The sequence below is a fragment of the Lygodium microphyllum genome, unplaced genomic scaffold (genome assembly GCF_053477565.2).
Source record: "Lygodium microphyllum isolate KBCC unplaced genomic scaffold, Lygodium_microphyllum_v1.1.10 scaffold_220, whole genome shotgun sequence".
NCBI lineage: Eukaryota > Viridiplantae > Streptophyta > Polypodiopsida > Schizaeales > Lygodiaceae > Lygodium > Lygodium microphyllum.
In genome coordinates this window covers 1-123,698 of record NW_028229703.1, presented here as the reverse complement: position 1 = coordinate 123,698, position 123,698 = coordinate 1, and the positions used below count along the sequence as shown (strand labels likewise).

Genomic DNA, 123,698 nt, shown 5'->3' with positions numbered 1-123,698 from the left:
CAATCAATCCACTCTGATGTGTGGACAACTAAAGCTGCATCTCTTGGAGGCTGTCATTATTTTGTCAGTTTTATTGATGACTATAGCAGAAAAGTTTGGGTGTATTTTATGAAAAAGAAAAGTGAAAGTTTTTGGGCATTTCAAAACTCTTAAAGCTATGGTTGAAAAAGAAACAGGCTTGCAGATAAAATGCCTAAGGTCAGATGGAGGGGGAGAGTACCTCTCAAATGAGTTTGCAAGGTTCCTGCAGGAGCATGGCATAAAGCAGCAATATTCATGCAGTTATACCCCACAACAGAATGGAATTGCAAAAAGGAAAAACAGGCATATTGGAGAGGTATCTCGTGCCATACTCAATGAAAAAGACTTGCCTGATTTTTATTGGGCTGAAGCAGTTGCTACAGCAGTCTACATAATGAACAGGACTCCCACTGCAGCAATACATGGAATGACTCCAGAGGAGAGGTATACTGGTAGGAAACCAGATATTTCTCATTTGAAAATTTTTGGTTGCATTGCCTATGTACATGTGCCAGATGAGTTGAGATCCAAGTTGGATCCAAAAGCTGAGAAGTGCATCTTTATTGGTTACTCTCTGCAGCAAAAAGGGTATAGATGCTATAACCCTTCTACTCATAAGTTTACAGTGAGCAGAGATGTTGTTTTTGATGAGATGAGTAGCTGGTATAAACCAGTAAATGTGATTGATGATGTAGATGCACAAAATGGTAATGCTGCACAAAATTCACAGCAGCAGTCACAAAATATTAGTGGACCTGGAGCGTCCTCTAGTAGTGGTTCACATTCTTCACCATGGACAGGCAGATTGAGATCAGGAGAATCTTCTCAAAGTAATGCAGATAGTGGTATGCAGGTATCACGAAAAGGAAAAGAGAAGGTTGATCAGTCCATGTTTGATGTGAATGCAGGTCACTCTTATGTGGATGGTGAATCCAGTGGCTCAGAACAGAGCATTGATGATGAGTTGGGTATTCCTTCTATTGTTACACCTGGAGTAAGAAAGACCAGGGATGTTTTGAGAGCACCTGGGAGTGAACCTACTTTGCGCAGGTCTACGAGAGCTAGGTATCCTGTGGATAGGCTGAAATATGATGGATTTACAGCCATTCACTATGCATATATGGTCAAAGTGATACAGGAACCAGAATCCACATCTTTTGAGCAAGCCATGGGAAAAGAAAAATGGGAGAAAGCCATGGATGAAGAAATGGATACCTTGGAAGCAAATGCTACATGGGAGTTAGTACCTTTGCCTAAAGGTAAGAATGCAATTGGCTGTAAGTGGGTTTATAAGGTGAAGCACAATGCTGATGGTTCTGTGAACAGATACAAGGCAAGATTAGTAGTCAAGGGGTATGCACAAACATATGGCATTGACTATGAAGAAACATTTAGTCCGGTTGCAAGGATGGCAACCGTAAGAGCAGTCATTGCTATGGCTGCATCAAAGGGATGGTCTTTACATCAGATGGATGTAAAGAATGCCTTCTTGCATGGTGATTTGCAAGAAGAGGTATATATGGAGCAGCCACCAGGTTATGTGCATACTGTTCATCCTGAGTTTGTTTGCAGGTTGAAGAAAGCCTTGTATGGCTTGAAGCAAGCACCTAGAGTATGGTCTGACAAGATAGGACAGTATCTTGTCACTATTGGCTTTCAGATTTCCAAGGCAGATTTCTCACTTTATGTGAGAAAAACAGAGAAAGGTATTATGCTACTTGTCATTTATGTTGATGATTTGATTATGACAGGTGACAGTGATGAAGATATCCTTCATGTGAAAATGCTATTGAAGCAGAAGTTTGCGATGAAGGATTTGGGAGAGCTGCGTTATTTCTTGGGCATTGAGGTGATTAGATCACCAAGTGGGATACAGCTCTTGCAGAGGCAATATGGATTGGACATGCTGTCCAAATATGGGATGACAGGCTGTAAGCCTATTTCAGTTCCTTTGGAGCAGAATGTGAAGCTGAGCACAGATGCAGGTGAGCTTCTAGAAGACCCTACTATGTACAGACGCATAGTAGGAAGTTTGATTTATATGACTATTACCAGGCCAGATTTGAGCTATGTTGTTGGATTGGTAAGTCAGTTTATGCAGGCTCCAAGGAAACCACATTTGGATGCGGCTAGACGCATACTCAGGTATGTGAAGTCAACATTGCAGTATGGACTATTTTATGAGACTGGGGTTCAGATACAGTTGCATGGATACACTGATGCTGATTGGGCTGGTAGTATTTCTGATAGACGATCTACCAGTGGATATGTGTTCTCTTTTGGGAGTGCTGCAGTCACTTGGAGCAGCAAGAAACAACCTACAGTTGCCTTGTCGAGCACAGAGGCTGAGTACAGGGGTGCAGCAATGGCTGCATGTGAGGTAGCTTGGTTTGCATAAGCTACTTTATGATATGCATCAGTCTACAGATGGACCAGTTGTCATTTATTGTGACAACATGAGTAGTATATACTTGGCAAATAACCCAGTCTATCATGCTAGAACAAAGCACATTGAGGTGCATTATCACTATGTGCGAGAGAGGGTTTTACTAGGTCTTATTGATCTAGTTTATGTCAGCACAGAGGATCAGGTAGCTGACATATTCACGAAGGCATTGGGTGCAGAGAAGCTGCGCAAGTTCAGAAACCTGCTTGGTGTGCAGGAATTGGGATTGAGCTCGAGGGGGAGTGTTGAGATATCGAGCTCCACTCGTGATACGCCAGGGTGACCGTTGTGTATTTATGTCACCGACTTGTCAGTTGCAGACGCAGTTGGTACACCGCCCATGAATAATAGCTACATGATAGCTATCCTTATCTACTCTAGTTCGTGGCTCAGTTAGTATGCCACCTTAGTTAGTTGAGTTTGGTTTGAGACCCATATATAGGGTTCTTCTATTTCTTTGTACTTGAGTTCTTTTGGCTTACACAACTAAGAAGAGGAAAAACTGTTTTCAGCCTCCACCCTTGTGTGTCTTCCCCCATTGTGCAAGCAAGAAAGCTTCAAGCGAGACTCCTTCCTTCTCTCCCACAATCTTGACATATATGGAATGATCATTGACAACACTCATCTTGAATGCATAGGACAAGGAAGAGGACAAAAAATCCAAAAAGAAAAATGAAGAAAAAGAGAAAGATAGCAAAAGCTCCACACGTAGTCTAGAAGCATGCACAAACACTACACCCAAGGACTAGAAGTGCCCAATGGTTTTGATTAGTTGGTTTATCTTCAACCTCACACTCACCTTGATTTGGTTCTTAAGTGTGGAACATACCTCAAAAGCTTCAAGATGCCTAGCTGTAGAACCAACTCCCATTATTTTATTGTAATTTGCTTGATGCCTAAATAGTAGCCTATGCTATTTTTACCATTTGGCTATTTATAGCCATTTAGTCTCATCATTCTTTCTTGTAGATTTTGGCACTCCAACTTTTGAAACTCTCCTTCACCTTTCAAAGTCATCTTTTAGCATCAGCGTAACTTGATACCCTCATTAATGCTTAGAGTTGTATGCTCATTTTATACAACATTCTTTTGGAGCTCGATACAAATTTATCATTTCTAAAGAAAGGATCTCGAGGTTCTAAGAAAATAAGACTATAGTTTGCTTGTTGTTTGAATCATATTTGTCATTACAAAGAATGCAGATTTTCTACATTGTTTGAGCCTTCTAGAATATGTGTGGGACATCTACAACTTTAATGGCACTACAATGAGAATAGGGAACACATACACACACACAAGATATGTTTATGGTGCCATCAATAGCTCCGTGTTGTGAGAACCAAATTATTGTCTTATCACTCAAAGAACAAAGAATGAGTATATACGTGTATAGTTAGGGTTTGTGAGTAAGATGCACACCCAACCACATTGGCCTTTACCCCAACAACCTCTCACTCAAAGGCCAATGTATCTTCAAGGGAGACAAAAGAATAATAGAATATGTGAGGTAAATATAGGTGAGGTACCCTCATCCAATGCCTATCAAGTGCCTACAATGTGCAAACGTTTTAGAGGGTATATTCTTGGTGAGAAAGTCTATAGGGTCATCATTAATGTGAACTTTGATAAGCGTAGCTAGCTTATCCTCAAGTATATATTTAATGAAGTGATACATCACTTTTATGTGCTTGGTTTTCGCATGAAACACAAGATTCTTTGCCAATATGATGGTACTCTTTTTTTTTTTTTTTGCAACAATGGCATGTTTCCACCAAGTCTCCCACTAAATGCATAAGCCATACACATACTCAACTTTAGTGGTAGTAGTAATGCCACTCATTTCTACAAATGATACATTCATGATATTACACCACCATACAAGGTAAAAACATATCCTATGGTTGGCTTTCAATTGCCAACATTCCTTGTAGTCTGTGTCTATCTATCCAAGTACACTACCACTAATTCTCCCAAAGCATATGCACATATCCATTACACCACTTATGTACCTCAATATACCTTTCACTCCTTCCAAATGCTTCTTGTTAGGATTTGACAAGTACACGTTTACTATCCCGACAACAAATGCAATGTCCAAGCAAGATCATGAGATTCCCCACAATTGATGAATGTGGAACCTTGGCCATTTCAATCCTCTCCTCATCATTACTAACTTCCTTTCCCCATCCATATTGAAATGCTTCAACACTTTTCAGACATAAACCCTTTTGGATTGTTAGAGTGATCGATTTGTTCTATCCTTGATTATGCACATACAAGAACGTGATTTGCATATCCCACATCCATTTTAAATATCTCCATTAACCTTTTCTTCAGGGAATCAATCTCACACTTGTTTTCCTAGCTATCAACATATCATCCACATATAGGATCCAGATAAAGAATCAATACAACCAAGCTATCATCTTTAGTCTTTCTAGTGTATAAGTAGTGTACAAGGCAAGCATAGTGTGAAGAGTAGTCAAATTCACCACAAGTGAAGAAATCTCATCAAAGTCCACACTATTTTCTATTCTAAAGCATTTGGCCACTAACCTTGTCTTCAATTTATAGATTCACTTGGATGGCAAAGCATTTCCCCCCCTTCAGGAACCAATTTCCAAGTCTAATTGTTTATAATGGAATCCATTTCAAAATGCATTGCTAGCTCCCACTTAAGTTCATCATCATGAATCATGGCCTATTTAAAAGAATATGGTTCTCCATAATTTTTTAACACCACATAGTCAAATCCCTCAAGGGGATGAGAGATATGAGTATATTTGCATAGTATGCATGGACAATATATCAATATGTGTAGCTCAAGAATTACTATTACATATACATTAAAGTCTCTACTATGGTAATACTTGATGTATGTAATAGTAGCCTTAGCAACAAAATCCAAAACTGTAAAATCTATAATATGCAACATGGATCAAATGACTTGCAGCCTAAATTTTCTTATTTCTAATAGTTTGTCAATAGTTATCAATGTTATATACAAAAAATCTATAGTGAAGATTGTAAGCCTTGACTTGTTTTTGCAAGCTTTAAACAATCTACTCAAAATTGTAGAAAAATATAAAACAACTTGTGCAATAGTTATAAGTCAAAATGGAGCTTGAAATAGCCTTAGATTGAAAATTTGAGTAAAATGAATCTTCATGTGATATCCCAATAATCAAATATGCATGTCAAATCTTGTCTAAAATGGGGACTATAAAGATTTTTGTTAGTAGCACTACCTAGAGACTCTCACCCACTTTAATACTAGTTTACTAGAGCTACAAGGAGAATGGAGATTGTACACACACATACACTCCTAAGCGCACGCACACACACACATATAGAGGATGTTATGCTTGTGGTGCCTCCAATAGTCCTATTTGAGTAGCATCTTATTACATTATCACTTAAAGAATAAATAATGATATATACATGTATAGTTAGGGTTAATAAGTAAGATGGTAGCCAACCATATTGGCTTTTATACCCAAAATCTTGTCTTTATATAGTGTAGCTAATTTTTTCTTTGTTTTGGAAACTCAAAACAAAAATGAAAGAGCTTTTGTACACCCATTCTTCCTCTGATAGGCAGACATAAAGTCAAATTTTTGGAATGAGCAATGCAAAGATCAAAGATCAAAGATCAAAGCCTCGCTCTAATTGAATATGAAGATTAGATCAGTCATGTTCCCCCTTGCTTCTCTTTATATCTCTAATGAGGCCCCTTCTTCAAGTCCCTATATGGGACTATTGGTGTAGGTATCCCTACTTCCCTCTTTGCCCAAAGAATATTGACTTGATGGTGTGAACGTATCCCTTTGGTCATACAAAGTGGAGTGTATTCTTGATGCCTTCAATTTGTGGTCACTTGTTACCACCTCTATTCCCTATTCAATGGAGGATCCTAGCACTTCCTTTACAATGGACCAAGCCGTCTTATGGGATCGCCTCAATTCTAGAGCCCCCGACCCTCTCTCTTCATGACTATACAATATTTTGTCCTTGTGCATGTTCATAGACTACAACAAGATTTTGTCCTTATGCATGTGTGTAGACAATGGACCATAGCAAAGGTGTGGATGAAGCTTTCTTCTCTTTATCGACAAAAGACCTTGTCCCACTAAATACTTATAGAGAAGAAACTCTAAATGATTTCTAGTGATGATTGTCCTTCCATCAAGGACCACATCAATAAGATACAATAAATGTAGATGAGCTTGCATCCCTTGGCAAGACGATTTTATCAAAGGACATGGCAATGTTTGTCACTACTCATTTGCCAAATCCCACAAGTATGATGCCTTCTACACCAATGTGCTTACCTCTAGGGTTCAAGAGACTGATTTATAGAAGAAGTTAGCTTTAGTTATTTTGGATCACAAAGAGAAACTCAAGGAGATAAGAGCTTGTGGATCTAACTTAATGAAGGCTTTTACTATAGATTTAGGAGGGGGAACAACAAGGATAATAAGAAGGCCAATAACGAAAAATAGGATGATAAGAAGGATGAGAATAAGTCTAAATTGAAGCATGCATACTATGGGAAAGGTACTCATCCTAAGAAGAAATATTAGTAGAAATATCCCCATTTGAATCCAAGCACCAAGGAAAGTGCTAAGGATATGAAGGCTACCTCGATAACCACAAATTTAGGTTTCGTCCATTTGTTCAAGGTAAAAAACATTGATTTTGCTTGTTCCACCTTGAAGAAGTCATGGCTTATGGATAGTGGAGCTTCTTCATATATGGCTTGTCAATAGGATTGGATTTAGGACCTTCATAGTAGAGGAGATTCCATCACCATTGGTGCCAATTATTTTGTACCCATTCATGGAGTGGGGACCGTTCCCAATGAGATTGTCAAGATTCTTTAGCTAATATACTCTATTCAACTTTTAACCTTTTATCTATTAAGGATTTGATACAACTAGTCACATGCATGGTCGTCACTCAAGATTATGTCACCATTAAGGATATATCTACAAGTCCTACGCTTTGGATAGGTAAGTAAGAGGGTGGGCCTTACAAACTCATTTTCTTTCCACTGTGATCTTCCCATGATCTTGGGCTACTTTGGCATGCCCATTATGGGTACCTCAACTTTGATTCCATTTGATGGTCTTCTCAAAAGAAGTTGGTGGAGGGCTTTTGGATTTTCCCCCCATCAACATAGTATGCCCTAGCTACATTTGGGACAAGAAACATCAACAATTTCATCGAATGGTCACCTCACATAGGGCATCTACTCCACTTGAATTTGCTTATATGGACTTGTGCAGTCCTGTGAATACACTCTTCCTTAGGAAGCTAATTTTTAATTATATTAGCAAGTATGTGTGGTCCTATTTCTTGGAATACAAAAGGACGGTGTATTCCAACTTCTACCATTTGAAGGCATTTGCTAGGAAGCAAATGAATTTCAAAGTTTGAGTGTAGGAGGTGACCATGTTAGTGAGTTTGTTGTATGCATCATTCAAGAGCTACTCATTTGACCAAGATATCGACTGACCCATGCAAATTAGCCAAGCTACAAACGAAGAAGGGTAGTTCAATTTGTGTGAAGTATGTTCTTATGTCCAATATTAAAAAAGATTGTGAGCCTAACATCATTTAGGAGGCTCTTGAAAAGGATGGTTGGAGTCATGCTATGTAGGAGGAGCTCAATTCTATTAAGCAAAATTAGACTTGGGAGTTAGTTTTGCATCTAGGGAAGTGGAAGATCATAGATGTGAAGTGGGTTGGTGAGACCAAATATCTAGTTGATGGCACCCTGTATGAGCACAATGCCAAAAGGGTTTTTCATAGAGGGCAAGCTTGGACTATTTAGAAACTTTTGCATCGATGGCCAATACTTCCATATGTAGGAAAGAAGATCTTGTTTACAAATTTCAAAAGCCTTTCTATGGCTTGAAGAAAGTTATTAGGTTGGTATTAATAGATTGATTGGTTCTTTCGACAAAGTGGCTTCCATTGATTTGATCATAACCCCAACCTTTATTATAGTGTTGGGGCAAAAATGTGTTTTAGTCTTTATATGGATGACCTGGACATTATAGGGAGTGGCTCAAAAGAGGCACGTCTAACTAGAGATATTTTTCCATTTTAGTTTTACATGATTGATCTTGGTATTTTTATTCCTCGATCTTGAGATCTATTTGTTGACACATGGCATCTTCATCTCCCAACCCAAGTGCATCCTTGAGCTTATTTTAGAGTTTGGTATGGTTGAGTGTAAGTCCATTTGACACCTCATGGACCCAAATTCCAAGTTGATCACTATCAAAGGTCTCCTTCTAGATGCCACTTGGTATAGGCACCTTGTTGGCTCCTTGATGTGTCTTATTCATACTTGGCTAGACATGTCATTTCTTGCTCTATTGTCTCCTTTTATGAAGACGCCTATACAAGCTCACTTTTTTCTCAATAAAAAGAGAATTCTATTAATATCATCTTGAAGAAAACATGAAGGTTGAAATATGAAGTACAAGGAACTTTGTAAAAAGTAACAAAGTGCATCACAAATACATTTTTTGTTTGAACACCAAGTAGGTGTGTTGTAATGTCAAACCATTTAAGGGGTAGTATCGCAAAAAGTGCTCAAATCCCATGCCGGCAAAAAGGCATGTATTTTCTTATGCATCCTCTAAAGCTGGCTTACATCCTCTCCCATCTCCTACAAAAGGTGTGGATGATCTCTATCCAAATCCTTAATAGAATCTATTGTGAATACATCAAGAGAAATAATGTGGCTACATCTCACCATCCAAAGGTACCTGGATGTGATACTAGCAATCAACTCCCATCTATTGTAGCAATATCCCTACGTAAATCAATGCCTTGAAGTCTAGAGAGCCCTACTTTTTTCCTCCAATGTCTTTAAAAAACCCTCAAATTATTGGGTAGGCCCTTGAGTGAGGACCAATGTGGAGGTTGAAGATCCTTTAATCAATGGGATCTTGGCTACCTGTTATTCAGATTCTACTTTGCAATCACTATCTTCTTGAAGCTTTTAGCTGTCATCTCCTTTAACTTTCCTTGGGACACTATCATGAGAGTTGGTTCCCTAGTTTCTTTATTCTAGTTTTCAAGTTGTTTTTGCTGCAATTTCCCATCATAATTGATTGACTCAGAGAGGGAACGCTAGTGGTTAGGGAAAAATCACTTGATTGAGGTAGAGAGGATAGTCAATCCTAGATGGAATCTTTCCTTTTACTCTCTACAACCCTTCTCTACGCTTTTTCCATATCTAACTTTTGTAAGCATATGGTGGCTTAAGTCCATGGTGACTAGTTCCAAAATCAAGATCTTGTTTGTTGCCCCTTTGTTGGTGCAGCTTGGTCATTTAGTTGCTGATAGTAGGGTGAAAATTTTTAATGAACGATGCAAAAAAGTAGACAAGAAGTGAGAAATCATCTCATCAATGAGCTGTGTGGCTTGATCACTCACTATCTCAATGGGGAAGCCACCATGGACTCAAGCCACCATATGCTTGGAAAAGTTAGATCTCGTGCATATTCGACTTTCTTTGCACATCTACCTCGAATATTTTCAATTAGTATCAGAGCGATACTGAAGAATTGGATTGAGGATCATGTCAAGCAAGGTCTACATCAAATACGAGCTTGGTGTCCACAAATCAATCAAGTAAAAATTCTCATCTAATCAACTCAAAACAGGTCTACAAATTGAAAGACCATTGGAGCTCAGATTTGGGGCTCTATTGTCTGCTTTGAATGCATTGGGGAAGACCATTGAAGGCTACAAATCATGTATGATAGCAAGGTGTCAATTTGGTTATTGATACATATAAAGTGATGTATGGATGCCATAAGAAAGAGTCTACTTGAGCCCAAAAGCATAGGGTCAACTTGTGGAAGAAGCATAAGGTCAGCTTAAGAAAGGAAGCACTAGGAGTTTGTTAGTAGCGAACAGAGAGGAGAGAAGAAGATTGTTATTTGTCTTTGCTTATGAGAGAAAGCCTTGAGCTCAAAACCTCAACAAGGAGGACTCAAGTATGTCTTTGATGGAGTTAGCGCAGTTTAGAATGTCCTCAACAATTCAATCATCAAAGTTGTGGCAGTAGGCTACCACCCTACTTTAGAAAATCAAATGTTATAAGGCTCTTTAGCCTTAATCAAAGAAAACGTAGCCCCATTCATTAAACCCCTTTCACACTACTCAAATGTAACAATTTGATAATTCCCATTCACGCTACATTGGAGTGAACTAGAAACTTTGAAAATCATTTACACACTAAGTTTTGGTCTAAACTCGTTAATATAAACTAGTACATAGATCAACATATTCACATTGCAAAGGAAGTGAACTAGTAGAAACCTCCCAAAAAACATTACTATGTGTTGACTTGTATAAGCTTCATTTTTTTCACAAGTAGAAAAGAAAAAGCAAAAATTTTGTGAATTTTAGACCCATATTTGGATGCTTTTTGGGTCATATGGGGGACTGTTTGAGCTGCATATTCCATGTTGCTGGATAGCAGATATACTTCATGTTTATTTTTTTTCTTTTTGGTGTTATTTAATGGTTTTTTGCCTTGGAACCTATGCAAATGATGCTTGCTTGATGTATTCTTAAGTAGTGATTTGATGCATTGTATATTGCTAGTTTTTTGAAATTGTAGTAGTCATAATGTCCAAAAAAAAAATTGTGCAAATAACATAGATTGTGGGGGACAAGTTGACAATGAGCACCTGTAATTTTTGGTCCTATTGTATGGAGGATTTTCTTACGACAAGACGTATTTGGGACCTCATTACAAGTAAGGATGCATGCCCTAGTTTCCTAAGGAGCCAAGGAAGGAAGAAAAAAAGTCATTTAAGGATGGGACACATAAAAACATGAAAGTACTACATTGGCTCTCCATATGCATTTCACATACTTTGCTTCTGCACATAAAAAGCACCAAGTACATATAAGGATGTATGGGAAATATATGAAAATATGTATAGCACTTCTACAAAGGCAAGGAAAATATCATTAAAGCAAAGGCTACATGGTGCATGGCACAAAAATCAAAGCATTAGTATGTTGTAGAGATTTAATAAATTGCAAAGGATATTGCTTCGACTAATGCACCAATTAATGATGATGACTTGGTTTTAGTCACCTTAAATGGACTTGGCCCTACTTACAAGACCTTGGACACTTCTATTTCTGTGAGAGATAGCTCTATGACTTTGAGGAGTTTATTTTCTTGCTTCTTATTATAGAAGAAATAAAGCTTGGGCTTAATGCATCTAGCTGTGACAAAAACATTAGTGATGATAGTGTGTTTTACCATCAGAGAGGATGTGGTAGCCCTTCAAGGGGTAGAGGAACTTCTTATGGTCATGGAGATGCATTTTCTTGTGGTTGTAATTATTTTATATGAGAAGATTTCATGCTTAGAGGCAAGGGGAGATGCCTCTCTAGAGGTAGAGGATGGTCCAATCCTCATAGAGATGGTGCATATCATTATTGTGGACAGGTTGGTCATTATGAGAAGGAATGCTACCATAAGCAGAATTCTATGTCTAGAGGCTATAGAAGGACACAATATGAACAATATACGTGTAGTTATGGATGTACAAGTTATGTCTCTAGAGGTGGATCAGCACACATGACAGTATGAATCATCCACCAATTGATGAGGGTTGGTTTTTAGATTCAAGGGCTACGAACCACATGACATATCAAGAAGAATGATTTGATACGGAGTTGGAAATGCAAAGTGAGGAGTATGTAGGCACTAGGGATGATACTCTACACAAAACTACACATTTTAGCAGTGTTCTATTGGTCACCAAAGATGGTATTGACAATAAATTGGGAGATGTATTGTATGTGCCTTCTGTCACAAAGAATCTTTTTTGTATTGGACAAATGGTTGACCAATGATTGCAATTCAAGTTTCATAAGTATCTTTGCTTTATTGAGGAGTTTAGAAATGGCAAACCTAGCAAATTGATTCTAGAAAGAACAAATCAAGACAAACTGTTTGCATTGGATGTTGACACCCTTATTGTACAAAACTCTATGTATATGGACATATAACATAGATAAGACAAGGATATGGAAATATGGCATACATGATTTGGATATATAAATTCGCAAAGGTTGAAGAAAATGTAGTCTAGATAGATAATGCATGGCCTTCTATACTTTGTCTATGTAAATCATGAACATGTATGTGAAACATGTCAATTTGGGAAAAAATCTATACTCTCATTTTCAAAGAGGAGAGAATGAGAACATATCCTTTAGAAATGGTGCATTCATATATTTGGGGTCCATCTCAAAACATGTCATTAAGTTGGAAATGCAAGTTCTATATCACTTTCATTGATGATTTTTCATTGAATGACTTGGGTTTACTTTCTAAATCATAAAAATGAGGCATTTTAGAAGTTTTTGGACTTCAAAGAAATGGGTCTTTGGAGATGTTGAAACAGTATGGGATGACTACATGTAAGCCAGTCAATACACCATTGGACCAAAATGTGAATATTGGACATTACATTGTTCAAGAAGATGGCTGTTGGTAGTGTGACCTACTTACAGTTAGAGTGATCAATCAATTCGTGCAAAAGCCATGTAAATCACACTTGGATTCAATTAGAAGGGTGCTAAGATATGTGAAGAAGGAAGTGGATTATGGCTTGTTCTGTGAGAAAGGAATCAAGTCTACCTTGTTTGGATACATGAATAGAGATTGAGCAGAGAGTATCATAAATTGGAGATCTACTAGTGGATATGCTTTCTCATTTGCTTCATCCATGGTAAGTTGCAATAAGAAATAACCTATCATAACATTATCAAGCATTGAAGCATGGTATAGAGGAGTAGCATGGCAGCTTGTGAGAAAACAAGGGATGATGGATTGAGCCTCCATATCTCTTGCTTAATTTTCTTCCATTGCACGTCTACTTCGAATCTTTTCACACATGGTATCATTCATTGGACGAAATTGAAGAGGAGCATATGTTCATAGCAAAGCTACATGACATCATCTAATAGTTGAAAATATATATCTTCAAGTAGGTCAACTGACTTTTAGTTTGCTTTGAATTCATTACTACTAGCAATCATTACCTTGTACTGCTTTTACTTGGTTGCACCTTCCATTTAAACATATGCATCATCAAGTTCTAGGTGCAACCCCTCTTTTTGAATTGTTTCTCCATCAAGGATGCTCCAATTCTATGTTTTTAATTAAAATGGAATGTTTCTTTCTATAACGAACATGCATTTTCTTGTTCCACACTTATGCCATCCTACATTTTGCATATTTTACCCTCATAGAATTTGAATTTTGATTTTTTTGCCTTTGGTATTCTCCATGATTTGTTATACATCCAAATACTCTTGAAATGTAGCCACAAAATCTCAAAACAAATTAACACCATCGTCCTACATGTCATGTTACATTCTCCAAGAAATTAGACTAGACTTACATCTCTTTAGGCATAGAATGATCCTTGAGTTGAGACTACAACATCTCTCTTTCATAGATTCCGCTATCATGACGAACCATATCAACGAGATGGAACAAACTACACCTGCATCTCTTTACCAAGTTCAAACATTAAGGCATAGCGTAATCCTCGAGTTGAGACTACAACATCTCTCTTTCATAGATTCCCCTATCATGGCAAACCATATCAACAAAATGGAAGAGACTCAACATGATGTTACATCCTCAACAAGATGGTGGCTTCTTAGAAGGACCTTACTCTGATTGCTCTATCCCATCTTTTATTTGAAGTATGATGTACTTTACACCACTCTTCTTATCTCTTATATTAGGGATATTATCACTTAGGAGGAGCTAGTCCCACGATGCTAGAGCACAACACAAGGTGGTGTACATCATCATGCTTTTACAACATTATCTTCTCATAAAGGACAAGCCAAGTAGAAGAAAAGAAAAAAAGCCAAAGAACTCATAGTCATCTTTCGATTACCATACAAATAGAAAGTATAAGCACAAACGATATCACAACTCCCTAGACTTTGGAAAGACCTCACACCCCGAGACATGCTAGAATTTTAAACTTCCCTCACTTCATCCAAGAGTGAAAGGAGCATCACTACAATCTCCATATATTCTACATCTACATATTTTATTAGCATCCTATCAATGTTCCTTCACATCCATCAATTGGATGAGCCTCCTTTGACTATCTCAACTTCAAGGAGTCCCTACCTCACTAACAATGGTGCTTTGAGTCATATGACTCCACAAAGAGATTCATTCCAAGCTCTTTATTCACAAGAGGGTATAGTTGTTCTAGGTGACATATCATCAATGCTTATTTATAGTGTTGATACCATGCCTCTATTTACCAATTGTCCCATCTTCATGCTTTATATTCAAAGTCCTACATGTTTCAAACTTGGTCCTCCATCTCCTACACAAGCACTCTTTGGTATATGCCAAAGCATCATCATGCTCCAATAGCATCCAATTCTCTTCAAAGTCATTATTATGAAAGTTCATAGGTAGAGAGTTTAGAGTTAACAACAATATACCATACTCTCTTGCACAAACCAAGCTTTCACAATAGCACTATAAATATGATAGTTAGGACCTTTGAGCTTACTCTCTTTATTAACTACATGGGCTACACCCATAGAAAAAACTAAACATAGAAATGTGAAAGGAAGATACAAACATTTAGATCCATTGAATGGTCAAGAGCATGAAAAGAAACACAAGGCCCAACTATTCAAATTTTAAAATTAAAAACCAACAAAGTTGCACATACACTTTCTGAGAATGGGGATAAAAAAGAACAAAATTAAGTATAGAACACGGATCCAACATGTAGGGTCCTCTCTCAAGTACTAAAAAGTAGAAAGGGTGAAAGAAAGAAGGAAAATTCCAATGTGTTACAATGTGAACATCAACATAAGAGACAAACAAGAAAGGTAGTAGGGACAAGAGTCTAATCAACCATAAAAGTTTCAAGGTAGGACAATTAAATGTGAAAAGTAAAAAGACAAAATAGTCTAAGACTGTAAATAGGACTGAATGGGAGCATCAAGGAATGATAAGCAATTAGGATAGTGTCAACAAGTACACCACTTCAACACTAAAACATAGAGAGAAAAAGGACAAGGATCTAAAGTAGGCTAGATGTATGATATTCTATAAGAGTGCACAATGAAACTAAAAGTAAAAATCATAAGCATTAAACATAACATGACTAAATTGGATATGAGGGGATTAAAGAACCTAGACAAAATCATCAATAGGCAATGGAATCCATCATAGAAAACACAAGAACAACTACCATTAGGGTACACAGCCGTCAAATGAGCAACATAGTGATCACAATCGCTCTCTCAAAAGATGCAACACAATAGAAATGAGGAGCAATAAGGTGGCATACATAGTTATCCATGAAGCCATGAATGCATTTATAGGTCCAACTTAAGGGAAGACAGAAATATGTTTCCCATACACAACATCCATGTGTCCCTAGCTTATGTACCATCCTCCCAACAAACATGACCCACTAACAATAGCAATAAGCTACCCAACCATCTAATAAATCGATTCTCTTCATTCGTTTGTTGATGGCTCAAAGTATGCATCCTTGGTTCTTGGTAGCCAAACCTTTTAGGCCCTAATTTGAGATTTATGATAATCAACTGTCCTACTCATCATTTCTTAAAAATGGGTATATGATATTTGGCTCTCTACTGTTGCTTTGGATTATGCAATCTACAATATGGATGTTCTTCTATTGTTCTTCTAATCGCTTTTTGTGGCTCTCGTTGGCTTGATCTTAATGAGTTATCTTTAAAGCTCGTACTTACTCGAATGGTGTAAGAATCAAGGATTTCTAAGGGGGTCACAAGATGCTTCTTTCTTAACTTCTGCCAGTCCATGCTTGTTAACACAAATTAACACAAGGCAAGGAGAATCAACATGCACACCTTGGTTTTCTATTCTTGCAACCAAGCATTAAAACACATCCTACACATAGATCTAAGAACTCACCACATAAGTTGATTTTTTGCTTTTTTGAGTCACTTGTGTACACGCACACAACCTATACGTGTACAAACATACACATACAATCTTCTCTCTTACTTGCAACCAATATGTATATTCACAATCACACATCCATGTATACAAAAAGTTGCTATTTTGTTCTTAATTCTCTCTCTCTCTCTCTCTCTCTCTCTCTCTCTCTCTCTCTCTCTCTCTCTCTCTCTCTCTCTCTCTCTCTCTCTCTCTCTCTCTCTCTCTCTCTCTCTCCACACATTGGTGTTTCATATCTTTTGGAGCACCTTGATTTGTTGAGGCAACATATGGGCACTTCATGCATGAATCCTAACCCTTTTTTACTAGCATCTGAGCCGTACAAAAACTAAAAGATAAAAACACAGTAATCTTGAGAATCTTAAAGAATCATTATGGAATTTAAAGGATTGCCATGAAACATAGATGAGGAAGATGAAAAGCAAGGCAAAGAAAATGCCTATATAGAAGAAACACCAATAAAAGAAGACATTCCATAAGAAAAATGACATGTCCAAAGTATTCAAAGAACCTATGCCTCAGGAGAAAGATGCACTAAAAGTTTCCTCAATCACAAGATTCTTGCAAGTATCATTCAAGATGGTAAAGCATTTAAAAGGATGATTGACAATTTGAACTTCTATCATTTGAATTTTGCAAACATAAAACCCAACTAATTGATCCTTTATTGGAATCCTCAAATGTGTCTCTTTAACATTGATGAGGGTAGTTTGGATGCATTGATAGCTTTTTTTGCAAGTGCAAGGAGTGTGTATACACTATGTTTACACATTATATTGATCACAAACAATCATAATCATAAATAATAGTTTACAAACATTTTACATCCAAATTAGCTAAGCATAGAGTTATTTCCAAATTCTACTATGACGGTTAAGGTTGGTAGTACATTGAGCTATATGCTATATCTTTGTTGTGTGAAAGAAGGTATTATCACACATGTACAATGGAAAATTGAATACATTCAAAGTATGTGCATGAATGCAACAATCAAAATTAGGGATAAAACATGTGTTGTTGCCTATTGAACCGCTTCATGTTCTTTAAACAACCTATTGAACATGGCATATTAATGTGTCCATGAGTTCATGTACATATTTTGCAATAAGGTTTACTCTCCACTGCATATGTTTCATAAGTTCCTTTTTCACATTATGTATATATGAAATACAATTGATTGCCCTATCAAGCAAAAGGTTAATGATCATTACAACTATCAATGAGCAACATAACATGTGAACGATCCTATACACACTCCCTATCCTTGCAAATAAACCAATTAATGCAAACATAATATCCTCAGCGTGGGGTAAAAGTAAAAGCACATTCATAGATTCTTCTTTCTTAAAAAGGTAAATAGTATTGTGTAATCTTATCAACTACAGTATAACATGCACATGCACTTTTGGTCTCATCTTTTAATTTTGATCATTAGCTCAAAAGTTGATGTACTTCTTTGGCTAAAACAAGAACACATTTCTTGTCACACATCAATAACAATGTGGTTAGCCATACAGTCATTCAAATGAGCATTCAATATAAAATAGATCCCAAAGAAATCGAATAAATGTTTTGAAAAGATTAGATCGTAAAGTGCAATATATCAACCATTCTATCCAACCCTTTTGATCCCAAATGACAAAAAATAAAAGACTTACAATTGCAAGGATATTCATTTAATCCATGTTATCTCTGGACGCATAATGTCTTTAGGAGGAATCCAACATGTTTCTGTCTCATTGAATATCTTTATTGTTGATTGTGCACATGAATTGACTTTGTCCAACCCATCAACATGTTTTGTAGTAGAGAGATACAAAGAACCATTATCAAAACACATTTTTTATATGGATATAAGTATGGTTTGTGAAAAATGAACACGAAAATGTGCATGTCTATGAGCGCATTGTGTGTGTTGTGGGACCCCATTGAAAGAACAAAAAACAGTTTGTATGTCGGGTTATCAGTCTCTGCAGAATATGTGTTAAAGACTAGAATGCAAGAATAAGAAACCAGGATCTGTGGTGACTCTTTGGTTCTTTGGAAGTCCTCCCCACATACAAATAGCATGATACAAGTGCAATTGAACAAAAGGAGTGCTGAAATCCATGAGAGGCTCACACTCTGCAAAATACGTATCATGAGCAGGACAAATCTAGCATCAAATAGAGCTAAAAACCCAAGCCACTAGCAATCCAATTCAAAGGCACACTTAGTTGAAGTGATTTGTAGAAAGAATGAGAACGAGAGTACCACTACCAATGTACACATCATCCCTTAGATGACAAACAATAATGCTTACAATCCCTTTTTGCACACATGCATGATGATAGAACTATGAGCAAAGCAACATAAATAGCCAACAGTGTACCCATGAATGCAGCAGGTCACCTACTCTATAAGCTTATTTGCATTAGATTGGACAAACAGGAAAGATGTCCCTTGTGTAGAACATGAATGCACTCCTAGCCTGTGTGCCACCCCAATAATGCATGAGCCACTAGTAACAGCAATGTATGGCCCAGCTAGTTGCACTATACTGTCTAGTCCACGAAGCATCATAGACCCATGATATATACCTAGTTAGTCCACCCCCATAATGTCTGAGCCGCTAGTAACAGCAATGTATACTGCATAGTCCACCCCCATAATGTATGAGCCGATAGTAACATCAACGTATGGCCCAGCTAGTTGCACTTAACTGCCTAGTCCACGAAGCATCCAAGACACATGATATATATTAATAAGAAGCACTCCCAATACATTTTGCATCATCTGAAATTCGAGTATCTCGATGATGTATCTCAATGAGCATGTTAATTTCAAGTATGACCCCTCTTGTAGTCTGAAATTCTTTAATGATGCAATGTAGCGGCATCATCTTGAATACATAGACCAAAATAAACAGAGCCAATTGGTCAATCTTCTGAGTAGAAGGTCATTATGAAAAGCTAAAGAACACTCTAATACCAATGTTATGCTGCAAGCAGTATATTCCCTGAAATGTACATTAATGCAGCTTGGAAATCAACAGGTGGAGTGGCAACAAGAGATTGCACAAAGTAATATGAGCAATAACCATCTGGGACATTCAATGTTCATGAAAATCTTCCTGGCAAAACCAAATCCTGCCACCTCATAAGATTGTCACACACTGAATCACTTGCTAAGCTTGACATCAACCCTTTTCTGTGACTCAGATTATTGGAGATGTAGGTTATCAGAAATGCAACTCCAAGACATCCATACTTTGAGAAACAATGGATGCTAATAAGATCCACTGTTCCTACAATACCCTTTTACCTGTAAGAATGCTTACTGTCGTGTAAATGATTTTGTGCACTAAATAATCCAACCATTGAAGTTATTGGTCAGACTCTTGAAACTACCAATGTCCAGCTTCTTCTGTATTGTTCTGTACCATGCTCATTTGGGTCGGTGAGTCACCAATTTTTGAATGATCCCTCCTGCCACTTTCCAGAGACTTATGATATAGGTTGACTGTTTCAATCGTTTCAAGGAATGCCATTAATGTAATGAAGCCTTTACAGTCATGTAGAACTTGGCCTTAGTTCTCAAAGTTTGTAGTCTAGGGCACATCTGGCACAAACACCTAGAATCTATTCAAGTGATTTTCTTATTGATAATTTGATCTTTACGGGTCACATCTTGCCTACCACTAGAATACAGTTTAACCGACCACACAGTCAGCCAGCTTGCAAATCCAATGCCAAAACAAAGCCAAAACCAAAGTACCCATTTTGGCATTGGCTCTGGATATAAACCTGCGTGATAGAAAGGTTTACATAAAGAAATGAGAAAGAACAGAATGAACCAGTCAATAAATGGGTGATTTGTTGATACACAAAAACATGTACCATGACCAAATTTGATGCAGATCAACACTTCAACAATACAAATGGCAAGGGACAACCATGCAAAGGCTCCCATTTTCTTGATCGGCTTCCTGGAATTGAAACAAGAACAAAATGTGTATAAACTATATCCCACAAACTTTATCTCGCATGTAACAAATTTGCACACAAACCACGGAAAAATGACAAACCTGTCCTGCAAATACGCATTGTATTCTCGAATAGCTGGATTAGCTATGAGCCACCAAATTACAAGTCTGTACTTGTTTAGGGGGTTTGAAGGTGGTACCCACAAACAGAATTTGAGAAAGAAGGCATTGAGCTCAACCATCAAAATAATAACAACAAGCCCAAGAACCTGGATAAACCGTAATGGACCTGACAGAGGCTGCCACTCATCTTTATCCCAATATGCAGGAGTGAACTGACCCAGTGAACGTTTCACCTGAAAGCAGGGATTTTAAATGGTGGTAAGTAGACTGACATCAGAGACATGGAAAAGGATGTCTTGTTCAAAAGAATTATTGCCAACACACAGAAAAAGATGTCTTTTTCAACCACCACCCAAAAACCAACCCCAAAAAAAAAAAAAAAAACCCAACTATTGTCAACATGTGTGATCTTACAGCACTGGCCTTGAAAGAAAAGGGCACAGATAACCCTGCTAACGTTTCAAGCAAACAAACAGGGTCACTATCCAATTAAAAGAGCTGAAAATATAAGAACCAGCAGACACTAGGTTATGTCAGCATTTGGATACTCTTCAACCATTCTTGTCGATTCCATCTCCATCAATCGATCCATCCATCCATTAGTTTGTTAAATTCGTGTAATCACTAATCTTTAGTTGAAGCAACTCAATTCTGAGATACCACCATTGCAGTAGGCTTTTGATAGAACAACACGCACACACACATAATAAAAAGCTCATTTCATGACACCTCTCTCTACCTAAGGAGCTTATTTGGTGGACTCTTGCACTGTATGAAAGGCCTATTGGCAGAGTACAGACACCTGAGGGCATTTCAGCACCTGTCCGCTCCACCATAGGGGGTGAAGCAAGGGTGTTCCCTTTCTTCAACATTGTTCAGCCTCTACCTCTCTTATTGTATGCAGATGACATTGTATTGATAGCTGATTCTCCACAAGGGTTATAGACACTTGGATGCACTACACTCCTATGTGTAGGACAATGGGCTGCCGCGAACCACGGTAAAACTGAGGTCATGGTGTTTAATACCAAACCATAGTAGGTCAGGAGATCAGCACCTAAGTTCACCAATGAATGGAGGAGATGGAATATGTGGACTCTTATAGATAACTGGCAGTTTTGTTCACAGGCCTCACCTTCTCTATAAGAGAGCCAACAGATACCAAATTGACTAGGGGCTATGTAATGTTGAGCTAAAGACTCGTTACCCACTGATTGGCACTTCAAAACAGCACCAAAACAATAAATTACCAAAAGTTTCATTAAATAGGGAGCAATTCTAGAGAGTTTGTGTGTCCCACATGTAAAAACATAATTTGGGATCCTTCCACGTCTATAAATAGACAAGCTGGTCACCATTTAGCTTGTCTTGACCGTTTCAGCCATCAGACCTCTTCCTCTAGCTCTCCAACCCCCAACAACTATTCCTACATGGTCTACGCGGTTGCCCAACCTTCCACTATTGCCAGTGATCAGCTATCATCATCTTTAGTAGGTCACTTTTGTGTTTTCAGCACTTTTCTTCATCAGCCTCTACTCCAACTAGTGGTTACTGCACTCGGGATCCAACTCCAATGGACAACACACATCAACACCTCCCTCAACCTATTCCCACAAGAGCCACCAGCTCTTGGACAGCTCTGCCCCTGAGCATCTTGTACATCTTTTCCTTCAATTACAGCACTGATTTATTCACTTTTGAGTTCTCTTTCTTCTTTGTTTATGTTTGTGTTTTTGCAATTTGCATTTTACGTTTTGAGTTTTGTGTTTTGCGTTTAGGATTTGAGTTTTGCACCTCACTGTCTAAGTCTTGTATTTCACTTGAAGGCAGAAGAGAGAAAGGCAACAGCAAAATGTGAAGCCATGTGCAAGCGTGAAGTGCAGGAGTGAATACCAACAATGTGTTGGTACACAAAGATTAAAGGATGTATTTATACTTTAGGGTTTATGGGTTTTACCCACAAGAGTGCATGCACATGTACAAATAAATAATGCATGTGTAATACAAGGAAGTGAACGAAGGGCCTTGACACCCAACATCACTTGTTGCTATACTTTGAACTTCCTGTGTTTGCTCAGTGCAAACCCTAGCATATCTTCATATGGTATCAAAGCCTCTTCCATGATGTCTTATCAAGGTTCTCCATCATTGGAGGCCCTAAGGAGGCACTATGGACTCTGCAAGGACACCAAACCCCACCTTCACCTTCACCTTCTTTTTATTTTCCCGTTTCAAATTCTAGTCATCTAACAGAGAAGGCATTTGAAGAGTACTTGCGTATCATGTATGGTCGAGTTTACACACTTCCTACCGTCTTCGCTACTCCCTCCAAAACAGTTGATGAGACTGATTGCCTCTCTGGTCATGGAGAACATACAACATTTGGGACAACTGGCAACCTACCTTACTCATCTCAACTAGGCCCAATGTTAGGTTCGATTCACAACCTATGGTCGAGTTTACACACTTCCTACCGTCTTCGCTACTCTCAACTAGGCCCAAGTGTGTAAACTCAACCTATGGTCGAGTTTACACACTCCCTACCGTCTTCGCTACTCCCTCCAAAGAGAAAGAGACAACAAGAGGAAGGAAGAAAGAAATCTGCATTGACTCAAGATCAATGTTGAATACAACAGTGGATTGATCAATCCTTGCTCACAGCCCAAGGCGTCAATGAGTGCACCAGATTAGGCGGAGAATGATTATGGTAGCAACACAACCACAGTATGCCAGAGTCAAAGAAGCAACCTATTGAAGATGAATGCCAAAGTGAGGAGTGGACAGCTGTAAATAGCTAAATGCCTCCAAACCTCGCTGCCACAAATGGCCCACAATCAACCCGATCTGGTGAAAATAATTATAGGCTGCAATAAATGCAATTGGATTGCACAGGCAAATAATGACATGGCATCCATGGCAATCCAAAGATAGACACGCACATGCAAAGGTGTAAATTGATTGACAGATATAGGAAAATTACCAAAAATAGAAGACATGCACACCAAAATACAAGAGCTGCCATATCCCTATAAAACTCTGACAACAACGCACGACCAAGAGATGACACACTAACAACCCTAAAATAGGTAAACTAAGACCCCCTCTCAAATCCTGGAAGTGTCTCAAGACCAAAAAATCTCATGAAATGAAGCATGGAACCCGTGGGAAAGGGTTCTTGAAGAGATCTACTGCATTGTCCCATGGGGACAATAAACCACCTATAACTCAAAATCCATGATCCACTCACGAACATAATGGAACAGAACCTCAATGTGCTTCATACGAGTATGAAGCACATGGTTCTTAGCCAGAGCTAGGGCACTCTGGTTATCCATGCATAGCGAAATGGATCCTATTTGGTGAAAACCAATCCCCACCAACAATCGATGGAGCCACAATTCCTCCATAGCAATTGAACAAAAAGCACGGTACTCTAGCTCTGGATAGAAGAAAGCGCCACAGTAGGCTACTTCTTATTGCTCCAAAAGATAGCTCCCCAACAAGGGCAAAGGCAAAACTTGTAGTGGACCATTACGAATCCACATCACTTGCCCAATCACAATCACTCCATCTAAAAGGAATGGCCTCCTCTCCATACATAATCCCCAGGATCAAGTCCCCTATAGATAGCACAAAAGGCTGCATAGAAGTCTTCATAAAAGAAGACAGCAAAGCCACCAAAAAGAGATGTCTATCCGAGTGTACATTAGCCAAATCAAAGAGTGAACAAGGCACCTATAGCAGGTAGCATTTGGAAGAGGATCACCTATTGCCAATAGCTTGGACTTAGAGATCTATGGAACAAGAAACAAGCTAACATGTGGCCATACCAAACCTTGAAAGTAACTCAAAGATGTACCTATACTAGGAAATTAAGATGCCTTATTACATTTCATAAATCTCCAATCCAAGGAAGAAGCGTAGGATCCCAGGATTTGTTATGTCGAACTCTTGACGCAATACTCTCGAGTTCAATCAAGCTCCTGTGAGTCACTCCCTGTGATAATAAGGTCATCAACATACAAGATTGCCAACAGACACCTGCCATCAACAACCTTATAGCAAAGGTTGGGATCGTGATCTAAACAATGGAAGCCACTCTATAAGAAGAAGCGATCAGTCCTTTGGTACCAAGCTCGAGGCACTTGCTTTAGGCCATAGAGAGCCTTCCACAACCTGGAATCATGGTCCTTCTTCCCCTACACAAGAAAACCAAGAGACTCTGAGTAAATATACTCCTCTAAGATGCCATTCAAAAAGGCCAACTCCACGTCTATTTGATAAATTGACCAATGGTGATCAACAACTAAAGCCAAGATAGCTTAAATAGTGGACATTCTAGTTGTCAATGGAAAAGTCTCCAAGCAATCCAAACCTACACGCTGAGAGATCCCCTAACAACAAACCGTGCCTTATGCTTGTCCAAGGTCCCATCTGTCACTAGGTGGTGATACTTTTTACAGTTGCCTTTCTTATTTACTTATATAAATATTTTATTTTTCTTTTCTTTTGTTGTTGTTGCTTTTTACCCCCAGAGTTCTCTTGGAATAAGCTGAGATCTTTGCATGGCCAAAAGAGGCAACCATTGGGACAAATTGGACTAATGGTTTATCTGAGCCTTAGGACCAGTTCCATATTGAATGGGCACTGAAGAATAGAATGCCAGTGGTTTGGGACTATGTGCTTAGCCACTAGAGATAGTGCAGGACAATGAGCTTGGCCCAGACAAAAGATGCACATGTGAGAATGCTCACGGAATAAAAAGTCACTGTAACTGAACCATATTACACCTTTTGATGTGGTTGCAATGATAAAAGTTTCTCAGAACAACTCGAGGAATGTAAGGGTCACTATCCCTAAAATTTAGGGAGTTACTATTTTTGGACCCCAGAATCTGTTCACATCATTATCTTCGTTTTTTCATGAGAATTGATCCTCTAGTCTATACCGAGATCAAATTTTGCACCGATCATGGAGAATTTTAGACCGGAAGGTTTAAACGGGAAAATTATTACATCTATGCCATGTGGCACAAATTCCCAAAAGAGAGAGAGAGAGAGAGAGAGAGAGAGAGAGAGAGAGAGAGAGCTTTTTTTTAAAAAACCTAATAGGCATGAAGGACAGATCTGAGAATGAAGTTTTGAGGAGCTGAGGAGAGATTCTTGCAATTTTATCAACTATGGAGAGTACTTCTTCGTCTCTGACTCGTGTACGAAGGTAGCGCTTGCTCCCTTTGATCAACTCTCTCTCTATTCTTAAAGGAAATGCTTTGCATGATGGGCTGATTCCATCGAAGGTACAGTTCTGTGTTTTCTTTGCACTTCTACTAAGGCAAGAGCCTCAATGTCCAGGTTCAAGAGCAACTATTGCCTTCTCCAATGCAGAATCTAAAGTAATAACCATGCCACATAAAAACAAGGTTTTTCAGCTCTGATTTAGTGTTGTTTTGGTCACAGAAAATGCTTTCCTAAAAGGGATGTTGTTCTGGATATGTTGGACAGTAAGAAGAATGAATTTGGAGATCTTCAAACTGCAATTCTGCACATGAATCATTGAGTTTTGATTACAGAAAATGTTTTCCTAAAAGCGATGTTATTCTGGACATGCTGGACAGTAAGAACAGTGAATTCAGAGATGAGCAGACTGCAATTCTGCACATGAATCATTGAGTTTTGATTACAGAAAACGCTTTCCTAAAAGGGATGTTGATCTCGTCATGCTGTACTGTCCTTATGCAACTGGGGATGACGAGATATAAGGGCATAGTTCATGCAAAGTGAACTATCCCACTGCAAATTTACGTGGACCAAGAGGTGTCTCAAGAAACTGAGTAATCCTTGAATCTTACATGAGTCTCCAATACCACCGAGGGACTCAACCTGCTGCAAAGCAAACTAAGAGGCCTCCGATATTGGTAAAGCACTTGTTTGCCGAGGTACTCCCCCTCACTAAGGGAAGATAAATCCTCTTCATCCAACGAAGGCAGCTCTCCCTTAAACAGCTCAATCCCCCCGAACAAACCTAAGGAGATGCCGAAGAGGTAGAAACACTTAATGACAAGGGAGTAGATGAAGAAGCAATCAAGAGTGAAGGGAAGAAGGTGAGGGAGAAGAGGAAGGAGAGAGAGGAGTTGCAAACAAAGAACAAGTGCCGAAGGGCAATCTAGAAGGAAGGCAAGACTGATGGTGGATTGTTAGGATGGAGGGAGGAAGAGATGTCGGTCACTGATGATGATCCACCAATATCAGAACAACCATCAATCGGATCTTCGAAGCCCGCAGCCCCATCAAAGATTACGTCCCTACTCACCTCGATCTTCAAGTGGTAGAGCCAATAGCCCTTTGTGGTCATACTATAGCCCAAGAACATAAGCCTATTCAACTTGAAGTCAAGTTTTCTCCCTCTTTTATTTTTGTCCACATGGACATATGCCTCACATCCAAAGATATGAAAGTGGAAAACTAAGGGCTTCTTCACGAAGAAAGCCTAGTAGGGAGTCATATCGTGCAATACCAAAGTAAGGGACTTGTTGAATATGTACCATCGTAGCCACTACCTCACCCCATAATGAAAAAGACTCCTATGCTCCAACATCGATCGGGTCATTTTGAGCATGGTTCAATTGGCACACTTCACCACACCATTCTCTGACAGCGTGTTCGGATGGGAGTACTCCACCCAAATATTGTGATCCCTACAAATTGCAAAAATAGCTTAGGACAAAACTCGTTGTCATGTCTACTTGGATAGCCCATACTTCGAAAGAGATTTGTGTCTCCACAAATAGCTTCCACTCAAAGAAGTGGCAGCTCCTCCCTCTTGTACTCCAAGAAATAGGGCCACACATAACAACTAAAGTCGTCAACAATCAACATGAGATACTTGGCCTTCCCAAGGGAAGTCATGCCCATAGGTCCGCAAAGGTCAGTGTGAACCAACTCAAGCAATGTCGAAGCCCTCTATGTAGCAACCTATGGATGAGGCCCCCTATGGTGCTTGCCCCTCAAGCAACTAGGGCAAAGAGTGTGGACTAAAGGGAATTCTGAAAGTTCCTCTATGATCTTCTTCTGAGAAGCCCGACGAACAACATTAAGGTTCAAATGCCCATAACAAGCATCCCAAAGCAGTCCAAGCTCATGTGAAGACCGTGCGGCAATAGCTATGAGTGTATAGAGTCCACCATCTTGTGTGTACCTATCAGAAGTGTAGCTCTGGAGATGCATCTTCCATTGTGACTACATCCTAGGTAAACAAGACTCGAGTGCCTAGTTGTGTAAGACCATAAACACAAAAGAGAATAAAACCCAAATCTGGTATATAGAGAACTTTGGTCGAATATGTATGTCAATCAGATAATAGGGAAATTGTCCCCACTCCAAGCACGTGGATGGAAGAGTTGTCACCAATGGTGATGCATCTCTCTTTGGATCTCATGTCCTGAAGCCAATCGTGATAGTAAGTCATGCGGGAAAAGGCTCCACTATCCACAAGCCAAGGCTTCTTAGAAGAAGAAGAAGAACCAAGTGTTGTATCCTCCATCTCAAACAAGTGTACGAAGAGGGACTCTCCGAAAGCAAGTGTGGCCTTCGAATCCTTGTACCCCTCCTTGGCTTTCAAATGGGGGTACATCCGTCAACGCTTCTCTTTAGGGTGAGCGCCCTTGCCACAATGGGAACACTTAGGTTTCTTCTTGGAATCCTTGGAATCATCCTTCTTCTCCTCCTATTTCTTAGCCTACGGCTTCCCCTTCTTCAATCTCTATAAACCTATAGCAAAATCCTTCATGAACCCAAATCCAATGGTACCTATATCTCTAAGTCACTCATCATGCTCCAAGACTAGCAAGGCAAGATCTTCCCAAAGAAGTGTATCTTGGGTTCTCCAAGTCACAAGACTAGTAAGAATACCTCGAACTTTGGAAATGGCAGCTGAGTCAATAGAATCATGGCCATGTCCTCGAAAGATATACTCCATCCGAGAGATGCAAGCTTATCTCTCATGTCTTGCAATTTGTTAATGCAGTCCTTCATGGAAGAAGAATCATCGATAATAAGCATCCCCAACTTCTTCTCAAGAAGAAGAAAGAAAGAAATCTGTGAATACAATAGTGCATATTGATCACTCCTTGCACACAGCCCGAGGTGTCAGTGAGGGCATTGGATTAGGCTGAGAATGATGATGACAGCAGCAACACTAGAGACAGAGAAGTATGCGAGAGTTGGAGAAGCAACTTGCAGAAGATGAATGCCGAAATGCAGGGTGGACAGCTATAAATAGCTGAATGCCTCCAAATCTGACGGACATGCAATAACTGGCCCAAAATCCGGCTGACCTGCTGAAAATAATCATGGGGCTTCAATAAATGCAATATGACCACATAGGAAAATCCAGCAAATAATGACGTGCTAGAAACAAAAGAAATCCTAGCAGAAAAGGAATAAGAAGAGTGACTGGGTAGCCTCCTATTTATGGATGTGCATCCTCCCAAAAGTAGGGTTTTGGCTTATGGCACATATAAACTTGGGTAATTTTTTTAGTTTTGCAGTTGTAATGCATGTTTTTTAAGCTTCACATCTCTTCTCTTCTCTCTTTGTGTTCGTCTTCTTCCGTTGCACACACTAACAAATATGTGCATAAGCACCTACGGTATGTCATTTCACAAGTTGTCTTGCATCTCCTAATGCCTTCCTCTATTCCAAATGATTGGGATAAAGAAAACTATGAGGAGGCAATTCTTACTTGGAGACAAATCATGCTCGCACACACACTCCTGTTCTCGACTTCATCTCTGAAGAAGTTATTTTGATGGTTACCTCGTACAAGTTGCCTTCAAAAGTGCTAAAGAGGTTACAACTTGATGGTGTGGCGAAGGCCTTACAAGCTTAGATATCAACAATACATGTTATATTTGACCATATGTCCTTTATGCTATTGTTAGAATTTGTCAATTCTAGGCAATGCCCAATGTTTTAGTATGTGTAAGGGCAAAGCTAAGTTAGTAAGTTGTGCCATTACTTCTAAGCTTACTTGAGTTAGGGATAGGTTTATCTTACTTTTGACCTATTGTGCTTGCATTCTATCATTCTAGTACTTGCAACTTTTGAGTGTGGGACTACTCCCCATTCTAGCTCACTATCTTGTGCACATTGTCTCTCTATGCCCCCAACATTTTCCATCAATCGGTATCAAAGCTAGGAACATAAGTTCAATCTAGCCACAACTCAACCGGTGCCACCCACATGAAGTTCACTCAGCCAAAGAAGGAATAGGAGTTGCCGCTTGAAAAGAGGAGCTGCCAACCACCAAGCTTACCCGCTAGTTCTTCGGTTGCCGCCAACTCCAATCTGCCTTTGCCAATTATCTCATGCAGTCTACTACCTACCGCACCTATGCTACAACCTATTGTAGTTGCATAGCCACCTCCCTTAGTTTGTGCCGCTTGTTGCCCTCTTCCAACCCCTACTGGTCTTATTCTACATCAGCTTATTTCAACCACTACCCCCTACCTCTACAACCCGTGTTGAGAGTGTGCTGCAGCTGGAGGAGTGAGCAAGTGAGTGAGAGCAATAGAGCAAGAGTACGATATGATTTTGGGTGTGTTGGTACACAAAGAATAAAATGTATTTATATGTAGGGCACGTAAGGGTGCATTCACATGTACAATATAATAATACTCTTGTACAATACACGGAGGTGAATAAAGAACCTTTACATCCTAACAACCTCCCACTTAAAGGTCCGAAGTGAACCTTTAACCAACTCCCACTAGCCGTATGCAATGCTCATGCTGAGCCTTGCTTGGACTTTTAGTGAGAACATCTGCAAGGTTGTCCTGTGTTTTGATCTTGGTCAATGTGATTAGACCATCCTCCAAAATCTATCTAATAAAGTGATATCGCACATCTATATACTTTGTGCAAGAATGATACATGGCATTCTTAGCCAGATACACAGCACTCTAGTGATCACATCCCAACACTTGAGTACTCATAGACATGCCAAGAAATATGCAAGTCTGCTCAACCATATAGCTTCCTTAGAAGCTTCAGTAGCTAATATGTAGTCAACTTCAGTATTACTCAGTGCTACGATATTCTACAACCTGGAGCACCAAGAAACAGCACCACCAGCAACTGTAAAGACATACCCGCTAGCGGACGTACGAGTGTCCAAGTCACCTACCATATCTGCATCACAATAACCCTGCAAACTAAGTGCACCCTGCCCATAGCAAATACACTTTCTTTGTGTACACATTAGATATAAAAGAATACACTTGACAGCCTCCCAATGTGTTGTGCCAGGATTTTACATAAACCTGCTAACAACTCCCACTGCATAAACAATGTTTGGACTCATAGGAACCATGGCATACATAAGAGAGCCACAAGTTGATGCATAAGGGACTCCCTTCATAGCATTGGCTTCCATGTCATATTGTGGGTTGTTGGCTTTACTAAGCTTAAGATATGGAGGTAGATATGGAGATAATGGCACCCCAAGAGGCTCAGCTTCAGCAATTTTTGCATTCTATCCTTGAGAATCCTCATGCCCAATATGTGCTTTGCATTTCCCAAATCTTTCATGGAGAAAGCTGATTTCAATTGATCTTTGAGAGCATCCAAGCTAGTTTTTCTTTTCCCAGCTAATAATATATCATCCACATACAAAACAAGTATGATGGGATTGCCATCTGTATCCTTTTTCATATACAAACAATGATCTGCATGGCTGCATGCAAACCCATAAGAGAGCATAAAAGTGTCAAACTTATTGTACCACTTCCGTGGTGCTTACTTCAGCCCATATAAGCTGCATTTTAGTTTACACACCAACCGCTCTTTTCTAGGAGCTACAAAGCCCTCGGGCTGTTTCATGTAAATTTCCTTATCAATGTCACCATGCAGAAAAGCCGTTTTGACATCCATTTGCTACAGCTCTAAGTCCAGTACAATAGTGAGAGCAAAAAGCACACGTAAAGTGGTCATCTTCACAACAGGCGAGAAGACCTCTTGGAAGTCAATCCCTTCCTTCTGTGCATACCCTTTGGCAACCAGTCTTGCCTTGTACTTGGGTTTCCCATCAACTGTCTTTACTTTGTAAACCCATTTGTTTGAAAGAGGCTTTCTTCCTTCAGGCAACGACACAAGATCCCAAGTATCATTAGCATGCAGAGATTTAATCTCTTCCTGCATAGCCAGGTTCCACTCACTGCTGAATTTGCATGACTTGGTCTCTTTATAAGTAAGAGGCTCACCCTCATCTATATAAGCATCACATAATGCAAAGAAGGGTCCTACCTATGTGGCTTCCTTCTTAAGAATGCAGATGTGCGCACCCAATGATTTAATCTCTTCCTGCATAGCCAGGTTCCACTCACTGCTGAATTTGCATGACTTGGTCTCTTTATAAGTAAAAGGCTCACCCTCATCTATATAAGCATCACATAATGCAAAGAAGGGTCCTACCTATGTGGCTTCCTTCTTAAGCATGCAGATGTGCGCACCCAATGATCTATATTCTGAGAAATTGGATCTACATTTGGAGGTATGTTATTTTCAACATGCTGCTCATGCTGTACAGCACCTTCATTTTCATTTCCAACACTTGCATTTTCATAATCAACAAGTCTATCTTGCTGTCCATGACCTCCTTGTGCTTCTATTTGCTGTCCATCATCATCTGGCTCAAAAATAACCAGCTAATCATCAGTTTCAGCTTGTAGTACAGCATCATGAGGCTCATCATTTGAAGTAATAGGTGGGTGGAGATTCTGAAATTTGACATTTTTCATGTCTTCATCAAAGGCTGAAGTACTCTTCAACAACTTTGCCTCATTAAACACAACATTACGACTGCGAACAATTTTCTTGGACTGTCGTAACCACACTCTATAGCCAAATTCACCCTCATCACTATAGCCCATAAAAATGCCTTTGGTGGATTTCAGGTCAAGTTTACTCGTCAACTCATCTCTAACACGCACAAAAGCATCACAATCAAATATCCCTAAATGGTCATATAAGGCTGATTTGCCAAACCAAACCTCCTCAAAATATGGACCTATTTGGAGAGTAGTTGTAAATATGAACCGCAGTTTTAAGTGCCTTTTCCCAAAATTCATAAGGGAGATTAGCTCTTTCACATAAAGTCCTATTGTATCTTTCAGCCACCCCATTTGAAGAAGGGCTGTAAGGAGCTGTAAGCTCCCTCTTGATTCCATGCAAGTCACAAAAAGACTAAAACTCAGTAGATGTGAACTCACCCCCATTATTAGTTCTCAAGCATTTCAGCTTTCTGCCTATCTGAATGGTCACAAATGCAAGCAGTTATGAAAAACACTCCAAGCAAGGAGTTACATGGAAAGAGGCACTAGAGTCTACAATCCAAGTCTGAGTGACACCATCATCAACTAACAAAAGTGCATCAATCACATCAACCTTGATAATCTGCATATCCTACATGTGGCATGCAAGGGCATCATAATCTACTACACATAGTACATCAGCCTCTGCATCCGAGAGCTCCTCTATGACTACACTAGAGGCCACATTGACCTTTCCCTTGCCTTTGGCTGCCTCAGATACATCTATCTTATCCTCTTTCTTCTTTTTGTCTCATGCATTCTTCTTTCTCTCTTGTTCTTTCTTGCAGCACCTGCGAGCAAGCTTCTTGTGGCCCTTCCGACCACACTGATAGCAAGTAATATAACTCTTTTCCTTTCCTTTGCTCTTGCTTTTGCTTCTTTGTCCACCATTTGCATTTTTCTTTCCAGCCCTAACTCTAACATTGTAAGCTAAGTTGTTGCCTTCTCCACTAGACTTACGTCTAATTTCTTCATTCAAGATTGAACCCCTCACACCATCATATGAGAGATTGGGGTTACTACTGAGAGAAACCACCAAGGTCTCCTAAGAATCAGGCAATGTCATGATCAGAAAGATCACCCTCAACTTATCATCACAATCCAAATTAGCATCCTTGAGCTGATTTAAAATACCACTAAATGCACTGAAGTACTCAACTGCAAGCTTGGACTCATTTAGCTGCATATTCACCAACTTGCACATTAAATACACTTGATTAAAAGGTGTAGTGATCTCATAGGTAGTTTTCACCTTCTTCCATATTGCATAAACAATATCTAAGCCCTTAATGTCTTGTCAAAATGTCATCAATGGCACCCATCTTTATATAAGCCACACCTTTTTTGTTGATTCTGGCCCAATCTACATCAGATATTTGTATGGGTTTATCTTCTTGTAAAGCATCCTCACAATCCTTTAAGAACAATATGCCCTGCATAGGGTCTTTCAAAAGGTCAAAGCCCTGACCATCAAACCGTTTGATTGCCATTAAACTCTTAATGTCAAAACTGGAAAAAGTTACAACCATTTTTATCGCAAATACGAGTAAATGCACTCAACTGCAAGAGCACAGGCTGAACTACCAAATACACTGTTGTTCTTTCCCAACCAGAAATAAACCTCTATTGTTTTTACAAATACTGCAGAAATTTACAAAAATCTGCACAAAATCCCAAATTTCTAGGTCCAACAGTACGTAAATGTCAACCCATCTGACCCAGATGAGTAAAATTTCATCAATACATGAAAGGAAACAATTTTTCTGGGTCCAATGTCAAGAAATTTTACTCAGATGAGCTGAGAGCCCGCAACTATCTTCAGCACGACCTATGCTGCACAAGCCTTCTGCCTACCTGACCTATTCGCAAGCTGCCTCACGACCTGCCAACTGCACATATCGTTGCGACTATAGTCCTAGCCTGCTCCTATCACGCCTGACCTCATCAACCCGTTTGACCTATCGGTCTTGTACCATCAACTTTGATACCAATTGTTGAGAGTGTGCTGCAACTCGAGAAGTAGGCAAGTGAGTGAGAGCGACAGAGCAAGAGTACGATATGCTTTTGGGTGTACCAACAATGTGTTGGTACACAAAGAATAAAATGTATTTATACTTGGGGCACGTAAGGGTGTATTCACATGTACAATATACACAAGTGAATAAAGGACCTTTACATCCCAGCAGCCCGTCTGCCCCCTCTACTTTATAAATAATTACAACCACCATTCCACCCTATACAAAGCCGCTCTAACCAAGAAGTGCATCACGTTTGCCACTTGTTCTATGTTAACTACCGCCCAAAATCTGCCTAACACATCTCCAACATATCCAACTTTTGTTTGATTCAAGGTCCTTTGTACACCTCACCGTTGTGTTGACGAACCATATCATTAAGTACAGTTTCCCTCCATTTCTAGTTTTGGTTTCCATTTATAGTCCAAAAAATGACTTTTTGGTGCCTTCTAAGAGAGTCAAGGCACCATCCAAGAGTGTCTAGGGACACTCTAGACAGTCTATACTTATATATACAGCATTGACTCCACCCATTCATCCATCCCGCATTCATGCCTTCCTACGTTCTGTCACTCTCCATCGTTGCTCACACCCACCCTTGAAGGATACGACGATCGTAATCTTCATCTCTCTTGGCACCAATTACTCTACTTCCACATCTTCCAAGCTGTGTCTTGGGCTGCAAGTTCTCTTCCTCCACCTGGCGACCATCTCCATCATCTAGCATCAGATTGTACATGCATTTTTGGATCTAGATTCTCTTTCTCCACTTACTAACCATATCTCCATTTGGCGTTAGCAAGCACTTGTGTTTCTACTCCTAGGTCACCTCTCTCTACCTCGAGACATTACTCCCCACCTAGCGTCAACCTCTCGAGCTGTGTTTTGCAATCTGACAACTCCCTAGCAAGGGCGATAGCTCTGGCAGGCATCTACTACCTCAAACACCTACGTTTTTCCAGTTCTTGCTCCATCAAGGGCTGGATTTCCTCATCTAGTAAGCAGTCCAGTTGATCCTCATCTTTTAAAGTACGAGTTTGTAGTTGGTGATCTTCTTCCTCAACTTCGATGACATTTGAGGACTATATTTTTGATAACTTTCATTCACCTTAAGCATACATCAACAACATTCTACTACCAAAGCACTGTGTTTCACTTCCTTCACTATGCAGATTCCGTTCAGGTGTTGCCGCCTGGTTCAAACACCACAGTGTGGTAATCTAGAGATCTTTAGCCCTGCCATATCAGCTTTGTTCACTTAGCATGATTCAATGCTTCATTATATTCTTCTATGTCTTCTGAGATTCTCTATTTTCTCAATCTTTGGTGTACACACTATGTTGCTCCTTGCAAACCCCATTGTCTCTTTGGTTAGCTTTCATGGCAATCACTTCTTCACATGATATCAGAGCATACCTCATTTCTTGACACACCGAAATTGTCGAAGTTGTGCCATTTCACCAACATTTGTAGAGAAAATTTGGGGCTTTTGCTAAAATTGACTCTAATTTGTGCTAAGTCTTGAGATTCATCCTTGACATTGGTAATCGGCTCTAAGTAATTCTAAATTTCTACAATTCCTTAGAGTTTAGGGAAAAACTTGTCGGCTCTTTGCTCTCATGCCTCCACAAGCACACTATAGGGGAGAGTACAACATTAAATTGCTCTTTTGATCAGTTTAGGCACAAAAATGAGGCACTCACACCCATTGTTTGGATGCACAATAGTGAATTACCACTTGACAATTTCGGTGCAACAACAAGTACTCTTGTTTGCATTGGGATCCTACAAAGAATTTTGGTCATTTATATCTCATTCTCGTGACTCTTCAAAGGTGTCAAATAGTTGATGCTTTGTCAAGTTTGGATATTGCACCTCCCCATGCTTGTGAGCGTTGCATTCTTGTCCAAATGCATCAGTTTATCTTTAAGAAGAATGGTCTAGTGCAAGTTGCCCAAAATTTACAACTTATAAAAACATTTATGTGCACAATTGTGCCCTTGGGGTTCATCTTCATATTATTGCATTTATCAATGACTATTCTAGATACACTTCATTGTATGAGTGGATGGCTTGACAGCCAAATCGGATGTATTTATGCATTTCAATACATCCTATGAGGCCATGGTATGGCAAGAAGCCTAGTGTGGATTACCTTTCATGCCTTTGGTTGCGTTGCACACGCACGTGCAACTAAAGAGCTTCATGGAAAGCTTGATGACAAGGCAATCAAATTCACTTTTGCTGAGCATATGTATAGCCCTTCCATACGCAAGGTTTTTGTGAGCAGAGATATCATATTCCATATCCAAGGTCTTCTTCCGTATGTTGTTCATTTGGGGGATGATGATCACGCAAAAAATCAGCAATTACAGAATGTACCAGCCCCAGTTGCCCCAAATCAGCGACTAGCTGATCTAGTTTCTCCTAGGGCTTCGGCCACATTTTGTTGATATAGGCCATCTTATTGCGATGAGAAAGCATATGCATTTGCTAGTACTCTTTTGAACAAGGATGAGCCTACATGTTTTGAGGATGCACAATAGGATGTGCATTGGGTGCAAGCCACAAGTGATAAAATATGCTCTGTTCAATAAAATAATACTTCTAACTTGCCTTCTAGCAAAAAAAGCAATTGGATGCACAATAGGATGTGCATTGGGTGCAAACCACAAGTGATAAAATATGCTCTATTCAACAAAATAATACTTCTAACTTGCCTTCTAGCAAAAAAAGCAATGGGCAATGTCTGATATCCAATCCCTTTCATGTTGAGTTTGGCTTGTGTCGTGTCTCATATGCAGGTTGGATCCAAGGGGGCGTTTCATTGGTATCAAAGTGTCTCTATAGTCCTTTGTGGGGGTCTCAAGGAGGTGGAGGTACCAGGTGATCCTCCTCTGGCACAAAAGGACTTAGTGTGCATCGGATGTGTCTTATTGCCTTGAGCATAAAAATCTCATAGCCAATGCAAAACCAAATCAATGGCCCAAAAGGGAGAGGTGGCACAATGAGTGCCTAGGGATAGACATATGCTCTAGTGGTGTACGAAGCAATCTTCGGTAGTATGACCATTCTTGCGGTAGGAGCAACACCCAATGGAGTGGCTGTCAAGAGAAGGCATAGCACCAAAATGTCAAGTCGTAAAAGGAAGGGAGAGAAGAAGAGAATGGTATCTCTCGGAAATGCGGAAAAAATGGGGGCAAAATTAATAGATGATGCAAAACCCGCAACATGTCTTTGCCTTCTCCGATATAGAGGATCCTTGCAGAGCACCTCTAGCTTTGATATCGTGTCAAAATAATAGGTATGCTCTGATACCATGTCAAAATAACAAGTATCCTCTGATACTATGTCAAACGATATCGTGTCAAAATAATAGGTATGCTCTGATACCATGTCAAAATAACAAGTATCCTCTGATACTATGTCAAAATATACGACGACCCAAAGAGACAATAGGATTTGCAGGGAGAAACACACAGTGTATCTGACAAACACTAAGAGAGAAGAGAAACTCAAAAAACAAAAAAGAATAAAACAATGAAACGTTGAGTCATGCTATGTGAAGAAAATCTCATACAAGAGAGCCAAAGCTCAGAAGATGATTGCATTGTTCCGTCTAAATCAAGCAACCTCACCCTAAGGGAAATTACACAGTGAAGGGAGCAAATTGCATTTCTACAAGTAGTTAGCTATCAAAGTAATCACTTGAAGGTGAAGGACAACTGTCAAGGGAGCACAACGCAATCTTCTAATGCCACTAGAGAAGAGGAAGAAGATCACCAACTGCTGTTATAGAGGGAGTGAAATGCAATCCTCAAATACTAGGAAGTAGGACAGGTTGCAAAACATAGATGCCTAGGGTGTGTGAGCTGTTGCACTTGAGTACTGAACAGAATGCAAGCTTGGAGTGAGCAAAGATAGAGAAGAGAGTTGAGAGAATCGTGTAAGAGTGTACTAGTGTGTTGCACGATACAAAAAGAATAGAAATGTATTTATATGTTAGGATACAAGTAAAGGGTATATTCACACCCGTAAGTTTATACACGCGGGAGTTTGCAACCAAAGGGGCTTTACATCCAACAACCTCCCACTTAAAGGCCCAAAGTGGTGCCTGTAAACTATCCAACTCTCAGTAGTTGAATACAATGCTCATGCTGAGCCTTTGCAAGACTTTTAGTGAGAACATCTGCAAGGTTATCTTGGGTTTTGACCTTAGTCAATGTGACAAGGTCATCATCCAAGACCTGTTGAATGAAATGGTACCAAACATATATGTGTTTGGTACGGACATGAAACATGGCATTTTTAGCCAGACATACTACACTTTGGCTATTTAAACCAAGCACTAGAGTACGAGAAGAAAGACCACAATCCTTGACCAAACGGCCAAGCCGAATAACTTCCTTAGAAGCTTCTGTGGCTGAAATATATTCAACCTCTGCAGTACTCAGTGCTACAATTTTCTGCAACCTTGAACACCAAGAAACAGCTCCACCATCCAAAGTAAAGACATACCCACTGGTAGACTTTCTAGTGTCAAGGTCTCCTGCCATCTCCGAATCACAAAACTCCTGAAGCTCTAGTATACCCTTTCCATAGCATATACATTTGTCTTGTGTACCTTTTAAGTATCTAAAGATACATTTCACTGCTTTCCAATGTGGTTTGCCAAGGTTAGACATGAATCTACTAACAACTCCCACTGCATGGGCAATGTCTGGACAAGTTGCAACCATGGCATACATCAAAGAACCAAAAGCTGATGCATATGCCTTTCATCGCAGTAGCAACTGCATCATCTTTTGGGCAATCAGCTTTGCTAAGCTTTGTATATGGTGGTAAAGGCACACCAAGAGACTTAGCATCAGCCATATTAAATATGTCAAGTACTTTGCTAATGTACTTCTCTTGTGAGAGAAACAATAAGTGTTGATCTCTATCTCTTTTAATGTGCATGCCCAAAATGTGTTCAGCTGGTCCCAAATCTTTCATTGAGAAGGCTAAACTCAGCTGCCTCTTAAGAGTATATATAGTACTCTTATGGTTTCTTGCAATCAACATGTCATCCACATATAAAACCAGCACAACAAGGCTTCCATCATCAGCCTTCTTAGTGTATAAGCAGCGATCTGCATGGCTGCATTTGAATCCATGGCTGAGCATAAAGGTATCAGATTTTTTTTTACCACTGTCTAGGGGCCTATTTCAGCCCATATAAGCTGTGTTTCAGCTTACAAACTAAATGCTCTTTCCCTAGAATAGCGAAACCTTCGAGCTATTTCATATACAGCTCTTCATTCACGTCACCATGAAGAAAAGCAATCTTCACATCCATTTGATACAACTCCAAATCCAAGGATGCAGTGAGAGCAAACAAAACACAGAGCATAGTCATCTTCACCACCGGTACAAAACCTCTTGGAATTCTATGCCTTCCTTCTATATATAGCTCTTAGCAACCAAACGTGCCTTGTATTTGGGCTTCCTATCAATACATTTCACCTTATAAGCCCATTTGTTAGGAATAGCCTTCCTATCCTTGGGCAAAGGTACAAGCTGCCATGTGTTGTTCGTGTATAGAGATTTCATCTCTTCTTGCATTGCAAGCTCCCACTTTTTCTTGTTTTCACATGACAGTGTCTCTTTAAATGTCAAACGCTCACCATCATCACTCAAGAAAATGCAATCCAAAGATGGTTGAAACCTCTGTGGCTTCCTTCTAACCCGTGTAGACTTCTTACCCAATGATCTGTGTTGATAAGACAAGGGGCCTACATCCTCAAGTATGTGCACACCATCACCTAGTGGCTGATTTGCAGCATTTTCTTGCTACTGTAACCTGTTTTCAGCATGTTCTTCTTCTTGTTCTATTCCATCATGTGCATCAATTTGTTGTCCATTATCTTCTGGCTGTAGCACAATAGGTGGCTGCTCATTTTCAACATCAAAAGGGACAAAATCTTCAGCTAATGGCTGCTGAATGGCTGGCTGTTCGTGCTAAAACTTGACCTTCTTCTTGTCGAGGTCAACATCTGTAGTATTTTTCAAAAACTTTGCCTCATTAAATACTACATCTCGGCTGCATACTATCTTCCTATTCTGAGAAAGCCAAACTCTATATCCCATCTCTCCCTCATCTCCATATCCCATGAAGATGCCCTTGATGGATTTCATGTCTAGTTTAGTCCTCTGATTTACAGGATCATAACCAAAGACACGCAAATGGTCATATGATGTAGGTTTGCCAAACCAAACCTCTTCAAGAATGCCATTTTTCAACACACGATTGGAAGAGCAATTGTACATGAACTACAGTTTTTAAGAGCCTCTCCCCAAAACTATTGTGGGAGATTAGCTGTGGACAACATGCATCTGATTCTCTCACAAAGTATGTGATTATATATTTCAGCCACCTGTTTTGATGTAGGGCTGTAAGGGGCCGTTAACTCCCTCTTAATGCCATGGATCTCACAAAATGTTTTAAACTCATTACAGATATACTCTCCCCCATTATCCATTTTTATAGCTTTTAACTTAAGCCCCTTCTATGTGGCAACCAAGAAATGAAACCTTTTAAAAGCATCAAACACTTCCTTTTTGCTCTTTAGTACATACACCCATGACTTTCTATTGAAATGACAAAGTACCGTGCACCCCCATGTGAATTAACAGGCATAGAGCACATATCTAAATGTATTAAGTCAAGAGCATTAAACTTCTTAACAACACCAGAGTAATGGGGAGACTTCACATGTTTTCCATGTATGAAATCATTATAAAAGTCGAGTCCATAGCCTTTTACATCAAATTTTCCTAAACAGGAGTGAACTTGAAGGCCTTTCTGGCCCATATGACCAGTATTTTGTGCCAAAAATCCATCTCTAAATGAACTTCAGCCACAACCAAAAACTTCCCAAGTAATGCTTTACAATGCAAAGAATACAAAGTCCCCTTTTGGCTGCCTTTAACAATCAACATAGAGCCCCTGTGGATGAAACCAACCTTCCTTCCGTGAATGGGTGGTAAATCCTTGATTACAACTTAATTACAGCAGCAAACAATTAATGCAAATCTGAAAATACAAATTTACCTACTACTGATCTTGGACAAATCACACCCGCTTGGCCCCAACATTGGTGCCCCTTTCGGTATTTCTTTAGCTTTATTGAAGAAAAAGTTGATTTACAATGGGATTCTCTCAATCCCCTTCGCAATCCAAACTCCCCTCCTGTCCAAAGTGACCAACAAGTCTTCAATCTGATTTGCCCCTTGATTCGGGCACTTAATTGGCCTTCACCTACTTCAAAGACGATGGAAATGCCCCAAATTCAATGGCTGGCTAGTCCTCCACCTGAATTTAGCTAAAATTCACCTTCAACACTGGAAAATCCAAGTCTTGGAGCTTCCAATTTCTGACACGCTTCCCGAGGCTGCTGCTAAACCCTAATTTCTACAGGAGAGAAATTTACAATCTCTCAACCTCCAAGGGTCCAAATGCTGAGATCTTGGAAGCAAGGCTGTGAAATGGTTGGGAGATGAGAGAGAAAGTTGTAGAGAGAGAAAATTCAGAGTTTTGTCACGAAGAATGACAATGCAGCTGCTGCCTTGTCACAACAGCTTGTAGATGCAAAGAATTGAAGAAAATAAGTCATTTACTACTACTGCCCTATTTCAACAGCCTGTAGATGCTGTCACCTGCTGTTGATCGGTCTTCTCCTGCCCCTAGCTACCTCAAAAGGTCCTCCAATGGCTGCAAATCAGTAACATCTCCTCGCTCTCTCTTGTAGACTGAATACACTAAAAAATGTGGCTGCAAATCAGTAGCATCTTCTCGCTCTCTCTTGTAGACTGAATACACTGAAAAATGCATCTCTCCAGCCTCTAAAGACGTTTTTCAATCTTGCATGGGCGTTTTTTTACAAGTGACAACGTTCCCAAATGGTTTTTCTAGTATTATCTATAATTAAATATTAATTTTCAGTCTTTAAATACTTAAAATTAATCTAATAATTATTTTGGAGTCTAGAAAAATAATCTGACCGGCTAATAATTATATTGGCTATGCAACTTCCATTCCCGAGTATCTTTGTGTCATCTTTGAGCATCAGATTGGCGTCAAATACCATTAAACGCCACTTCTCTAGTGTCACCAACTGACACTTATGGCCAAATGAATGACCTAGGCCCGCAATTGGCACCAGATACCACCAAGTATGTGTGCGGCGTAACTTACAGTAACTTTTGCCTTTGACATCCCGTGATTTCCTTGGGTCCCCGGCTCGTAAATTTACTCTAACCCCAATTACACCTTACATGTGCAACATTTACTTAACCATGTGATTAAAAGTTAATCCACATGTTAAGTGAGGTTTCAAAAATACATGTCCTCGTGACAGTGACCTTCCAAGATCCACCACCAAAGGTAGAAAAATACCCTCTTGCATCAAGCTACCCAACTAATAGTAGACTTTTCTTTATGCCAGGTACATATCTGACATCATGCAAAATCAGCTCTTCACCATTTTTAAGGACCAAGTAAATGATACCTCACCCTCTATTTCACATGCATAATTGTTGCCCAAGTAAACATTGCCAAGACAACCTGAAGTATATTCAAAAAATGGCTCCAAAGAGAGAGTGACATGAAAAGAGACACCGTTGTCCATTATCCATGATTGAGACAGCCCATCATGAGCTGAAAGTTCAGGCATCAATCACCTCCTTTTTAGTGATATGCATATCACCTGCCGCTGCCATAATATCGACATCATTACATAAGGCTGCAACAAGTATCTCTCCAATGTCAATGAGTTCTTCAATAACCACACTAGATGCAACGTTTGCTTTTGCACCTTCTTTGGAGGGAGAGCTGTCATCATCTTTCTTGTCATCCTTCTTTCTCTTTCCTTGTTGTTTCTTTATTTCTTGCTCCTTCTTATAGTAGCGACAATCAGGCTTTTTATGCCCCTTACATCCACATTGATAGCAAGTGGCATCCTGTTGTTTGCCCTTTCTTTTACTCATTATTTTGTCTTTATTACTTGCATTACCCCTCTTTTCTAACTTGCCTCTCAGATGATAGGTTGAAACCAGTGCTTTCTCCATTGGACTTAGAGCCCCTAACACCATCGAAGGTCAAAGCAAGATTGTTACTCAATGAAACAACCAAAGACTCCCAGCTATCAGGCAAAGTCATCAACGAGAAAATGGCCTTTAATTTATCATTGAAGGGTTATAAACCAGAGTCCTGCAAGCTGACTCAAAATCCTTGTGAAAGCACTCAGATACTCCCATGTGGGCTTAGACTCATCCAACTCCATGTTTAAAAGCTTGCGCATAAGATGAACTTGATTTACTAGAGTTCTATTTTCATAAGTGTCCATCAACTTTTTCCATACGGCAATTAATGTATGCAATGGCCTTCTTGTTGAGTCTAGCCCAATCCTCATCTGTCATAGATGCAGTGCTTGACCTCCAAAAGAGCATCAACCAGAGTCCTGCAGTTGACTCAAAGTCCTTGTGAAAGCACTCAGATACTCCCATGTGGGCTTAGACTCATCCAACTCCATGTTTAAAAGCTTGCGCATAAGGTGAACTTGATTTACTAGAGTTCTATTTTCATAAGTGTCCATCAACTTTTTCCATACGGCATTTAATGTATGCAATGGCCTTCTTGTTGAGTCTAGCCCAATCCTCATCTGTCATAGATGCAGTGCTTGACCTCCAAAAGAGCATCATCACAATCTTTTAGAAACAAAATGACTTGCATCCAATGCTTCCACAAGTCAAAACCAGTACCATCAAATCTCTTGATTTCATGAAGGGATTTAGTGTCACTGCTGCTTGAAGCATTTGCAACCATTGTTCGGCAATGTACCCAAGAAAAAATACTGCAATTTATAACAGCAAACAATGAGCTGAATGTTCAATTAATATCAATCCAAATTTTCAAGCAATGAAAGCAAGGTTTAGTCCAAGTACATGTACAATGGTGGAAGTGATGACATTCAACAGTATAACTGAAATTTCAGCATATACTCAAAGCATACATGACTGCCATGTGACTCCCACTTCAGCAATATCACCAAAAGTACCTTTGCAATAATCCCAGATCTGCAAATGATCACTAAGACTGCTGCAAAATGATTGTTCAGCAATACATCAACTCAATGGAAGCTGCCCAACATATGTATTGCTATGTGTGTGGCCAAGTACCTTTTGATACACAAAAGAAGCCAAGATTCTCTGCAATTTCTTCAATGTTTCATCAATGGGGAATGAATCTCACTGCTTACAGCACCAACATTGCATCAACAATGTTTCCAATGTACATTTCAGACATTATTTTTGCCAAAATTTTCAAATGTCAGCAAAACCCCCAAAATTTCACTAACAAATCTGAACCGATTGTATCAGTACATCTTCTGTGCATCAAGTGTGGGGAAATGTTGCAGAAATTTCACAAATTCTGCAAAAGCCCCAAATTTCGGGATCCAAGAGCAAACAAATTTCCAAGAAATTGGCTCAATCAAGCAAAAATTTCATTGCATCTGAAAATTCCCAAAATTTCCGAGACCCGTACACTCAATGTCTGCAATTTGTGGATCAAGAATCATTGAAACTTGTGTCCAGCACCAAATCTAGAAAAAGCCCCAAATTTTAAGGAGTAGATTTGTACAAATTCGTATTATCTGCTTGCCCACGCGAACACCCGGTACAGAAGAGAGAGGAAACAAAAAAATTTCACATTTAAAAAATGTTGACTTGACCACGTCTCGTTTGCCTCCTGGTAACGTCGACGATTTAACGCTCGACCCGCCTCGGACAGTCGTCACGTTTTGGACTTGCCCACATGTCCACCGCAAGCACTGTTGACCCTCCTAGTTGTGTGCAGGTCCCGGATGTTGGTCCGTCATGCAATCGCGCTCTGGTCAGTCATGTTGCTTGCTAGCTTCAACTGTCACTAAGTTGTCGCCTGTCTCATGTTGCAATCGACCGTTTACCTACTCTTCAACAGCCCACCAGACCATTACGCCTGCAGCAGGCGTTACCTCAGCTGTCGTCTATTTGTCCCAATGATGACAAGAGAACACTGTCTACAGTGATTGCCACCTTGCACTATCGAGCTTTGATACCAGTTTGTTGCATTTCAATGCTAACCAAAATGCGAGAGTGGAGTCAACAGAGATAGAGTAAAGAGTTGAGAGAATCGTGTAAGAGTGTACTAATGTGTTGCATGGTACACAAAGAATAAAAATATATTTATATGTTAGGGTACAAGTAAAGGGTATGTTCACACCCGTAAGTTTATACACACGGGAGTTTACACCCCAAGGGACTTTACACCCAACATGAGCTACCAAACACAACAATAGAACACCACAGTAGAATGTAGCAGTAGAACATGAAGTGGAGATGGATGCAGAAAGCCATGAATTGCAATGTCCTTGTCTAGACGTGTGAATGGCAATGGAGAGGATGGAGAAAGAAGAGAAGGATATGGAAGAGAGTGACAAAGTATCAGAAGAAATGAATGTGTGGGATGGTGTATGAATGGATAGAGGGGTGGTCTATAAATAGGCCGCAACCACTCTAGGTTGGCTCCTGCCCGTGTGGGTGCCCCACAAAAAAGCGCCCATAATATGGACACCTTGCCTATTTTGGGACTATCAATGCAAAACCCTAAATGAAGTGGCTGTAGGGGTAGTTTGGTAAAACTTGCATGAGTTCTAGGTCCACAGGAAGGCCTCTCTCCTCATCATCCTCTCAAAGCTACCTTCTATTCACTCCCATCGCCCCCAACAGTTTAAATGATTCCTATCCAAATCCTTAAAAGTCTTTCTTGTAAATATATCGTGAAGGTCTATGGCATGATTGCAACTTGCAATCTAAATATACCACGCTATAATATTAGCAATCAACTTCCATCTATGACAATGACCTTGGATCCATTGTGCATGCGGGTAACTTGGAGTAGGAATCCTCCTCAAATGATGTCCAATGAAGACACAAGAAATGCTTCCTTCGAGATTCTCATAGTTACATGTATATCTAAGATCCATAAGAGCTATGGCAATTAATTAAGGCACTTGGTTCACTACAAAATATCTCTATGGTCATTCATAGCTGCAAAGGCCCTAAACTCTCATCCTGTCTAGATAAACTACTATCTCGTTAGCAAACTCCACACGAAGAAGCTCCTCAAACTCAAAAATGTAAAGAAATACCCTAATATAGAAACATAAATGAAAGTGTATGGCAAAGCATAAACTCAACAGAACACATTTAGGGTCAATGTAGCTAAGAGACAATGAACACAATGAAATCTGAATGAGTGACTGAATAATAAATATATAATGTTCATACAACAAACAAACCATATAGAAATGAAAACTGTATTCTAAACTCTCGTGTCTTGAGGACAAAAATAGAGGTGCTGAGTGGGAGAGTGTTGTACTCTTGACAAATCTCGAAACGCAGCAAGGCAACCTCTGAAAAAGTCTTGTATTTCTACTATGGCAAAAGCAATAGAATTGGAGCCAATGATAAGTAAATCATATATGTACAATAGGATATAGCTGACCTCATTTGAAGTAGTGCTAACATATAAGTTCAGGTCATAAGGGGTAGAATGGTATCCGTGAGTTCCAACAAACTCCTCCATCCTTAAGAACTAAGACCATCATGCTTGATTCTGCCCGTAATAAACTTTCTCCTCCATATAACCATTCATAAAGGCACTTTTAACGTCCATCTAATAGACTGGTGAACCATAATGAGCGGCTAGTGCAACTAATAGTTGAAATTATGTAAACCGTGTAGTAGGAGCAAAGGTCTCTTCATAGCCAATACCTTGCATCTGTTGAAACTGTAGCACCACAAGGCAAGCCTTGTACTTGTCTAAAGTGGCATTAGCCTTTAGCTTAGTCCTAAAAGTCCACTTTGTCCCAATGACTTTCTTTTGGCTTGGAAGATCCACCAAGGTCCAAGTCTCATTTTGGTCAATAATCTCTAGCTCTTTTTCCATGGTATCTCGCCATTTCGGGATGTTCAAGAGACTTCTACAAACTATGCACTTAGAATGCGGTATGTAATCAACTATAAATAGAGACACATAAGCGATTATGTGATTAATCTAATGGAAAATGTATGAGAATGAAAGAATTAATGCATACACAATGATACTCAATCATGAATGAGAAGTAATGTATTAATGAGTGAGTGAGAGTACAACGCTCAAGGTAGTCAAGTTGAATAATGTCACACTAACATGCTAATGAGGCACAAAGTGTCTATTTATAATAAAATGAAACCCTAACGCCTTAATCGTCATAGGAAACCCTAAAACAAACCCTAACCCTAGTGTCACTCAGTGCCTAGGACACTAATGGCACTAAGTGATAGTAGGGACAACAACTACATCTAATGATAGTTTAAATGCCTAGGGGGCTCAGATCATGTATCAAAGAGCATCAACGTGTAGCCCATGAGATGGCATACAAAATCCTCTCCATTGAAATGGATAGACTGATCTAGGAAAAATGACAAAATCCTAGAAAAATTAAAAAACATAGGACCACGGTTGCACAAGTTTATCCAACTGGACATAGCAACCTATGACAATACAAAGTATGACATATCATTGAACAAATGGAATCAAGTTCAAGGCTTGCCGAAAAGCCTTGAACTTTGGATGAGGAAAAGCCTTTGTAAAAAGATTTGCCAAGTTCTCTTCAGCGGATATGTAAGACAACTTTATTTCTCTAGCTGACATTTGCTCACAAGCATAGTGGTACTCAACTTCTATATGCTTTGTGCAAGCATGGAACACTAGGTTCTATGCAATGGCCAAAGCACTCTAGCTATCGGTGTAGATAAGTGTTGGAGCCGTCTAGTGTACATGAAGATTTGCAAGGAGCTTGCGGAGTCAAACACACTCCACTGTGGCTATGAATGCTGCCTTTGTACTCAACTTCAAACTGAACGTAGTAATTGTAGTTCGTTTCTCATTAGACCAAGAAACAAGAGATGTATCCAAGAAGAAACAATTGCCACTCTAAGAGACACGAGAATTTGAACATCCTGTCCACTCACTGTTAGAATATCCATGCAAAGAGAGTAAAGAATCAGCCTTGTGGAAAAGGCCAAGATCATGTGTGCCTTTAAGATACTGAAAGACATGCTTCACTGCTTGCCAATGAAGTACGGAAGGGCAGTGTATAAACCTGCTCAACTAGGAAATAGTCAACTGAAGATTGGGTATCGTATGACATAGATAAATCAAGCATGCAACAGCCTACTGAAATAAAGTAGTTACTAGTATCAAAGGATCCAAGGATCCGCTAACAAACACAAACTTACAATTCACAAACTAAAAGCGCTAGAGAAGCTATCCAATATACTTGGATTGTGTCATGATGATGCTCCCCTCAATCGTGGCAAATTGGATACCCAAATAATAGTGGAGTAGACCAAGATCTATCATGGCAAAAAAGCACAAGAATAATAGAATTAGATCCTTGACGTCGAATGTAAAGAGTAGCGTCGATGAGGCTATTTGAAATCCAAGATGCAATAGATGAGAATGCATGCGAGCATACTAAGCCCATGGAGCTTGCTTCAAACCATACAAAGCCTTCTTAAGACGACAAACTTTGTGCTCAGAGCCTTTAACCGCAAATCCTGGAGGCTAACAAACATATACCCCTTCACTAAGATACCCGTGGAGAAATGCCGTCTTGATGTCCAGCTATGCACCTCCCGATGAAAGTGCGTAGCAAGGGCAATAATACTCGTGATGGTAAATATGTGAGGAGTAGGGGCAAAAGTCTCCTCAAAGTCGATTCCTTGTTGTTGGGCATAGCCCTTAGCAATAAGACAAGCTTTGTGCCTATCAATGGACTCATCTAACTTTCTTTTAATTTTATATACCCATTTTGTATCTATTGCATGCTTGCCATGAGGCAAGTCAGATAGCTTCCAAGTGTCCTTTTGATGGATGGAATAAATTTTTGCCTTGATTACTTCCACCCAACGATCGTCTAAAAAAGCATCTTTATAAGAGGTTCTTCATTGCATGCTACAACTACCGATGCACATGCAAGACGATTACCTTGTTATTTGCAAGTACAGGCTTGTGTGTGGGCAGCCAAAGGAAGAAGGCTACTTGCTGTCGTTAAGAGTGTCTAGCAGCCAGTGAGGGACTCATTTAGGCTGTTGAATTTCAGCCCTTGTATACTCCAACTAATTAAGAATAGGGGGCTGCTCTTTGGACAAGGTATCATGATGCTGTTGTGGCTGTAAATCAAACTGAATAGATTGCGGTAATGTGTTTGTAGGTGGTGGAAATGAGGGATGAGAAAAAGGATCAACCGTGGAACCATTATGGAAAAGAAGCATCAATAATAGGCTGTTTTTGACAATCTAGCAAGGGATGAGAAGCATTTTCAGCGAAGATGACATCTCTGTTCACAATAACCTTTCTTGTAGAGGATTGATACAGCGCTATCCTTTACTTTTACAGCAAAGAGCCTTATCATCCACCTTATGCCTTTTCAGAAAAGGCACATGAGTATATGTCAATGATCCAAAAATCTCATATGAGAAAGAGACGGCTTGGAACCAATCCATGCCTCAGAAGGAGTGATGGTGCAAAAAGCTCTTGTGGGACACCAGTTCAAAACATAAGCAACATAAAGAATAGCATTCAAGCAAAAAGAATCGAGTAAATTTTGTTACAAAACATGGTTGAGGAAGTAGCCAAGAAGAGGTTATGAAGAAAAGAAAAAGAACAAGAATGAGACCATGATATCATGAAAGAAACTTGCCTTGATAGTGAAGCAAGTAGATTGTTTTATAGCTTTCTAGCTTAGACATACACCTTGTTCTTTGCTTGTAGAATTCAATTATATGTGTCTCCTATACCTAGGCCTATAGCACCCTGCGTACATTTTAACATCACCCCTGCTCCCCCCACCCCCCTAGTGCTAGCTTACCCTTTAGATAACTACACCTAAGGATGTAGGTTGCCCCCCCTAAATTCCTACATGGCCTCTAGCTCATGCACTGCCATTTTTCAAAGTTTATTTCCTTTAAAAATTTTGCCTTCAGGCCCTAACATTCATTCTCGATGTGTCCAAACTTGTTACAGCTTTTGGACCTTGGTTTTCCTTTGTTCCAACAGTCTTGCTCTTTGTATCCATATCTCTTGCAGATCTAGCAAACAATTCTTGATGAAGAGCCTTTGTTGTAAAGTACAGTTACTACGAGGCTCGGTGTAGAGTCTTAGGCTTTTTCCTTAAGTTTAGCTTCTTGTTCATATAAGGCCGCCTCAACTACATTGAATTTTCTATCAAGTATATTCCTTAGTGTTGCTACCACATGCTCACCACCTCTGTTAGGTTTATCAAAACTATCAAGTAGCACGGCAATGGCTCCATCTTCTTCAATATCTCGGCCTATTGAAGATAGTTGTACTTTCAAGCTTTTAAATTTATTTATCAATGATGTTAAGAAATCATATTGGTTTAGATCAAGCTTGAAAATTTCCATTAATATATTAATTTTAAAGTTTTTTGCTTGAGAGCTGAATATCTTATCTAGCTCATCCATGCCTCTTTTACATTTTTAATGCTTGAAATATGGTGTAGGACATCATCAGATAGACCCCAAGCTATTGCCCAAGGGCTTTATTATTTTTCCTCTTCCACGTTGGATCATTAGGATCTTCAAAATCTCCAAGAATCTCCCAAAGGTCTTTCCTCATCAAATGACACATGGTTTTTATTTTCCAACTGTGGAAACCGTTGTCATTTATTTTTCCACCACTACTTCTATTTCAGATATTTTTAAAGCGAAGAGGCCTTATTGGACTCACATGACAATGTCTAACTCAAGTTACATATACGAGATTACAATCGGGCTTTTGAGCAATAGAGATCCGCATACAACCAACCCTTTAGGCCTTTTAATCTGATAGTGTGAGTAACCTTTAAGATGAACTAGATTTAGTGCAGCTAGTGTGAATACATCTCAATTTGAACTAGATAAGTGGTGTGAAAGCAAGCTATTTTTCATTAAGGTTTAAAGGAGTGATTAAAAAAGATAGAGGAGCCTTATCCAATGATGGTTGTGGCTCATTTTGGCCACCACTAATACATTAAGGCCTTGAACTTTTTTGAATAGGTCGACTAGGGCCAAGATCCTCTACAATAGCACGACGATGCAAGCTAGAGAGACAAACAATAATATTCTTCTCTTTCCTATTCTCTGTCTGTTCAAGACCAAAAACATGGCCTTTAAGCCCTCTTCTTCTGCAATCTGCCCCTTAACCAACCCCCTTAGGTTGGGGATTAAAACTCACTCCTTGCTACTAAACAACTACTCTTTGACGATAGAAGCCTTCAAGTTGAATCACAAAATGATCATAATAGAAAGCTATACCTCAATGGATGATGGCATTTTAGTCTTCTCAATGAGCTTTGCAACTCCCAACCTTCAATCTTTACTCCAATGCCTTCTTAGACAACACCACCACTAATGCTTGAGCCTCCGAACTTCAATAGCAACTATGGAAGCCTCTCACAACCTCGAAACCTCTAGGAAAGAGGCTCTAATACCATGTTACAAAACATGATTGAGCAAGTAGAGAAGAAGAGGTTATGAAGGAAAGAAGAAGAACAAAGAATAAGAGGCATTCGTTAAGGCCATGCTAATAGGAAAGGAGAAGCAAAAGACTAGAGGAATGGACAAAGGCCGACCAAAAAGGGGATGGCCGCCCAAGGAGGAGATAGAGCATGTATAAAAGTCAAAAAGTAAATGAAAAGCTCATTCTTAGTGAGTGGCCAAACTTGCTCTCTTCTTGTTTCTTTGCTTCTTGTTCTTGTGTATGAGAGAGGGAGAGAGGGAGAGAGAGAGAGAGAGAGAGAGAATGTGTGTGTGTGTATGTGTGTGTGTGTGTGTGTGTGTGTGTGTGTGAGAGGGACCGTGGAGAAGCTCTTCATCTTCTCCTCCTCTTCTCTTTTCTCGCACACGTGGCTATGGAGCTTGCTTGAAAGGACATCTTGGATCGTGGAGCTACTAGCAGATTCATGGGAGGAGGCAACTCAATCAGATTCATAAGTAAGCTCGCTACACATGTGTAAGGGACTGAGAGAAAGCCATAGCTCTCGACTTGAAATGCTTAAAGCAATAAGCGGTCCATGGATCTTGGCGGTATGCTTGCGAGAGCAACAACATTTTGGTTTCGTTGATGGAAACAACAAATTTAAGCTTAAGTGCTTGCGCACTTCAAATTGAGTGACGGAGTAGGAGTTCATCTCCAAAATGGCACTTGGTTTAGGTAGAAAGCGAGGGAGTCGGAGGGTGTTCAATTTTCTTTGTTTGATAGTTTAGATATCAGAAAATTTAAGAGCATTAGTTAGATCAGTGATATGTGGTTTGACATTAGTAGGATGCATTAAGGTTTGGGAAATAAGGAGAAAAGGAGGAAAAGATAATTCTTTGTAAAAACCACGAAAAATGGAAACAAAGAAAGAAAGGAAAAAAGATTTTTAATGTTTGGGAAGCATATTATCCCGAAATGTCATTTCGGCAACTCTAAAACGGACCGGCCGTTTCACATCGGAACACAAACAACAGACTGCCGTTCTGCGATCCTGCGGCCCGTTTCGATGCTGGTTATCCATCGCACCAGATCGCAATTTCAATCATTCCAAGCTTTTCGACTCGCACAGCACAATCCAGCTCTCGCCTCCTCCTCCTCGAACCTCCAGCTCCTGCCTCCTCTTCCTCTTCCTCTTCTTCTTCTTCTTCTTCTTCTTTTTCTCTTCTCCTTTTTCTTCTCCTTCTCCTTCTCCTTCTCCTTCTCCTTCTTCTTCTTTCTTCTTCTTCTTCTTCTTTTTTCTTCATCTTCTTCTTCTTTAATCCATTACCTAAAGGCTAATCATCATATCACAGTGTTGGACCCATATTGAAGGCACGTCACTCCAATCAAGGGATACGAGGGCTTCGACGGATCAAAGAAGTAGCGGTGCAACTATTGTGGATTGGAGAAATCCAGGAGCGTAACGCGCATCAAAGACCACTCGGCATGTGTTCCCAACAAAGACATTAGGCCTTGCGCAAATGTCTCGACACAAGTAACAGTAAGTCTCCATCTTTGGCGATGAAAGTGTATGGGTATTGAGCTAGAAGAGGATGAATCCTCTCATGCAACACCACATCGGGCAAATATCTTGGGTGGATTACATTTTCAAGATGGCAACAAGCATGGTAAGATTTGTGAAGAAGAGGCCATCCGTCACAAGCATGTTTCGAGCCAATAGCACACTTGAACTATTGAAGCCTTCCACCACTAGATTTGCTTATATGTTTATTATATTGGAGAGGTTGATACGGATCCGTCCAAATTTGATACAGACCATTGCATGCCAAGAATGGCTCATATGGAGTGAGAGAGTCTCCAAAGGCTCTTGCTTTTAGGAGCAATATTTTAAATGAGAGTTAGTGGCTTGAGGCAAAGGCATTGGTGAAAAGTCTCACTCTTATTTACACTGTGTTGCGCATCACTGATATGGAGGGGAGTACTTTGGGCCTTCTATGTGAGTATATGGATAAAATTGGCGAGGCCTTGCTTTGCAACAGCTTTTTGCTCCAAGACAAGTAAGTTTTAGTTTAACTTTTACACATTTAATTATTTGGTATTAAAGACTCCTTGATAATTGATCATTATTCTAACTTCTAAGTTTTTAACTTATTTTATCTATAGGGTCGATGAGATTCTGGAGGGTGAAATACACGATAGGATTGGTTCCATAAACCAATCCATGTTGTTGCATATATCTTGTATCCCCTTTGGCATAGCGAGAAGCAGTACACTAGCGAGGAGTTAGAGGACTTTATGGAGTACATGAGACGTCTCGCAAGGGATGATAAAGATATGATGAGAAGAGTCGAGGATGATTTGCTGAATGATTTGCTGGCATTCCGCAATCATTCTCTTCATTTTGGTTGACCCACATGAGAGACACAGCTTCAGCCTGTCTCTTGGTGGCAGAAATACGACAATTGTACTCTTACTTTCGTATGTGAATGGTGACTTTTATCTTTTGAATCTTGATTATCTAATGCATTATGCAACCTAGGTAACAAGTTCTATAATCGAATGCCCACTCAAATGTTAATTTTGCAGCTTGCATATTAGCAATTGCTAATTACTTAACCTGAATCTCTTAAATTTCAATAGAAACGCATTGCCATTCGAGTCCTCTCGCAAGATTCTAGTTCATGGACTCTCTTCCACACCAAAAAGAGAAACAAGCTCACAACTACCCAACTGGAGCGTTTAGTGTTTTACATTGCAATCTCAAGGTTCTTGAGAGGACCGCTCTGTCCCCTAAGCCTTCACAGGTAAATTGGTAATGATTAGTATTATGCATAATTAACCTTTTAACCTTGAGTCCTTGACACTTGACATTGCTAATTTACTTGGAAGTTGAATTGTAAACTGTGATATGTATGAACATTCAACATATTCAATCTCCTCTCATATGATATATCTTTGTCTCGTTCACCTTTACAGGTGAATGTTAATAAGATTAATATAGAGAAAGTGTGTAACATTCTGCAGATACCATAGGAGCAGAATATCTACTCCATGCTCTACGAGGACTCAGGAGCTATCGGCTCCGGTGCATGAGACTCGTGCACAGACGAGGGTTAGAGTGAGGGCCACACAGTCGTGCATCACAAGCAAAGTCAAAGCCCGAGTCTGAGGATGAGACTGAGGCTGAGACTAAGGCTGCTTCATCAACTTCTCGATCAGGGTCACCGCAGTCAGACGAGAAGATGGTGCACAGATCCTCAGAGTCCGGATGAGTCATGAGCCATGGCTCGTGATATACAGGAGTCAGTTTAGCAGTGTAGAGTCCCAACTAGAGTTACCAATTGTTCATTGATGTTGATACTTATAGACTCACTGGACTTTAGAGTTTCGACAAATTATTCACATGACATAGTTACATGTATCATTGTATTTTGATCCCACTTATTTGATTCTTATTCCATTGTTCTTGATGTCAATCTTCACTCTTAGATCATAGATTATTCATGAGTCATAAATTCTAATTCATTTTGATGCCTTAAGTTTTGAAAATTAAGTCTTAAGTTTCAACCATTGAGTCCTCAGTCTTGACTCCTCAATCTTCACTCGTGAGTCGTGAGTCGTGAAATGTGTAATGAATCGTGATTTCAATCATATGACATAAAGACTTAAAATTTTGTATGAAATTTGAATAGATGTTCTTGTAGGCATTGATATATTTATATACCCACATAATACTGTATTTTTTTTAGTGTACTATCTGAAATGTCGTTTCCCTATTTCCAAAATTTGGTCGAAACTCCGATTTTTTCCATTTCCGAAACTCCCCTATACTATGCTGGGAAGAAAAATAAATAGTAAGGAGAAAAAGAAAGAAACAAAAGGTGAGAAAGGGAAAAGAGAGAGCTCATTTGGACACTAGGAGATTGAGAGAGAGAGAGAGCTCTTAAGAGAGGAGAGAGAGCCACAAATCAAGAGGACAACAGTAGCAACAATCCATGTCATCGCATTCCTGTGTTCCAAGTATGCTCAATCTTCCTTGATGCTTATTGAATGAAGTCAAGACCCTGGTTGCAACAATAAGTAGTGCATTTCATTAGTTCAATCAATTTCTTTATCATTTGGCGTTTCTTGTTCACTGCTCGAATGACATCCCCAAGACTTGGACGGCCAAATCCTCCGCAACACTCGAACATCCGAGTAACTTAAGTCTACTTCAACTCAGACAAGTCCACTCAGACTCAAACAAGTCCACTCGACCTCGAACGGATAAGTACACTCAAACTTGGACCACTTTTGGGCCTCGAACGGCCGATACATGCCTAAGACGAGCATCCCTTCGCCCAGTCTGAGTTTGACCACTCTGACAGTCACAGAGCCCACTCAAACGGAGTCTAGGACTCAAACAAGTTGTCCAGAACACAATTTTTCACCATTTTGACCACTCCATGACTTCCTAAGGCCAACAAATAGCTGCACAACAATCCAAGTTGGAACTACTACCTACAAATAAGACCATAGAGCTAATTGTCACCAAAACTTTAACCTAACAATCCAAGAGCGATTGAAATTACCAACCACCAGTCGCTTAACCTTGGTGGAGACTCAATTTAACTGCCGAGGCTGATCACCCATAAAACCACCTATCAAAACCCATTAGGGACCCAAAAACGATTGTTAGGAGTAATCACAATTCATGTGAAAGAGCTGCAATTGCATGAAATTGATTAGTAAAAGTGTGGATGTGATTGATTTCATCGAAGGTCGCACCTTGCATCCTAGATACTAAAGTGCATGTGAAAACTAGAAAGCTTGATTTCACACAACTCACATCAAGTCGCACCACTTAGACACTTGAGATTATTGTATTGGGTGTCGTGCTCTCACACTCTACACTGTCAATTGTGCTCTCAGTTGAGCTCCGATCTCTCCTTCCTCTCACACCACCATAGTAAAACAACAAAAGTAAAACAGCACAATAAAACACAACTGTAAAACGACTAGAAGTGGCACAAACTGTGAGATAGAGGTCAGAAATGGAGACTACACGGGTAAAGAAAGCTTGCGGCAGCTTTGACTGAGATAAAGAATGCTAGCACACTTGGACTAGAAGGCAGAAGAGGAGCCATTAATTGAAATGTCCCCCTTCGATCCAACTTGCACATGAGACAAGCTCCACATAAAAGGAACTGGACATTAGACTCCCTCCTAGCCGAAGAGCCAAACAAGGTCACCCTCGAGCCTGGGAGCTAGCAACACTCTGGGCCATGACCTGATCCCAATTGTTGACATCGTGTACTACTAGCACATACTATCCCAATGTACGGATATGTCGGTCAATGGGCTAAGAGTCCAAGAGTGGTGATCACACAAGGAATGTGCACAATAGGGCACTGAGTCCTATTTATAGAACTCGGCTGCCTAACCCAAGAGTGTCCTTAGTGTATTCACACTAAGTCACTTTGTAACCACCATGAGCAATACTACTACCGCCCATTCGGATGCCCATGGACATAACATTTCCCGCCTTATGAATGATTGTTTTCCTCAGCAATATCCTCGGGTTTTAGCTTTGTTAAGTTGACGCTGCGGATGCTCAAGCACATAAGACTCAACCAGAGTCTTAATGTGTGGCCAATAAAAACAACAGGTGACCAAGGTCAAAGTCTAATGTATACTAGGATGTCTGATTCTTGGCACATGGTGACACTCTTATAAAATTTTCTTGGAGATATCTTGATTATTGGGCACACGCACTTTATCTCGTTTAAAAAGTAATCCATTTTAAATGGAATATTTTCCACCATCTTTCTCTCAATAGCTAGCCTTTGGGTGTCTAGACTATCTAAGCTTCTTGGGTTACTAGGTCCCTCTTGAACTCGTTGCTAAATCTTACCAAAGTGATATCATTTTGGCAACTCCCTTTGAATGCATATTAGTTGTGCTCTTTCTATAGCGAATTTTAAAGTCAAATTCTTCTAGAAGCTCCACCCATCTCCCCTTGGAGCTGCAGAGATCCAGCTGCTAATATAGGTACTTTAATGAGTGGTAGTCCGTCCAAAGAATAAATCGTGCATTGTACAAATAATGACACTATAAGCACATGGATGACCGCCAACAATTCCATCTCTTGAGTGGTATAGCATATTTGGGCATTGGTAAGTTTACGGTTCTTAAATGCGATCTATTAGCCCTCTTTATAAAGAATAGCTCCTAAAACATAATCGCTCGCATCCATATGAACCTCGAAGGGTTTATTCGGATCTATAATTCACAACAATGATGTAGTACTAACAAGGTGTTTCAATGTTTGAAAACATTGATCGAGCTTATTAGTCCAAACAATGGGTGGACTAACATGTTTCTTCTTGCTTCGGATAGCCTTAAGCAAACATGTCAAGGGTTTAACAATATAAGCATAGTTTTTAATTAATTTTCAAAAAAAACCCATAAAACCTAAAAAATATTTTACATATCTTATGGTCCACGGAATAGGCTAATGGAGCACTACTCGTACCTTTTTGGGATCAATCTGAATGCCATTAATCCAAACGACATGACCAAGGTATAACAACTCCATGGGAAAAAAATCACACTTGTATAGTTTGACAAACAATTGTTCTTGTTCTAAAAGATATAAGATGATATGCTAACGTCTGGCATGATCCTCCAATGACTTACCATAAATAAAAATATCATCAAGCAAAACGATTGTTCACTTTCCAAGATACAGATGAAATAAGTCATTCATCTTCTATTGGAAGGTTACAGAAACATTAGTCAATGTAAATGATAGGACCAAAATTGGTGATATCCATACAATGTTTGAAACACAGTTTTCAAAACATCCTTTGAAGCTATCTGTATCTAATGGTATCTAGACCTTGGATTGATTTTGGTAAAATACCACAAAGTCGATCTATAAGATCATCCATCCTTGACAATGGATATTTGTTCTTGATGGTCACCTTATCGAGACCTTTGCAATTGATACAGAAGTCCATCGTACCTTTTTTTCTTTTTGTGAGAAGGAAAGACACGTCCCATGGGGATTTACTCGGCTTAGTATAATCCTTAGCTAAATAGTCCTAAAGTTTCTTAGCTATCTTATCCTTCTCTTTTAGACTAAACCTCTAAGGTTGTCCGAAGACGAGATGGCTACCAACCAAAGATTCAATCCTATGGTTTAAAGTTCCGCAAGACAACAGAAGTCTGTCAAGTAGCTCGAACGGAAAAATATCAATATTCTCATGTAATATTAGATCCAAATACTCACTTACATTTGATCTCATAATAAGATTATTATTTAAGAATTCCCATTGCATTTCTTTTATTTGAGCCTAGAGACTCGCCACGAGGGACGAATCTCCATCAGATTTGAACAAAGAAGTAGCTCACAGATGGTGCTTGTATGTGTGTTTGGTATTGGCAGAAGGAGGAGGGGCATCCTCCATGCGCTCAAGTTTAGTAGGAACAGGTGCATCAAAAGGAGACACCACGTGAGAAGACATGGTATTGATAAAGATAAGAGGTTTGGAGAGACAAAGAGAAAGGATGAGTTGAAGCTTAAGGAATGCGAGAGAGGGCAGGAGGAGAAGCAAAAACAGTTTGCATTTAATGCAGTATGGATCCGTTTCTTTAAAAATAAAATCAAGCAGGGGGTCTATGATAAGCGATGGGAATATTCCTTATCGTGGGAGAGGTTTACTGTTCACAATTTTTTTCAATTCAAACAAAATTTATTTCTTCTTTCCACTAACAAAAAAAAAATTCAAATGTGCCTTGATAAGAGCACATCCATACTGAATAAATGCGAGCACTGTCCTCCACGTTTTTAAACTCCAAAAAAAAATTGTCTTCTAAGTTGCCGACTTAAAGTCGATCCTTCCCACAATGGCCTGACGTCTTGTCTAACGGGCTTCCCATCCATGCTAGAAGACACCTACATCATGGCAAGACAACGGCTTGGAAACTGGAGATGATTGTCCTTAGTCCTTTCCCCACATTGTCAGACCCTTCTCCTTCTATCGTCTCTCTCTTTCTTTCTCTTCTCCTTGAGTCATTCCAAGGACATGATTGTTATTGCACATAACACACAATCAATAGTCCCCCCCCCAAGCAAAGAAGAAAAAAAGTGACTTCTCTTTCCACGATTGGAGAGAGTTTATGTTCAATCTCTTTCGTTCCATGATTTTCCTTTGTTGTGATGTGTGTGTGTGTGTGTGTGTGTGTGCGCGCACGCACACCCTCAAAACTTGACAACACATGCATTAACAATAACCAAAATGTTGGCATTAAAATTAATAATAACACTAATGTAAACATTAAATGTTAATGCCACACTAACATTTAATGTTATTATTACTGTCACAATGACATTTGTTTTTAAACATTAATGTTCGTTGATATTTTAATGATAATTCGGGCCACAAGGTTTCAACTTCTCATATCAATCTGCCATAGCCTTCAAGTGGTAGCTCACCAAACTCTAATCGTCTGAACCACCACAAATCCTTGCGCATAAGCATCAACCCGACACAAAACCCAAGGACGAGTGCAAAACAAGAAACATACCTTGTTTTCATACCCACCACATGCAACACATGCCCCGTATGCAAGCCTCTCTCTCCAGCAGTGTCCCATACCACCCTTAACGAGATAAAGGTGTACATTTTCTTCTACTGCTTCTAGGGTTCAATGGTTGCTTGGACGACTGACCCGTGGTTCAACAATCCATTCCACCCAGAGACAATGGTTGTTGCATACCGTGTATTGTACACACTCTATGTGGAAGGTATTGAACAACCATTATCTCTTGAATACCGAACTATGGTTGTTCAATATCTATGTGAAGGAGTCAATCCGCTCCTTCAAGAGACAATGGTTGTTCAATACCTTCCATTACTTCGGCTCCACATTGCGCTCCACTAAGAGAGAACAAGTGTCACCCACCCTTGGCTCAATGTGAATCTCTCTTTTTCCCACCCTTCCCTACTCATGTTGGAGAGGCCAACTCTGAGACTTCTTCAACATCTTTGGCGCCCTAGATACCTTCTTTGGCATGGATGATAGTTGCACTTCCTTCGTCATTAGATGTTTCAGAGTCCATGATCCATGAGTTTTTAGATTCCCTATCTCTCACACAGGGGCATGTTCTTTCTTTTCCCGCCATAAGGGCTTCTACTTCTTCAACTTCAGAGGGGGTCTCCTACATCTCTAGTCTCACAAGGATATCTCCTCATCCTAAAGTTCTTCACCCACCATTTACTCTTTTGGGAATGCCCGCTATCATTTCTCTTATTGATACCTAGGATCTTCAAGTACCACTTCAATAGAGGCCTTGGAGGTTCAGTCGTGCCTTGTTGACAAGGCCTTCGAATTCCTTCCAACATGGAGTTATTTCTTCAATAGCATGACTCACAGCTTCATTATCTTCTTTTTTCGTGTCTTTTGAGTTTCCCTTCTCTCTCAGTGTTTGCTGTACACACTCTATGTTTCTCCCGGTAAACTCTACTCTCTCTCTGGTTTGTCACTAATTTTGATTGGTATTAGAGCATACTTGTTATTTGATATCGTATCAGAACGTACTTGTTATTTTGACAATGACCTGGCATTCTTGCCAAGTAAGTTGATTCTTCACACAACCATTGTATTTTTTATGTACTTAGCTGTTGTATTGATATAGTGGCCATCTTACTATTGCAATTTAAGATTTTAAGCTTAAAACGTATAAACACTCTGGCATCTATGTATTTTTCTTAGGTACAGATTACTTCAGGATGCATTTATAGTCAGCAAAGTTAGTTGAACACCCTAGAGTTGGAACACTTCCCAAGTCTTAGAGAATAATGTTTATACATTCATTAATGCTTGTGACCCTTTACTATCTGCTTTCATCAACTTTGTCTGACTTGTATACTGAATGCTGAATTCCTACAATTTTGATGCTCATTGTTAGTTCACAGTTTCGCACAAATTGAAGAAATCTAAGATAATCTTGAAATGCGTGTTCTCATTGATTTCTGCATTGAAATACACAATACAAGTTCACAATCATTGCAAACTAGCAAAACACTTGAGATCTACATCACATTAAGCTCAAAATCCCACAATTCAACTTTAGAGCCATGTATGTCAAAAGTAGAGGATTTATGCATGTACCTTGCCAATAATGCTTGGCTGAAGACTGAGTCCTACCCATTCATAAGTCTTTCCATCAAAGTAACGCACAGTCTTCATTCCTGCCCATATACCTGTACCACATGTGTGCATGCATGCACATTGTTTTCTTTAAAAAAGATCTGCCAATATGAGGATTACTAACACAGGCATATGCATAGAAACCAGCATGCATTGTACACATGGTTGGACAGAATGAAATTTCGACGTCATACCAAACCAATTACAGGTAAGTATGTCAAGTATGATGCTGTCCCACCAGCACTCATTGAAATTTGGTAGCATGTGCTTGAAAGTAACCTACCATATAACCAAATCACAAGTGTCGAGATCATTTTGTAATTAAAAATCAAGGCCTGAACCTCAATCATGTCAGTGGATAATTTTGATAAAACATTGATCATTTCTCACTAGACAAGTTTGTTGACATAGAAGATGCGAGAGCAGATGCAACTGAGCCATGCACTGTAAGCTAAATAATGTTTCGATATAGTCAGGTTCACTTAATGATCTTTTAACCAAAGTCCATCCAAATCCTTGGTGTTGTTTGTTCTGATAAACAAGAACTATGATATAGAAAGAATAAAGACACTACACTGGACAAACTCATGGCAAGTCCACATCAACCATCTCCAATGTAGACATTGTCATGTTATTTATTGACTACAGCGGGAAAATAGAGTCGGTGGCATTTATGATATAAGAATCCCCTATTTTTATTATTGAAAAAGGGTTCAGGTCCTTTCCCCCATTTTACTTGAATAGCCTTTGTCAATATAGCATTTGATTGAAAGTATTTTATTTTCTATGTTAAGCCTGTGCATCCTCAAAATGGATGACCATTTTGAAATGGAAAGCTTTATAAGCTAGTTTTGTATTATAGATATGCTTTGTACTAGTTCAGAAATGGGGGTCCCCATAGATGTTTGTGACATGCATCAATAGCATGCAGCTGCATCTCGGCACTCCTTAGCATCATTTACACCCCTCACTCCATCAACTGCACATGACCATTACTGCATTACCTAAATTTAAATCACCTGTTTGGTTTTCATACAAGCATACATGTTGATGACTTGATACAACACTCTACTCGCCATTGACTTGTTTGGCTCTAATATAGACCTACACCCTGCCAAAGCTGGGATAGCGCTTGGACATCTATGCACATTCATATAGTTGAGGGAGCATCAATTAAAAACCATTTACTGAATCCAATCAACTGCAATTAGCACCCTCCTCTAACATCAACCAAAGTCACACTTCCTTCATCTTGTCCTAGCTTCAATGCCCTAGAGCGCAAGTGCACCCAAATCCAGTTCCAAAAGCCAAAGACAAAACTATGCTTTCTGACACACTTGTCGCCCCAGAAGTAATATATGGAGCGGCTTTCTTGGAGAACATCACCTTCACCATAGATGGAGGAGTTGGAGAGACCACTAGCTATGATGATTGGTAGGATTATATGTAGCAAACTATCAATACCACATGAGATCATACGAGTAGAGCTAGCTCCTGCCTCCATGGTGATTGAGGCTCTATTCCAATCCATCACACACATCCATAGACTATAGGAACTCACTCCAAATAGGTAGCTTTCATTGGCTTTGCACCTGTCATAGATGTTGACCATAATAAGAGACACAAGATGCCAATTTAAATAGATTGGTAAGTGGATGAGAAACTATGGAATCTGTGCACTACTACCATTACAGTACAACCTAGACAAATCCACAATGTCACTCATCCATGCTGAGCTGAACCCAGTCATCAAGATGTGCATCCCCAAGATAGACATTGACAAGACATGGATATTCCCAGCATCACCACCTCTCACCACAAAGATGGCCTTTCATAATGACCATCTTCTCCAGCCTTATGATGATGGCCTTTCTGGGTGGTGGAGCTGGCACAAAATGTATAGTGTCTAAGACGGTGTTAATAGATTGTACCTCTCATGGGCTAGGGTTTGTGATTCAGTGAACATTTGTTATTTTATGCCAAGCGCTTTTTTAGCTAGCTAACTCGTATTCAAGTGCCCGTTTTTAGGCTGGCCAATTGGTCATCCACTTTGGCATGCTTTTCCCCTATTTAGGCAGTCTCCCCCCCCCCTCAGCCATACACTTGCATATACTCATTCTGGTGGAGAGAGAAACCGTGGCCACTCCTGGTGACTTGGTGCCAAGCTTTGTTCTTGGCTGGGCTGGGACACTTTCTAATGTGTTGCACAACTGATTTCTTGCCCCTCAACTCTGTATTTACAGTTTCGGACTGCTGCACCCTGGCCTGTACTCTTCCCTAGTTCATCCTTTGCAAGTTCTGAGCTATCTGAAGTTGCCTTTTCCCATATGCTCATCAGACTTTTTTGTTGGGGGGCTGATGTGTTTTTACAGCTTTACATTCTTGTTCAACACACTTTTCTTTGGCTAGTCACTTTAATGTCACACTTTAGATAGGGTTTGCACATATCAATTGTCTGTCTCATATACTATGCTCTTGTCTACTATGGATCTTGTCTCTTTGTGCTTACTTGAACCACTTGAACTCTTGAACTCATGGCATCTACCTCTCGCTAACCCTCTTCTTTACTTCATCTTCCCTACCTCTCCTCTTCATGGCACCTCCTTGTTCTTCTACTAATGATAAGCTGAAGGGACCTAACTATCTCACCTAAAATGTTGTGATGAAAGTTTGGTCTATACGGAGGTCTATTGCCTCAAGAGTCATCTTGCCACGAATACCATTTGTAACACCAAGACAACTATAACAAAGCAATTCTTGTGCCTACTTTAGTCTTCTAAGATGCATCTCTAAAGAAGTCCTTCTAGTGCTTCGGACAACTTTAGAAGTGTGGAGGAAGTCGCAACTTATGTATGAGGCTCCGTCAACCAAGCAAGCTATGATCCTCTATGGTTAACTACAAACTATTTAGATCAACACGACTAAAAGCCTTCGACACATGCAATCCTCCCTTCTAGAAGCACATCTTGAGGGGACTATTCTCTACAAACTATCTAAGGAGTTTGATGCTATGTCCAATGCCTTACGAGCTAAGACATCAATGACACCTATTATTTTTTATCATGTCTCGTATGTTAATTGAAGGTTGAGCATGAGGTTTCTTTGCATTTACAAGGGAGGCTATCATCGATACGACCATCTAGATGGAGCATTTTCCATATAAACGCCCGGAACAACGTACTATACTCCAAGTAATCATTCGAGAAATTAGAAAGAATGAATACTTGAGGCTTAACATGACAACCATTTACAAAACTACAACCATTTACAACGTACTATACTCCAAGTAATCATTCGAGAAATTAGAAAGAATGAATACTTGAGGCTTAACATGACAACCATTTACAAAACTACAACCATGAGCACTTAAAAGAAATGAAGAGAAGGGTTGAAGATGGGTACCCTAGAAGGAATGTATTCATGCTTAACCCAAGTCCCTTAGGAAAGAGCTTAGTTACAATCAACCTAAGAGTGAAAAACCACCTTTCTTACTCTCACAAAAAAATATAAAAGATGTGTTGAGCTAACCATGCATTACAAATTGATTAGTGTTAGAATATGTCAATTCTAGGTAGTGCCCATGTAATTTGTGTGGTATGGACACATTAATGAATGCCACTCGAGTGTGTGTAAGTGTGTGTACCTAGTGTCTTTACATTTGAAAGTAGTGACACTAGGGACTATAGTTAGTTATCTTAAATCTAGTTAGTGGAGGGCTTGTTAGGTCAACCCTTGACCTAACTTAGGTTATACCCTCACTCTTTTCAATTGAGTTCAACAAGCATACTCTACCCTCTTCCTTTCAACTCACTCACTATCACTGTCTTGTTTCTCTCTCCTCCATAGTTGATTCGTTTTCTCACACTTGGTACATAGCACATATGGTATTTTGACACTGGTGCATCAAAAGCACCATTTCCAAGAAATGTCTATTTATCTATTTGCATTCCACCCCTACTGGAAAGCATATTACATGTGTGAACAGCAATAATTATGACGTATGTAGCCTTGGTACAATCACTTCTACTAATGCACATGGTTCTAATTTCATGCTTCTACATGTCTTGTTTGTATCTGGCATTACAAAGAACTTGTTGTCAATCTCTGCTTTTAAAAAGCATGGCTTTCATGCCATCTTTGAGAATGACAAATGCATTGTCAAAAATAGAGAGATGGATTATGCACTCATGCTGTCCAGCACCCTGTATAAGGATCTCTTTTTGTTAGATACCTATGATAGACAATCTCATGATGCTTTAGCAATTACTACTCTTGTGCCCACAATGCAAAATGCGGAGCTATAGCATGCCTATTGTAAACATATGAGTTTTGGGAGCTTGATAACCCTTCAATGGTTTCAGATAGCAAATGCATTGCCTCCATTGGAGACTCCAGCTCCTCATGCTTGCAAAGGTTGTATTTTGGAAAAAATGCATAGGTTTGCTTTCAAAAAGAATAGTGCAATGTGTGCTATCTAAAAAATACAGCTTATTCACTATGATGTTTGTGGTCCCATGAGGACAAATGCACTTGGGGGTCATCTTTTCTTTGTCACACTTTTGATAACTACTCTCAGTATACATGGATGTATGGGCTGAAGGCAAAATCTGATGTATTCATACATTTCGAACATCTTGTTGCAAAGCTTGAGGCTAAAACTAGCTTGCACATGCAAACACTTCGCACAAATAGAGGGGAAGAGTACATATCTCGTGCTTTTCAGACATTTGTTTAATCATGGCATTACAAATCAAACCACTGTTAGAATGACATCTCACCAAAATGGTGAGGCTAAGAGGAAGAATTGGACTCTTATGGAGATGACTTGTTGTATGCTGAAAAGCAAGGGACTGCCTCATAAATTTTGGCTAGAAGGCCTTTAGTGTGCAAATCATGTGTTGAATCGTATACCCATTAAGAAACCCAAGACAATCACACCATTTAAAGCTTGGCATGGCAAGACCCAAAGTTAACGACTTTTGGATATTTGGATGCATAGCCTATGCACATCTTCCGAAAGAGTTTCGTGGAAAGCTTAATGACAACGCTGTAAAATACATATTTATTGGCTACAAGTTAAAGACCAAGGGCTATCGCTTGTATAACCCACCTCTAAAGAAAGTCTTTGTCAATAAGGATATCATACTTGTTGAAAATGTTGCATTTTTACATGATCTATTTCAAATTTCAGTCACCCATGACCTTGATGATGTCTTTCACGGACTTTTGCCACTTTCTTTGGAGTCTATGCCTGCTATAAATAGTCGGACAAACATAATACAAAAAGTTGTTGCTGCACCATATGCTCCCAAACAGCAAGGTTTTGATGATAGTTTGCCACATGTAGTGGAAGATGCAATACAATAGAAAAGGGCTACTATAAATGCAGCCTAAATAGTCCCAAGATGGTTGTTATATACTCTCCAAGAGAGTAAAATGGATGTTCCCTTACCTCAGTGCACTCGAAGGGTTGTTAAACATGCAGCATATGATGCAAGGGGGACACATTTGGCTGATTTTACGAAACTAGATGATTATGATGATCATGTGTTTATGAGCTCACTATTGGATGATGATAAGCCTACTTCCTTGGACAAAGCTCAGCAAGATTGGTGCCCATCACTATACTTCATTATTTATTCTTTCAATGACATTTAAATAAAGGGAAGGCTAATCATGCATTAAGACTATTGAACATCCCATATCTTGTGTTTCTCTCTCTTTCTCTTGCTCCTTTCATTATAGATCTTGCTTCCACTCGTGTGATTCCACTCCGGGCTCACTCTCTTTAATTGGTATTAGAACCAACCATTCAAGGAGCTTCTTCATCCTTTACTTTAGGTTGGATTCAAATCTCCAACTCAAGGTTTCATAGCAGTCAATGTTTCTTTGTCTTGAGGTATGCCTTGAGCCTTTCCTTTTTCCAACTTGCTCCATGCTTGTTGAGAAGCTTCCCAAAGCTTAGCTAAGCCTTGTTGAAGTACTTATTGAGTTGAGAAGCAGCCATTTTATCCATTTTTTGTGGACATAGAGCATCTTATAGAAGTCGTGGGGACAGTTATTGTAGCTTGATAGTACTATCCTATTTTGGCAATAACTTTTGTATACGGTATCTGATTTAGGCATTTTGTAGCTAGAAACGAAGAGCAATGAGAGCTACAAATTTAGGCAAAAACCCCCAAATTTTACCAAGTGTTGATGTCCAAATTGCGCAGAATTCAACCTGCATGTACATAAAATGACCAAATGCTACACAAATTTTTCCCAAACTGCAAAAGCCCCGAATTGCACGGGATCCAATGTGCCTCAATGTCAAGAAATTGGGTAAATTTCAGCCCAATTTGTGCATGTACATTAAAAGCCCCAAATGTCAGAGGCAAGATTTCACAAATTCCTGCAATTTCTAAGACAAATTTGCTTGTCCTGCATCACATTCTCCAAATCTGGGAAAAGCCCCAAATTTTATGGGTCCAATGTTGAGAAATTTCACTCAAATGAGCAAAATTTCAATAACTTTAGTGAAATCTCCAGTTCAAATGCGCACAATGTCTGCAATTTCTGACGCGGATGCCTCGATTTTGCATGAATAGTACTCAATCTGAAGAAGCCCCAAATTTCTAGGCCAAAATTGCACAAGTATGGCCTTTTGTGCCTGGCGTTTGAAACCCCGTCAAGAAAGAGGTAGAATCTGATTTTTTCTTTTAAAAAAAAGAAAAAACAAGAACATGACGGGGAGTTTTGTTGACCCGTGGAATGGGTCGTCGACTAAATGTCGCCCCGTTCAAGGCGCGCCATTCAATTGCATTGTCAGCGCCTATTGAAGCCCTTCGTCAATTGTTGCAGTCGCCGTCAGCTGCTGCTGATCGCCTGTCCGTTGGTCGCCCGTCAGCTGGTGCACCAGTCGATTGTCTCAAGCCTATTGTCTGTTGGTCGTTGCAAAAACTGCAGACCCAATTTGTAGAACCCAACTCCAGTTTGGTCGCGAACTCCAGCCGACTCCCTACTCGACACGAACTCTAGTTGTCAGCACGCCTGACGATTGTCTACAGCACCTTACGCTCTGATACCAGTTTATAAGAATCGATTAGGCACGAAGATCGAGGCAAACAATCGTTATGCGCAATGAGAGAGACAGAGAGAGTGCAAGAGAGCATGGTAGAGAGTAAACACGTTTTTCGGTACAATGACGAGTGCACCACTTTAGGTTTTTAGATAAATATATGTATGAAAGGACAATGTACTAAGGGTGTATTCACACCCGTGCACATATAAAAGGCACGATGGCCCTTTATTCCCAACAATGACGGATGACCTCTTCCTCACAAATCTTACCATGCTTCTTACCGTCTTCAAAATGTCATCCACCCAAGATATTTGCCCAACTCTTCAATAAGCAAGTCAAGGCAATGGGATGCACATGAAGTCTATACTATGCTAGGAAACTCCTCCTCAAGCATACGTCCCATAGATACACAATTGCTTCCATTATCTGTCACTACCTGCACCACATTTTGGACTCCTATGTCCATGATGACCTGTCGCATGTGCTCCCAAATGAAAGCTCCTGTGATGGTAAGACCTGAGGCAGAAGCATCGATGACCTTAATGAACATGGTACCTTTACATGAAGACACCAAAACATTGTAAACATTCCTTCAACGCATATCTAATTATCCATGGCATAATATTGTGCATCCATATTTCACCCATGTCTCCTTCAAGGGCTCCAATTTAGTCTCTATGGAAGCTTTCTCCTTTCAAAGCTCCCATGTACGTAATGCATCTGCGAACGGGCCTTCCCACTTACACCCTATGCAGCTTACTGTCCTGATTGTCTTCTTCCATTGATGTGTAGTGGCCACATTGAAAGGGATAACACACCGAATAAATAAGCATGTGAGTTCCCTAGTTGCCTCTACAATTGCCTTTGAAGTCCTGCATAGACACTTGCACCATGCAAGGAGCCCTTTTATCCATCACCACTAAAAGATGGCAACAGGGTCCTTTTTGCACTTGGACCCGATATGGATATGGATCCACTTTTTTTAATGGGCCAATGGCACCTCCAATTTGGCTAGCGCCACTAGGCCCACTAGTCTCTCTTTGCCCCACTTGTGCTTCATTAGCCCCATGTGGTGTTGATTCATCCTCTTCTAGCTCAATACCCATACGCTTTCGGCACCAAAGATGGAGACTTACTGTTACTTCTGCCGACACATTTGTGCAAGGCCCGATATCTTTGTTGGAAACATAAGCCAAGTGCTCTTTCACACGCATTACACTCCCCGATTTCTCCAATCCACAATAGTTGCACTGCCACTTCTTTGATCCGCCGAAGCCCTCGTATCCCTTGATTCGAGTAACGTGCCTTTAATATGGGTCCAGCGCCATGATATGATTAGCCTTTAGGAGTCGGGACCTAGGTAATGGATTAAAGGAGAAGGAGGAGGAGAAGAAGAAGGAGAAGAAGAAAGAAGAAGGAGAAGGAGAAGAATGAAAAAGAAAGAGAAGAAGAAGAAGAAAGAAGAAGAAAGAAGAAGAAGAAGAAGGAGAAGTCTGAAGGAGAAGGAGAAGAAGAAGAGCTTAGAGGAAGAGAAAGAAGAAGGGGAAGAGGAAGAGGAAGATGAAGAGGAGGCGGGAGCTCACTGCTGCAAGTCTGAGGAGGAGGAGGGCTGAGGAGAGAGCTATGCGAGTGACACGAAGTCGGGAAGGACAATGAGTTTCGGCGTTGGATAACCACGTGAAACGGGGCTGGGCCGCAGGATCCCAAAACGGCGTGCTCCCGTTTCCGTCCCGGTCCAAAACGGCCGATCTGTTTCGGACCTGCCGAAACACCGTTTTGGGATACATAAATGTGTACCTAGTGTCTTTACATTTAAAAGCAGTGATACTAGGGACTAGAGTTAGTTAGCTTAACTCTAGTCATTGGCAGAGGGATGGTTAGGTCAACCCTTGTCGTAACTTAGCTTGTACCCGCACTCTTTTTAGTTCAATTCAAAGAGTATACTCCAGTCTCTTGCTTCAACTCACTCACTATCACTGTCTCGTTTCTCTCCTTCCCATAGTTCATTCATTTTCTCATAATTAGCTCTTTTAAACATCCCCAAAACTCAAATTTTTCCACACTTTTATTTTTACAAATGTAATCCTAGAGAGTCTCTCTGTCTTGTAAGCAAAACTCTAATTTAACAAGATCTACTCATCTATAAATAGACAAGCTGCCCACCATTCAACCTATCCCGTTTTCTCAGGTCATTACTCTCCACTGCAAATTTTAGCCATTAACCTTCTCTCCAACGGCTATCCAACCTTCACGGCTGCTGCCACATCTCCATTTGCATCAAGCACCTCATTTGCAACCTATGTTTCAGCTAGATTAATAACATCAGATGCTGCCCTACTTGCAACACATTTGCAGCTTGCATTTTCAGCCGAACCAGACCATGTACATCAACACTCACTCCCTCAGCCATCGTCTTACTCTTCCTAGCCTCCAGTGATCAGCTGCCAGCACATTCAAGTTGTACACTGCTGTGTTTTGCCACGTTCAACCTCCAACCTACTGTGTTTTGTTTCTAGCCTTCTATCATTCCACATTCAGCACTCTCTTTCAACTCTGACTGGTGGTAAACACTAAATTTGAGATGAAGAATTTCAGAGAGTTATGCGATTTTCTCTACATAGAGATAATCCAAACTCTAGAGAGTATATGGCTGTTCACAGAGACAATATGCATTGGACATGTTGAAGAAATATAATATGGTTGATTCCATACCTATTTCAATACCTTTGGATATTAATGCTAAGCTTAGTGTGCATGAGGTTGACTTGATTGAGGATATCACTATGTATCAGAAGATTATGGGCGACCTTATCTATTTGATGATCACTAGGCCAAACCTAAACTACACGGCTGGTTTGGAGATTCAGTTTATAAAAGCATATTTGAATGCAATGAAATGCAATTATGCTATTTTTCTCTCTCTGCAGCCTGCGTCTACTACACACTCTCTCTAGACTGCCGTCTATTTCAAATCCAGTAATACACACGCTGCGTTTACTATTGCTCAACATCCGGAGGCTGTCTTGCTGTGATTCAAGATCCATTCGGAGTACAACATACTCTCCAACTCATTACCCCTACCCTAATCCTTGAGATATAGGAGTTCGAGGTTCAGTATTCATTTACTACATTGTGTGTTTGCTACATGAGCATTGTATATTCAGCAGTCATATCACTTCATTTATTTTCTGTGTTCATTGTCTCTGAGTTACCCTAACCCTAACTGTGTTATTTTATCAGTCTGTGCTTTGTCGTATGGTTTTTGTTTGTGTATCTTTGTTAGGGTATTTCTTTACAGCATGTGCTCCCAAATGAAAGCTCCTGTGATACTAAGACGTAAGGAAAAGGCATCGATGGCCTTAATGAACATGGTGCCTTCACATGAAGACACCAAAACATTGTAAGCATTCCTTCAACGCATATCTAACTATCCATTGCATAATATTATGCATCCATATTTCGTCCATGTCTTCTTCAAGGGCTCCAATTGAGCCTCTATGGATGCTTTCTCCTTTCGAAGCTCCCGTATGCGTAATGCATCCACGGATGGGCCTTCCCACTCACACCCTATGCGGCTCACTCCCTTGATTGTCTTCTTCCATTGATGTGTAGTAGCCACATTGAAAGGGATAGCACACCAAATAAATAAGTGTGTGAGTTCACTAGTTGCCTCCACAATTGCTTGCCTCAAAAGTCTTGCATGGACACTTGCACCATGCAAGGAACCCTTTTGCCCACCACCACTAGAAGATGGCAACGAGGTCCTTTTTGCACTTGGACCCAATACGAATATGCATGCATTTCTTTTTTATGGGCCACTCGCATCTCCAATTTGACGAGTACCACTAGGCCCACTAGCCTCTCCTTGCCCCACTTGTGATTTATTAGCCCAATGTGGTCTTGGAGAGAATGGTAAAACCTAATCAAGCACTTAATTACAACAATTAATAAATGAGCATAAACTCAAATGGACACGTTAGCTTATCAATCTTGGATAATAAACACCCAATTGGCCCCAAAATTGGTGCCCCTTCTAGTATTTCTTTAGCTTTAATTACTTATGGATTAAATACAAGTTGAGATTCCACCATCTCCTTTACTGATTCAAAAACCTCTTACTGTACAAACAATTAGCAAGCAATCCCCTTCATTTTCTCCCAAGACTTGTATAAATGGAACCACCAACTAACCAAATGTTACCCCATTCACAATGGATGGCCTGGCATCTGAAATCCCTCTCAATTCCGCGAATTTCAAGTGTTCATCCCATGTATAGCAATGTTGGCATGATATAAGGACACAAAGTTGCAAGTTTAGCAATACATATATACAACCCACTGTGTTTGGGACTCTGGTATTATCATGTTAGTCTTAGTCATGCAAATACTCTATATAGTACTAATCATGAGAGAAAATGCAGCTATCAATGCACATAATGTATGGAAAAATGTATCTTAGTATGGCTGGTAGAATACAAATTCCCATGCACAATCACATTGCAATAGTCCAAAATATGTAAGCAAAAATGTTTCCTAATGCATTTGGTGCTCCTAGCATGTTAGGTATATATGAGAGGCTAGTCAATTAGATACAATGTTACATATTAGTTAAGTTGAAATTGTAGCAATCTGAAAGTATAAAGCTGTTAGCAGAGTATTTGTCAGCTCATGTGTGAGTCTGAGCTTGATCTGGGCTGGGCATTTTTATTAGGTATTTTAGGTATTTTCTAGTGTGGCATTTTATGCCAGTGGAGCATTTTTATGCACCAGTCGGCCAGCATTAATGCTGTCCGACCAGCATTATTGCTCCCCACTTTGGAAATGGCATTGCCAAGAAGAGGAGAATTCAATGGATGTTTGCAAAGTTCCTTCTTCCACTGAAGAGTTGGAATTTCTCATAATAAAAGCCACTTTCCATAAGAATTTCACCCCACAATGGTGGAAACATATCAGCATCATGATGCATGCTCTATGTGGTGGATTGTTTTCTCTTCCTGTTGAAGCAGCAAAAACTTGCATCTTGGTGGCAAACTGTTTGGGAACAAACTAAAGAACAGAAACAGAGAGAATGGCCATCTATGGAAGATTTGACACTCATTGAGAATTTTCCAAACATCATCAAGTGGGAGCCAGTGCCAGTGCCCACGCAGCCAGTGACTCACTGTTATATGCGATTGTCTCGTATTCAGATATATGGATTCCATTTCCCGTGCATACATCTAAGTTCTCATCTGTATCGTGTTCTTTTCTTTTCGCTTTTTGTCTTGTGTTTCAGCAGTTTATTTCAGCACATGTTTATGCTTCCACCGCTGCTCCACTTCTGACATGGTATCAGTTTTCAGGATTTGTGTTTCTGCTGTGTTTTCTTGCTGATTTCAGGACTGTTTTGTACCCCTGTTGATCAGACGACTGCTGTCGCAGCCAGGCGACCTGTTTTGGGGCTGTTTTCAGCCTGCGTTTTTTGCAGTTTTGCCATCGCCTGCTGCCTACGCACCCTCTGCTGCCTGCGTTTTTCATCAGCAGCTACTGGCGACAGTTTTCTACCTGCTTTTCTCCAGTTTACAGCCTGCGTTTTGCTAATTCAGCGTCTCTCGTGGCTGGGTGACTGTTACTTCAGGCCGTTTTCTCTGTTTTTGGCAGTTTTTGACTGATTTTTTGACTTTCTACAACAGATTTTGTCTTCTATTGATCAGATTTTGGGTTATATTGCATGTAAACTCTCATTTTCTGCAGTCTGTGCTTGTGTTTTGGCTGTGTTTCCTCTCTCAATTCCATCTCTTCTCTACTTCTCTTCTTATCCTCTCCATATGGCTCCTCCGTGCACTTCCACTGATGATAAGTTACATGGACCTGATTATCTCACATGGAGTGCTGTCATGAAAGCTTGGTTTGTGCAAAAGCGGCTATGGTACATCGTCTGTGGAGCTATTGCTCGACCTCTCTGTTCTTTTCCTCTTCCTGAAGACTTTGATGAGGACAACCATGAGGAAGCGGTAATCACATGGGACTCGGACGATGCCCGTGCTTACTCGACGTTGCTTCGGTGTATTTCTAAAGCGGTCTTACCAGCGGTTACCTCCTATAGGACATCTCCTGAAGTATGGCAGAAGTTGCAGCAGATGTACGAGGCACCTTCCACCATGCGGGCCGTCACACTTTATGGCCAGCTCCAGCAGATGAAGTTTGAGCCGAAAGATACTATTCAGTCTTTTCTTCTTCGTGTTACGCAGGTACAAGACCAGCTTTGGCACATGCAATCTGCTCTTCCCGAGGTGCATCTTGTCGGGGCGGTCCTCTACAAGCTCCCCCCGGAGTTTGATGGAGTGGCCAATGCTTTGCGGGCGCAGACATCATCGACTCCTGTCAGTTTTACACATACGACCTCGATGCTTCTTGAGCATGAGGCATCCTTGAGATTACAGGGGCGGCTTCTGGCACATTATGGAGGTGAGGCTTATGTAGCTTCAGAGAGGGGTGACGGGAAGAAGAAGTCGAAGGCCCAGTGTTACCACTGTGGCAAGAAGGGACATTTGCGGAAGGACTGCAAGAAGTTAGCGGCTTCCAGGAAAAAGAAGCAGAAGACGAAGCGGGATACTGGCTCTACCGATGAGTCCTCTCCTTCATCAAACTCCGACTCCGATCCTCTAACCAAGGTGAAGTCCACGGCGCGGAAGGGATTCTCTTATTTGGATCGCGGGAAGGGCTTGGTGACTCCTTCCTCGGCTGCTTTCGAGTGGTGGTGATGAGGTCATCCCTCACGACTCTTTTCTACCAGAGAGCGAGTGTGAGCGGGTGTTCAGATGGGGCAGCCGCGCCTCATCTATATTTTTATACAGGTGCACAAGTTCCAGAGAGGGACATCCCTGACGCATCGACTTCAGTCTGGCGGAATCAAATCCTGGAGCTGGGATTGACATCCAGGTTCATGCTGAGCTGGTTATCTGACAGAGAGCGGGAGGCTTTCGTTTGGAGCTCACATGAGGGGACACTTTGGCGGTCTAGCCAAAGGCAGGGACTCCATGGTCACCTATGTTCAGAGGCATTTTTGACAGGATGGTCTTGTATACTACTGCGAGACATTGGTGATGGACACAGAGACATGCTATGATCTTCTCTATTTTCCGGTGTTTGGTACGATCGACATCGACATCAGGTTCTCTCCGAGGCACCTTGGTGGTGGCTTGATCACCCACTACTTGGGTATCCATGGTTCTACTTGGTGGTTCTATGTTGTATAGTTTCTGATCCCTTTTCATTGTACTATTGTATTGTATCAGATCACTCATGATCTGAGAGAGGGTGTTAAGCAGAGTATTTGTCAGCTCATGTGTGAGACTGAGCTTGATCCGGGCTTGATCTGGGCTGGGCATTTTTATTAGGTATTTTAGGTATTTTCTAGTGTGGCATTTTATGCCAGTGGAGCATTTTTATGCACCAATCGGCCAGCATTAATGCTGTCCGACCAACATTATTGCTCCCCACTTTTTCAGCCTATTTATCTCAGTGGCTCCTCCTGAGTCAAACACATCATCTTCACCATCTGCAGACTCTGTGGAGAGAGGAGCTAGTGCCAGTGCCCACGCAGCCAATGACTCACTGTTGTATACGATTGTCTCGTGTTCAGATATATAGATTCCATTTCCCGTGCATACATCTGAGTTCACATCTGTATCGTGTTCTTTTCTTTTCGCTTTTTGTCTTGTGTTTCAACAATTTATTTCAGCACATGTTTATGCTTCCACCGCTGCTCCACTTCTGACAAAAGCATCGCAACAAGAGAGACAAAGGCTTAGAATCTAGTGAAGGCAAGCAAAGCTAGAGGTAAATCTTTCATGTGCTTCTTGATCAAGCTTCAAAATTGCTTCACCAAATGAGGGTGACTTGGCAGATTATCCTTAGTGATGCACTTTACCTTAATGTGTTTCAATTAGAATCCATTTTGAATTGGACTCATTAAGGCTCAGCAAAGTATAGAAGGTCCAAAGTATTGCTTGATGCTCAATGGGAAGGTTGCATTTCCAATCCCCTAGTAATGGATAGCTCAATTACATAGTGGATCTCAAATATACTTGGTTTGCATCCAAGCTACTATATGGTGACAATATTTCTGCCATTGGGTGTCAAAATATATGATGGTGCAAAGAGAGAATAAGGTTTGCAAGGAGAAACACAAAGTGTGTACGGCAAACATTGAAAGAAAAGAAAAACTCACAAACACAAAAAGAACATGGTGATGATGCACTAAATCATGCTATGAGAAGAAAAGTTGATACAACTGAGCCAAAGCTCAAAAGATGATTGAACTATCTTGTTTGAATCAGGTGGCAACACCTACAAAGAATCTACACACAGTGAAGGGAGTAAAATGTAGTTCTCCGAGTAGTGAGCTATCGAAGTAATCAATCGAAAGTAAAGAACAACTATCTAGCGAGAGAACCACAATCTTTGATGCCGTCAAAGATGAAGAAGATGATCATCAATTGTTGAGGAAGTAAAGCGCAGTTCAACACCGACCAGGTAACAAAATGTCAAATGAATGATAACACTTGCAACTTGAGAGCTGCAAATGGAAATGTATGGAGTGATGGGCTACAAAACACAAATCACGAACAACCCAAATGCTGACGACTGATGCCAGGAATTGTCAAAAGGTGGAAGAATGTTGCCGCAAGGTGCTAGGAGCTAACGGAAGTAAAGGAAAGGCCTCCAGATGCAAACTGCAGATTTGAGCAAGTCATCAAGCTAGTAGAAGTTGATGCCAACTGAGGGAGATCAATGCAGCAAATGCAATGATACAAACGTCGCCTACAAGGGAAGAAAGTAGCTAGTTGTAGAAGACCTCCAAATGTAGGCCTAATAATGAGAAAACAAGGTACCTAAAGGAGAAGAGAAAGGGTAACCACGAACTCCAATATCCTCCACTAGGGGTGTAGACAATCGTGGAGTGAACAGGAAAGAGTATCGGAGTGATGGAGGAAGAGGGAAAAAAGTAGCTAAAATGTGGACACTAGCCATTTTTGGGGCTGTCAATGCATAAGTTACATATGGTTGCAATTGATGTATACCTTACATGAGTATCATGTAGTACATGATTGCTATGAGGTGTTGTTTATGCTCAGCTTATGTATTACAGTGCTTTGGTGGTCAAAACAGTATTGGGTTTTCACATGTGTATGCATCCCTTACGGTTTTGAGAATGGTTATGATTCATGTGTGTGAATCATAATTAGTAAACAAAAAATTAAAACATGCATAGGGCATAAGCATGGTTTAGCAATAAGTGCACATGTTGTTTGACTATGATACTAGCATGTATTCCAGTAGTGGCAACAATGCTTTGACAAATTGGATTGCACTCAAGAATAATTGCAAAATTGCAAGGGGATGGCTGTCAAAATACGCATCGGAAGAGAAATAGCGAGAGAGAGAGAGAGAGAGCAAACAATGAAGGAAGAGTACTGCATTGACTAAAAAATAATGCTAATACAAAGGGAATGGATTGATCAGACCCTGTACGCAACCCATAGTGTCAATGAGGGCACCAAATTAGACTGATAACAATGGCAGCACCAAACGCGAAGTGTCTGAGTATTGGAGTATGCACCTGCAAATGAAGAACTCAAGACGGAAAAGAGTGTGTGTCTACCAAGTGGAGAGACTGGCTATAGATAGCCAACATCATCAAAAACCGGGCAACCTACACTCTTATAAGGGCGAAAATGGTGGCCAACATGCATTTAATGTTCGTTGCACTGAAAAAATGCCAAAAAAAATACCAAGAGACCACATTAAAATCTCAGATGACAAGGACAATATCAAGCAAGTAGAGATAAACTAGGAAAAACAAAAATTGACCTAGAAATGCACAGAGGAAGCCAACAACTGAAGGAAATGTACCTAAAACTGCCAAAGCTCCTCTATCTCTGTTAATCTCTAAAAGGAGCTCAACCAAGAGATGACAGACTGACATAGCCAAGCTAACACTCCCTCTCAAATCCTGGGAGTGTCTAAAGACCCAAGAAGCTCATGTGATGTGGAAGAGCTGAATTGGGGCTGAAGAAAAAAGGAAAACTCATTTTTGCTCTTTAAAGCTGTTGGGAAGAGTAGTTGGAAGGTTGTCACCTACTTTGGGGTCATTTCTCAACCATTGGAGACCATTTTGATCAAGGCAGTTGCTTATTTTGGACCAAGGGAAGCTATTAATCGCAGTTGATGCACTTTTTCTTGAACATTACAACCTTTGATACTCCCTTTGCTATTGGTGAATCTATTTGGAACTAGAAAATTGGATCAACAACTCACTTTCACCAAATTCTCACAATAAATCTCTAAATTTTCTCTCTCTCTATAGCATTCTCTCTATTTCTCCAACCATTTCTTAACTTTGCTCAAAGTTTTACAGCAATAAAGTCATTGCAAGTGGAGATTTGAGAAAATCTCTACTATAAACCCTAATTTACAGCAGATATTAGGGTTTAACAACTTTCATGGCTGTCTAGACATGGCAAAAACTAATTTCTTCCATTTTCTCACGATGGATCTAAATTTTCTCTCTTTAATATTCTTTCTCATCCTGCAACCATTTCTCAACTCCTCTCAAAATTTTCTAGCTTTTTGAGTTATCAAAGCTAGAGATATTGGAAAATCTCTACTATAAACCCTAATTTACAACTGAATTAGGATTTGAAAGTCCCCCTCGAGATGCGTGGTCAAAATTAAGGCCAAGGACTTGAATTCCAACAGCTGAAATTAAAGAATTTCAAAGAGATTCAAGAGGCCACCCAAACAATGTCAATTTTGGGCTATTTTATCTCACAAGGAGTAGGTGAACGCCAATTCCCCAAGCAAATGAAGGCAAATTGGATTCAAGGCTTATTGGTCAATTTTGACAACAAGAGACAATTGGATTAGCAAAGAGGATCCAAGAATTTCACTTGTACTCCATCCATTTGCAAAAAAAGCTAAAGAAATACCGCAAGGGATGCTAGTTTTGAGGCCAACAAGCTATCCATTGTCTGAGATTAAAGTGATAGAGTATGCATTTCAATTTATGTGAATTGACTTGAATTCCAACAGCTGAAATTAAAGAATTCCAAAGAGATTCAAGAGGCCACCCAAACAATGTCAATTTTGGGCTATTTTGTCTCACAAGGAATAGGTGAAGGCCAATTCCCCGAGCAAACAAAGGGGCAAATTGGGTTCAAGGCTTATTGGTCAATTTTGACAGCAAGAGGCAATTGGATTAGCGGAGAAGATCCAAGAATTTCACTTGTACTCCATCCATTTGCAAAAAAAGCTAAAGAAATACCGCAAGGGGTGCTAGTTTTGAGGCCAACAAGATATCCATTGTCTAAGATTAAAGTGGTAGAGTATGCATTTCAATTTATGTGAATTAACTACTTGCTATAATTAGTGTTAAATCACGCTAGTACCACCCTATCTGAGGAGAAAGGTTGGTTTCACACACACACAAAAGGAGAGAGCTTAAGGAAAGGACATAATTAACAAAGAAAACAAAATATGTACCTCCATCATCTCAAATCCAATTGATAATATCCACAAAACGGTGCTGTTCCGAATCATTATAGCTTTCCCCCACCAACCAAGTGCATGGGCTAGAACAAACTCATCCACTGTCTCCTGCAAGGTATATACTTGCTTTAAGTTTTGTGTCATGTATGTGAATAGTAGCTAGAAGTTACAGAACAATCCATTTCCCACATTCTAACTAGCAAGTTGTGCATGGGACTTTCTACTGATGAGGGGAAAAACAGCTGTATGCACGAGCAAATGTTAATGATCATCAACTTTAATTGAACAAGTCGAGTGGGATTCCATACATAAAGATTTATAAACCTGCTTTTTGGGTTCTCTGGTGTATACAAGCGGCAATCAGATCCATAAGACTTCTCTGGAAGCTCTGCAATAGGTTAACATTTCATGCATAAGAAAAATATATGAAAATACTACACGTATTTTGTTGTTATGTTAAATTGTGCTATACAACTATCAAAAAATACATGTTTTAATTAGCTACTAATACGAACACCACCAAGAAAAGTGGCTTATACCAAAACTCCTTGGCTTGTAGTTATGAGATTGCCTCATCACATTGGCTGATAAAACAGTAGCATTGTGACATATTAAAGAAGACATTAGCGAAATCTAGAACCATCTGCAGCCTCATTTTGAGGAGGGTGCCAGCTCCTAAATGAAAAGTAAGAACATGTGCCTTTTCCAGAATTAACATACTAGAAGGTTAAAGCACCATGCCATAGTGAAAAAGTCAGCATGAAACTACAGACATGCTGTTTACAAACACCATGAAACAATGCTGTAAACAGCGTGTCAAATCACAGATGTTATGTCAGTGTGAAAAAGTTAGGGCATGGAGTAAGTTAACATTGGCCAAAGAACAGGTCTGGACCAAGCGAAACATTATGAACTAACTTGGGCCAGTGCATGCGATTAATAGTTACAAGTCCAAGCATTTCTCATCTTACAGCTGCCTTGTTTACCTCTCTCTCTCTCTTTTTCCGTAAAAGGTAATTGTATTAATTACGAAAAAAGGTACAAGATTGCATGATTACAAGATACATGATGGCTCTACCCCATCATGTGTACACACTGACTCTCTACAAGAAACAGAGAACCAAAGAGTTAAAAAGTCATGGCAAAGACACAGAGGAAATTGCCATATGCCAGGGACATAAGTCCTCCCGAGGGAGCATGTCAGAGTGCCAGAGAAGATCTATCTGCCAATACAAGAGACCTTTAAGCCGCGCAATATGCCACTGAACATTAAAGGCGGAATCAAAAAGAAAAGCTTTCCGAATGGTCCAATTATGCCAACAGCCCCAATATCGAAGAAAGTGAAACAAGATCTTCATATGAGGCTGTGTCGGTGTGGGATATTTGGCCCTCGCAAAAACCCAATCAAACAGGCGTAGCGCAAAACCAACCACCGCTCGCCAAACGGCCGACAAGAATGACCAGATTTTCTGAGAGATGGGGCAAGAAATAAAACGATGACGGGAAGATTCCACAGTGGTGGTGCAAAAGAAACAGTTGCCGTTGGAGATTCAACGCTTGGAAAGGGCTGAAGCAAGCGGAAGACCACCAATCATCACCCTCCAAAGAAAGACCTTATATTTGAAGGGTGTCTTGTTCAACCAGCCCTCCATCACAGTTACCCTCCACCATGACCTAGATTTATGCAATCCCCATAGAGTATTAGCTTTAGCAACCAGCCATTGATGATCTTTAATCGGAAGATGATACATCTGGTTAGCTGAAGCCTTTTCTAAATTCAGCCGGCCTGCAAAGTCCCAGTCCTGCCAGGGACGATCCATAGCAAGGGTAGGAAAGGGTTGTCTGCTTTGGAGCACCATCAAAAGCTGTTCCCATAAATACCTGTATCCACGAGGGATCCTGATAAGCCTCCTGGCTGTACGAAACGATATCAACACATTGCGACTGGCAAGGGTGGCATCCGCTACCGAAGTTAAGCCCAAACGTGCCATGCGGTTGAATTTGGGTCGAAGCTCATGTTTACCTTCCCACGAAATTAACCACGAGACTGCCAACAATTCCAATTGAAAAGAATTAGTAGCTAAGCGATCCTCCGTTGGATGCCACTGCGCCTTCCGGAGGACCTGTCTCCAGGAACACACCAAATGGACAAGCAAAGATGAAGAACTGGAGAAGCGGGAATCGGCATTAAGAACATGCCACCAAGAACTCCGGATTTGAGTATTACCATGCAGAAGCCCGTAATCCTCAATAAAATAACGGGCTATAACGACCCATGGATGAGGATCCGAGCACATGGTGCGAAAAAGAGACCAACGGAGTGTCAGCATATGAGTTTGGGCATCTAAAATAGCCCCTCCACCCATGCGTCTGGGGGTGCACGCATGCGACCAAGAAATCCAGGAAATGCCTGTATGCAAAGAATCCTTCTTCCATAACATGAAACGAATAGACTGAGTGAGAGCATTCAGTGTAGTAGTAGTCCAGGGCAGCAATGGCAAGAAATATGTGAGCATTGGCAACATAATTGTCTGGGCTACTTTGAGGCGAACAGGGAAGGGCCATGGCTGAGACTTCCAATACATAAATTTAGCTGCCAGTTTCTGTGAAATCCACTGTAGTAGCTGCTTTGGGGGAACATCAACACCCAAAGGGTACCCAAGATGCCTGACAATGGAGCCACGGGAAAAAACCATTCCCTGCCAGTCCAATGACTGCAAATCCGACTCCGTGCAGCTGAGAATGGCTGATTTCAAAGCATTGATGCGAAGACCGAAAGCCTGACCAAAGAGAGCCCAAACATCTAATGCTTTGCGAAGGTTATCCTTGTCCGCACGTAGAATCATAAAGCTGTCATCAGCCAAGGATTGACTAATGCAGTGCTGTCCAAAGGAAAGAGACAATCCAGCCAACTGGGAAGAAGCTGCCATGTGAGATAACATCGAAAGAACTGGATGAGTCGCAAGGGCAAAGAAGAGGGGACTCAAAGGGCACCCCTGTCTGACAAAGCGGGCAAGGACAATTGGGTTGGTAACGCCTCCATTCAGCATGATACGCGAAGACGCTGCATCATTGATAGTGTAGATCAGACGAGACATCCGAGCACCAAAGCCCATAGTAGACATAAGCTCTGCAATGAAAGACTAGTCTAGATAATCAAAAGCCTTTTCCAGGTCCAATTGAACCAGTACGACCTCCTGATTAGAATGCCTTGCATAATCAATCGCCAATTGCGCATTTAATACATTGTGCAAGATGTTTCTGCCCTTAATGAAACCATATTGGAGAGGATGCACAATGGCAGGAAGATGCTTATGGAGCCGGTTCGCCATTACTTTGGAAAAGATTTTATACATAGAGCCCATTAAAGAAATTGGACGCCACTGTTTCAACGTGGACGGCGAAGAAACTTTTGAAAGCAGTTTAATAAGACCTTCTTTCCATGGGGACGGCATGATCCCCGTTTCCCACACCTGCTGAAACAAAGCCGTCAATGGTTTCGCGAGCTGGGTGGCAAAAAACTCAAAGAACTCATTGGTGAGACCATCCCAACCAAGACTTTTATCCTTGGGCAAGTGTAGCAGAACGTCCATAACCTCCGCCTCACAAATATCTGCCTCCAGAGTAGATTGCATGTCCTGCGGAACCTGATTGCGGACCAGATCATAAAAGACTGAACGAGCATGAGCAATTTGGCCTGAAGGAGAAGAAGTGAAACCAAGAAGATGGAGAAAATAATTCCTACACATATTCACAATAGTCTGCGGATCAAGGACCATTTGCCTATTTGCATCCTAGAGTCTAGTCATATTCTTGCGAGCAGGAGAGGCATGGAGAGCTCGAAAGAACTTATGAGTCTGACAAGCACTATCTTGTAAAGTCTCCGTCAGATGTTGCAATTTGACCTGCTGATAAGATTTTAACTGAAACTCTTTACTAAGATCAGCCAGACTCATTGCCAGTGACTGCAGAAATACATCATCTGGAGAGTCCACCGACAAAGAACGAACCAAAGCCAAGAGGTCCTCCGCTGCATGTCGACGCCGCCAAGAAAGAGAGGCATGATGAATGCCATACTGCCGAGCAACCCGCTGCACATTAGAGAGCAATCTTTCAAACGAAGCAGTGCCCTGAGATGAGAAATCCAATAGGAATCGATCAATCAATTGCTGCATATAGCCCTGAAAGATTGCATGCTTCAAATAAGGCGAGTTAAAACGCAAAGGGAGTCTATCCAAAAATTGCTTGAAAGGTGCAATGGGTTGTGCAAGGAGCTCAAGCTGGAGAGGGAAATGCTCTGACAAGGCATATTGTTGCAACACTTTCATTTCGAGCATCTCAAGAAGGAAATCATCATTCTGCATGATATAAATGCGGTCTAGCCACGACCATGTTGTAGCATACTGGGCAAAATGGAAAGTAAACCCCGTAGAAGAAGGATGCAACCAAGACCAGAGATCTTGCTTAAGAACGGCAAGAGCCAACTCCTGCCATATACGACGTTCCGACGCATCCATTACCAAATGCTTTGATGTGGACTGTGAAGAATCAACACACATATTGAAATCCCCCATCAAAAAACCCCGTCTGCCAAGAGACAAGGAAGTCTGCAAAGTATGCCAAAGCTCCCAGTGAGATAAAGGATCATTCGGAGCATAGCGGGCAAGTAACCATAGAATCTCTCCTTCAAATAAAACTTCAATGACCACAAAGCAGCCATACATATCATTCTTAATAAGAACCGGCTGATATTTTTCATGTACAATCATAAGCACCCCAAAATACTGTCTGACATGTGTCTCTGCATAGAACAAACAAAAGCCATGGCAATCCACAACTTTTCCTGCTTCCCCGTGACTCTTGTGCTCAACAGCACACAAGACATCCCACTGATTCTCATGCAATATAGTCCACATGGCATGTTGCTTGTGGCGAGAACAAATCCCTCGCACATTCCACGTGGCGATCTTCATGCGTATTCAAAAAGAGAATCAGGTACGAGGCACAGCTTGCCTCGATTTGACCTTTTCTGCGAGAATGTCCAGGACTCCCTCATCCAAAAAAACGGCTAACACAGCAAAAGAGTTTTGACGACCAGCTTTGGAGGTAGATGGCATATCCGTTGACTTGGAGTTGAGACAGGGATAACGACGATCCCATGGGGTAATGACGTTACCTTTAGTATCAAAAGCTAGCTTAGCAAGTGGGCCCTTTGGGCCATCCGAATACACTCTCCTAGGTGGCTGTTAACGGGGAGCAGAAGAAACCATAGCAAGAGCAAAGGGCTCTCAAGACAACATTTCTTTCCTGCGCATATATGTACGCATGGAATCTGATGAGGCAGTAGGCAAGTATCCACCATGCCAGCAACAAGCCTGTTGCCTTTTTTCATGCGTACATCCACCCAGTCATTGCCACGAGAATCCAAACCCGAGACATGTTGTTTCCCTTTATCCAAAACTTTAGGTAGCTGGGTGGCATCCTGCAACGGAGCATCACACACCATGTCTTCCATGGGCAACGCAACATGCTCAGCATCTGAAGTGTGATAATTCTCTGGGCATTCAGCCATAAAATGCCCCAATTTTCCACACGAAAAGCAATGTCTTGCAAAGTTGCCCCATTTCAAACGAAAATGTAAAGGATGCATGCCAGAGCAATTGATACGTAACCACGCATGCCTTTTCCTAGCAATATCCCATAACATGCATAGACGGTTGCGATTCATGGCCCTTAGGCTTGGGGGGACCAAAACAGAGCCCACAGCGACCATAGCATCCTTTAACAGTGGCCAATAAACAGCTGGACAATTTTCCACTTCAACCCACACAGGGCATTCACGTTGCAACAAGCGCTGAAAATCTGCCATTGGGCGCCATGGCACAACATGGACCAGACGGCGATCGACGAACAGTGGCAGTTTAGACAAGAGAGCAGCACGGTGCGTCTGAGATTTCAACAACACCTCAAAAACCCCCCGAGGCCCAACAAAAATCTCATCAACACATTCCTCTTGTAGCAGACTGTGCAGCCACTAGCAAATACGGAAAAGCAGTGGGATCCGACCAGTGAAGAAGAGTATCACAGCACATTCATAAAACACTGAAAAGGAGCGCAAGACATGTTTCGAGTCCACAGTGGCTTCCATAACATCTTCCATTGCACAGTCAGAAAAGACTTCCTGATTATGTTGAACGTAATCGCCAAGTAGAGTGTTGGCAAACTCCAACAAATGCTCCTAGTCAACATCTTGAGAGTCCACAGAATCCGAAGCAACCTGAGCATAGGAACGATCCTGATGATCCATTGTGTCAGCCGAGGTATGCTTGGCACGTTTGCCCGCAGGCTAAAGGTCAGAAGTAGGGGGCAGCTCCTCTGTGCATGGAACCATATCCTCCGGTTCCTCAGTATCAGAATCCGGACCAAGAGCTGCCACCGTTTGGTCTATAAAATCCAGATCCAGGCCCGCCATCTTGTATCAGTACGTATGTCGGTTAGAGGCCGATTGAAGAGCTCACGGGAGGCAGATACACGCAGGCCTCTCTCTCTCTCTCTCTCTCTCTCTCTCTCTCTCTCTCTCTCTCTCTCTGTGTGTGTGTGTGTGTGTGTGTGTGTGTAAAGGAGCAGATTAGTTCTCTGATCTGTGCAAGGTTGCACTCAAGTGCTGCCAGGTTAGGGTTCCCTGACTTTGTCGCGGCCCAGCAAGATGCACAGGGCAGGCACCCGCAAGCAGACGCCGTGCAGAGGACTGACAGGGCAGCAAACAGGAGGTACCTGTTTCTGCAAACGAAAGGCGTTCAGTCTTCAGGCGTCGATGGGGCCACAGGGTGCTGCACATGTTGACGCAGGGGAAACGATCACAGGCGGCTCAGGCGGGCAGTCGTCAGGCGAGCAGGTTCAGGCGGGCACAGGCGAACAGGGGCGAAACAGGAGGGCAAGCTGGAGGCATCGGCGGTACGCTCTGTCCGGACGCGCAGGTCCAGGCGACGGCAGGGGCAGGGCTAGGCTGTCTGGCGACGTGGCGACGGGCCAGCCAGGCACGTGGGCGACGGGACGCACAGGCGACAAGCGGCTAGGCGACAGGGCGCTCAGTTCTGCAGACGACCTGGCGACGACGGGACACCCAGGCGAGCAGACGACGACGACGTGTGGGCGACGGGACGCACAGGCGGCAGGCGACAGGCGCCGGACGACCCCCGCTCAGATCCGGCGAAGAGCTCCCCATCGCCGCACTCTCTCTCTGAAACCACCTCTCTCTCTCTCACCCTGTGGTTCCCCCTTCAACCTCTTAGTAGTAGTTTCAATTCTCTAGGCTCTAGGCTGAATCGTCACTGAGGCAAAAAATAAGCTTTTCCTGTTTAGTTTGACATGTAATGATGTGTCCGTCAATTGTAAGTTCTTTTTCTTTTTCAAGTTAAGACAATTCTACTAGTGACATCTCAGAGAAAAATCCCCTTGTGGTAAAAATATGAAGTACAAAAGCAGCCTTGTAAAGCGCAACTAAGTACATCATAAGTATAATGGTTGCATGAACAACCAATCTGGTGGACTACAGTGCCAAACGATGTGAGGCACTAGGTGAAAGAAGGTGCCGGAATCCGATGTCCACATGAAAGCATCTCTCCGCCTCTCACGACTGCCCTACAGCCTCTTCCATCTCCCGCAGAGAGTATATATGATCCCTGTTCGAATCCTAAAAAGCATCTCTGCACTGGAAATGTCCAGGAGCTCAATAGCACAGTTGTGCCTAGCAGACCAAATAAACCAAGCAGAGATAGCAGTCTCTAAAATCCAGGAATGTTGTTCGAACATGAATCTTGTCCTGAAAAGTATACCTAAATCATAGGCTTTCCTAGATATGCTTTCAACACTTGTGGCTGAAAGTATAAATGATAACAAGTGATTATAGTCACACAGACATCAAAGAGTTGGACACTCATCATAGGTTAACATTATCAGCTCATAAGCAACAAGAGTTTCTTTCCATTACCTTGCTATATTTCAACACAAAGACAGGCAACTCTGCTGAATCTTAAGGATACCATATTGTAAGGGGGCTTACATTTCAAGACCAATACTTCAGCCGACAAACATAATGACTCTTACCAAGAACTACTCCAGAGTTAAGAGCATAATGACTGAAACAACATAACCACAAAACTCAAATGTTATCATTAGTTAAACACTATTTCATGGTACCCTCAAGGACTTTGTCTAAAAAGAAAACTTCAAGTCCAGGTAGTCTCTTCCTTGCAAATAATGTGCCCTTAATAAATTTTGGTTATTTAATTAGTACTACAACTACAAAACAAAATAGTGAAGCTAATGCAATACAATAAGAAATAAGTATGTGGAGCTTCTAAAAAGATGAGGGGAGAGAGAAAGCTTGAGTTCTTGCAAGACACAAAACATACAGAGAGATTGCACATAAGATAGGAAGCTGAAACCCTAGTATTTCTTCTTCTTCTTCTTCTTCTTCTTCTTCTTCTTCTTATGAGTCTACCACACAAAAATAAGACAGTACAACATACATAATATACAAGCAATCCATAGTATGCCACACTATGTAGAAAGATGACTAGATAGATATCCCGTAACTCAGGTAGCTAGACTAACTAATGTCCAATTGTAAAGTATCACTAAATGATGTGCCAAAGCAAATACCAACCACATCAATGATATGAATGCGAAAACAGTCATCCAAGTGAGTAAGTGTCAACTCATGTTGAGGTTGACATCTCAACACTCCCCTCAAGCTCAACTCCATGACCTGTACTCCAAGAAAGCTTTTCTACTCCTAGGGCCTTGAAAAAAATATTTGCAACCTACTCCTCTGTGCTCACATATATGAGACCAATGTCACCTACCAAGACCCGCTCTCTAATGAAATGGTAATGAACCTCAATGTGTTTCATACGTGCATAAAACATTGGGTTCCTAGCCAACTATATACTGCTCATGGTGTCAAGGATACAAGATCTTTGTGACCTCCACAAGAAAAGATTTAGCCAAATAGTAAAATCCTATTGTATATATTTCATACAACAACAAGGATAAAAGGTCTTTGTGATATCCACAATAAAAGATTTTGCCAAATGGTCAAAACCCCTATTGTATATGTTCCAAAAAAAACAAGGATAAAAGGTCTTTGTGATCTCCATATAAAAAGGATAGTTCCCTATTATATATAAATCATCAATTAGCTTTCGCATCCAAGCTACCTCACATGCCACCATAGCAACACCCCTGCACTCTGCCTCTATGCTAGATAATGCAACAATGGGTTATTTTTTACTACTCCAAGTCATAGCCCCACTCCCAAGGAAAAATACATAGCCACTCGTGGACTTCCTCTTAAACACACTGCCTACCCAATCCGCATCAGTATAACCAAGTAACTGCACCACCGAGTCAACCTCATAAAAGATATCACAATCCAATGTGGCCTTAAGGTACCGCAAGGTACATCTCACACTATCCAAATGAGGCTTATGAGGCACCTGCATAAACTCACTATCGAAGCCAATTGTGTTGTTAGAATCTAACTTGGTAATAGTAATGAAAATCAAGCTTTTCACCATCTTCCTATACATTATGGGATCCTCCAATATATCACCCAGATCAACACTTAGTTTCACATTCTAATCCAATGGTACTGAGATTGACTTACAATCAATCATACCATGCTTCATCAACATATCCAAGATGTATTGCCTTTGTGAGAGCCATATTCCCTTAGATGTTTGTATCACCTCGATGCCAAGAAATCACTTCAACTCTCCCAAACCTTTCGTGTCAAATTTATGCTTAAGAAGACTCTTTACGTGCTCCACCTCTTGCACATTATCAACCCCAACAATCAAACCATCCACATACAAGGTAATCACAACAATGCCCCTATCACTCTCATGGCCGTAAAGGGAGGGATTTGCATTTCTAATATGGAAACCAATAGATACAAGATATTTTGCTATCTTGTCATGCCATGCTTTTGGTGCCTATTTCAACCTATACAAGGCTTTGCGTAGCCTATACACATGATCAAGGTAAACCATGCTCTCATAACCTTGTGGCTGCTCCATATACACTTCTTGCAACTCACCATGCAAGAATTCATTCTTTACATCCACTTGATGCAAAACCCAACCTTTTGCTACAGCCACTGCAATGAGGGCTCTTACAATTGCCATCTTTGCCACTAGAGTAATTCCTCCTCATAATCAATTCCATAAGTCTATGCATAACCTTTGGTAACTAGTCTTACCTTATAGTTGCTCACACTGCCATCCGCATTATGTTTTACTTTGTAAACCCACATGTATCCTATAGCTTTCTTTCCCTCAAGGAGTGGTACCAAATCCCAAGTCTGATCTACATCCAATGTAGCCATTTCTTTATCCATGGCTTTCTCCCAATGCGTAAAACAAGTGGCTCAACTGATTTTATAACCTTTGCCATATACACATAATGGCAAGCAACATAACCATCATATGTCAACATGTTTACTCTCGTTGACCTCCACACTTGCAAAGCACACTGTGATCCTTTTGCATTAGCCTTGGTTTTTCTTACAACAGACATAGAAACATCTAGAATACCAAACCCCTCATCCATATTCTGATTTAAGCCATCAAACTCACCATCTACATGTGAATAGCTTCTCGAAACATCTTGCACACCAAGTGACTCAACCATCTTTTGTTTTCCCTTATGTGATACATTTTCTGCAATTATAAGAGTACTATTTGATGGAAATGGAGGAAGAGAGAGTCAACACAAGACAATGAGCAAGAGTGGAAAACAGTTCCACACTCAAAAGATGCAAGTACTAGAAAGATAGAATGAAAGTATAATAGGTCTGAAGTAAGTTGGACATATCCCTAACTCAACTAGAGTTCATTTAACTTGAAAAGTGGTGACACAACTTATTAATTAATTGTGCTCACACTACAAACCAACTAACTAAAACATTGGGCACTGCCTATAGAATTGGCAAATTCTAATACCCCCTGCAATGTCAATGTGGTAAAAGTACAAGAAGATCAATCACCAAAAGGTAGAGAGTTCAAGGACTTTCAAAAAGCCTCAAACTCCTCACGAGGAAGTGCTTTGGTGAAAATGTCTGCAACATTCACCTATGTAAGACATACATCAAACTGATCTCTCCTATATAGCATCTCTCTGACATGCGTCAAAGTGCGCAACGGAAGAGAAACACAAACACAAACGGAACCAAAAAGAGAGAGGGAGAGAAGAAGCAGAAGATGAGGGAAGAATACTGCACTGACTGAAGAATAATGTTGATACAATTATGATAGACTGATTCCCTTCTCGCAACCCAAAGCATCAGTGAGGGCACCAAATTAGGCTGATGATGATGGCAACACTGAGTACGGAGAGTCAGAGTATCAAAGTGTACACCTGCAAAGGAAAGACTGAAGACTAAAGAGAGTGTGTCTGCCAAGTGGGGAGGCTGGCTACAAACAGCCAAGGCACCAAAAAACTGACCAACTTGATTCAGAGAAGACCAAAAATATTGGCCACCAACAATAAATGTTGATTATTGAAAAAAAAAGCCAAAAAAAAAGAGAACACCCCTAAAAAATATCAAATGGCAATAACAATGTTTGACAGGTGTAGACAAACTATGAAAAACAATAACTAGCCTAGGAATGCACACAAAAAGCTAACAAATATAGAAAACACGCCTAAACTGCCAGAGCTCCTATGTCTCTATCAAACTCTAACAGGAGCTCACAACCAGGAGATGACAGACTGAGATGACTAATAAAGGCAAGCTAACAACATAATGATAATGTATCTCAATGTATTTTATGCGATCATGAAACATAGAATTCTATGCCATTGCAATAGCACTATAATTGTCTAAAAGAATGAGTGTAAAACCCTCCAAAGAAATCTGTAGATCAAGCAACAATCTATGCAACCATACACATTCCAATGTTGCGATGAAGGCTTCCTTGTGCTCAGCCTCACAAGACGAGGTAGCCACTATAGGTTGTTTCTTACTTAGCCATGAAATGCATGAGCAACCCAAAAAGAAACAGTATCCACTAGCAAAATACCTAGTGTCTACATTACCAGCCCAATCTGAATCATTGTAAGCATATAGCTGCAAGTCTCCCCCGCCCTCCTCAAAAAATAATAATACATATGATTGAGTGTCTTGCAAATATCTGAAGATCTGCTTAAGAGCTTGCCAATGTATGGTCCTTGGGTTGTGTATATACATGCTCACCTGAGATACTACATACTAAGTGTTAGGGCGTGTGTTGCAAAGATAAATAAGACAACCAACAGCTTTTGGCTGTAAATTGTGATATCATACATATCTTCACCATTTTGCATAGACATCTTTAAGCTTGGCTCCATAGGAGTACACATAGGTTTGCAATCTCGCATATTAGACATCACACAAATCTTCACCATTATGCATAAACAACTTTAAGCCTCGCTCCATAGGAGTGCACATAGATTTGCAATCTTGCATATTAAACCTATGTAACAACTTATCCACATACTATGATTGTGACATGATGATACCATACTGATTTTAGGTGAATTCAATCCCCAAAATATAGTATAGACAACCCATATCTGACGTAGCAAATACATGTTTTAATTCAGCCTTAAAATCTGCAATGTTCCCCTCTGTAGCTCTAATGAGCAACATGTCATATACTTAAAGAATGATCATAAGCAAGTCTCCCCCTTCATTCTTAATGTATAGAGTGAGAGCAATCAAACTATTTTTAAACCCTTTATTCACCAAATAAGCATCAATTTCAAAGTACCATGCATGAGGAGCTTGTTTGAGACCATAAAGAGCCTTATGTAGGTTACATACCATATGCTCTTTCCCTTTAACCACAAACCCTAGAGGTTGTGACACGTGAATATCCTCATGCAAATCCCCATTCAAGAATGTTCTCTTAATGTCTAACTAATGTACTTTCCAACCATAATTTGCAGCCATAGCAATCACGCATCTCACTATACTCATAGATGATGTAGAAGCAAAGGTTTTCTCATATTCTATGCCCTTCTTCTATGCATAGCCTTTTCCTACCAACTATGCTTTGTACTTGTCAATAGTGCCATCAGCCTTGCATCTAAGTTTAAAAATCCATTTCATGCCTATGGCCTTCTTACCAGGTGGCAAATCCACAAGATTCCATGTAAAGTTAGTGGCAATGGAGTCAACTCCTCCCGCATGGCCTGCATCTAATGTACATCTCACTAAGCTTTGTCCAAGGAAGTAGGCTCATCATCATCCAACAATGAGCTCATAAACACATGCTCATCACAATCATCTACTTCTCTTATATCAGCCAAATGTGTCCCCCCCTACATCATGTGCTACATGCTTGGCCGCCCTTCCTAGTGCCCTGAGGTAATCTAGCATCCATTTTACTCTCCTAGATAGTTTATAAAAGCTATCTCAAGACTATTTTTGCTACATTTACAACAACCCTTTCATATTGAACTGCTGCCTTCACTGCATGTCACAAACCCTCATCAATACCCTGTTGTTCAAAAGCCTATGAAGCAGCAACAGCTTGCTGTAATAGGTCTATCCAGCCGTTTACAACAAGAATGGACTCCAAAGAAAGTGGTAAAAGACCTTCAAAAACATCACCAATGTCATGTGTGGCTAGCATTTGAAATTGGTCATGAGAAAATACTATGTTTTCAGCAAATATGACATCTCTACTAACAAACACCTTCGTGCATGGGTCATACATGCGATAGCCTTTGCTTTCTGAACTATAGCCAATAAAAATGCATTTTACAGCCCTATCATTAAGCTTACCACGAAGCTCTTTCGGTACATGTGCATAGGCTATGCAACCAAACACCCAAAAGAAGACAACTTTGGGTTTCTTTTGATGCCAAGCCTCAAACGGAGTGACTATCTTCAAAGCCTCTGTAGGTGCCCTATTCAATGCATGATTGGCATAGTAAAGCCCTTCTAACCAAAATTTATGTGGCAGCCCCTTGCTTTTTAACATACAATGAATTATTTCCATTAGAGTGCGATTTTTCCTTTCAGCAACTGCATTTTGCTAAGGAGTCATTCTAATAGTGGCTTGATGCGTAATGCCACGATCCGACAAATGTCTCAAATGCTCAAGACATGTCCTCCCCCCCTCTATTTGTGCAAAGTGTCTGCACTTTTAAACCAGTTTCAGCCTCAATCTTTGCCACAAGATGTTTAGAAATTAAAATGCGTCAATACATCACACTAAGTCTTCAACCCGTGTACCCATGTATACCTCGAGTAGTCATCAATAAATGTAACAAAATAAAGGTGACTCCCAAGTGCACATATCCTCATAGAACCACAAACATCAAAGTGAATAAGTTGCATTTTCAAATAGCACACACTGCATCATCCTTTTTGAAAGCAAACTTGTGTATCTTGCCCAAAATACATCCCTCGCATGCATGAGGAGGTGGAGTCTCAATTGGCGGCAACGTATCTACCATATCACACCTCTAAAGGGTGATTAAACTCCCAAAGCTTGTATGCCCATAACGGGCATGCCAAAGCTCTGTAGGTGTAAGACTAGTGACTACCAAAGAATCATGAGACTATCTATCATAAGTGTCTAACAAGAATAAACCCTTGTACAAGGTACCGGACAGCCTGAGTGCATAGTCCATCTCTCTATCTCCAACAATACATTTGTCATCCTCAAAGATGACTTGAAAGCCAACTTATTGAAGGCAGAAATAGACAACAAGTTCTTTGTAATACCAAGCACAAACAATAAATCCAAAAGCATGAAGTCTAAACCAACTATAGTAGTAATAGTGACTATCCCAATCCCACATAAATCATAATTGTTGCTATTCGCACATGTGACACACTTCCCAACAAGGGCTGAATGCAAAGTAAACAAGCACTTCCCAAAAGTGATATGCTTTGAAGCACCACTATCAAAATACCATGTTTGTTGCATTTCAACAGCATTAAATGCTGAATCAACCATAGAAGAATCATAAATGCATGTGAGAAATGCATAATCCTCCTCTACAAAGTTGAGTGAAGTATCACCATTTGCTGATTTGCTGGCTGATACCTCTTGGACAACCAAACCAGAGTCTTTCTTCTTCTCCTTGGCCAATCTCTTTCGGTACTCATCAATATAGCAACCAAGCTTCTTGCAAAAATGGAATTTTCTCTTGTTTTTAGACTTGTCTAAGTCTTGGACAACCTTGTTTGATGACTGTGTCCAAGATCACCCCTTTTGCTAATTTTGTGCATTTTGCCTAGCCTTACCCTTGCCTTTAAACTTAGAAAGCATAACCACATTACCAAAACCCAATGCAACATTCTTCCGATTCTACTCCTCTTGCAACAAGAAACCTTCCAACTCCACAAAAGTAAGGGGTTGCTGCTCTCCCCCCCCCCCCCCCCAAATGACAACATCAAAAAGATGTGAAAACTAAGATATGACTCTGGAAGAGAGTTCAATGTGATGTTCACCAATTCAACATACTTTAATCTCATCAAAATTGAGCAGCTGCTCACGCAAATCCTATATATGTGTAAGGTGATCCGTCATGCTCTCACCCTCATCCATGTTTACATTTGCCAACTCTCCGCAAAGCTAGGAGATTTTGGTCTCATTGCGGGCAGCAAACATACAATCAAGTATTTCCTATGCTGATTTTGATCTTGCAAGACCAAATATGCAGAATGATGGCCCTTTTTACTAACAATGCTATCAAGAAAAGTGTTTGAGCATCCTTTGAATACCATTTCCTTTGATCCTCCATAGGAGGGGAAGAAGGAGTAGCACCAACACCGACACCAGCACCAACATGTCCTCAAGTGTGACGCTAAGGTGTTTAAGGTGCGAGACCTCCCGGTCACTACAAGTCTTCACCTGTAACATGGTCCCACAAGCCCTTCGCAACAAGAAGGTTGTGGACCATAAAACTCCACAACATGTAGTTGGAGCTATCAAGCTTGTCATCCTGAGCGAGGACACCAAGGATATTGCTCTAATCATTATTGCCCTAACGTACCATGCTGTACTTCAAATTTGCAACCAAATACTTCAAAGCTGAAGTATAGTGTGTACACTCCTTAGAGTACCAGAAATCCCTTGGGATTACCAAACAAGTGCCAGACTGTCACACAAATGCCAAAGTGTGCACAATGTCATTTGAATCAACACTCAACCATAAGAGTAAAAGTAATGCACTACTATATACTGCTATAATACATCTGCCTCGTAATGTGTGCCCACAAAATTACAAATTCTACCAATTTAATGATAATCCTCACCAAGATTTCTGAATTTCCTCGAAATTTACTATGCAATCTAATTGTAACAACAATTTCATGCTGATGTACCACTAACTGCCTTTCTTGGAATGCGTGCAAGTCAAAAGCCCCAAATTTCTTTCTAAAATTTCAAAGAAATTGAAGAAATTTTTAAATTACAATCCAAATTTCTACAAAAATGTTACCTTAGGACACATGGCCAACAATAACCAACAGCTAAAACCTGCCTTATGATGAGTATCAAAGCCAAAAAACTGAAAAGCCCCAAATTTCTCACACCAATGTCAAAGAAATTGCACAATGTTGGCAATTTCGGTGGAGATTCACGCACAGGAACTTGAATCGTACAAAACCCCCAACTCTCCTCAAAGAAATTTCAATAAATTTTAGAAATTAGGAAAGTTGGCCTAAAATCCCCAAATTTCTTGGCACGGAATGTGAGAAATTGTCATGCTCTCACACTCTACATTGTTTACTCCACTCCCAATTGAGCTTCGATCTCTTCTTGCTCTTACATTTGGTATCAGAGCTGACCCTCAGCTCAGCTCAAACTGTGGCCAACTGATCCCCTTGGCATTCAGCCCCACTTCACCTTGCAACTTGAGTCACCTGCACTAGAAGTCCGCCAAAGGCCAGCAACTCTACTCGCAAGCCTTCAACATAGCCTACAGCATGCCAATTGCACCACAAGCGCTCACCACCAAAGGAGCCGACCGTTGGACACAGGCCTACACTGCCTGGCCTACCCGCCCCCTGCGTCAAGACGCCAACACCACCAACTCCACCCACCCCTTGCGCCTAGATGTCCGAGCCCCTACCTCGACTTGCTATAGCAACAACAGCTGTCACCCCCCCTACAGACGCCAGCTTCGCCTACTGCAACTCCCGCACGTCTGCATCCCTTGCCTTGGGCCACGCTTGGTCCACCTACGCGGTGGTGCCACATATTCTGTGTGCGTCGCCTCTAATCTGTTCACCGCAACTCCCTCGCCAGCTTCTTTTCCAAATTCTCCAACTGTATCAGAGCTCCACCAAGCCTGAGGTAGTCAACATTTGAGGTAAAGGAGGCATTTACTCATTTTTTTAATTCAAAAATTTGAATTATAACAATGAGATTTAGTCGAAGGAGTGTATCTGCAAAGATTACTTGTAAAGCGTGTCAAAAAATTTAGGGCTTTTGGGTATTTTGACACATATTGGCACATGCAGTAAAGGTTCAAATTGAAAGACTGATTTTGAGCATTTTGGAACAATAAATTTTGGGCCTTTTGCATCACCAATGTTGCTGAGCATTTATTACACCTTGGACAACTTGCATTTTAGACAGTTTTGATAGAGTGTGCTTCAATTTATTAATTACAACAAAGTACTTGCTGTAACTTCTTGAAATTCTTAGATTTTCAAGTTGGTCCAACTTGGGACATTGCTCTTTAGCTCTCTGATCAGCATCGTTTATCATGGCAAATTAGAGAGGTGACGTATTTACTTACATATCGAAGGAGGATAGGTTGGATGGTAACAACTATTCACTCTAGTCCTTCATGATGAAAAATGTGCCGATTACGAAGAAGCTTTGGGATTATGTCAACAGTGAAAAGGTTAAGCCCGGAGTTGTAACTCTTGCTACTCCTCCTCCAATAGGACGTAGACAACGGGCTGAGTCTATTTAAATTGCTCCAGCTCAACCACTTCCCCAAAGATCAACACAAAAGGCATACAATACACGGGATGCACAGGCTTTGTTGTTGATTGCATTGGCAATTCAACGTTCTATTATCCCTCACATTTGGTCTACAGCTTCTTCACAAAAAGCTTGGTTGACCTTGGAGCAGATATTTACTGGAAAGAATGAAACGTGCATCTCTTTCTTAAAGAAGGAGCTTGAGACAATGAAGATGGATGAGGATGATTCTATGCAGAATCGTCTAAATAAAATTCAAGACTTGTGTGAGCAACTTATGAATGTAGATGAGTATTACTCAGATGCACAGATAACATCTACTACCTTGAATTCATTGCCGCCCTCGTACTTGGCCTTTCATACAGCCTTGAACCTCACCATGAGAATTGCCCCACAACCACTTACTTTTCTTTAGTTGGTCAATTTGACCTTAGAGAAAGAGCAAACACGAAAAAACAATGGTGTGGATGTTATAGCCTCTGAGCAAGCTTTTATGTCACGAAAGGGCAGGGCAACCAAGCAAAGAATGCTCCGTAGAGCTCTAGGACTTCAAGCACTTCACAAGGCAATAAAAAACATGGGCATGCAAGTCAAGAAGGGCAAGTGCCACTATTACAAGAAGCCAAGCCACCATATCATTGAGTGTAGAAAGCGCATAGCCAAGGAGAAGAAGAAGGAATCAGGGATGTCTGTTTCTGATGCACCTTCTACAGCTACTAAGTCAACGTCCTTTGTTGCAAACAGGGACTATTGTTTTTACACATGCAGTTATGACTCTTCTTAGGCTGATAGAGCATTAAGCTCTCCTAAGGATGCAGGCACATGGCTTTTTAATAGTGGTGCTTCCAAGCACATCACATCTCGAAGAGATTTGTTTGCTTTTGTTATTGCAGCCTCAGTCGGCAAGTCTGTACACTATGCCAACAATGCATCATACCCTATTAGAGGTATTGGGGAGATAGTGTTGACAGCCATTGATGCCAACACTATCTCCCCAATACCTTGACTACTAATCTTGCCTTGTATCTGTTCACAGAACCATCTGCATTGTGCTTCACCTTATAAACCCACTTACAGCCAATTGCATTTTTACGTTTAGGCAAAGGTACCAATTCCCATGTAGCATTTGCTTCCAAGGCATCCATTTCTTCATCCATGGCTTTCTCCCATTTTTATTTTCCCATGGCTTGCTCAAAAGAAGTGAGTTCTAGTTCCTGTATCACTTTGACCATATATGCATAGTGAATGGCTGTAAATCCATCATATTTCAGCCTATCCACACGATACCTAGCTCTCGTAAACCTGCGCAACGTAGCTTCACTCCCAGGTGCTCTCAAAACATCCCTGGTCTTCCTTACTCTAGGTGTAATAATAGAAGGAATACCCAACTTATCATCAATGCTCTGTTCTGAGCCACTGGATTCACCATCCACATAAGAGTGACCTGCATTCACATCAAACATGGGCTGATCAACCTTCTCTTTTCCTTTTCGTCATACCTGCATACCACTATCTGCATTACTTTGAGAAGAGTCTCCTGATCTCAATCTGCATGTCCATGGCGAAGAATGTGAACCACTGCTAGAGGACGCTCCAGGTCCACTAATATTTTGTGACTGTTGCTGTGAATTCTGTGCAGCATTACTATTTTGTACATCTACATCATCAATCACATTTACTGGTTTATACCAGCTACTCATCTCATCAAAAACATCTCTGCTCACTGTAAACTTATGAGTAGAAGGGTTATAGCATCTATACCCTTTTTGCTGCAGAGAGTAACCAATAAAGATGCACTTCTCAGCTTTTGGATCCAACTTGGATATCAACTCATCTGGCACATGTACATAGGCAATGCAACCAAAAATTTTCAAATGAGAAATATCTGGTTTCCTACCAGTATACCTCTCCTCTGGAGTCATTCCATAAATTGTTGTAGTGGGAGTCCTGTTCATTATGTAGACTGCTGTAGCAACTGCTTTAGCCCAATAAAAATCTGGCAAGTCTTTTTCATTGAGCATGGCACGAGATACCTCTCCAATATGCCTGTTTTTCCTTTCTGCAATTCCATTTTGTTATGGGATATGACTGCATGAATATTGCTGCTTTATGCCATGCTCCTGCAGGAACCTTGCAAACTCATTTGAGAGGTACTCTCCCCCTCCATCTGACCTTAGGCACTTTATTTGCAGGCCTGTTTCTTTTTCAACCATAGCTTTAAGAGTTTTGAAATGCCCAAAAACTTCACTTTTCTTTTTCATAAAATACACCCAAATTTTTCTGCTATAGTCATCAATAAAACTGACAAAATAATGACAGTCTCCAAGAGATACAGCTTTAGTAGTCCACGCATCAGAGTGGATTAATTCCAATGGCTTCTTACTCTCTTGAACATATCTAGGAAATGGTTTCCTTGCCTGTTTTCCAAACTAACAGGCTTCACATATCTTATGCATTTCTACAACCTTGAATTTGAGTAATCCTGCAACAATATTTTGGGCCTGCATTGATTTAAGTCGCTGTACATTAACATGACCAATGTGTTTATGCCAGATATCAATATCTGCAACTACATCGGTCCCATGTGCAAACATTGCTGCACTCAATTCAGACATGTCTGCATTCAATGTAAACATTCTGCCCTTCTTCTTTCCTTTTACTATCAAGCGACCTTTATTTTTCATATCCTCAACAAAGCATCCATGAGGATTAAATCTGATCTGCAAGCCCTGCTCAATCATTTGACCAATAGAAACCAGATTCTTGGTAATATTCGGGACATGAAATACATCGGACAGGTATTTCTTTTTCCCATCCTGCATAGACAAAGGAATTTTTCCAATCTGCACAATAGGATGTGCAGTATCATCACCAGTCTCCACAAATCCTGGTTTTTCCATTTCTCTTGCATCCTCCATCCATTCTGCATGACCTGTCATGTGGTTTGATGCACCTGAGTCAACATACCATACATCGTTGCTTTCTTTTACACTTGTCACAGAATTGTTCATGTGCTGCACCATAAACAGATGCTCATTTCTGTCATCACCCTATCTACTAGAAGATGCATAATTCCCTTGTTGCAATTTCCCATTCATGATGTCATTCTGCTTTTTATAGCAATCTTTAGCCATATGACCCATTTTACCACAATAGTAGCATTCAACATTACTGTTTGCATTTTGACCTCTTTGCCATCCACCACGACCTCTTTGGCTCCCCCTGCCTCTAGAGTTACCACGTCCTCCTCCATAGGACTGGTTTTCTTGAGTTTGCTGCATATTCTGATTTCTACCACGGCCTCCATATCAGCCTCCTCGACCTCTACCTCTACCTCTTCCAGCATTTAAGTAGAAGACAGCTTCTTTTGAAGTTTCTCCTGAAGAAGATGCACTACCATTTCTCTGCTCCTCAGAAATTAAAAGAGCAATCAACTCCTCAAAAACAGGAAATCTTTCACGAACTGAAATGTATGTCCGAAACTGTGCATACTCCTTTCCTAGACCATTCAAGGTCACAGAAACTAAATCATCATCTTCCACTAGTGACCCAATGGAAGCAAGTGCATCTGTAATCTTCTTCACCTTCATGTGGTAGTTATTAATGCTCATATTTTCTCTTTGCACATTCTGCAACTCTTGCTTGAGCTGTATTTTCCTGGCTTGCGTATTTGTGCTATACATTTTTGACAAAGTATCCCATGCCTCGTTTGGCATACTTGCATCTTGAATATGCACAATCATAGAGTCTGAAATGCTGATAGACAGCCAATACCTAACTTTCCTGGCTCTCTCATGCCATGCTTTAAATGCTTGCATTTGCTGTTGATTGAAAACATCAGGAAGAACTGGTTTTTCTTCATTTCCTGCAACAAATTCCCAGTATCCTTTTCCCATAAGGAAATTCGTCATTCTAAACTTCCATACTTGGAAGTTGTTCTTGTCAAACTTTTCAGTGACAATCTGTAAAAGAGAATCAGACGCCATTACAAAACACTACAAAAAATTCTATCACTGCAAAGAACACAGCTTCAACCTCACAAGGGCAAATCTGCAAAACTGGCGAAAGTGGTATTTGATCACACAGTCACTTCCTAGTGATGATTTTATATATACAGGAACCAAGGATGATTCTGTAACTCCCAATGTCTCTGCACACGAGCATACAATGCAATATCTGTGGAAACTTTTCACCGACCTGTAGAACAGTGGCTGCACAGCATAAAAGGCCTTTTCATGTTAGCAAAGTATTTGTCAGCTCATGTGTGAGTCTAAGCTTGATCTGGGCTGTGTATTTTTATTAGGTATTTTAGGTTTTTTTCTGGTGTGGCATTTTATGCACCAGTCGGCCAGCTTTAATACTGTCCGACCAGTATTATTGCTCCCCACTTTTTCAGCCTATTTATACTCAGTAGCTCCTCCTCAGTCAGTCACTTCATTTTCACCATCTGCAGACTCTGTGGAGAGAGGAGCAGTGCCAGTGCCCACGCAGCCAGTGACTCACTGTTGTATGCGACTGTCTCGTATTCAGATATATGGATTCCATTTCCCGTGCATACATCTAAGTTCTCATCTGTATCGTGTTCTTTTCTTTTCTCTTTTTGTCTTGTGTTTCAACAGTTTATTTCAGCACATGTTTATGCTTCCACTGCTGCTCCACTTCTGACATGGTATCAGTTTTCAGGATTTGTGTTTCTGCTGTGTTTTCTTGCTGATTTCAAGACTGTTTTGTATCCATACTGATCAGGCGACTGCTGTAGCAACCAGGCGACCTGTTTTGGGGCTGTTTTCAGCCTGCGTTTTTTGCAGTTTTGCCATCGCCTGCTGCCTACGCACCCTCTGCTGCTTGCGTTTTTCATCTGCAGCTGCTGGCAACAGTTTTCTACCTGCTTTTCTCCTGTTTACAGCCTGCGTTTTGCTGATTCAACGTCTCTCGTGGCTGGGTGACTGTCAATTCAGGCCGTTTTTGTTATTTTTGGCAGTTTTTGACTGATTTTTTAACTTTCTGCAGCAGATTTTGTCTTCTATTCATCAGATTTTGGGTTCTATTGCATGTGAACTCTCCTTTTCTGTAGTCTGTGCTTGTGTTTTGGCTGTGTTTCCTCTCTAAATTCCATCTCTTCTCTACTTCTCTTCTTATCCTCTCCATATGGCTCCTCCGTACACTTCCACTGATGATAAGTTACATGGACCTGATTATCTCACATGGAGTGCTGTCATGAAAGCTTAGTTTGTGCAGAAGCGCTTATGGTACATCGTCTATGGAGCTATTGCTCGACCTCTCCGTCCTCCTCTTCCTAAAGACTTTGATGAGGACAACCATGAGGAAGCGGTGCTCACATGGGACTCGGACGATGCCCGTGCTTACTCGGCGTTGCTTCGGTGTATTTCTAAAGCAGTCTTACCGGCGGTTACCTCCTGTAGGACATCTCTTGAAGTGTGGCAGAAGTTGCAGCAGATGTACGAGGCACCTTCCACCATGCGGGCCGTCACACTTTATGGCCAGCTCCAACAGATGAAGTTTGAGCCGAAAAATACTATTCAGTCTTTTCTTCTTCGTGTTACGCAGGTAGAGGACCAGCTTCGGCACATGCAATCTACTCTTCCCGAGGTGCATCTTGTCGAGACGGTCCTCTACAAGCTCCCCCAGGAGTTTGATGGAGTGGCCGATGCTTTCTGGGCGCAGACATCATCGACTCCTGTCAGTTTTATGGCCAGCTCCAACAGATGAAGTTTGAGCCGAAAGATACTATTCAGTCTTTTCTTCTTCGTGTTACGCAGGTAGAGGACCAGCTTCGGCACATGCAATCTGCTCTTTCCGAGGTGCATCTTGTCGGAACGGTCCTCTACAAGCTCGCCCAGGAGTTTGATGGAGTGGCCGATGCTTTGCGGGCACAGACATCATCGACTCCTGTCAGTTTTACACATATGACCTCGATGCTTCTTGAGCATGAGGCATCCTTGAGATTACAGGGGCGGCTTCCGGCACATTATGGAGGTGAGGCTTATGTAGCTTCAGAGAGGGATAGCAGGCAGAAGAAGTCGAAGGCCCAATGTTACCACTGTGGCAAGAAGGGACATTTGCGGAAGGACTGCAAGAAGTTAGCGGCTTCCAGGAAGAAGGAGCAGAAGACGAAGCGGACTGCTGACTCTACCGATGAGTCCTCTCCTTTATCAGACTCCGACTCCGATCCTTCGACCAAGGTGAAGTCCAAGGCGCGGAAGGAATCCTCTTCTTTGGATCGCGGGAAGGGCTTGGTGGCCCCTTCCTCGGCTGCTTTCTAGTGGTGGTGATGAGGTCATCCCTCACGACTCTCTTGTGCCAGAGAGGGAGTGTGAGCGGGTGTTCAGATGGGGCAGCCGCGCCTTATCTATACTTTTATACCCGTGCACAGGTTCCAGAGAGGGACGTTCTGACGCATCGACTTCAGTCTGGCGGAATCAAATCCTGGAGCTGGGATTGACATCCAGGTTCATGATAAGCTGGTTATCTGACAGAGAGCGGGAAGCTTTCGTCTGGAGCTCACATGAGGGGACACTTTGGCGGTCTGGCCAAACGCAGGGACTCCATGGTCACCTATGTTCAGAGGCATTTTTGACAGGATGGTCTTGTATGCTACTGTGAGACATTGATGATGGACACAGAGACATGCTATGATCTTCTCTATTTTCAGGTGTTTGGTACGATCGACATCGACATCAGGTTCTCTCCGAGGTACCTTGGTGGTGGCTTGATCACCCACTGCTTGGGTATCCATGGTTCTACTTGGTGGTTCTATGTTGTATAGTTTCTGATCCCTTTTCATTGTACTATTGTATTGTATCAGATCACTCATGATCTGAGAGAGGGTGTTAGCAGAGTATTTGTCAGCTCATGTGTGAGTCTGAGCTTGATCTAGGCTGTGTATTTTTATTAGGTATTTTAGGTTTTTTTCTGGTGTGGCATTTTATGCACCAGTCGGCTAGCTTTAATGCTGTCCGACCAGCATTATTGCTCCCCACTTTTTCAGCCTATTTATACTCAGTGGCTCCTCCTCAGTCAGTCACTTCATTTTCACCATCTGCAGACTCTGTGGAGAGAGGAGCCAGTGCCAGTGCCCACGCAGCCAATGACTCACTGTTGTATGCGACTGTCTCGTGTTCAGATATATGGATTCCATTTCCCGTGCATACATCTGAGTTCTCATCTATATCGTGTTCTTTTCTTTTCTCTTTTTGTCTTGTGTTTCAACAGTTTATTTCAGCACATGTTTATGCTTCCACCGCTGCTCCACTTCTGACATTTTCCTGAGTGCGTGCAGAAAACTTCCGCCTCCAAAACAGGCCCCGAAATGGCCTCAAATCAAAAAAACAAGGTCGCCAAGGGCTAAAGCCCTTGCCCGCAACATATACTACGCTCTTGCTTCACCGCGAAGGGCGTCTCAACCTGAGACAATGCACTCCTGCACTTTCCGACTGTGCTACCTGCAAAGATCTGCTCCCAAAACAGAAAATGAAAGCAACATTGCTCCTCTTACCGGAACACCGCGAGCTTGGCTTGCTTTCTTGAGCTCCTTACCACGAACAAGGCTCTGATACCATGTCAAGATTGTGGGAGAGAAGGAAAGAGTCTCACTTGAAGCTTTCTTGCTTGCACAATGGGGAAATACACACAAGGGTGGAGGCTGAAAACAGTTTTCCTCTTCTTAGTTGGGAAAGCCAAAAGAACTCAAGTACAAAGAAATAGAAGAACCCTATATATGGGTCTCAAACCAAACTCAACTAACTAAGGTGGCATACTAACTGAGCCATGAACTAGAGTAGATAAGGATAGCTATCATGTAGCTATTATTCATGGGCGGTGTACCAACCGCGTCTGCAACTGACAAGTCGGTGACATAAATACACAACGGTCACCCTGGCGTATCACGAGTGGAGCTCGATATCTCAACAGGCTGTTACTATTTTGTCACTTTTATTGATGAGTTTACTCGCTTTTGTTGGGTCTACTCTTTGGTGTAAAAGTCAAAAGTGTATGATACATTTTTGGCTTTTGTAGCACTTGTTGAAAATCAATCTGGCTACAAGGTGAAGACTCTCTATTCGGACCGAGGGGGGGAATAGATGTCCTCTATGCTGAATTCCTTCTTGAAGCAAAAGGACATTGTTCATCAGTACACTACTGCTTACACTCTGGAGCAGAATGGGGTTGCATAGAGGAAGAATCGGTCACTCATGGAGATGGCCAGATATATGATGAAAGCAAAGAGCTTGCCACGTAGTTTTTGGATGGAAGCAATTATGTGTACTTGCCATGTCTTGAATAGGTACCCCACCAAGGCATTAAAGAATATCACACCTTTTGAGGCTTGGAATAGCCAAAAACCTTCTTGTTGGGCAGGCATTTTCGTACTTTTGGGTATCCTTGCATATGCACACATTCCCAAGGTACTCAAGAAGAAGTTGGATAACAAGGCTGTCAAATACATTTTTGTGGGGTACAGCAGTGAGAGCAAAGGATATAGATTATATGATCATGTCTCTAAAAATGTATTTGTCATTAGGGATATGGTTTTTAATGAAAAATCAGAATTATCCCTTGCTGGTTTTAACACATATCAAGCTGCCAGTGATGTATTTGAAGGGTTGCTACCCATTTCTTTCAGTGATACAGCTGAAGCTTCAACAAGTGAACTTAATGTTCAACCAACTGCTCCATTGGTAATGCAAAAAATCAGCCCATGGTTGATCTGAAGATTCAGCAAGGTGCTAAATCTGAAATTCGGCGAGAGTTTGTACACAGTCAAGAGGCTAGACAGATGCCTAGATGGTATTTGCAGACTATGAAAGATAAGTCATTTGGATGCTCCTATTGCTGGTCGTACTAGAAGGCAAGCTCGTATGCATGATGTTGCATATACCATGGAGATTGTTATGGCAGCAAATACATTAGATGATGAGAAGCCTAAATGGTGTGCATTGGATGGCAACAATGCAAACTGAGTTTGATTCTATCGTAAAAAATCAAAAAATGTTTTGAGGACACACAACATAGTGTGCATTGGATGGCAGCAATACAAGCTAAGTTTGATTCCATCATAAAGAATCAAACATGGGATTTAGTGTCTTTGCCTATTGGGAAGAAAGCCATTGGTACAAAATGGGTCTATAAGCTAAAAAGGAATGCAAATGGATCCATTGACAAATATAAGGCCAAGCTTGTGGCCAAGAGCTACGCACAGAAGAAAGGCATTGACTATGAGGAGACATTTGCTCCTACCTCTCAGATGACTACCATTAGGTCAATGGTTTCTTTGGTTGCCCATTATGGATGGACTATGCATCAGCTAGATATAAAGACTGCATTTTTACATGGGGAACTTCAAGAATAAGTGTATGTACACCTATTCATTGGTTTTACAATTAAGGGATCCGAATACTTGGTCTATAAGCTGAAAAAGGGCTGGTGATTATGATTCCCGTCATTCCACAAGTGGCAATTGTTTCTTTCTTGGCTCATCTTGCATCTCTTTGCTTAGCAAGAAACAATCCATTGTTACCACATCATCATGTGAAGCTGAATACAAGGCAGCTTTCACTACCATAGTTGAATGCGTATGGCTTAGATGCTAGTTAGCTTATTTGGATGTATCTATCACGAAGTATGCTCCTTTGTTCACTGACAGTTAGAGTGCCATTACAGTGGCACGAAACCCAGTGTTTCATGCACGCACGAAACACATTGAGATCCATTATCACTTTGTCAAAGAGAGGCTACATACAAGTGATATCAATCTTGTCTACTATCCTACCACTAGTAATGTGGCAAATATCTTCACCAAAGCTCTTCCTCGTGACAATTTTGAAGCATTTCACAATGCTTTAAATTTGATCTCCTTTGGTGGATGACCCTTGTATCTTGATCACTCTTCACTCCAAGGGGGGTTTTGTTGGGTTTGACTCACACCTACGCTCACAGAGAAGTGCAAGTGATCTTTAGTAGGACACTAGGGCACTTTTTACTCTCCGTACAAGAGATTTCTTTACTCATATATGTTATGTGCCTATGTTACACAGTTTTAGGCACTTATCATGTTTGACACACTTCAAGTGTGAACACCCTCTTACAACCCTAAGGTTTAAGGGTTATACTTTGTACTTGCACCTTACACTTCAAATTATTGCATTGGGTGTCGTGCTCTCACACTCTACACTGTCTACACCACTCTCAACTGAGCTTCGATCTCTTCCTGCTCTTACGTAAGGGAAGGTAAATCCTTCACATCTAAAAAAGGCTCCCCCACTAATAATTGAGCATCCCGAGAACACTCCTGAGGGGAGGTTGAAGGGATGGAAGTACTAAGCGAAAAAGTAGTCGTATCCGTCAAAGATGGTCAGTCAAGAAGTTGATGTAGAAGGTGGAGAACAAGGAGGGGGAGGAGCTGACAATGAAAAAGGGATGCTAAGACGCAACCGGGAAGGAAGGAGAGAAATTGAGGGTGCTAGAGAGTCAACCGATGACGAAGAATCGCCTACAATAGAACCATCAATAGGATCCTTACGAGCCGCAATATCATCAAAGATCGCATCCTTGTTCACCTTCATCTTCCATGTCGTCGGGTGGTAGAGCCAATAGCCCTTCATGGTAGTGTTGTAGCCCACGAAGATGAGCTTCCTAGACTTTGAGACAAGCTTCATCTTCCTCTTCTTCTTGTCCACATGGACAAATGCATCACACACAAATATGTGAAAGTGAGACACAAAAGGTTTTTTGCCAAAGAAAGCCTTGTATGGAGTCATGTCGTGTAATGCAAAAGTCAGGAATCGGTTGCAAATGTGAACTACAATTGTCATCGCCTTATCCCAAAGGGAATGAGAAAGACCCCTATGTTCCAACATCAATCAGGGCATCTCTAGCATGGTCCAATTCGCACACTCCACCACACCATTCTCTTATGGTGTGTTTGGATGGAAATACTCCACCCGAATATTGTGATCCTTACAAAACCAAGAAAAGAGGTTAGACATAAACTCTCCACCATGATCAACTCATACACCCTGGACTTTGGAAGTAGTTTGCTTCTCTACGAACACGTTCGACTCGCAAAACCAAGAGTATGCCTCACTCTTGTACTCCAGAAAATAAGTCCACACATAACAACTGAAGTCATCTACATTTAGCATTTAATACTTGGCCTTGCCAAGGAAGGCCACAGCCATAGGCCAACAAAGGTCGATATGTACCAACTCAAGCAATGTAGAATCCCTCTGAGTGGCAACCTGTGGATGTGGCTGCCTATGCTGCTTGCCCCTCAAACAACTAGGCTATAAAGTGTGAATAGGAGGGAAATCAAGAAGCCCCTCCACCATCTTCTTACAAGAAGCCTATCATATAGCATCAATATTCAAATGACCATAACAAGAATGCCAAAGCAGCCCAAGCTCATGAAAAGACCTCGTAACTAAGGCTATGAGCATGCAAAGCCCACTCTCCTTTTAAACCTTTCCAAAGAACTACACCTATAGAAGCATCCTCCATGATCACTACATCCTATGTGAAGACAACACTGGTACCTAGCCGTCTAAGACCATGAACAGACAATAGGTTAAACCCAAATCAAGTACATAGAGGACTCTGGCAGAAGAAGAATGCATGTCTTGCAATAAAGGAATAGTCCCCACTCCTCTTGTCACCAATCGTGACTCTTTTCTCTATGACACTCGTGTCCTAAAGCCAATCTTGTTGATAGATCATGTAAGAAGAGACCCCACTATCCACAAGCCAAGGCTTCCCTTATGTGGAAGAAGAAAGAGTTGTATCCTCCTTGGCAAAGACATGCACAAAGATAGACTCTATCATAGGTGGGGTGGCCTTCGAATCCTTCAAATCCTTTAGATCTTTCTCCTTCAACTTCAAATGGGGATACTTCTGCTAGCACTTCTCCTCAAGATAAGTATCCTTCCCACAAGTGGGCACTTGGTCTTCTTCTTCTTCTCATCCTTCTTGTCCTCCTGCTTATTTTCCTTGGCCTTCTCCTTCCTATTTTTCCCTCCACTTGTGCCTACAATAAATGCCTTGGTGGAGCCAAAACCACTGGCCTCAACCTCTCTTGAGTCACTCATCATACTCCAAGACAAGCAGTGAAAGCTCCTCCCATAAGAGTGTTTCGCAAGTTCTCAATGTAATAAGGCTGGTGTAGAAGACATCGAACCGAAGAGATGGCAACTGAGTCAAAAGGATCATAGACATGTCTTCAGAGGATATCATCTAACCAAGAGAGGCAAGCTTACCCCTCATGTCCTCCATCTTAGTGATGTGCTCCTTCATGAAGGAGTCATCAATACTAAACATCCACTTCTTCTCAAGGGAAATCTTATGAATAAGCGTATTGTGCTAATATAAAGACGCAAGCTTCATCCACACTTCCGCTACGACCTTCAACCTACGAACATGCACAAGAACAAAACCTTGCAAACTCATAAAGAGAAAGGACATAGTTGAGCCAATCCCACAAGGCTACATGATTGATAGAAGTCCCATCTGCAAGCTCCTCCTTAGGATGGGGAATAGGAGCAGAAACAAGCTCCTAAAGATCGAAGGTGTCGAGTATGCACTACACCTCACACGACCACAACGAATAGTTTCAACCATCAAGTTTGTCTTCTTTGGGTAAGGAAGGAAGAACAAACACTTGAACTAAGGGTATCAAGGATGGCATCACTTCGAATATGCCTTTTGTGAGAGATGAATAGAAAGGGGATGGGTGCAAATGGGAGACTCCTCCCACTGACAATAGTCTTAATAATCACATTTCCGCTCAAAAGAGTATCTAGAAAGAATCTCCTCTTCTGAGTCATCAAAGCTTGTAAACTAGTAAGATAACTTCGATCCTACAATCACCCAAAATTTTGGTTTTGATAGAAACAGCCAAGAAGACAAAAAGCAATTAGCTACAATGGGTATAGATGTGCCACTTGCACACAAAATTATGTCGCCCAATACTAGAAGGTTGTCACTTGCCACCAGAAAGCTATCTCCCACACCAAGAAACTATTGCCACCACGCAAAAATTTGAATTTCAGCAAAACGTTGATAGAGAGGCCCCGCCTAATGCCTGAAAGCAATCACTTACATCTAATTGTTGTCGTTTGGCCTGCAAAAGATGTCATAATCCACCAAATAATGTCACCTATCTACCAAATGTCATCGCACAAAAACTCCAAAAAAGACTGCATTTGCAGAAAATGCAAGCTTGAAAACCTACATTTTGGGGACTGGGCTGCTCCTCAATGAAAGAACACCTATTACTCTGTGAAAAATCTCCAAATTGTATCCTCACCTAGGTGATGATACCATGTGAGAGTCTGCAACAAAAGAGAAACATGAACACGGAGAGAAACCCACAGAGAGAGAGAGAACAAAAGATGGAAGGAAGAATATTGCACTAACTAAAGAAGAATGCTGATACAAAGGGGATGGACTAATCAATCTCTGCATGCAAAACACAACATCAGTGAGGGCACCAAATCAAGCTAATGACAATGGCAACACCAAGCACGGAGTGTTAGAGTGTCCAAGTATGCACCTGCATATGACAAAATGAAGACTGGAGAGGGTGTGTCTACCAAGTGGGAAGGCTGGCTATATATAGCTAACAATGCCAAAAACTGGCCGACATGCACTTGTAGGTGCAAGAAATGCTGGCCGATCAGCATTTGATGCTAATCGCACTTTGAAAAATGCTAAAAAAAATAGGAGGTAGCCACAAAAAAAATCCCAGATGGCAAGGACAATGTCTACCAAGTAAAAGCAGACTAGGAAAAGCAAAGATTGACCTAGATATGCACACAGGAAGCCGACAACTAAAGAAAATGCACCTAAAACTGCCAGAGCTCCTAATCTCCATCAAACTCTAATAGGAGCTCACAACCACGAGATGATAGACTGACATGACTATCATAGGTAGGCTAATAGAAAATAGCATGGAGTGCAAATCATTTCCTTCTCTACCACCATCATCTCCATCCTTCCCTATTTCATCTTTTCCACACACTTCTACACCTTCATTTACTCCTATGTCAAGTACGCATGCTACTACTTGTCAATCTTTTGAGTTTATTTCTTTCTTTCCATAAAATATCAATGATGCTCACGATGAAGGAACTCTTCATACCAAGTATTGATTCATAAGCCCTAAAGAGGATAGATTTTTCTTTCTGAACTCAAGAAAAGGTAAACAAAAATCGGTGAGTGCTCCTTCATCTTTTCCTTCAGCTTTTACATCTCATGGTCAATTTGATTTGGGTGATTCATCTTTTTCATCATTTGCATTTAATGAACAAAAGGAACCTAGCACATTTTCCACAGCTACACAAATGACAAATCCATTTAATGTTCTACCCATCCCAACCACTAGATCTACAACATCGTCCTTTTAGCCTCCATTGAGTGCACTTTACATGTCTTCACACATCACACTAGGGGTCCTTCACCTTTAGGCACACTTTTTAGGAATTCGTATTTTCCTCTGCCAAAGGTGGTGTCTCCATGATGGAGGTTAATTCTCCGATTCGCACACTTTCGAATTTTTCGTAGCCTTGGAATGCCACCCAGCCCTCACCGACGAGTGTGGATCAATGGATACCATAGTTTGCCTCCATGGCATTAGTGGGCCTTCTGGTTATTTTGTTGTGGCCCAACCAATTGTTGGACAAGGCTTACATGTCTCGATGTCTCCACCTCCACCGGCACTTGATGTAAACATTCATGTTCCAATGTTTGCACATCAATCGGCACCCATTAGACATTATCAGCCTATTTCTACCTACACATCTCCCCCTCCTACTTATTTCTCTCCACCACCTCTCCTTATTATTCCACTTATCCGACACTTCATGGTTCTTCCTTCTCATCAACCCAACATGCCTTTAATGATAAGACACATTTTAACATGTCGAACTTCACTACTTGGTCAAAACTAATGAGAGATATCCTTGACTCTCAAAACCTATGGAATCTTGTGCACGGGTTGGAACCCCAATCCAATCCCACACTTGTTGCATATGAGGTTGTCCGCTCATGAAAGGCTAGGAATGCCTCCATTATTGTCGAGCTAATGCAAGCTCTATTACTTGAATTTGATTCCCAACTTCCGCATTTCGACTTAGTATCCAAGCATTGGGCACGCTTGAATGATCGCTATGTTGGTCAGCATAGGATCCATTGCATCAATTTGGATCATGAGCTCCGAAACTTTAAAATCATTGACCAGGATGACTTCAAAGTCAAGTTGACTAAGTATTATTGCCTTCTCACCAAGATCTCTACTACAAGAGCTCCCAAGTCCTCGGACGATCAAGTCACATTGTTTCTAAACAAGCTGCCAAGGAAATACTCTCATTTTCTACACTTTATGATCTCACAACCCACTATCCCCACTTTACAAGAGTTTTGAGTGTTAGCTATTGCATTATGTTTTATTGTTTGATCAACTTCATAGTTTGACCTCTACAGATGCAGCTCTCGTGGCTTCTTCTCAAAAGAGGCAACAAGGGAAGGGTTAACAAAATCAAAATTCCAATAAAATCAAAAACAAACCCAAAATCAAAATCAAAAGCAAATTAGTGAGGCCCAAGGAAACTCCCAAACATCTCTAAAACCCAAGTGGCAGAATGTACCAAAGAAAAATCTATATTGTCAACATTGTCAGAAGGCTGGCCACTTTGACAACAATTGTCGATCAAAGGCAAGATGTACAACACCAAAAGCTAAGAATCAAGCCCCCGTCCCTCAATCAATCAACCCCTAGTAGGGGAGACATGGTAGTGGCAACCCTCAATAAGGGCATGGATGAGACAACGCTGCCACCAGTCAACCATCACAGTCAACAACATTCTTAACACCAAAGGGCTTGTCTCACTGGTCTGCAATGGCCCACATCATCTCCATAGAGATATTTGAGGATACAAGTCTCGTCCATATCTGCAAGTTGCCTCCTAATGAGGTAACTATAGAGACCCACTCATTACAACCAAGTGCTTCAGCTACTCCTTGGGATTATGGACAGTGGAGCTACCCATCATATAATCCCCATCGAGAACATTTGTATTTCCCAAGCCCCTGCAGTTGGGCACATCCGAGTTGGGAACAACTCCTTGGTTACGATTTAGGCTCACAATCGCATCAATTTTGCCACTAACCAAGGCCCAAATCACACTATGATGGATAATATATATTATGTCCCCTAGCTAGGGGTGAACTTGTTATCCGTCCAGTAGCTTTGCCAGTTGGGTCGAGCAATCTTCTTTATAGCAACCACAATCAAGGTTCTTAACTCTCAAACTAGTTTAGTGATTACTCGTGGTGAGAGACAGCCTAGTGGCTTGAACCACATGATACAGTTTCTTTTCAAGCCAACAACCAAGGGCGCTGCATTCCACCGCTTCCAAGCTTTTGTCACTGTGGGAGCCTACGAGCTCTAAGTGTCTTTGGCATTTTCACTTAGGACTGTTAGCAGATCTGTCAACTCATGTGTGAGTCTAAGCTACAGCGGCTTGGGCACATTATTTAGGCTATTTAGGCATTTTTTATTGTGTCATTTTATGGTCATATTGGGCATATATTGCTTGCCAACCTGACATATTTTATGGCATTATTCATGCCTATTTATTATGGGCTCCTCCTCCTCAGTTGATCAGTTCACCACCTGGAGGTCCCGTGAAGAGAGAAGCCGATGCAAGTGCCCATGCAGCCAATGACTCACAGTTGTATGCGACAGTTTCGTGTCTAATATATGGATTCCATTTCCCGAGCATACATCTAAGTTCTCATCTATATAGTGTTCTTTCTTTTCCTTTCTCTCTTGTCTTGTGTTTCAACAGTTTATTACAGCTTATGTTTACGCTTCCATTGCTGCATCACTTCTGACATGGTATCAGATTTCACGATTTGTGCTCTTGTTGTGTTTTCTTGCTGAATTCAGGACTGTTTTCACCCTTGCTGATCAGGTGACTACTACTCCATACAAGCAACCTGTTTTACTTGCGTTTTCCGCAAATTTGCCATTGCTTGCTGTCTACAACCCCTCTGCTGCCTACATTTTCAGTTTTCAGGCTGCTGCGACAGTTTTTCAACCTATTTGTAGCAATATTCAGCCTGCGTTTTGGTGTTTCTGACTCATTCTTGGCTAGGCGACTCTACCTTTAGGCCGTTTTTACTGTTTTTGGCAAGATTTTGACTGATTTTTTAATTTTTTTGCAGCAACTTTGCCTTCTTTTGGTCAGATTTTGGGTCTTGATTTTTGCAGTCTATGCTCATGTTTTGGCTGTATTCCCTCTCCAAATACCTTCTTTTCTCTACTTCTCTTCTAAATCCTCTACAAATGGCTCCTCCGTGCACATCCACTGATGACAAGCTCCATGGACCTGATTATTACACGTGGAGTGCAGTGATGAAGGCCTGGTTTATCCAAAAGCGGTTATGGTACGTGGTTGGCGAAGCTATTGCATGTCCTCAACAGCCTTCTCCTATTCTAGCTGATTTTGATGAAGACAACCATGAGGAAGCAATGCTTACATGGGATTCGAGTGATGCCCGTGCTTATTCGGCCTTACTTCAGTGTATTTCCAAAGAAGTCCTATTGGCGGTCACCTAATGCAGGACAGTTTAGCCATATGGTCGAAGTTGCAGTTGATATACCAGGCTCCTTCCACCATGAGGGCCGTTACTCTTTATGGCCAACTCCAGCAACTGAAGTTTGAAACCAAAGATCCGATCCGATCATTCCTACTTCGAGTTACCCAAATCTAGGACCAGCTTTGCACTATGCAGTATGCCCTGTCAGAGGCACATCTTGTTGGTACAGCACTCTACAAGCTTTCTTAGGAGTTTGATGGAGTGGCGAATGCTTTACAAGCACAGACATCTACGACTCCTGTTAGTTTTCTTCATATGCCCTCAATGCTGCTTGAGCATGTCGCGACTTTGCGACTACAAGGACAGCTTCCGTCACATTATGGAGGTTCAGGTGAGGCTCTTATAGCTTCAAAGAGGGGATCGAAGACGAAGAAGTCGAAGGCCCAATGTTACCACTGTGGCAAGAAGGGCCATTTGCGGAAGGATTGCAAAGAGTTAGCGGCTTCCAAGAAGAAAAAGGGGCAGAAGACGAAGCGGAATGTGGACTCCTCCAACGAGTCATCATCTGACTCAAATTCCAACTCAGACCCTCTAGCCAAGGTGAAGTCCAAGGCACAAAAGAGATCCTCTTGTTCGTATTGTGGGAAGGGCTTGGTAGCCCCTTCCTCAACTGCTTTCTAGTGGTGGTGGTGAGGTCATCCCTCACGACTCTCCACTGCCAGAGAGAGAGTATGAGAGAGTGGTGAGATGGAGCAGCCACGCCTCATCTATATTTCTATACAGATGCACAAGATCCAAAGAGGGACATCCCTGATGCATCGACCGAAGTCTAGCAGGTGCAAATCTTGGAGCTAGGATTGACCATCCAGGTTCATGATGGCTGGTTATTTAACACAGAGTGAGTGGCTTTTGTCTAGAGCTCACGTGAGGCAATATTTTGGTCATTTGACCAAAGAAGGAATCCATGGTCATTTATATGCTGTGGCATTGGTGATAGGATGGTCATGTGTGCTACATCAATGGCATTGTTGACAAACATTGAGAGCTGCTATGATCCTCTCTATCTTCAGGAGCTGGTACGATCGACATCAACATCAGATTCTCTCCGAGGCACCTTGGTGGTGGCTTGATCGCCTACTGCTTGGGTATCCATGGTATACTTGGTGGTTCTATGTTGTATGGTTCTGATTCATTCTCATTGTACCATTGTATTGAATCAAATCACCCATGATCTGAAGAGGATGTTAGCAGATATATCAGCTCATGTGTGAGTCTGAGCTGTAGCGGCTTGGGCACATTATTTAGGCTATTTATGCATTTTTTATTGTGTCATTTTATGGTCATATTGGGCATTAATTGCTGGCCAACCTGGCATATTTTATGGCATTATTCATGCCTATTTATTCTAGGCTCCTCCTCAGTTGGTCAGTTCACCACCCGGAGATCCCGTGGAGAGAGGAGCCGACGCCAGTGCCCACGTAGCCAGTGACTCACTATTGTATGCAGCAGTCTCTGTCAGAAGTGGAGCAGCGGTGGAAGCATAAACGTGTGCTGAAATAAACTACTGAAACACAAGACAAAAAGAGAAAAGAAAAGAACACGATACAGATGAGAACTCAGATGTATGCACGGGAAATGGAATCCATATATCTGAACACGAGACAGTCGCATACAACAGTGGGTCACTGGTTGCGTGGGCACTGGCACTGGCTCCTCTCTCTACAGAGTCTGCAGATGGTGAAATGAAGTGACTGACTGAGGAGGAGCCACTGAGTATAAATAGGCTGAAAAAGTGGGGAGCAATAATGTTGGTCGGACAGCATTAAAGCTGGCCGACTGGTGCATAAAATGCTCCACTGGCATAAAATGCCACACCAGAAAAAAACCTAAAATACCTAATAAAAATGCCCAGCCCAGATCAAGCTCAAACTCACACATGAGCTGATAAATACTCTGCTAACAGTCTCGTGTCTGATATATGGATTCCATTTCCCAAGCATACATATGAGTTCTCATCTGTATTGTGTTCTTTCTTTTCCTTTCTCTCCTGTCTTGTGTTTCAGCAATTTATTACAGCTTATGTTAACACTTCCATTGTTGCACCACTTCTGACATGGACATCTCAGATACGACTCTCTTTATGAGTTGTCACATCGCCAAATGGTGGATGGCCTTCCCCGCTTAAAGCTATCACGGAATGTCTGTAAAGCTTATCAACTCGGAAAACAACAACATACCCCATTCCCTCAGCAATCTACACGTAGAGTTGAGTCCCCTCTTGGAATGATTCATGTTGTCTTTGTGGTCCGACACCCATCACCACCTTGAATGGCCCATTGTACTTCTTTTTTATTGTGGATAATCATTCTCATTACATGTGGGTGTACTTTCTCAAGCATAAGTCTGATGCCTTTACATATTTTTCTGCTTGGATACTGATGGTGCACAACCAAACTAGTCTTTGTGTAAGATGCATGAGTAGCAATGAGGCGAGTTCACCTCCTACTAGTTTTTTGAGTTTCTACAGCCGAATAGTGCATTGTTGTTAATAGTCGATTGCACAGTGCATTCTAAGCTGAATAGTTGGCAAGAGGCCCTTCAACACCCCCAATGGCAAGAAATCGTAGGAAAGGAGCTAGAGAGTATTTACAGAAATGAGAGTTGGACCTTGGTGGATCATCCGAGCCACAAGAAAGTCGTCTGGACCAAGTGGATTTTTATAACTAAGCTAACAACTTATGGGACTTTAGACAAGTACAAGACTTGCCTTGTGGTGCAAGGATTTTGATAGAAGCAAGATATTGACTATGAGGAGATCTTTGCTCCTACTACGTGGTTGACATCCTTTCGTCTGTTGGTTGCACTAACCGCTTACCATAGCTGGCCGATCTATTAGATGGACGTCAGAAGTGCCTTTTTGAACAATTATCTGAAGAAGGAAGTCTATGTGGCCGAGCCTCCCGGATTTTCTTTTACTAATCGAAAAGATAAGGTCTATCGCTTATCAAAAGCTCTTTACGGCCTAAAGCAAGCACCGCAATCTTGGTTCCAAAGAAATGGATGATTTCCTTGAAACTCAAGATACTATTCTATCCCCTATGACTTGAACTTATATGTCCACGCTACTTTAGAAAAGGTCAACTATATCGTATTGTACGTAGATGATTTACTTATCACTAGCTTAGATTCTACTGCCATAGCAAGAAAATTAAGGCCTAGCTTTGCTCTACTTTTGAGATAACATACCTTAGTTTGTTGTCTTACTTTTTTAGGATGGAGATAGTTCAATCTAGAAGTAGTATTTTTATGTCACAACACAAGTATGCTCTTCAGTTAGCGGACCAGTATTGCACGGATCAGATATGGCCTGTGGCCTCACCTCTCGATCCCACTGTCCATCTTTCTAAGGATACCCTCGATTAGCCCTTTGACAAATACACCTATAGATCTGTGGTAGGAAAGCTTCTTTGAATGACTGACACTAGGCCAAATTTAGCTTACCTAATTAGTTTGCTTAGTCAATATTTCCCGTTACCTAGGATGTTACATTGGATTACATGTCTTCGTGTTTTGAGACATTTGACATATACCTATTCTTATGGCTTAACTTATGGATCTGATTTATGTTTGCAGGGGTACACCGGACTCTAGCTGGGCAAGAGATCCTAACACCTAACATTCCCATGGTGGCTACCACTTTACCTTGGGCATGGCACCCATCTCTTGGACCAACCATAAGCAAGAGATGATGGCAACTTTCACGGCCGAGGCCAAGTATTGGGCTCTTTTTTATGGTATCACAAAGGCTATCTATTTGAGGAGCTTACTAGCAACACATCAGTTTCCATGCAACTCTCCTATCATTATCTACTACGACAACCAAAGTACCATTGCTCTTTGTGGACAATCCAATCATTACACTACAAACACAGCATGTGAGGGTCCACTTCCACTTCACCAAAGAGCAGGTTGAGCCAGACACTATACGCCTAGAGTTTGTGCCTTCATTCAACAATTTTGTAGGCATAGTCACCAAGGTGGTCAATCAACCAATATTACAATATATTCTACCAAAAATCAGCTTGGGTATATTATCCCTACTTCTTCAAATTGACGAGGAAAGGATACTTCCCTCACTTTCCCTTCCAATTTGAAATAGGGCGGCTTTTTTCTCTTGGTAACAATGGAATATTGTTTAGATTTTCTTTTTTAGACGTTATACTTTGTGTCCTCATCCGCATCATCAAGATGACATGATTGTAAAAAAGACACTTGGACAAGTGAACAATTTCCATGCAAGGGCACTGTCTAAGTGGCACCGTTGCATAATATTTTCATGAGCATAATCACACCTGCACTACCTCTTGCATCACTCCAAAGCCTTCTTTTCTGTAAACATGCATCTGTGCACATTTATCCCTTTTCGGTCTTTCTGAGTGGTCGACTCTAGATCCACCATATTTACAACATTGCACATGGCAATCCCCAAGATAGTCTCTCTTGCTTGCTTAGCCTCGCTAGCTCACTTTCCACACATCTTTTTCACCTCTCCACATACTCAACATATTTGCTTCACACAACACTAGCCTCTTTCTTCGTCATCAATATCCAATAATAGGGATACCTTGCTTATTCTGTGAAAGCCTTTCGGTCTAACTACTAGTCTCCTATCTGTTACTTAATCAACCACCACCTCGACTTTTTCCACCAAAACCTATCACCCAAAAAAAGGGGAAAAAAAAAGGGGGAGGAACAAACAAACAAACACAGTTCATTGTGGTTCCATTCGCATTTGCAAGACTTTGCAGGCCACTGGGCAACCAATATGCACCCTTTGTCCAATGCCCTAGCCTCTCTAAGATACCCACTTGGACTCCCTTGGAAAGATAACCATCACCTATATAGTCTTGGTAGGCCACTTGGCAACCACCATGCACCCTTTGTCCAATGCCTTGGCTACTTTGGGATGAGGCGTCTTGGGGTAAAATCATATAAGAATAAAAACACTCAAAACTTTTAATTGGCCTTCCTTTCTAGCTTAGTTTTAGAGCTTGAGAGCGGGTGTTGAGCTGATATAACAATTACATACTGAATTAGCAACTTAAACAGCCCCAAAAATGCTTACTTAATAAAAACCCCAAAATGGTATGTGGCTTGAGAGTCTTAAAACGGTCCACAATACAAGGTCCCAAAACTTTTTGTAAATAGATAGGCTGCCCCGCACTCAGCCCAAATCTCGTTTTTACAGATTTTGAGCCCTCTGGATTTATTGCCCATACCCCATTCACAAAGAACATCTTGGCTGAAGCTCCCCATTCTTGTCTATATCCATCAAGTGCTCATTTCCAACCTCCATTGCGCAATCTACATTGATTTTTGCTACGTTTGTTCAGATCACCATATCATCATACCTACATTTTTACTATCGTCAACCTGCCATGTCATCATACCTGCGTTTTTGCTATCATTAGCCTGCCACATCATCATTAGCTTGTTGCGTTTGCAGTTTTCTCTCTCCTCTACCTGTCCAACACTAATTCGACACTACACACTAGTACGTTTCAAGATCCATTGGAAGCATGACACACTCTCTCGCTGAGCACTATTGCCTCAATCCTCAAGACACAAAAGTTTGAGGTATAGTTTTCATTCCTACACAGTTTGTTTGCTGCATGAGCATTGTATATTTAGCATTCAATCATTGATTCAAATTTCCACTGTATTCATTGTCTCTGAGTATCCTAACCCTAACTCTCTTCTTTTGAGTATATACTTTGTCGTATGCTTTCATTTATGTTTTTGCATTAGGGTATTTTTTCATGTTGATCTTATTCAGCATAGCATTTTCCTCCAATAACTTTGAAGCCTTAACATTATCTCCTTCAATGAGTCCCAAAAACCTTTACCCATAAGAAAATCAGTCAATCAAAACTTCCAAGCATGGAAGTTGTGCTTGTCAAGCTTGTCGTTGACGATCTGATTAAATTCCTCAATTATTGTGCAGCAAAACCCACAATTCTATCTTTATCAACAACTTATTGATTCAGGTAAACTATCACCCATATTAATCTTAGCACATAAGCATACCCTTGGCAACACCTGTAATGTCTCACAATATCCAAATACGGTCTACCACACCCAATACATGCAACCTATTTGCAAAATGACAAGGTTTGTATAGTTCATGAAGCTTACCAGATTCACATACAAACAGCTTCAAACTCCCAAACAAGAGCCAAAATGTACTGAGAATGCAAATCCAACCACACAAGCATAGACTGAGGTCTAGAGCACTTTGTTAAGCACTTCAAGCTCTCAAAGATGGCTCGTCAATTAGAGATCGTATGAAAGAGATCTCCACATGTGTACTCCATAATAGGATTTCCTTATAGACTCTTGTGCTTGTGGCTCACAACTCCTTGAACACCACTCTAATACCATGAAAAGATGAAGAGAGAGAGAGAGAGAGAGAGAGAGAGAGAGAGAGAAGGAGAGCTTGAGCTCTTGCAAGACACAAACCACACAATGAGAATGCACATAAGATAGGAAGCTAAAACCCTAGGCTTTTCTTCTTCTTCTTCTTCTTCTTTACTATATGAGTCTACCACACAAAGATAAGAGAGAGTATAACATATATAATATACAAGCAGTCCATAGTGTAAAGATGCTAAGTAGAAAAATGACTAGATAGATATCCTATAACTCATGTAGGTGGACTAATTCATATCCAATTGTTAAGTATCACTACAATGATGTGCCAATGCACATACCAACCACATCAAGGATATGAATGCTTACATGCCACTTGATAGTGGCATAGATATCGTATTTACTAGTTGTATTACTTTATGTCCAAGTAGTGAGTATTTTCTCATAAAAGTTATTGTTTTTTATTTCAATGGAGGTAGAATTTCTATGCTAACATTTAGGACCACAAGGTTCTTTTCTTATTTCTTAAAGAACATAATCATGAGCCTTCATTGAATTGCAATAATCACAAAAAAAGAAGACAAGCTTTGCAACAAATAAAATATTTTTCTTGATTTCAAAAAGCATTCTCAAAAGCTAAAAAGATATGCCCCTTGTTCACCATTGACATACATACCGATACCCAAGTCTGGATGTAGATACTTCATGAATCGGCGAGCATCATCACGATCCTTTCACCACAAAAGAAATAGAAGCTC

The 123,698-nt window shown here is 40.9% G+C and overlaps 1 protein-coding gene across 2 annotated transcripts; it reads right to left on the bottom strand.

Annotated features, from left to right (window-relative positions):
• Nucleotides 1–19,224: 19,224 nt before the first annotated feature.
• LOC148008263 (CDP-diacylglycerol--serine O-phosphatidyltransferase 2-like) lies at nt 19,225–123,666 on the bottom strand. Of its 2 annotated transcripts, none has more exons than XM_087674352.1 (8): nt 123,617–123,666; nt 81,205–81,284; nt 80,891–81,004; nt 62,497–62,581; nt 62,264–62,355; nt 20,596–20,849; nt 20,408–20,496; nt 19,225–20,314 (listed from the first exon to the last, which is right to left on the bottom strand). In XM_087674352.1, exons 1-8 carry the CDS (start codon nt 123,645–123,647, stop codon nt 20,154–20,156), a joined length of 906 nt encoding a protein of 301 aa, XP_087530478.1. In that variant the 5' UTR covers nt 123,648–123,666; the 3' UTR covers nt 19,225–20,153. The 2 variants fall into 2 exon arrangements, with proteins under 2 accessions (XP_087530478.1, XP_087530479.1); XM_087674353.1 differs by having other exon boundaries at nt 19,226–20,314; nt 81,221–81,284; nt 123,617–123,655.
• Between the last annotated feature and the right edge of the window lie 32 nt (nt 123,667–123,698).

Coding starts and splice junctions, on each gene's coding strand:
- LOC148008263 (XM_087674352.1), bottom strand. CDS start 123,647: ATGAAGTATCTACATCCAGACTTGGGTATCG. Junction 81,005..81,204: donor GCAGGTTTATAAATCTTTAT/GTATGGAATCCC, acceptor TATACCTTGCAG/GAGACAGTGGATGAGTTTGT. Junction 62,582..80,890: donor TTGGATTTGAGATGATGGAG/GTACATATTTTG, acceptor GTTATATGGTAG/GTTACTTTCAAGCACATGCT.